Source organism: Carex rostrata, chromosome 23 (genome assembly GCF_964058835.1).
Source record: "Carex rostrata chromosome 23, lpCarRost1.2, whole genome shotgun sequence".
NCBI lineage: Eukaryota > Viridiplantae > Streptophyta > Magnoliopsida > Poales > Cyperaceae > Carex > Carex rostrata.
Genome location: NC_135940.1, coordinates 2,394,319 through 2,538,497, shown reverse-complemented (window position 1 = coordinate 2,538,497; position 144,179 = coordinate 2,394,319). Strand labels below are relative to the sequence as shown.

The following is a 144,179-nucleotide window of genomic DNA, read 5'->3' as shown; positions in this document are numbered from 1 at the left end:
AAAATCAGGGGAATGAGAACATATATGTGACGTACTAAAAAAAAAAATATGAAGACTTAACGTTTTTTTATGAAGTATTGCATTTTTCATAGAATAAAACACAGATCTCAGCAGCCCCCTATGCACAAAGATTGAATACAGGATTGGCTAAAATCGGGGAATAAATATAGAACCAAAATAAACTACAGCATCACGACACGTGTCGATGTATGGCATCTCTCCTGTTTGCTTAATTTGGACACTTGTTTGATAATTTCACTATAATAATTATAAAAATTATCGGATGATTATGAGTTTGTCACTAAATGAGCCAGCTGTTTTCCAATAGATTTAATTTAGTAAAACTTAGATTATTTTATAGGTTCTAAGTTTTCGTCGTTTTTCATTATTTCGGATTGACAACAGACCGCAACTAATTAATTTATGCATCCAATTGGTCCCACAAAAATATAAAAAAAAGAGTTACCTAGTGATTCTTAATACAAACAACTAATATTAGTACTGTACTTAGATGAACTGATCGTCATTATATGAAGGCGTGCCAGTTCATAGCTAGTGAAGGAAATTAGTAATTAACGCCGTTTTTAGTTCCGTTATGATACCTTAAAGATACATCACATTACGTCACATCACGTGTGTCAGTCACGTAATGTGTTTTACATGTCACATGATGTATAGTCATTCGCGTGATATATCTAGTTTCGATTGGATATACATGACATAATATGCACAACACACAATGCAAACTGGTATGGTCACGTCACATCATGTCATTTGATCAGTTTTTTTAATTTATTTAGTAATGTTTTAATATATTTTTTGCACTCAATTGATTAACGTAAGTTATAAAAAATAGTTAAAGGCGACATTCACATCATATTTGATTACGTCATGTGTGATCACAATGTATCACGTGACTCTCCTCCATCATTTTAATTACATCATAACATAACATGTTATGTGATTTTTTTATTACGTGATGTGATGTAACTAAGTTTAGTCACATCACATAACTTTTTGTATTATCGGTTTATAATTTTAATTAAACCGTGATAGAATAATATAGTATCTGAGAGGATATTATATATATATATATAGAGAGAGAGAGAGAGAGAGGGGGGGGGGAGGGGTTGGCTAATATCAAAATGTTTGTTCCTGAGTTGTGATGCAACCAATTGGTTTTTTGATTTTCAAAGGAACCATTAGATGTGATCTCTTTATTAAAATGTGATTGGAGATCAAATTTTATATTTTTAACTTTTTTTTACTATTTATTAAGCTAGTTTTAAAATAACTGATTTTGATAAATACTGAAAAATTTCTGGATCATTAAACAACGATTTTAATAGTGACTTAATAAATAGTAAAAAAATTGCAAAAAATATAAAATTTGGTCTCCAAACACATTTTATTATAGATTAAATGTTGATTAATGGCTCGGATCGACTATTTAGACTACAAAAATGTAAAAATTAAGCGTTTGTTCCACGATCTAGGAACAAATGTTTTGATATTAGTCAACCCCCCCTCTCTCTCTATCTATTCACACACACACACACACACACACACATATATAGATAGAGAGAGAGAGAGAGAGAGAGAGTGACTAATGTGCATTCGAATGTATATGGGCCGAAATACATACGGTCCAAATGACTTTTCAAAATTCAAACGGTCGATCCGAACCGTTCATCTTGTTCTCCATATTAATATGTGCTTGGAGACCAAATTTTATATTTTTCTGAATTTGTTTACTATTTATTAAGTATTTTACAAAATTGTTGATCCAACGGTGACTGCTAATTTTCCTGTTTTGTTAAGCCACCGTTGGATTAACAATTTTGTAAAATACTTAAATGGTGCAAGGATTAGTGCAAGAATATTAATTTTTGGGTTAGTGATTGAGAATAGTGCTAACTCAAGGGATTCAAGAATAGCACTAACTTTGGCTATTCCGGATTAGTAGAAATGTTGTTTGGATTGTATGTTAGGAATAACACTAATTTTTAATTGATATCGCTAACCCCGTTTCTTCTATTTTCCGCTAACCCATGGTTTTGACGGAATAGCAGAATAGAGCTTTTCCTCCGCTATTCTTATTTCCTATATGTCGTTTGGATGGTATGGTTCTAGGAATAGCTCCGCTATTATGAGAATAACTCTATTCTCACCGCAACCAAACACAATAGTAAAAAAATTCAGAAAAATGTAAAATTTGGTCTCCAAGCACATATTAATATGGAGAACAAGAGAACGGTTCGGATCGACCGTTTGGATTTTGAAAAGTCGAATTTGAACCGTATGTATTTCGGCCCATATACATTCGAATGCACATTAGTCTCTCTCTATATATATATGTATGTATGTATGTATGTATGTATGTATGTATGTATGTATGTATGTATGTATGTATGTATGTATGTATATATATATAAGCTAGAGTATACAAAATTCAAATAATTAGTACGTCATCATTTAATGATAATATTGATATTGCTGCAATATTACGTAATTCTTCGTTCTGTTAATTGTAAATTATAACCTGGTACAAGTACAAGTGACAATGAAATAAAACATAAAATAAAAATGATAAACAATTTGATGACAATACATTGTTTAAGAGTTTGTGTTGCAATTAACAGACCTGTATCCATATATAGACCATATATACCAGTAGTTTTTTTTTTCTGTTCTCTTTACTTAAATTTCACCAATAACAGGCATATTCTGTTGGAATTAATTAGTCTTGCTTTCTTTAGAAAGGACTACCAATTTCTGCTCCTAAAATAAGGACGGAAAAAAGAAAAAAAAATTAAACTATTGTTCATATTAAATTAAGTTGAGGATCAAATCGATCCACAAATATTCCACATATCGATCCCTTCTCCATAAAGCAAATCTACAAAACAATTTCAATTGAATTTTACTTTTCTTCTTCTCATAATTAAGGAGCTGGCCGTGGTACTTGAGATCGATCGCGAGTATATATATATATATATATATATATATATCTTGTTGTTATGTTTATCGTATTAGGATAGTTTTGAGGATCTATCGGTGAATAGACCATTATGAAATAGTTAAGGGAGTTATTTGTAAGAGTGCTTGTAAGCTTATATAAGCCCCAATCATTAATCAATAAAGTAAGCTTGTTTTTGGCTAAAAATCTAGTTGGTATCAGAGCTATTTTTCAGATCTAGGGTTTCGCATCAAAAACCGTGCAGCAGCCACCACCTCCGCCAGGGCTCTGCCAGCGCCGCCAGGCCTTCGCCAGCTCCGCCAGAGGGTCTGCCAGGCCTCCAGGGGCTCCGCCAGCCCTCTGCCAGCTCCGCCAGGGGGTTCGCCAGCTCCGCCAGGGGCTCCGCCGGCCCTGCTGGTGCTCCGCCAGCCTTGCTGGTGCTTGGCCAGAGGCTCTGTCAGAGGATCGGGTGACCCGCCAGAAGTTGCTCCACCCAGATCTGGCCTCCCTGACCTGAGAACAGCTAGTTTTTCTTCATTTTTCCTTGATTTGTTCTATTTTTCCCTTCTCTTTCTCTCTACATCTCTTATGATTGTTATTTTCTGATTTGGATCGGGTTGGTTGAGCTCGAATCTTGATGTGCTAAGATCAAGATCGGGTTAAAGGAAAGAGGAAGAGGTTTTAGATCTTGAGGGTTCAAGATCGGGTCTTGGGGAAGAAGAAAGAGGATTTGACTCAATCTTGTGTGTAGATTAGAGTCAGATCAATGGAAGGCGGGGAGTCGAATCCCATGAAGGAGGCCTTGAGTAAGCTGAGTGGTGATGAGATCGCTATGTTGATGCGAGCATTCAGTTTTGCCTCTAGTGATATGGCACCGAAACCAGCCCCAGCACCAGCGCCAAGGGTGGAGCTTCCACCGATTGATGTGAAACTCGATGGTCCAGCTTCGTATCTGAGCTGGTCACGTCGGGTGCGGTACACTCTAGTAGGGAGAAAACTAGAGGGGTACTTGACTGGAGCGATTACTGAGCCAGCTGAGGGTACTCCAGCATGGGATGAGTAGAGGTCCACTCACATGCTAGTGTACGTCTGACTCTTGAACTCGATGACTCCACCAATTGCGGTCAATGTTGATGGTATGGAGGATGCGAGGTGTGTCTGGGAGAAGCTGAGGAAGACTTATGATGGAGTAGGGAACAACCTGAGGGTTTACCAGATCAAAGGAGAGATCGCTGCTTGTGTACAGGGGGAGAGGACTGTGCAGGGGTATGCCATAGAGCTGGAGCGCTTATGGCTGGACCATGACTACTGCACGAGGACATTGTGTTGCCCTGATCCTGCATGCAGGAAGACTGAGGCTTGCATGCAGGATAGGACCATGGGATTCCTTAGGGGTCTGGCTCCAACATTCGAGCAGAGGACTGCGATGTTACTAGCTCAGCCGAAAATTCCCTCACTTGAGGAGGCAGTTTCGGCAATGATACAGGAGGAGACCCGAATCGGGCTAAAGACTGGAGCAGGGGGACTTCCAGGGGCGAAGTCAGCCCTAGCCGTCTCCAACTCAAGTGGTGGTACCAGGTCTAAGGGTGAGACCCGAGAGTGCTACAACTGTGGAGAGGTAGGTCACTTGAAGTCGGCTTGCAATAAGCCACCAAAGGTGAGGAATCCTGGGGGACGCGAACAGTCTGGAGATTGAGGCCGTAGTCGTGGCCGCAGAGGAGGTGGAAGAGGGGGCTACCGAGCAAACCTGATGGTAGCAGGCGAAGAGGAAGAAGGGGGTGTGCATGATGAGGATCTTTCTGCAGAGGATCAGGAGCTCTTGAGAGCCTACTCCCAGCTACTTAGTGTTGGGTTTCGGGGTAACCAAAACCCGTTTAGGCTTAAGTTGCGGAATGACCGTAGAACAAAAATTTCTACGACCAACTTAAGCTCAGGATTAAACGGGGTATGTCAGAAAACTTTCCAAGGCTGTCCACCTTCAGTATTCCTTTGGCATCAAAACCCAATTTAATCCTTTTTACAGATCTACTCCATGATTGATTTCTAAAATTTTAATCTACTTACCAATTAAATAGATTAATATAACATATTTATACCTTGTTTCCAAATCACAGTTGGAATGCAGACCGAGCGAGTAGAGCTACATCACGGGAATGATTCTCCTCGGAGCATCAGACGTCTGATGCCTCTATCGGTTATCCACCAGGATTAACCGGAGAGCGGTTTATTTCTTTTTCCAGAAATACTATAAACCGCGGTATTATGCAAAAACACTATTCACAGAGAAAAGACAAAACCCGTAAACACGAATTTTCAGCTACTCAGTTTCACAAATAAGCAAAACTGACATACTGCGAAATTCGAGAAAACACTATTCATCAATCCCGTAAATATACTTCACAACAACCCGCAAGATTATACGTCAACTACGTATAAGTTTCTTTTCTCAACCGAAACACTATTTGGGAGAGACACCGAGAAAGAGAGAAAATACTGATTCATTTCGACACGAAACGATACGAATGAATTAGTATTTTGTTCTCTCCATGCACCCCTCTATTTATAGCCTCTAAAATGGTGTGAAAAGACCAAAATACCCCTATGAAAAGGCATGCCACCTAGAGGGGTGAGGTGTCATGTGGATAGGATTGATGACGTGTTATCTGGATAGGATCGATGACGTGTCATGCGGATAAGGACGAATCTGAAAAGACTCGAATGTCCTCGGCCCGAATACAAATAATATTCGTATAATTATTCTGAACAATTATATTTCTTGCGGTTGTTGTTTCGGTAATATATACAACGTGTGCTGCACATTTATAAATTAACCGATTAACTTTTATATAACGTGTCACACACGTTTATAAATTAACCAATATTTTTGCTTGTTATTTTTACATAATATTTATAATTTAATTATAACACGTATAATTAATTATAACCATCTTACTATTGATCATAACCAATTTATAATCAATCACAATAAGATTCTCCGATTAACTCTTATATGGTGTGACCCAATAGGATCTGTGTTATGTTGGTAAATAGAGTTAAAAATGTTTTAACTTCTATAATCATGAGCGGTATCTGGCAGTATACATCATGACCATCCAATTACACAGATGATGCTGTATAGTATAATATCACGATCCAGTAAACTATTTACTTGTGTCTGTTCTTCTGTCTCATAGCTATCAGATTAGTTTCAAGATAGATGTGTGTCATCCTTGCTAACTAAATATTTTCTTGATCTTGAGCAGATTATCAAATATAATTACTCTTGTAATTATACCGCTAGCAGATAATCTTACTCTATCAAGGGGCCCAGTGATGCTATAGCTCGTATAAAATACGAGGGACAAATAGTATTCTTGGTAAACTATCACTTCCTCAGCTAAGCTATATATATGGAAAAGCTACCGTTATGATTGCTTTTTACGAACAACGTTAGATACCAATCACACATACATATTTCTCAGTGGGAACGATAAATACCTCATACTGTAGAACCTGACACTGAATGAAAACATAAATGACACGAACACAATTCTATTTAATGTTTCATTCGGGGTCTGTCAAATATCATGTTCCTAGAACATATATCTATCTGATTAAAATGACATCTCATGTCAGGTGGTTTGTAAAACTTAACCATCTTTTAATCCACATACTAACCTTATCGCGGTAATTAGTGTTCCTGCTAATTACCTTGGCCAGTGACTTTTTAAGAGTATATATCATCTATATTATGGAGTTTCACAATTTCAGTCATGAACTCGAAATGATCCATAAATTCAATAATACTCAAGGCAACAAAATGATATATAAATAAACATTCAATTCATGAACAAAGCTTTATGATAATTTATCGTATTATTGACTTCTAGATTATTACAAACTAACACTTAGGAGGAAGCAGAAAGGAGTGGTAGAGGATGCATCCACCTCGGGTAACATTGCCTCTTATGCTCATTCAGTTGCAGGTACGAGTGACACACACGCTCTTGCCTCTATATCCACCATTAGTTCACCATGGATTGTTGATTCTGGTGCTTCCAGACATGTGATGGGTACTGCTGGGGAGTTTTCTTCCTATACTCACCTGGCAGTCCCTGAGAGTATTCAGACAGCCGATGGTACGGCTCAGCCCGTGGTGGGTAAGGGTACTGTGCGATGTACCAACTCCTTGACTTTGTCCAATGTTTTGCATGCTCCTTCTTTTCCTATAAATCTCTTATCCATAAGTGCTATTATTCTTCAACTAAAATGTGCTGTCTCTTTTGATATTCCCAAGGTGGTCTAACAGGAGAAGGGGACGGGCCGGAGGCTTGGGACTGGCACATGGCGTGGGCTTGTGGTTCCTGGATAGAGAAGGGATGGATTGAGCCCTTTCATCTATGGTGGAGAGATCTGGAGGAGTTGGGAGTAGTGTAGAGGACTTATTATTGCTTCATCACAGGCGTATGGGTCATCCTTCTTTTAGTCTTTTGAGTCGTTTGTATCCATCTATGTTTGAAAAGGCTAATAAAGAGAAACTTGTTTGTGATGCTTGTGAGTTTGGCAAGCACACCAGGAGTTCATATGTCAGTTCAGGTAGTAGGAGCTCCTGTATTTTTGATTTGATACATTCTGATGTGTGGGGACCTTGTTCCACAACTTCTGTGAATGGATTTCGATATTTTGTGTCTTTCATTGATTGTTTTTCTCGTGTGACTTGGCTTTACTTGATGAAAAATAAGAATGATGTGCTTGCTTGTTTTAAAGATTTCCACAAAGGGGTTCAGACTTAATACGGGGCAGTAGTGAAGGTATTGAGGTCTGACAATGGGACAGAGTACATGAACAATGCGTTCAGAGAGTACTTGTCCTCTCAGGGAATTCAGCATCAAACCACGTGTCTGTACACACCAGAGCAGAATGGGGTGGCAGAAAGGAAGAACAGACATCTCCTTGAGGTTGCGAGGAGTATGATGATTTCGATGAATGTACCAAAGCACTTGTGGGGGCAAGCAGTTCTGACAGCTGCGCGGCTAATCAATAGGATGCCCTCACGTGTGTTGGAGTGGAAGTCTCCATTTGAGATATTGAAAGGTGAGAATGGTGATAGTCTTCCTTTGAGAATATTTGGTTATGTGTGTTTTGTGCAGGACAACAGGCCAAATGTGGGCAAACTGGATCCGAGGGCGGTCAAATGTATCTTTGTGGGATACTCGGCGACCCAAAAGGGCTACGTATGTTGGATTCCCGTGGAGAGAAGGTTGTTTGTTAGTATGGATGTCACATTTCGAGAACATGAGCCATACTATTCCTCTCAGGTTACATCACCTTTTGGAGACTCGCTCGATACATGAGGTATGACGTGAGAGGGGGAGAGGAGCAGTGGTAGCGAGAGGAGGATTATGAGTGTGACTGGGACACCGATTATTGAGGAGGAGACACCGATTGTTGAGGAGTCGGCCGTTGTAGAGTCGGCTGTTGTGCCTGTTGTGCCAGAACAGTGAGGGAATGGTGGAACTCAAGCTCAGGGAGTGCTGTGAGTGTACACGAGGAGAAGAAAGCAGAATGAGGAAACCGTGCCTACAGTGCCACTTGTGCCAAGTCCCTTGTCCCTGCCTACCCCGACTCCTGAGACACCTGCACCATCCACAGACTCAGAATACACATGTGATATGATTCCTCTCTCTACTCCTCCCACTCCCCTATCGGTAAGGAGGACTTCTCGCGTCAATGCAGGAGTTCCCCCTGATAGATATGGTTTCCCAGGTGTCCCACATGATATTGCCCAGTTTGTTTCTTACTCTCACATATCACCTGCACATGGAGCATTCATTGCATCTTTGGACATTGTTTCTATTCCTAAGTGTTGGCAGGTTGCTAAAGAAGATCCAAAGTGGAAAGCTGTCATGCTTGAGGAACTTGAGGCTCTCGCTAAGAACAAAACCTAGAAGCTTGTGTCACTACCACCAGGCAAGAAGGCGGTTGGATGCAAGTGGGTCTTACTGTGAAGCAAAGCCCAGAGGGTCGGGTTGAGCATTACAAGGCCCGATTGGTGGCGAAGGGGTACAGTCAGACTTATGGTATCGACTATGATGAGACCTTTGCACCTGTGGCGAAGATGAGCACAGTGCGGACATTTGTTTCCTTAGCAACGAATGGGGGGTGGAAGTTGCACCAGCTCGATGTGAAGAATGCCTTCCTTCATGGTGATTTATTGGAAGAGGTGTACATGGAGGTCCCACCGGGTTTTGGCACAAAACAAATGGAGGGTAAGGTGTGCAGGCTCAAGAAATCTCTTTATGGGCTGAAACAGTCTCCTCGAGCCTGGTTTGATAGGTTTAGAAGGGCTATGGTAGGCATGGGATATCGGCAGATCAATGTAGACCATACAGTGTTCTTCAGGCAACATGAAGTTCACATTACGATGCTTGCGGTGTATGTGGACGACATGATTATCACTAGTGATGATGAGGGTGAGATTGCCTCGCTGAAGGAGAGATTGGGTAATGAGTTTGAGGTGAAGGACTTGGGGCAACTCAGATACTTCCTTGGGATTGAGATAACTCGTGGTGATGAGGGGATTGTATTATCTCAAATGAAGTATGTGTTAGATTTGCTGTCTGAGACAGGTATGCTAGGGTGCAAGCCTGCGGTGGCTCCTATCGATCAGAAGTCTAATATGAGTGCTGAGGCAGGTGAGCCAGTTGATAAAGAGAGATACCAGAGGTTAGTGGGTCGCTTGATCTACTTGAGCCACACTCGCCCTGACATCTCATTTGCGGTGAGTGTCGTGAGTCGCTACATGCATGATCCTAGGAAGGGTCACATGGATGCTGTGTACTTGATCTTGAGATACCTGAAGAATGCACTAGGGAAGGGGTTGATTTTCCGTAAGAATGGGCATCTGAATATTGAGGGATATTGTGATTCAGACTGGGCTAGTTGTGCTGATGATAGGAAGTCCACGTCTGGATATTGCATGTTTGTAGGAGGCAATCTGGTCTCCTGGAAGAGCAAGAAGCAGTCGGTAGTTGCGAGATCCACAGCCGAGGCAGAGTACAGGGCCATGGCATTAGGTGTTGCTGAAATGTTGTGGTTGAGAGCGCTACTGGTGGAACTCAAGATGGACCGAGGGGCCCAAATGAAGTTGTGGTGCGACAACAAGTTAGCTATTAACATTGCCAATAATCCTGTGCAGCATGATAGGACCAAGCATGTGGAGATCGATCGGTTCTTCATCAAGGAAAAGCTAAATAGTGGACTACTTGAGCTGGGACATGTAGCTACTAGAGAGCAAGTGGCTGACTGTCTCACTAAAGGGCTTAGTGCGTTAGAGTTGTCGAGACTATGTGACAAGATGGGCCTAGTGGATATTTTTCGTCCATAGGCTCATCTTGAGGGGGAGTGTTGTTATGTTTATTGTATTAGGATAGTTTTGAGGACCTATCGGTGAATAGGCCATTATGAAATAGTTAAGGGAGTTATTTGTAAGAGTGCTTGTAAGGCTTATATAAGCCCCAATCATTAATCAATAAAGTAAGCTTGTTTTTGGCTAAAAACCTAGTTATCTTCATTCCGATAATTGCAAAATTAAGTTTATTTGTCATATCAACAATTTAGTAATTAATTTTTCACATCAATTTAAGAATATTTTAACTCCTGCAATTTCAATTCAGCTGATCGATGTGACAATTAATGAAGTTAATATTTAGGATTGACACTTCATAACTGTGTATAATTAATTAGTGTTTGAACAAATTGTTAATTTAGCTAAATTGCTATATTAACAATTACTGCATTTGATGTAATTAAAATTACAATTATCATATCATCAACATTTATAATTTTTTTATAAATAAAATTAATATTCTCTAAGGCACGTGTATCAATAATGGGGGTCCATATAGTTCTTTTCTCATGTCGTTGCATATATGTTCCTTTTGATGATTGTATACCATTGATTATTTATCTAATCTGTCTCTCTCTAACTTATCCATATTGGTATAAGCATCGATCACATTTTTCTCTGTTGTTTGTCATGTCCGTAGTACTGAAGTAATTAGAAAAAGGTAAGTAGCTTTGCATAGGCCGGATTAGACTGTATTATGGATCGATATATATTTTTGGTTTTAAAATCCCATTACTATAGAAAGCTTGATTAAACACCTTTAAAAATGCATGGGATTGTACACGGTTTTATAACTGTGTCCGCGGACGTTATGTATAAAAGTGTCGATAAATTATACACGGTTGTAGAACCGTACGTATATGTTTTTCCAAAAACAACACCAATTCTTTTGGCAAAGACATTCATATATGTTTTTTTTAAAGTTAAAACCGTGTATGAAAACACCAGCCATACACAATTTTAATTAAAAAGTTGTGTATAATTCATATTAAAAAATTAAATTCTAGATCTAAATTCAAATTGTACACGACATTTACCACAATACTGAAAATACTAAACTAAATTAATAAACTAGACATTTAAGAACAACAAATATAAAAAACACTACGTTTACTGATATAAAAAAAACATTTACATTTACATTATACAAATGGTTACATTAACAACATTCTAACTAAGAAAAAAAAAATGAAAATATAACAAAAAAAATCATAGTTTTGAGACTTTATACATTTACATGAGCAATTTCTAAGCAAAAGTATGGTAAAAAAAGTACAAAACCGATATTAGAAAGGAAAAAACTTAATCGGAAACTTCAACTCAAGTTTTGATGCTCTTTCCTTTGATTTTGTTCCTAAAAAATACAGTTACACATGTAGGGATAACGATTCTAAATCTCCTCACAAGCTTTCTGAATTGGAGTAGAACATTGAAATCAGACATTCAAGCGAAGAGTTACGTCCATTTGAAGTTTCTTTGTTTCCGATCTCTTTTTTGGTGAAGATATCGCCTCCGTTGTCTTACCACTCGCTCTAGTTTTGCCTGTTTAGAAGACGTGCCTTAGAAAAATACATGTACATAGAAGAGATGCTTTAAATGAAAGAAATGTCTAAAAAAATTGATATAGATGCATTATAACAGAAAGTCGACACAGATCGATGACGTAAAAAATTGTTTTTTTAATCACATACGAATCACCCAATAGAAAACCGCGCATGATTACAAACATAATTTTTTTCAAAAAATCCTACGTTCACACAATTTTTAGTAAAAAACCTTATATAAATTTACTTCAACATTCTTATATGATTCTTTATAAGAAAATTTGTGTACAATTGATTTCAATCGTATACTGTTTTTTTCAAAAAAAAATAGTCGTACTAACATATATAACGAAGGAACCGGTTTCACTAAAAAAATTAAGTTGCCTTAATTATATGATATTATGATATGAACCCCCTACGAGACAAGCCTAGATCTAGTGATGTGAGTCATGTGACACGTAGCATTGGTTCTGAAATAAATGAGGAAACATTAATTATTCTATTTGATAACAGGGCATTGATGCATGCATTAATTGCCAGAATTAATTTGATAATTTGTCGACTGGATACTTTCATCGATCGAGGGATGTACAGGAAATATATATCTCACAGCTGATTGGAGGAATTGATCCCAATTATTTGACATAATTGTAAGTTACATCCTTATCCAGAAAAAAAAGTAAGGCTTGGGTGCTATGGATAGCATAGAGGGCTACGGTGCTACGGCTCAATATTCGAGTTTTCAAAATCCTAACAGTTGATCCGAACCGTTCATCTTGTTCTCCATATTAATATGTATTTGGAGACCAAATTTTTCATTTTTTGGAAATTTTTTACTATTTTTTTAGCTAGGTAGAAAATCACTTAATCCAAAAAATTCAGAACCATTCAGATATTTGATTTTCTTCCTATCTAAAAAAATAGTAAACAATTTCCAAAAAATATAAAATTTGGTCTCCAAACACATATTAATATGGAGAACAAGATGAACGGTTCGGATCGACCATTAGGATTTTAAAAACTCGAATATTGAGCCATAGCACCGTAGCCCTCTATGCTATCCATAGCACGCAAGCCTTACTCCAGAAAAAATAGCACTTTTGAGTCATGTGATTTATAAGAGTATAACCAGGGAAGCCAATCTGGACCCTCCTATCCTCCAATCCGAACCGTTCAAAATCAATCAAACGGCTTCAATTACAATTTTCTTTTATATCAATATAATATATTAAAACAAATCAGATTTAATTAAAGTCGTTTGATCTATTTTGAACAGTTCGGATTGGAGGATAGGAGGGTGGAGCAGAGTTCATTCCGAACTACTTCTACTCTTACAAGTTATATATTTGTCTTTGATTCAACGTAACCTCATCATCTTTTATGAATAATAAAGGCAACATAGAGGAATAATTCAGTATCATGGAACTAACTATATATAATAAGGAGTGAGTCTATGGTACTATGTATATCACGGGTTGTTACTGTGCTACGGCTCTATATTCGAGTTTTCAAATCTTAACGGTCGATCCAAACCATTCATCTTGTTCTCCATATTAATATGTGTTTGGAGACCAAATTTTACATTTTTTTGAAATTTTTTTACTATTTTTTTAGATATTTAGAAAATCACTTGATCTGAAAATTCTGGACCATCCAAAAACAGTGATTTTCAATAAATCTAAAAAAAATAGTAAAAAAATTTCAAAAAATGTAAAATTTGGTCTCCAAACACATATTAATATGGAGAACAAGATGAACGGTTCGGATCGACCGTTAGGATTTGAAAACTCAAATATAGAGCCGTAACACGGTAACAAATCGTAATATGCATGGTACCATAGACTCACTTATATAATAATGTATGCACGTAAAAGTTAGTTATGATATATAAACATATACGGTATAAAATTAAGTACATATCTTATATATAGTTAGCTTAATTTTCGGCTCGGATCAACTTGATCAGATTCTGATGAATTGGGTATCAAATGTAGCTTCGAGTCGCTTCAGTATCAAATTTATATATTTTATTGGTTTGGATCGATTGAACTTAATTTAAAAATAGAGATAACGTACACTCGTTGATCTGCAATATGCGTATTACAGTACCCTCGCTCTTTTTAACTGTTTAACTTATTTTAAATTTTAGTTGGATTTGGGTATCGAATTCATCTAATAATTAAATATATATATTTAGATGAGATCAAAATTCGTCAGTATAATGTATGGTTGAGCGAGAGGAAAGGGAAAAACAATGGGATATGAAATATATATATATATATATATATCAGAGATTGCGTACAATTCATATTTTATATAATAAAATGGGGGAAGAATAATATCAGATTCGCAAATTGGCTAGCTCGTGAAGTAAAGGATGCATCGATAGCGTCAAAAATACTGGTATTGTTTGTATTCTTCATTCTTGGCGCGCGTATTTTTGGAATGGAGCGCGCATGGAGAATTTATCCTCATCCTCTCCAGTCCGTATTCAACTATTGCATGCCAATCATTACTTACCATTAATATTCTTTTTTCTTAAATAAAAAAAGTATTAACAGACATATATATTATTCATCTCTAAGTTTTTAAGAATTAATTAGTAATGTTCTTTGGAAAGAAACTACAATTGAAACTATTGCTAATGTTCTTTTTAATTTTATCTGAAAAAAAATCTCATACATTAAATATTTCTATTAAGTAATATAGTCACAAAACATTATTAGTCTTTTAAAAAACTAAAGTATGCCTTGTATATCACTTAATTCCAATTTTCTTGTTTTGAATAAAAATAATAAACAAATTTGAAAGAGATTAGAGTATACTCAAAGAGACTAATTTTTTTTTCTAAACTTAGCATTGTGAAGATTACCAAAATTAGGAACTTTTTTGTCTGTTTGTTACTCAATGTCTTGATTTTAACTGATGTATGTCTGTTTGCAGAGTTGTTTTGGTCAAATTTAGGAACTTTTTTTGTCTCAATATTGCAGTTGTTATAAGTTCATATTAGCCAGAGTTGATATTTGAGGAATTGATACACACACAGGGGTTAAGCTCAAAACGTTTTTTCCTAGCTTCCGGAACAAATGATTCAGTTTTCCGATTTTCAAAGTCCAAACAGTCGATCCAAACCATTAGGTGTTCAATCTCTATTAAAATATGCTTGCAAATCAAATTTTATATTTTTGAATTTTTTTTTTACTATTTATTAATGTGGTTTGAAAATCGTTATTTTTCAATGATGCATAATTTTTATAAAAACAACGATTTTCAAACCATCTTAAAAAATAATAAACAAATTCCTAAAAATATAAAGTTTGGTCTCCAAGCACATTTTAATATAGATTAAAAATCTAATGATTTAGATCGACTGTTTGAACTTTGAAAATAAAAAAATCAAATTGTTTGTTCCGAGACTAGGAAAAAACGTTTTGAGCTTAGCCATTTTCTCTCTCTCTCTCTCTCTCTATATATATATATATATATAGAGAGAGAGAGAGAGAGAGATGGGCTACGGTGAGTTGCGAAGTAAAACGCGTTTCTACTTCACCCAATATCTTCATTTTTAAAGTTCAAAACGTCAATCCGAACAGTTAGATGTGATCTCCATATTGAAATATGCTTGGAAACTAAATTTTAAATTTTTTGGAATTTTTTTACTATTTATTAAACCACTTTGAAAATTTGAAAATCCGGATGAATAGTAAAAACAGTAAAAATTTCTGGACCACCGGATCGGCGGATCGGCAATTTTCAAAGTGGTTAATAAACAGTAAAAAAATTCTAAAAAAATGTAAAACAAGCACATTTCAATATGGAGAATAAGATGAACCGTTCGAATCAACGTTTTGAACTTTAAAATCGCAAAATGTGAGTGTGAAGTAAAATAGTCGCTTTACTTTGCAACTCACTGTAGCTCATCTCTCTCTCTCTCTCTCTCTACATATAATACTTGTTGGAACTTATTGTAACTCAAAAATTGTTGTAACTTGATCTCTCCTCTATATATAATATTCTAATTTTGTAATTTTGCACACATTAATACTTTTTTTTCATTAAATAAAAGTACACGTCCTGTATGCATTAGATTATTCAGTCTTTTAATCTCAGTACACGTCCTGTATGCATTAGATTATTCAGTCTTTTAATCTCAGTACACGTCCTGTATGCATTAGATTATTCAGTCTTTTAATCTCAAGTTTTTAGCTCCGCCCGGATTGTTTGTACATAATAAATAAAAATCAAAATTAGTGTAACGGATACCTCCATTTCGATAGTCACTGGAGTGGAGGGAAAGCATGAGGTGGGCAACACAAAGCGCGTGTGAGAAAAGGAGAGAGGGTTGAGTTGTGCATGGCAACAAAATGCTCTCACGGGCTCTTGCATTCATCCCCGTCACCTCATGTATATATATTTTCTTTCTAATTATTTGGTCTTTTGATTATTTATGTATTCTTTTCCATCAAACAAACAACAAAAAAATGCATAATTTCAGCCAAATTATAAAAGGTAAATACATAAATACATGGCGTTTTCCTTGCCTAAATCCAAATGCTGATAGTGGTGGGATCCCTGGCTATTTGCCTATTTGATATTATCTTCCTTGTTTTTTTACTTCTTTATTGTTAATTTTTTACTGTCAAAATAGGAATAGTCAAAATGTGTGACCAGTGTCTGTGTTTATAGACTGCCAGTTGCATATATATGTATATATGTGTGTGTGTATATAGGAGGGATCACTTGATGAAATAATTAGATATTTGTAAAAATAACGTATTAATTGAAATCCAATATCATGTTAATACGATCTATGAAGTATATCTATCATATCTACTAAAATAATGAAAAATCTTATGTACCTACTTTATTGTTTCATTACAAAATTTAAATTATTCAAAGTCTAAAATAAACGACCCTATATTATTGCCAGAATAGTTAACAAATTTTCAGAAACTTCAATTGGTACGCTATTTTCATATTTTATTAAGGTAACACGTAGAAACTTATTATACATTTTCAACTTTATTTTTATTGATTTGGAAAAATATATTGAGATTGTGAAGATAACATATTTTCAAGTAATAACTTCATCTGTATATATAGTTAATTACATGGTTGGAACTGCTCCTGTTATTTTGTTTAGTTATATTTTTTGCACTATCTAGTATAGTAAGTAGCTAGTAACAATTAATGCACTCTTTTAACCGATTTTGTAATATATTCTGATATCAAACTGATGGGAAGCCTTTGAATTCATTAAAATATATATATCATGGTGATATTTGATTAAAATATATTATGGTAATATAATAAAGAGGAGGGTTCAAATGTCTCCATTTTTTGTGCCTCCATCATGCCTTCATTTTTAAGAACTTTAATAGTTCAAAATTTAAAACTTAAAAGTCAAAATAAAACTATTGGATATGATCTATATCATTTTATCTATACAAGTGTAAAATATTATGACATTTCAACTTTGTTTTAGTTGTCATCAAGAGCTTGTAAAAATGTATTAATATGGATAATTTATAGACATTGATTTTTCAAATAATTGATTTACATAAAAACAAAATCGAAATGTGATATTCTTTTATGAGTACATAGAGAAAATAACATAGATCACATCTAATGGTTTTATTTTGATTTATTAATGCTTTTAAAAATGGATTGAGCATATATGTGATATAATTATGGATTGTATATTGCCATATATAATTGTCATAATTAAGTGATCTAATATGAAATTAAGATATTAGACTATCTATGTATTCAAAAGAGAGTGACCCATAAATGTGTATAATAATTTAGGCAAATATCAAATTATTGATGGACCAATTATGATATTTGCAAATTCGAAAAACTGCCTATTTAGAGAATACGTGCAACCCAAGTATGATCTGGTGGTAGTGCATCCATATATAAGGATGGGTCCTCAAGATACAAGATACCACGTGTGTAACAATGCAACTCAGATTTTTGAACAACAATTATTTTAGACAGAACTTGAGTGCCTTCTCCTTTCTTCCATTATCAAAAAACTGAGAAGAGAAATCAATTAGAAAATTTGGAAATGATTTCTCAAGGGTCACATTTTGCTGAAGACTTAGTCACAACCATACGATGTAAAGACGAGAAGGGCTTCTTTCCGATTGAAGTGCATTTTGTTGTCTTGGAAGACTTAGTCACAACCATATATGTGATGTAAAGACGAGAAGGGCTTCTTTCCCATTGAAGACTCGTCTCGTGCTCACGGAGACGGCTCTTCAGACTTGAGGATTCCATGGCCAATGTTATGGAATCAGGTATTGTATTCTGCACTTATGATTATGTTTTATGAGTCGGCTTTAACATAGAACGGTCCATAGGTTAAGATGGATAACTGTTTCTCCTTCCTCGAATGTAAGTGTTTGGTCGTTAGATGATATGTAATTGTTTGATCTCTGAATAAGATGTAATTGTTTGATCTTTATAATTTCCCAACAATTGGTACTAATTTACTAATGAGGCAGAGAGAGAAAGGAATGGAAACAACTTTAATATATCCATCAATAAAATATTAGTGTTGCATATCTCTTGGCACAGGTAGTTTTAATTCTTTCTTTCTCTTGGGCAGTTGAACTTCTTTAATACTATTTAAATTAAATAATTGTTATATATTTTCCTGCCACAAAAAAACATATATGTGCCCTATATGACATGAGATTCTCTGGTGGCAATCTTAATCATGAGTTGCACATATATATGAAAGGTATAGTATATGTAGAGAGAGAGAGAGAGAGAGCGAGGCCAAGAGAAGGGGATAAGAGAGAGAGAGAGGGGGGGATGGGATCAAAGGATACGAAGAAGGCAGTATTGCAAGAGAAGCTTGAGCTTCTACGCACTGTTACAAAATCTCATGCAGTAATATATTTCTACTGATCACTAATGTTATTATATATTCTCGCTTGTTTTCTTCTTTTCCTTTGATCCCCTCTTGTTCTATATATTAATTTCTCTCTATTTTTCTCGTATTAGATCGCAATCTTTGAACCCCATTTTTTTTTCGAAGATAAACCAGGGGTCATTTTTCTTGTTTTTGATATTAGACAGTTACTTAATCAACAGGGTCTATTGGATACAATGATCAATTAATGACATAATTGATGGAACTTTTATCGAAGTCGTATGTTATCATCTTGATATCCTTTTTTCATAAGAAAGTTAATAATAAAAAATATTGGATGTAGTCATCAATTACTTCCAATGGTTTTTACTTTTGTAAAAAAAGAAAAATGTAAGCCAAATATAAGCATATCTTATTCCTATAAAATTGATCTTATCTTGTGCTACTTGTGTGTTTGTGTCTAATATGATACATGTTCTTTGCCTTGTTATCATTCACAATTCACAAACATCATATTTAATTATCTTTTTTTTCATAGGTAAACAAGGCATCAATTATAGTTGATGCAACTAAATACATAGAAGAGCTCAAACAAAAAGTTGAAGAGTGCGAACAGCAGCTTGAAGAAGATAGCAAATTGCCCAAGGTACCAACATATGTACTGTAAACATTTTTCTCATTTCTGATGTAATTTAATTAGTCATAATTATAACATAATGAACCTGCCATTTATGAAATCATGTGTTTAACATTCATCTCAAATAAAATGTAGTTGTACTACTATCATCATGAATCAATAAACACCAATTCTGATAAAGGATGAAATGCAACAATATCAAAATGTTGTTTAATTAGCAAACTAAAATGTAGTTTAATTGTACTCTAGTTTGTTTGTTTATTTAAGTAATTAATATGAAATTTCTCTTTGATCAGGTAACTGTTACATCCCAGGAGAAAGGTTTTCTCATAAATGTGATATCGCAGCAAAGTTGTCCAGGGTTACTTGTGTCGGTATTTGAAGCTTTTGATGACATAGGTTTTGAAGTTATCGATGCCGATGTATCGTGCGCCGATTCCTTCCACCTTGAAGCGGTCGGAGGAGAGGTAATATGGATATAAGATTTCCTACACTAATTACTTTTCTATGGCAATGTTTTGGCTAAAAAAAAAGAAAAATAAATCCTTGGGCTTCTTTGTCTCTATATATATACCTGTTTTGTTGCTCACTGCATGCTTAGTGACCTTCTTTTACAAAACTTAAATTTTAGCACACCACACACAGGTTTGAATTGGTTTTTCATTTGTTATACTATATATCCTGATTGCTACCACTGTAATTAATTCTGTAAGTAGTTAGTAATATTTAGTATAATTACCAGATTGCTACTGTCATTGCTGTTGGAAGTTTTTTGCATGGTTTGCTTTTGGCCATGTTATTCGATCTTGTGCAACCTATACTAATCTTGTTTACCATCTTTTATCAATGAAGAGTATGTTAAATATATATTCTTTTAGAAATTCAATATGATGATTATATATTCTTTTAGAAATAATTAAAACTGAATATCAATATTTCTTTGTCAAGTAAAATGCATATCAATTCTTTGAAACTTTCACTAACCGTACGCATTCCAAATGCAAAGGTGGGAATTCATAGCTCTAACTTCTAAGATAAGGGATATATAACTTCTGATACTTTTGCGTTCAGTCATGACATTTCGTCTTTCGAGCAACATATTTTACACCTGCATCAGTGCATTTATTGGCATTGAGTTGCTTCATTATTCCAAGTTACACATATGTTAACCAAAGACCAAACTCATATATATAGGAATAAGAAATGATCAATTCATATATTATATAGAGTGTGGATATATATTGAGTACCAAGCAATAAAATTTTCCAACTAAACTCATCACAACACACACCATGATAACTTGTGTATCATGTATGTATGTGCAGAGTCAAGAGAGTGTTGATGCACAAACAGTGCGGCAAGTAGTGCTTCAAGCAATCAAGAAATGCATGGAGACATCAGAAGATTAGATTAACAGCACCAGAAAAGTTTGTCTCTTTTTCAAGCGCAAGCTTGCTTAGGGTTTTATACAGACAAGCTATATATATATATCTGTACACTACATATTCTTTTCCTTCCCCTTTATTAATTACAAGCGCTAGGCGCTATAACAATATTTTAATGTAGTTTGATTGATCTGAAAATGCTGGTGATCTATCAGGATCATTTAATATATTATCTGCAAAAAAATTGTAGAATGGCATGGGTTAATTGGTTCCCTAAAATTAATAAAAAAATTTATGTTTTTTCAGGTCTATCTCAGTTAAGTTTGGCCCATTATCAATTAAGCAACATTTCTTCCATGGAGGAAATGATAAATGCTTGTTCAGCTGGAGAGAAAATGGGGAATAGACTGAAATAGAGGTTTCATTTCAGCCGTATAAGAAAAGAATTGAGCGAAATTATCAAAATGATAAAAAAAAATAGAATTGAATTTGAACTTTTACAATCAAACTCCTGTTTTTTAATTATAATTAGGTCCTCCATCTATTCTTCTGAGTCAATTATATATTCAATAGAGATGGGGAATAAAGGAATTTAATTGGCTCATTACCGATACTCTTTTGCTATTCTATTCTTTCATTCTTTCACCTTCAAGTAAACACGACCAGAATAGTATGAAATAGATGTCTATTCCAACTTTTTTTTTATTCCACTTTTTCTCTATTCGAGCATATTGCCGAACATGCCCAATATATATGTAATCCACTAGGAGTTAATTATATATACACAGAATCCAACATAAATATGAAAGTAAAGATCTCCTTCAATCTGTGTGGCTGTGATATAGTAAAATAGAATCTTTTGTCAGGCTCATTGTTATAACTTATAAAGGTGGTACTGGTACGTGACATAAAGGAAAAATACAATGGGCACAATATATTTTTCCTTTCGGATGCATTGAAATCCAAAATGGGTTCAGTGAATAATGAAGTCTGTAAGAGGTAGAGATTTTGTGCTGGGCTTAACTCAGGCCTTCTTTTATTACTATTGCAGTTGTGGTTTGTTTATTGGGCATTAGTCAAAATTTTGGGTCTGAAGGCTCTTCTATAACAAGATGTCAAACCCATTGTTTATATAATTATTATGTCCAATAATTGAAAAACTGGATTGAACAAAAAAATTTAAGAAGTGACTTGGTAGATGCTACTCAGGTTATATTGCATAAATAAGATTCTTACATGAACCAAAACAATATTACATCAATTAAAAAAAACTCTAAATTAACAAAACAAACAGAACTTCAACCAAAGATTTACTTCTGATTCAATCTTACTTGCAAAGATGCCAAGTTGTGGAGGTGATACGAGGAAAAGAAGGGCTTGTCGGATTTTTCGACTTTTAAATCCCCAACCAAATTTGATTTACCTTGGTGCTTCATTCCGATCAAATCGGACGAAAGTAGCACTGTACTTTTTTTCCACTGAACAAAATTACTCTTAGCGCTACACCGCCGCCTCATTCTCTTATTCCGACGCAACTCATGTCTTCCTCTCCTCTACTCTCAGGCTCTCAGCTCACCTCCTCTCTCAACTCTCTTTTGCACTTCTACTGTTTGTCAAAATGCTCATGAAGAGTATTGTCGCTCCAAGCAGCTGGAATCACATGTAAAAGAACGCTGTTGGTAGGGGTGTAAACAGTCAGATACGGATCGGATAGTGGTCTTACCGTATCCGTTATAATTTTTCGGATACGGATACAGATACGGATAGTCTTGGATACGAATACGGATCGGATATCGGACAGATACGGATATTTTTCATAATTAGCTTGTTAGTTACAAATCATCTATTATATTATTAAAATATTAGTCACTAATTATGTCATAGTGTTATATTGTTTATAAAAATATATATCTATATGCAATTTAATAAATTATTCGTACAATATGCAATCTAATAAATCAATTTAAGAATATATATCACATTTGTTGTGGTTTAAAAACATAAACGGTCGGATACGGATAGTTAAAAGTCTTACCGTATCCGTATCCGTTATAATTTTTCGGATACAGATACGGATAATCTCGGATACGAATACGAATCGGATATATAATTCAGACGAAATCGGATATTGTCGGATCTGTTTACACCCCTAGCTGTTGGTCGGGCACCCTCACTATTGAAGACGCTCTTTGATTTTTCAACCACCTGCTGAACGCAAGAATCTGGCTCCCTGCATCTTCTAGAAGCAATTCTAAGGTAACCACTGATCTTGCACCTGAATGAACCATCTCCAATTGGAGTTGTGACCATTTCCAACACACTGCCATGGGGATCCGCCAATTGGAACTGGCTATAAAAGAATGTTGTCGGTTGGGCACCCTTACTATTTAAGATGCTCTTCAATTTTTCGATCGCTTGCTGGCCACTAAGAACCCGGCATCAACTATCTATCCCTTTAATAATCTGTTTATGGCCTTGGTTCGTATGAAGAACTCAAACGACCATTATGCAACTGTCATCTCCCTTTTCAACCTTTCTCCCAAACAAAATGGATTGGCCTAGACTTGGGTTGATTTTCTTTGGACAGTTCATTCGGGAGGGACAGAGAGCTGATGCTTGCTTCTTCCCTCCTATTCTCAAGGACCTCTGTAATGAGAATAGGATTAGTGAGGCTATTACCATGGTGTTACATAAAATGTCTAAGCTGGGCTGCACTCCTATCTCCTACAACACGGTTATTGGTGGCCTTTGTAAACTAGGGGCAGTTAGTAAAGCATTTAGTTTGTTTGAGCGAATGCTTTCAGAGGGTATTGTGCCAGATGTAATCACATTCAGCTCACTGATTGACGGCCTTTGTAAAAAAGGCGCAATTAGTAAAGCATTCAGTTTATTTTAGTGAATGCTTTCAGAGGGTATTGCGCCAAATGTAGTCATATACAGCTCACTGATTAATGGGTTGTGCAAGGAAGGAGATACTGAGAAGGCAGAGGAACTGTTGTCATACTCTCGTGGATGCGTTGTGCATAAAAGGGTTATTGGACAAGACAAATGTTTCAGTCTACTATTGTATCATATTGACAGATATGATTGATTGAGGTTTTTTGCCGGATGAGATTATTTATAGATCAATGATGGATGCATTGTGCAAACAAGGACAAAGTAAGGAAGCTGAAAAGTAGCTCAACTTAATGGTAATGGGTGGTATTAAACCAGGCCTTATATCATATAGATTTTTACTTCTCGGCTATGTAAAATTGATGATGGGATGAATATCCTATATAAAATGCAGCTCAATCATGTAGCACCAGATCACTCGACTTATACTTCCTTGATTAAAGCATATGCTACAAACAAAAGGTAGACGATGGTATTAGCTCATATTTGGAGACAACTACAAATTATAAAATCAGAGGCATATTTATAACTTAAATGATAACTACATAGTTTCTATTTACATATAAATATGAGCTAATACCATCATCTACCACTTTCCAAATGCAATGGTTAATTTCTAAATAATCAGAGGCATTGTCTTGATGGAAGTTATCGTTTTCATGTTATTAGCTCATATTTTCTAATTTGTAGGTCTCCAAACTTATACATATATTTTACTGGCAGTACCAGTAATTTTAGTATCTTGAAAAGGGAATCAGTGCTAAAGATGGAGAGGAGAGAAAGCAGAAACCTCACACTGCCACCGTTTGATATACTAAGTTGTAAATATTTTTACTTAATGATTACCCTTGGTTACTGCCAAGTTTCTAAGAAAAAAGAAGAAGTGCTGAATCAGATTTTTATGTAGATAATCAATTTATGTAATTTGGGCAGTTTGTTGCTCTAATAAATGAAGTACTTCTACTGCTTTGCTTAATATTTCATATTTTCTTTAGTCTTTTCCACTGTTCCATTATTTATTTGTAATGTTTTATTACTTAGTTTGCTTTGGTATGCTATTTTTCTTTGTGCTTTTATTGACTTTTTACTGGCAGTTGTGCTGCATCCAACTTGTTGATTCATTGCTTGCCAGGTATACAATTCGGATGTGGTACTGGTACCTGGCCGCTACACCATTACTGAACCTTAACCTTTCATATAAATGGACTTTTTGCTTATCTTCTTGTCATCACTAATTACTCACAAAAAAAAAAAAAAAACATTTCTCTGAAAGGAATTTGCCATAATAGTCAAGATTCATTAAATAGAGGTAAGGATTTTTATTTATTCTTTCACTTAGAAGGGTAATTTCTCAAAAAAGAAAATGGGAGAATGGTGGGTAGCAGGGACATGCTTATGTGAGACTTCGTTTCATAATTCTCAGTCTTTGCTCTAATCATTACAAGATTGAATTTTGTATACAATTTGCTTCTAAGAAAATGACATCAATAAAAAACAATTCTTACTTAAATAAAGTTTTTAGTTTAAAAAAATGAAAGTATTGTAAGAAAGAGCACTTAATGAGGAGCAAATCTGTCCAAAATACTTAAAAATTCAGATATATCGTTGATAACAAAAAAAATAGTGTTAATACCAACACCAACAACAAATTACAACTAAATTGTAATCTCATACATCCCAAGTAAACAAATTAAACTACTCTTCTAAGTAACATGAACTAACAAATATAATCAATTCTTCTGAAAACATTAAACATCATTTTTTTTTTCAAGCATCAAAGAATAACCCATTTCATATCATTGCATATCCCAAGTCCATTTCCTGTGACTCCAATTGCACAAGCTACATGATTGAGGTGAGTATGTGGATATTCTATCTCATCCAAGGCTGAAATGACACGAGCAGAGCTGGTGTCACATGGGTAGTGTTGAGCCATGACCCATGACCTGAAACACGTCAATAGAAGGTTGCAGCTCTGGCCTTTACACTTTATTAATGGTCTGGGGAAGAAGGGAGATACATACTAAGAAGGCAGAGGAACTGTTGTGCTCTATGGTTTCTCAAGGATTTCAACCTAATGTTGTGACCTATAATACTCCCATGGATAGGTTGTGCAAGAAAGGGTTACTGGATAAGGCAGTGGAAATGCTTCAGTCCATGGTTTCTCAAGGACATGATCCCAATGCTGTGACTTACAATACCATCATAGATGCACTATGCAAGGAGGGGGAAACTGAAAAGGCTGATGAGTTACTATGTAATATGATTTCTAGGCAATTGTGGGTACCAACTTACAATATAAGCTAGTGTTTGTGAAAAAACCCTGGAGAGATTCTACCCCGTCAGTTTCCCTCCTCTTGCAAAGTGCATCGACAATTATAGTGCAAGTCACGGTGTCAGGAGATATTCCCTTTGAAACCATCTCATTCAGCCACTTCCGTCTTCTCTTCAAAAAATTTCATCTCGCGCAAAGGACACCTATAAGAGAATGTATTAGTATGAACATTAGGATTCTTACCTTTAGATATCATACGACATAGCAACTCCTCTGACTTTTAAGTGTCTCCCTCCTTGCATAGTGCATCCATGATGATATTATAAGTCACAGCATTGGAATCATGTCCTTCAGAAACCATGGAAAGAAGCATTTCTAGTGCCTTGTCCAATAGCTGTTCCTTGCACAACCCATCGATGAGAGTATTATAAATCACAAAGTAGTATTGGAGTAGGTTGACATCCTCTAAATGAGTCTGACAAGCCCTAGTTCCGAACCATCTAAATGGAATAGTGGTGCATTCTATCTTCTCCCCCACCGCCTGTCTTCCTATAGTCTCAGCTTACCTCCTCTCTGAAGTGTCTTTCGCACTTCAACTGTTTGTGAAAATGCTTCTGAGAAGCATTGTCGCGCCAAGCACCAGTTTTATACTTTTTGCCTAAAGAAGCACTCTACCTCTTCTTTCAAATGAAAGAAGACAGTAGGCTCTCTCTAACTGTGGTATAAGAGCCCTGTGTTCCTGTTCCAGCTTCTTTAGGTGCTTTGCTTTTAGGCCAGAAATTTAGCACCTTCGTAGATCGTGGTTGTTGTACATACAAGTTGCTTGACAAAATGTCCAGAGATGTTACAGTCTGGAATTCAATTTCTCATGTCTTTTCATGGGAAGTATCATTTGAGTTAAAGCAGTTCTCTATCTCATCCAATCTAGGACTGATCAAATAAAAGGAGGGCGAAAATTAATTTAACTAAGGAATTAGAAAAAACATCTCTTGGAGGTGGTATTGGATACAGATCTAGCAGGTAACCAGCAGGGGCCTAACGCCTCTCCCGCCTTTATTGGGAGGTTTTTCAAATCATAAATACATATAAATATCAGTAAACTCACCTAATTAGTACCAAATCTCACCCTGCTGATTTGAATTTGAGCAGAGACGGAGTGAGAAGATGGCCAAAAGCGTCATGAATGTCCATCGAGTTACGCCGATTCTTCTTCTTCGTAGTTTGTAACTGTGAACAGCTGATTCTTCATCCAGATTTATCCCATTAAAAATTGATGCGAGCGGCACAGAGAGACGGAGGGAGAGACGAGAGATTAGTCTCGCTTGGGGGTTGGGTTTTCAAAAATGAGAGATGAGAGAGGAGGCGTGTTGAGATAAAATCTAGGTTATATTTGCAATTGCAAGCGGGCAAGCGGACATGTCTCTTTGATCCATCCGACAACAGAACCAATGAGTTGGGTTGGGTGACTTGGGTCATTGTGTGTGTTAACCCATTGAAAGTTTATAAATGAGCTACAATATTCTTTTGAAAAGCTAATCATGGTTGGTATTTTCTATTTATGCCTTATTAGAATAATTTCAGGCATAAAATGAGCAATGTTTTATCATTACTCTTTAAATGTTGGGGGAATTTCACGTATACCCCTAACAACTTAAAATTACGCATCCCCCCCCCCCCCTCTAAATTTCATAAATTAATAAAGAGGAGAGTTCAAATGCTTCCACTTTTCATGCCTCCATGCCTTCTCCAAATCTGAACCGCTCATCTAATATTCAGATCGACGGACAGATCTAACTTCTTCCGAAATTCTCCTCCCCTCTTTTCCCGTCCTTTCCCCTCCCTAATTTCCTTCTAATTTCCTTTCCTTTTTGTTCTCTCCATCAAAATTTTGGTACTGCTCTCCTTCCCTTCTCATCGCTCTCTCCTCTTCGGACCCTCCATGGATGAACCTCGAACTTCGCACCGACCCCATCCTCCTCCTGCCTCGCCTGATCTCGGTGGTTCTGTACACAATTCTCAGTGGACCTTGGTGGTTCCTCGCCTGATGTCGGTGATTCCTCGACTTCTTGTGGTGAGCGGTCTTTATCTCGCGATTTGCTATATTTTTGTAAAAACTCTTGTATTTCGTTTTATATATATGCAATTAAGCCTAACTAAAAGTTTGATCCTTTACTGTGCAATTAAGCACAAATTGAAACTAAAAATGGCACAATTACTCAATCTCATCTCAATAAGCACTTGATTTAGTCCACACCAATGAGTTTAATGTTATCAAAGGCTGTGAGCCTTGCTAAGACATTATATTCTAGTCAAAAGTAGAAAATAAATTCCTGGTACTGGAGTTGCTATACTGTTGCTATACTGTCCAGTTAACTAGTATGTGCTTCAATTTTGATACATACAACATATTGTGTTAACTAGAGTGTATGTTACATTTTTTATATTTTTCTATAACTACACTTATAAATTGGCTCATTTTTGTATGTTTGTATATGCAGAAGAAGCTTCCTAGCTAGGTTAATCAATGATCTTTGATTCTTTGATAGGCATCTAGAAGAAGAGATTCAACTCCAAATTGAAAAATTCTCGATATAGCTTATTAGATATCATAGAAGAATATTAGATATATGAAAAACCTTTTAATTTTTTTTTTAAGATGTATGAAAAAGTGATATGTTAATTGGTGTTATGCATTGTGTACAATATGTTGTATTTGTTTTGCTTTTTTTTTTTTTTTTTTTCTTTTCTTTGTTCTTTTGCAGTAATTTTTTGTAGCGGGTTTTAAAATATTGAATTTTGTTGTTGGTTCTCTGGTAGAACTCTTGGTATTTCTGTTTTATAGAGAGTTTGTTTTTGTTCATGGATTATCTGTAATGGTTAGATGACAATGTGATAATATTTTTTTTTTTTGCAGTAAGTTTTGAAGCAACTTGATAACAAAATACCTTTCCTCCATGCAAAATTCAATAAAAAAAATTCAATCAATTTTTCTTCAAATTGAAAATTTGGTAAGAAATTATTAATTGTTAACAGTACCAGTATAAACTTTGAAGAGACATCAAAAGAAACATGTAAATTATATATGCTTATACAAAATACATGGTACTGATACACTATAAATTCTCAGTCCTTGTAGTTTTACAAAATAAATGTTCAAATACTTTCTTAACTAAGAAAGAAAATGACATTCTTCTTGAGCATTAAAATGACACTATATTATGTAAGTTGATAGTTCTTACAGTTTTACAAAACAATCCATTAAAACATGGAATTTACATTTATAACAAAATTACAAAAGAAAAGTCTTGCAACTGAGTTTTGTCATGGAACTAACTCGACGGCTTTGGCCTGCTTTCTTCTCTCACATGTAGATACATTGTGACCAACTTCACCACAATCTTTGCATCGCCTTTTTTATTTCTTCGATTGTTCAATAGCTACTTCAAAACCTCATCTTAGGCGTCCATTCTTTGACTCCACTGAACCTTTCTTGCGGCCTTTTGTTTTCGAAATATGTGGATCACCAAGAAGTGGGTGCCGTGCATCTTTGGCATTCTCTTCGGTGGCTGCCATAGTAGCTATTTCCTCATTAGGCACTTGCATATTAGAAAACTTTTCAATCATCATGTCTAAATCCTTCATTATGGTGTCAAAAGCTTCACCACAAGAAGTCGAGGAATCACCGACATCAAGAAGTCGAGGAACCACCAAGAAGTCGAGGAACCACCAAGGTCCACTGACATTATGGTGTCAAAAGCTTCACCACAAGAAGTCGAGGAACCACCAAGGTCCACTGAGAATTGTGTACAGAACCACCGAGATCAGGCGAGGCAGGAGGAGGATGGGGTCGGTGCGAAGTTCGAGGTTCATCCATGGAGGGTCCGAAGAGGAGAGAGCGGTGAGAAGGGAAGGAGAGCAGGACCAAAATTTTGATGGAGAGAACAAAAAGGAAAGGAAATTAGAAGGAAATTAGGGAGGGGAAAGGACGGGAAAAAAGAGGGGAGGAGAATTTCGGGAGAAGTTAGATCTGTCCGTCGATCCGAATATTAGATGAGCGGTTCAGATTTGGAGAAGGCATGGAGGCATGAAAAGTGGAGGCATTTGAACCCTCCTCATTAATAAATTCATCTATTTTATCTATTTTATTGTCTTCCATATTAAAACTCATTCTAAATTTATAAAATACCAATTTTATCCTTTATTTAAGTATAAAACATCAATCATACTCAAATTTGAATTTGAAGGGTTCCTCTATCATTCGATCCGCGCGCATCGCATTATGATTTGTACGCCTCGCTTCAAGATTTGTGCTAATCTAGCACGCACAAATCTTAAAGCAATTCCAATATGTGCGCATCGCATTAAGATATGTGCATGTCGCTTCAATATCTGTATGTATTCACTTCGAGATTCGTGTTGATCCTAATTATTCAATCTTGCACGCGCATATCTTAAAGCAGCTTGAACGGTAGAGGAACCCTTCAAATTCAAATTTGAGTCAGATGGGTTGTTTATGTTTTTAATAAATTTTATACATTTAGAATGAATTTTAATATAAAAGACAATAAAATGAGTAAATTTGTGAGTTGTTCAAGTTTAGAGGGGAAATACATAATTTCAAGGTTTAGAAGTTTTTGAGGGGTATGCGTAGAGCGGAAAAAATGACACGACGGAGTCAGCTCCGTCGCAGAATGGCACAATTACGACACGACACACGTGTTGGTTACATATTATGATTCGCGTGTCGTGATTCTCTTTTGAAAATTTGACACGGCATGGCATGTCACGTGAAATATCTAGTCATGGCACGGCACGTGATCACGTGAATCAGGTGTAATTAGGACCGTTAGATCTTGACTAAATGATTAATCTTAAATAAAGTAACTTAAATTATGATAAAATGGTCACATGAGTCACGTTTGATCACGGCATGTTTGGACACGACTCACTTGACGTAATCATTTGTGTACCGTGATCACTTTTTAATATTTAATTACAGCACAAGATCAAAATCACGACATATTAGTAATATCACAGCACGTTTTTTCCACTCTAGATATACGTGAAATTCACCCTTAAATGTTTCTCTTTTCAAAACCATGGAATTTAATGGTGTTGAACGGAATTAATTTCTTTCAAAAATTAGTAGTTTAATTACTTTCATTTAATTAAATTGCTCTATCACCAGGTTGGACGAAATTTGATTCCACTAAACAAAATCTATCAATTATTTATCTCCTCCGTAATTAATTAATGGTTTTATTATTGAAAGTACCACCGCTTTTCAAGGTGAGAATTTTCAACATGTTCATCTTCTGGTTATAGTTTAATTTTTTTTTTTCTTTAAGAAAGGTCAAGGCCCATTTTATATTATTGAAACAACATAATTACACCCATGTTCGCAGAGACCTAAGTTATGGCCAAAATATCAAAAGCAAACACAACATGAAATAAGCACATATAGATCCAGGTAATAGAATTTGTTAATGACCAAAAATAATCTAGAGTAGCAACAACTAAACTACATAATAGAGGGCTGAGGTTATCTAAAGAACTAGTAAAATTTTGTTGTGGTGATATCTTCATGAAGAAACTAGGAGAGTTCAGAGGAAATTCTAGGCGCCTCCTGAGACTGGTAAGCAACTATTTCCATAGGCATATACTAGTTGAGAGGGATGGCATCTTCTTTTATGGGCATCCACTCCTCTGCAGCAATTTTAGTCTTTTGTTTGATATTACTTGACCAATAGCATGACAAAGATTTAATGAGCAATATAATATTTCTAACAAATGCAATAGAGCAATTGGTAAAACAAAGTTAATTTCTCTTTTCAAAGGGTCCAACAGACTACATTAAGAACCATTAGGAAACTAATTCTATTAGTTAAATCAAGGGTAAAAGCAAAATCTATAAGATCTGTCCATTTATGCCATATGTGCATGATGTATTGATGCTTTTCTAATCAAAATCAGATTTTTTTTGAGCAAAATGACAAGTCAAGAATAAATGATTAATATTTTCTGCTTCAGTATATATAGAATTGACAAGAAGGATCTCCTATCCATCCTCTAGTTAATAGATTATCTTTAGTCAGTATTTTCTCATGTTCAATCAATCACATAAAAACTCTAATTTTAGATGAAATTGATAAATTCCACCACATCATGGCTCTACTAGGCTGTATTCCTCTAAAGTTCAGCAACCTGTAAATAGATTGTGTAAGAAACTTTTCTAAGGAGTGTCATCTCCATTCTATTGTGTCATGTGCTAGTGTGAAAGAAGTGGAATTGAGGATGTATAATATTTCAACCCCCCCCCCCCCCCCCCCCTTGAGTGTTGACCACATTTGATAATAATATGTTAGGATTCACACATTTTTGGAAGAGTTGATAATATCTGATTTCCAAAGAACAATCTTAGTACCAGATGCCTTTTCAGAATCTAATTTGAGAAGTAGTTTCTGGTTCATAGGAAACACTAATAGAGCTTATTTTATCTAGAGAGAGTAGAGCCTTCCAGAAGGATGAAAAGTGTTTGAGCTGACAACAATTGTATTTATATAATACTAAAGTTTTCCAGTTACCCTGATAGTCATTATTTTTTTAATTTGCACCACCATTTGAGAAGAAGAGCTAAGTTCATTTGTCTAAGATCTAAAATTTATAATCCTCCAAACTGTTTAGCTATGCATGCTGCTTTCTAATCTAATAAAGAGTAATTTTTTATTAGTGGATGTACCTTGCCAAATGAACCTTCTTCTAATTTTGTCTATCTTATGCAGAATAGTAACATGTATCTTATATACTGATAGTGTATACAGTGGGATGGAAGACATCACATAATTAAGTAATGTGATTATACCTCCTATAGATACCTAGTGGTCTTGCTAGTTTTTTAAACTACTTTTCAATTTTATCTACCAAGAATTGTCAATTTGTCACTAGGAGTTTTTTGAAATGCAAAAAGGAGACCTAAGTACTTAATAGGGAATGATCTCCATTGACATCCAAAAATGTGATTTAGTTCTGAAGAGGCAGATATATGAATATGATACATTTAAATTTTGTCATAGTTCATTTTAATACCAGATAGGACTTCAAATGATACTTGGTTGTTTACTAATATGATAGAAAAGTAGGTTATAGTTTAATTTTTAAGTGGTGATTGAATTCCTTTATATTTAATACTGTGGTATGTGATATTGAAGTGAAATCAATTTAGTACAATATATACAGTGTTTAGAAAAATCAGTCTTTGGTCTAGTGACAAAGATATATTCTTCGTGTGAGAGGTCACAGATTCAAAATCCAAAAAATATATTTTATTATGGATATTAAATAATTTGGTGGCTTAATCTTCAGTCTTTATTTAAAAAATAAATTATATACAATATTTAAGTAAAATATCTGTCACTATTTTTATTTTTTGTGCAGCCAAATAGCATTATGGCCATCTAGTCATATAACTACGCTATTTTTTTTAGATAAAACTAGTTTTTTGATTGAAACGAGGAGCAGATCTATTGATTACACTTAGTCCAGAGAATGCTAAGTCACTTTATAATTTTGAAATTTTTAATAACACAAGTTATTTGATTAAATTTTAATTTTTTTTAAGTTTTTATATAATTTAGTCTTTCTCATAAAATTTTAGATGTGTTCTTTTAGTTTAGTGATTAAGACTCTATTTTATATTTGAAAGGTCTTGAGTTGAAATCTCACTAACCACAAATAAATAACTATTCATTTTTAAGTTTTAGCCCTCCTAACTAAATTTTTTAGTTCTGCCTGTGATTTAAACTGACATGAAACACTAAAATGATGTTTTTCAAACCAAACATACAAATGAAAATTGGAAAGCTAGAAAAGCCAATATTCCAATTTCAATGCTGGGTGATTCATCCAAGTCCGCATCATCTGCATTAACTCAATAAAACATCTTTTGAATTAATGCATCTCGATCGTCTGATTTTAAACGGAGTCAATCTGACTCTTGCCTATATCACGTGGAGCCCATCAATATTAATACGAATCTAATCTGTACGAATCTTAAAACAGAGCAAACAATTGAGATACATTAACTCAAAACATTATTTTTTGAGTTGACGCAGGGGATACGAATTCGATTCATCCAGCATTCTTCATATTTTTTGTGATTCTTCCAAAATCCTGGTGTAAAGTTTATTTTTATTTGTTTATGGCACAGCCGAAAAAGTCGGCTCTCTTGTTATTAGGCCATTTTGTGAGCTACAATTGGTATTCCTGTTTTGTTTTGCTGTAGGTATGATATCTCTTGGTAATAATATTTATGGTGAACAATATTTGACGACTCTCGACAAATATCAATTAATTTTTCATTTTTTCTATTTGGGATGATAAAAAGTAGCATTCTTTTGTTAATTTTGCTGAAATAGCAATTTGAAATCTTTAATTTTTTAGGTCTAGTTAAAAAGATAAATAATATGTTAAACAGTCAACCGTTGTTTATTTATGCAACGTATCACAAAGTGCCAAAATTTTTATTAATATCAAAAAAATATATTAAATTTCAAAATCTACATCTTATTAGGAAGAATTTAGAAATTTGTTCAAACCGCAAAACTTTTTACGAAAATTCAGCTTAAAACCGTAAAAAAACATTGTGGTTTTGAGTTATGAAATTCCAAAACCGCATATTTATTTTTGTAGTTTTAATTTTTTTAATTAAACAGAATATGTTATAATTTATTTATTTTTTGTATTGAAATATTATAAATATTTTATATATTTCTTTGAAAATAGATGAAATACTATATAATTTAATTTATTAGAAAGATTGCGACAAATAATCCGAATCAACGTTTTTCATGCCGTATTTCTTACAGCTGTAAGAATAATTAAAATATTTTTTTGTGTGCTATTGAAAAAAAAATAAAAATATTTTGAATCTGAGTTATTGATTCCGGTTCAAAAGTAAATTCTAAATAAATACAAAAAGTAGTTAGATTCTTCTATTTTTGAAAAAAAAAACAAAAAAAATTGTGAGAATTTTTTTTTAACTAGAAGTGAATTTTTACCTAGAGAATTGTCCGAGAAGCTTTTTGTTTTTTCCCGATGTGCTGAACAGAATGAAACAAAAAGGGGTGAAACCCGATTTAGCTACCTCAGCACTACTATTTGAATTGCTTTTCAAAATGAGACGAGATGATGATGCGAGAGTAAAACTAATGATTGAAGTGTTGAATCTGATTGAAGATATCTTATTTGAATGTAGATAATCAATTTATGTAATTTGGGTAGTTTGTTACTATATTAAATGAAGTACTTCTTTATTGGTAATGTTTATATTTATTTAGTTTGCATTTGGTATTCTATTTTTGTTGTTGTTGTTGTTATTGTTGTTGTGATTTTTTTAGTTTTTTTACTTGAAGTTGTGCTGCCTCCAACTTGTTGATTCAGTACCAACCAGGTATACAATTAGGTAGTGGTACCAGGCAGCTACTCTACTAGACCTTAGCCTTTCATAATAAGCTGGGTTTTATGAGCAATTTGCATTGACATTTGAATTATAAACTTCCAAATGATGAACCATGAATAACTTTTTACAATTTGATAAAATTGTTGGGAAGAACTGGGAATCTTCTGAAGTATTGAAATTGTTGTCCACAAAGTTGAAACCAAATTATGCTTGTGTTCTTTAGACTGTGTGCGTGTGCCGGCTAGTTCAGCCTCACTAATTTTATCTTTGATTAATATTTCTCATGGCATTGCCGAGCATGGAGTGCAGATTTAAATTAATAAGTGGTTGTCGAGGGCATGGAGGCACGAACTTGTTCGATTGATATGAATAAGAAAATTGGAGAAATCCCTGACTGTGCTCAGAACTTGTTCGATGAATTGTCTGAAAGAAACCTTGTAGTTTGGGATTCAAATATTACCAGTTTTTCCATGGGAAAGTCTCCTTTGATGTTTTTGTCAAGTGCAGACACAATGAAAATAAACCTCATGCTTCACTTTTTGTTAGTTTTATCTTGCTTAAAACTGTGATTCCTTCTCAGAATCAATGTTTCTCTCCTCTTCGAAACCCCTTTTTATCCCCCATTAACACCATCTAATTGGCATATGCTTCCCCTCACTACTCACTAGCACTACTGCTATCGACTTTCGAGCTGTACAATCTAGTGCATTTACTAGAACCCTGCATATATTGTTCTGCTTGATTTGGAACTGGTTCAACCATGATTGAGGTGAGTGTATGAATTTTCTTTGGATATGTGAGTTCAAGACTGAAATGACATGAAAAAATAAATAGATAAAAAAATGCAAGACCATAGCCACTCTTATTCCTCTTTTAAAAACATTACAAATACTCGATTTTGCTATCTTTCATCCTCACTAACAATTCTCTTGTTATTTCCACACACAAATGCGCATTCTTGAGCGCAAAATCAGCATAATCCGTAGAGAAAACAACTGTTTCTGCATTCTTTACAACCATATCCATCGCTTGCTCTTTCAACAGCATGTTTTGACAAACATCCGATACCTCAAGAACCTGAAGTGCATTTGACGGTTCTAGTGACCTCAAAATGCGCTTCTCGCAATACTTCCTAAGATAAGGGATGTCATACTTGTCTGCTGCAACAAGCAGAGAATAGCAATGCTCCTCACTCGCATCATCTGATATGTTCCCGTTATAGAGAAAGTGCATAAGAGACTCGAGTTCGTTGTGCGTTAGTTCCGGTAAGGAGATCTCTTCATCTACCGGAGCTTTGCATTCATCGGATGCTAGTATATTCTTGAAGACTTGTGATCTTGCTGCCTACAACAACCCAAAAAGAAAATGTAGTGTATATATTTAAAAAATGGATAAAGTGACAGTGTCTATAACATGTGGATTGCACAAAAATACATTTTTATCCTATGGATCCTATAATTTTGACAAATTGAAAATTTTACAGAAGATATAAAAATTTACCAAGAGAGCCCTATGGGCTGCTATTGGAGGCCCATTACCAGGCTTTATTACAATATCTGTATGGAGCTCTTCCTTCAATGCAGCCCCAAAGCCTTCTAGAAAGCCCAATTTGTCATTTATTTCAATTTCCTTCTCCTTCATCTCCTTGACACGCTTGAGTGCATCTGCAATACCCTAAACAATAGAATCAATACAATCCCTATCACCACTAAACATAACATCAGTTGCAGATAAAAATTTAGTTGGTTTTAAAATTCTTCAAGAAGATATTAATTTAAGTTCAAAATTATATTAAGCCTCTTACATGGGTTTGTGCAATAATAAGGAAAGCATTTTTAATTCAAGTAAAATGTAAATTTGTTTCTCTGGCTATTGAATGGAAAACTAGATTAAAATTTTTATTTTTTATTTTTTGGTAAATAGAGAAGTGCACAAATAGTGAAAACTCTACTAATTTCACATATTAAAAAAGGAAATTACATCACAAGAAGTAGGTAAGAGGTTAATTTGTATGGCTATTTAATTAAAGATGCAAAACAAGGGGGGAAAAAAAGTATTTCATAGCTTCATAAAATACAAGTCAGTTCAGAATTACAGATAACAACTTGCCTTGGATGAACTAGACTTCGAGCCATGTATTTTCGCCGAAGCACCCATCTCTCGGTCGGAGCTCGATTCGGCAAAGAATGAAATCATGCATTTTGCACCCTCGTAGCAGCTGGGGCAGATGGTGTTTCTTGGAGGTCTATACAAAGAAGCCAAGGGACTACAAATGCAACAATCCATTATTTCTCTCTCTTGGTTTTCTCTCAGACATCAATTCTCCAACAGATCATTAGAGGATTCTCATTTATTTGATTTCTGGGTTTTTATATATGTGTTGTATATACAATGGTGGGTGGTGACGGGTGAGTTGCTACTTTCATTTTTCTTTGTTTCTTTGTTTCTTAATTTTAAAGTTGATGGTTTCTAAAGATATGAGCATGTATAATTAAAGATACTTGTCTATAAAAATATTATTTAACTGTGTTGATTTACTATATTACCCTTTTGCATGAAAATTAAGGACTAAGTTTTCACTCTCCTTATTTTGTTTATAAGATAGCCAAAAAAATAGTTTGCATGCAAGTTTTCTGAGTTGATGATTGATAATAATGAATCAACAACGCTAATCATTAAATTACCAAAATTAAAAAGTGTTCATCGCTATACTTCTACAAGTATGTTTGAATGGAACTAGAATAATTATAATAGTCAAATTTAAGAATATTAAATGAAAATAGAGAAAAATAGTGATTTTCATATTAGTGTAAAAATAGTGTTATTCGGATTAGTAAAAATATTGTTTTGATTGTACATTTAGAATAGCGAATAGTTGTAGCCGATAAAGAATAGTGTTAACAAGGTGCTAATTAAGAGAAAAGATAACTAAGTAGGATCTCAAACGAATTGTCACGATGTTGAGATAACAAAAATGATATTAATTTTGTTATTTTGAGATTATGTTGGTGGAAATCTAAGAAAAAAATATTTTTTTCTCTCTCTCGACACTTCCAAATAGTAAATATTCCAACATTTACATGAAATAGAGAATAACCGTTATTTTAATTATTCAGAATAACAAAAATATTGTTTGAATGTACATTACTATTTCGCTTCTATTCTCAGATAACATCTATTCTTGACACATCCAAACATACCGTAAAAAAAAATCGGTTGAATTTTGAAGGGTAAAATTGACCTTTCACCTACATAATTGTTTCGCACTAAATGGAATTTAGAAATGGATATGGAGACGTTAGCGTGAGAGAATGATTGCTTCAAAAGAATGACGACGACTTTCCAACTCCAAAGAAATGTGTGCATGTAGAAAGAAAAAGTGAGAATTGTGAGTTGTTCTCCTCTCCATTTTTTAATTGAGAAGGCACCAATGTAAAAAATATAATAAAAAAATTGTATCACAAAACAAAATTAGTTGTATATATTTACTTAAAAAGATAAATCTAAATCATTGACCATTTTAATTTTCACGATAAAGAATTGCATGCAAAAATAATGAATTTAAGAATCAATTTTTTGTTGGATCAAGTAGTCATAATTGAACAAATCTAGTTAATTATGATAGATTAATTTTAATGAATCATTTTTTATATCTTAATTTAGCAAAAAAAATTACGCCAACACATCTCTCATGATATATATATATATACAGAGAGAGAGAGAGAGAGAGAGTTAGGCTGGGGTGCTATGGATAGCATAGTGACCTCTATGCTACGGCTCAATATTCGAGTTTTCAAAATTCAAACGGTCGATCCGAACCGTTCATCTTATTCTCCATATTAATATCTGCTTGGAGACCAAATTTTATAATTTTCTGAATTTTTTTTATTATTTATTAAGCCACTTTGAAAATTGCTAATCCAACGGTTTTACTGTTTTGTGCAGCCACCGTTGGATCAACAATTTTGTAAAATACTTAATAAATAGTAAAAAAATTAAGAAAAATGTAAAATTTGGTCTCCAAGCAGATATTAATATGGAGAATAAGATGAACGGTTCGGATCGACCGTTTGAATTTTGAAAACTCAAATATTGAGCCGTAGCATAGAGGCCACTATGCTATCCATAGCACCCCAGCCTAACTCTATATATATATATATATATATATATAAGAACCTTCTGACAGTCATAAACTATTTTAATTTAAATTGACATTTGAAATACTATGAAGTTAAGTTCTTATTAATTAAATTTAAACCATAAACATATTACATTGAATTTGAATTATTAAGATGAGTAGGACTAGGGTGTTCTTAAGTTCATCAAGTCCCTTGGTGAACTCAAGTCTAAAACCCAATTGAATCAACTTAAAATGACGAATCTGAACCGTTGAAATTCATCTGCCTTACGAGTAATGCACCTATGTGTGAAAATTTTAAACATTCAAATTAATTTATAATTAAGTCAAGCGGTCAAAATTAGAGTGTTAATAAATTAATTTTAATGCATTCATTTTTGAAACTTTTTTTTGACTATTGGGGTTAAGAATACATCTGAAATGGGACCTCATATAAAAATGGAGGTGTATAAATGGAGAGCATGTAACCAAAGAAAAAGAGCCTAATGGGGCCAACCACTAAGTGCCAACTCTCATAAACCCCAACTTCTATCTTGTTGTTTTCAACAAGACCACCAAATATGTAGAAGGATTAATTATTTGATGTTTGTTATAACAAACCATTTATTTATTTTGTATTGTAAGAGTAGGAGGCCACCTAAAGCATTTTGTGGGTCCAATTTAATGATAAAGATTCCTTTTGCAATATTTGGCTGAGAATATTACTCGGTATACCTAGGCTATTATAAGAAATAAATACGTACCTTGACCAATTATTGCAATAGTTGATAAATTATTAATATATATAGATGGTCCCAAAAGTATGATGTATTTCGTGTATATATATATATATATTTCATATGGTCATTAGTGCTAATAAATAATAATGGTGTATATCAATTTACAGGGATTTTGTTTTCCCAAAAAAAAAAAAAATGAAAAATAGCTTTGGCAAATAAATATTTGACAGCGCATTATTTCTTTTGAAATCAATGGTCCTTTTTGATACCCAGTCATGAGCGCAACTTTTTTTTTAATATAAATAATTCAAAATTTAAATTTAAATTATAGATATAATTGTTGAACTTGTTTTCACTTCTAATGCATTCACATAATCGTAAGATTAAGGATCCAAAATTAATGACGAAATTGAATTATTATAAATTGTTGATTTTTTCGACATTCTGATCTCATAAAAAATAAACTCATTTGTTTGTGATTTTTTAAATCAATGCAATACATTAAGAATAAAGTCAGTTAAACTGTTATGAAACTTATTTCAGAATCATTAACAAGTTTATGCATTAATTCAAAAATAAATATCACATATTGTGCTAAAAAATCCGTTGAAATATATTTACGGCACATTATATGTTCAAAAAATTTCTAGATAATTGGCAATTTTTGTTAGTATTATTTGACTTTGTATGAATGTGAATTTTACTCTTGCCAGCCTCTGTTAATATTATTTTCAAAAATTAAATAAATAAAGATAAATGTGAATCTTAAAGCACAATTTTGCATTGGTACTTCATCGACACCATGCATCATTTGTTTTTACGCAAGATGTATATGTTATAAACCCACAAAGTGAGGGAGCAAAAGGGGTTTGATAGTGATAGACCTAAATTATATACATATTTGATCTAATTTTTATCATGAAATAACATCAAATATCTTGTATTTTGAATATAAAGTGAATAAAATACACCTAGGATCAAGTTACTGCGTTTGTTTGGTTTTAATTTGCAGAAAATAAAGAAAAATCAAAGAAAAAATTCTCAGTGCGGACGCACGGTTTACGATACGGCCGCACTAAGTACATAGATGCATTTCTAGACGAGCGCCAATTTTAAAAAGGTATAATAAGCTATTCATCAAAATCCGCGCGGAAGCACGGATATTGATGCAGATGAAATCTGGACGCACAAGAAAAAACTGAGCCCAGTGCGGGTGGCCTTGCCGGTGCGTAGCAGAACGCATAACTGGAGCCTGAACTTAAAATAGCCATAACTTTTGACTCGTAACTCCGTTTTGGACATACAACCACTTTTTGGAAATCTAAGAGGAAGATCTACAACATGAGAAAAAAAAAATTTCGAGTCAGTCGGACGCACTAAACTCGCAGACAGCCAAAATTACACGTTTTCAACACAGTTTCTATTTTTGGCGCACCAAGGACACGTTTTTACAGCCAAATGTGGACAAGGCAATTATGGGAAACAATCCAAATATAGCACCCACTAACTCCACTTCCTAGCCTCTTAATTGAGCATGATCATTGGCTATAAAAGAGGAGGTTCGTTCCCATTCAAAATCCATCATCCAATCTCATTCTTTCTCTCCACACACACAATACTTAGCGATAAATTCTGAAGTAAGGAAAGCTTTCAAGCAAGGAGAAGAAGAGTTTCCTGAGCAAGATTCGGCAAGTTTGAGGTTCTCGATTCAATAAAGGGTGTAATCATTTCTTCTTACTTTTGTCAATTTTTGTAAAGGATCTCTCTAAGAGGGAGTAGATCTCTCTCTAGGGGTTTAGGTCAATGCATGAACTTGTTTAATTGTATCTTATTCGGTTATTTATTTTTGTTATGATTGTTTTTATGGGATTTGATGTTAATTTCTGTGATTTATCATTTGTGTTAATTACATAATTAGTACTTGAATTGTAGTATCCCGTTTTGGATTCGAAAGAACCAAAATTGACTGTGATCAATAGGATAGTACCAAATTATGAATGCAAATATCCTAGGTTTGGATTAGGATCTAACCAATTTGTAATCTAAGTCGGAACTATAGAAATTAAGGTTAAGAACTTGGTGAAGGACCTAACCGTGAAGCCAAACCCTAATTATGACATCTCAAATCGAATCGGGTATTGGTATGATGGACTTAATCGTGAAGTACCAGTATCTGAGAAGAGGAGAGACTAACAAGAGCTCAAAGGGTCTAGGTAGCTAGGGTGAAGGACCTAATCGTGAAGTCCAAATTACTTAGACACGTCATTAATTCACGAAAGTGACTCTTAATGATACATTAGGTTAGAAACTCCATCAAGTCATACATAAACTCAAACAAATACCGAATAGATAGAGTTAGCAAGGGATTGTAGACCGAATGCCCCTAGATCTTCTCAAACTAGAAAGCAAACCAATCTTTATTTCCTCTATTTACTTTAATTGTTTTAAAATTTCTCTCTCTCGGGTATTGAACCCAAAACTAGGAATTGTTAGAACAACTCCCCTCCCCCCCAATTTACTTTTATTGCACTTTACTTTATTTTATTTTCTGAAATTTATCACTAAAGTTTAAGCATAGTAATTAAACATACTCCCTGTGGATCAATACCCGACAATATACTACACGGTGGGATTGTATACTTGCAATCTGAACCAAAAGCGTATTTAGGGATAAAAGGTACATCTAGTTATACTAGATGGAGTTTCAGTACAACTAGATGTATCTTTTATCCCTAAATACACTTTTGGTTCAGATTGCAAGTATACAATCCCACCGTGTAGTATATTGTCGGGTATCGATCCACAAGGATTATGTTTAATTACTATGCTTAAACTTTAATGATAAATTTCAGAAAATAAAATAAAATAAAATAAAGTGCAATAAAAGTAAATGGGGGGGGGAGGGGAGTTGTTCTAACAATTCCTAGTTTTGGGTTCAATACCCGAGATAGAGAAATTTTAAAACAATTAAAGTAAATAGAGGAAATAAAGATTGATTTGCTTTCTAGTTTGAGAAGATCTAGGGGCATTCGGTCTACAATTCCTTGCTAACTCTATCTATTCGGTATTTGTTTGAGTTCATGTATGACTTGATGGAGTTTCTAACCTAATGTATCATTAAGAGTCACTTTCGTGAATTAATGACGTGTCTAAGTAATTTGGACTTCACGATTAGGTCCTTCACCCTAGCTACCTAGACCCTTTGAGCTCTTGTTAGTCTCTCCTCTTCTCAGATACTGGTACTTCACGATTAAGTCCATCATACCAATACCCGATTCGATTTGAGATGTCATAATTAGGGTTTGGCTTCACGGTTAGGTCCTTCACCAAGTTCCTAACCTTAATTTCTATAGTTCCGACTTAGATTACAAATTGGTTAGATCCTAATCCAAACCTAGGATATTTGCATTCATAATTTGGTACTATCCTATTGATCACAGTCAATTTTGGTTCTTTCGAATCCAAAACGGAATACTACAATTCAAGTACTAATTATGTAATTAACACAAATGATAAATCACATAAATTAACATCAAATCCCATAGAAACAATCATAACAAAAATAAATAACCGAATAAGATACAATTAAACAAGTTCATGCATTGACCTAAACCCCTAGAGAGATATCTACTCCCTCTTAGAGAGATCCTTTACAAAAATTGGCAAAAGTAAGAAGACATGAAATAAAGAAATGATTACACCTTTTATTGAATCGAGAACCTCAAACTTGCCGAATCTTGCTCAGGAAACCCTTCTTCTCCTTGCTTGAAAGCTTTCCTTACTTCAGAATTTATCGCTAAGTATTGTGTGTGTGGAGAGAAAGAATGAGATTGGATGATGGATTTTGAATGGGAACGAACCTCCTCTTTTATAGCCAAGGACCTTGCCCAATTAAGAGGCTAGGAAGTGGAGTTAGTGGGTGCTATATTTGGATTGTTTTCCATGATTGCCTTGTCCACATTTGGTTGTAAAAACGTGTCATTGGTGCGCCAAAAATAGAAACCGTGTAATTTTGGCTGTCTAAAAAGTGGTCATGTTGAAAACGTGTCCTTAGTGCGTTCGACTGACTCCAAATTTGTTTTTTTTTTATTTTCTCATGTTGTAGATCTTCTTCTTAGCTTTCCAAAAAGTGGTCGTATGCCCAAAATGGAGTTACGAGTCAAAAGTTATGACTATTTTAAGTTCAAGCTCCAGTTATGCGTTCTGCTACAGTGCGGCCAGGCCATCCGCACTGGGCTCGGTTTTTTCCTGTGCGTCCAGATTTCATCCGCATCGATATCCGTGCGTCCGCACGGATTTTGATGAATAGGTTATTATGCCTTTTTAAAATTGGCGCGCGTCCAGAAATGCATCTAAGTACTTAGTGCGGCCGTATCGTAAACTGTGCGTCCGCACTGAGCATTTTTCTTCGGTTTTCTTTGGTTTTTCTTCATTTTCTGCAAATTAAAACAAAACAAATGCAGTAACTTGATCCTAGGTGTATTCTATTCACTTTATATTCAAAATAGAAGATATTTGATGTTATTTCGTGATAAAAATTAGATCGAATATGTATATAATTTAGGTCTATCAGATAGACATCAGATTAAATTCAATGTGATATTTATTCTAAATCATTCGATTTGTATTAAAATTTATGCGTCAAGACTAGCATTTTATAATTTAATTATATGCACAAATCACGGTACAAATTGAATGATTCAAATCGAACATCAGACTGAAGTTGATCCGGTGTCTATCGGAAATACCCTGCTCCCCACAAAGATTGGTGGAACCGGACAGACATAAAATAGCTAAATTTCCTAATTTAGTTTGATTTATATTTTTTTAGAAGAGGGAATGGAAGTTGACTTCACAACTAATAATCCTTATAATTTTAATCTGAGTCATATTGTTTGGTGCAACATGATTTTTAGGCTTAGTTATTATGTCTTCCATTTGTTAGGTTATAACAACGATGCTACATATTACCAACCATTCGATTATTAAATCACTGTAATGCACAAAACATGAAAATATATCCATAAATGGTTGTGCTCATAATTTTTATAGGGTGGACCAGCAAAAAGAAAAAAAAATAAAAATTTATAATCGAGAAGAATGGACTAAGAAATCAAAATTTTCTAAAGCTAAAAATTGGCAATCATTGTATGGAAACCTATTTTCAGTTCGAAAATAATGTCTACAAACTTATTTGCGTAATATTATAGTTAAAAATTGAGTAAAGCTTGAGTGCTATGGATAGCATAAGGTCATCCGTGCTACGGCCTTAAAAATCTATCATATAAACTTTAAACTTCAATTTAAATAGCTCAATAAATTGGTTATATAATAAACTTGTAGAATACTGATTTTTACTATTTTTTATAATTTATGAAAGATGGCAAAAAATAGTCTAAAATATTGACAATTTTCTTTTATTTTTAGATCATTTTTTACCATCTTTCATAAATCATAAAAAATAGTAAAAAAATTTCCAAAATAGTAAACATTAGTATTCTACATGTTTATTATATAACCAATTTATCGAGCTACTTAAATCGAAGCTTGAAGTTTATACGATAGATTTTTTATGCCTTAGCACTGGTGACTTGTGCTATCCATAGCACCCAAGCCTTACTCTTATAAATTTATATTATTCTTTTTATCAGGCTTCTTTTTTTCACTATAGCAAAAATTATAAAAAGGGTTTGGATTGCGTCTTTGAAAGTTCTCTCTATTTTCAGCAAATTTTCAGAAAGCATTTATTTTACCCCAAAGCGATGAAAAAAGATATTTATTTATTATTTTAAAGGGGGCAATATTAGGCTTTTCCCGTAAAAGGAAGCAATAAAATAAAAATGACAAGGCCTTATGTGTAGATATAACCAGGCCCATGGATATTTAAGGACCAGTGTTCTTAAACTGGAGATCTCAGAAAGAGATAAAGATACGTCTCCATTTACGGCCCAAATTGAGATGGGCTGAGATTGAGATATTGCATCTTAGTTGCATCATGGCCCATGCCTATTTTAAATTAATATTTCATCATAGAACAACAAGCCTATAGTCTCAACTCGTGACATGGTAGGCTAAAAATGAAACCCAACGGATAGTGAGTATATGGTACTATGCATATTACAATTTGGCACTGTGCTACGGCTCTATATTCGAGTTTTCAAATCTTAACGGTCGATCCGAACCGTTCATCTTGTTCTCCATATTAATATGTATTTGGAGACCAAATTTTATATTTTTTAAAATTTTTTTATTATTTTTTTTAGATATTTAGAAAATCACTTGATCTGAAAATTCTGGACCATCCAAAAACAGTGATTTTCAATAAATTTCAAAAAATAGTAAAAAAATTTCAAAAAATATAAAATTTGATCTCCAAACACATATTAATATGAAGAACAAGATGAACGGTTCGGATCGACCGTTAGGATTTGAAAACTCGAATATAGAGCCGTAGCACGGTGCCAAATCGTAATATGCATAGTACCATAGACTCACTCGAGTAAATATTGTTCTCCTTCTAAGGATCATGGAAGAACACTAGTTAAAAATGCATCTATTTAAATTAATAAATACAACAGATAGTGAGTCAATATTATTCTCCTTCCTTATTTCTAACAATCAGGCTTATTTACAAAGGTACCAGAAAAATATGTATACAGTTAACCAACCTTTTGTATCAACACATTTCTTCCAAGGAGAGTGTAATTAACATTACAAATTAATAAAAAAAAAGGAGCAAAAACTAAATCCAGGTTCTCTATGTTTAAAGGGGGCAAATCGATTGCTCACCATCCCCCCGACTGGTACGGCATAAACAAAATGTTATGCCGATATATCCTCAGCTTTACCAACTCCATCTCTCATCTTTGGCAGCCAAATCCCACTCGTCTTCAGGGGCATTCTCGTAAACTTCACCTACATCAGCAGTGGCACGGTTGGTGTTGCATAATAGTAGAGCCACGCCCGAAACCATGGCTATTGTCACTGCCTTTATATGCATTCTTCAAAGAAAATTGAACAAGCAATAATTTTGTTAGGTTATAAAATGACGGTGTAACTAAATAAAAAGAAACTATTTTATTTTGTAGGGTCTGTGATACAATGATGGTAAAATTTTGATCTCGAATTTTTTTTGTTTCTCTCTCTCTCTCTCTCTCTTCCCATCCTTTTGTCTTTGAAGAAAATTATTGTCTAAGCCTATTTAAGTTAATGGATTTATTCAACTTCACATTTTTATTTAAGACAGGCAAATCTCTGTAAAATAGACACTGTTTCAGTTTAAAAAAAAAAGATTATAAATATAATATAAATTGGTATATCATAAATATTACCTGTTGAAAGAATATTGAACGGCTAATATTTTGGATATGTTATAAAATGACGGTGTAAATAAAAGATTAGTAATTATTTTAATTTCTGGGGTCTGTGATCCAGTGAATTATCATTTTGATCTCAAGTTTTTTCTCTCTCTTTTTTCTTCCTTTTGTCTTTGTAGAAAACATTTGGACCATGAAAATTCCTCGCTGTGCTAATTTAAGCAAATGGATTTATTTATCTTCGCTTTCTTATTTAAGACGGAGGCAAAATTATGTAAAACATACACTGTTTCGGTAAGAAAAAGATAGATTATGAATATCTTATAAAATTGGTACATAAATTACCTAACATAATTACGACTCCTTTTCTTGTGGTTACACACAAGGGACGCTCCAGCAGCTAATATCACCAACACACCTGTTTCCAAAACAAAAATAGAAATAAGAAAAGATTAATTATTTTTTGTAAAGCATTATGTACCAGTACTGAGCGTCAGAGCCTAACCGGTTTGTTAAGGTAAAACTCAATTTGCTACTATCCATTTCCCTTTTTTTGTCTCTAGAAACTTTTAAAACTGATAAACCTACCAATTAAGTAAGCTTGAAGTAGATCGAATCATCGCTACATAACTAGTGATGGCTCAGTATCTACTGGTACCAAAATTGTATCTTCCTACCAGTACACTGTGTATAGTCAAATCTTGCCTTTAATTGAGGTTCTACAAATAAAAAAAAGAGAATATTTTATGCTTATGCTGTCTTCAATCAGACGAAACAGTGATCCTTATCAAATTTCCCCAATTTTAGTATGAGAAATCTAAGTGAAGCTCAATCCAATAGCTGGAAATAGGAATAAACAACAGAAAAAAAAAATTCTACATAGAAAGAATTGTAGTAGAGAGTTATTTACCAATGCTGGCGAGCTTATTCTCTGCGATCAAACCTCGCACAACGCTCATCTCTCTAATTTCTCTTTCTTATCTTTCACTCTCTCTCTCTAAATTAGATATCAAGTTCTCGATTTGGGATTGCGGAATCAAATTTGAAGCTTTGTGTTAGCTCGAATTCAAATTATATAATGTGATATGACAGAGGAGAGATTAAGCAAACAACTGGAAAAACCTCATCCGATTTTGTTAGTTTTGTCGCCAACAGATTGGAATTGAAGCTCATGTTTTTTCTTCACTCTATTGTCTCCATTTATTTGTTGACCAATCCTCTCCTTTTGTTTTAATGTTATAGCCTAATTATAGGGAATGGAGATCTACAGTTCGCATAACTGGCGAGCAGATAATAATAAATATTTAAGTTTATCCGGTTAGATTTTCTTCGTTAATATCAGCGTCCGTACAGATACTTTGTTAGAGATATCTTGAAAACTTTTCTAATTTCGGATTTCAGGTTAAAGAATCCAGTTAAAACTTAATGTTTTACCTATTTTTGTTGTAAGAAAACATAAATTTTGGAAACTTCTAACATCTTCTCCAAAATTGGTAAAAATGTAGTTTTACTGAAGTTTGTTTTCGTCAATGGCAATAAAAAAAGGAAAATTTGCTTGATATGTTAACTGGAGTGATGCATGACATTGGAAACAATTTTTATTAAGAAATATATTATTTTTAAGAATAAATTAAAAATTAAAAATTGGAAATATATTCTTCAGGAATTAGATAAGCAGGTCATGTCAAACTTAATGCAATTTATAAAGAAATTGTCACTCAAGTAATTTGATAAATTAATACTTCACTTCTCCAAACATATCGGTAATTGAAATAAAAATCTCAAGTTACAATAATTTGGAAATACAATCCATAAAAATGATAAAAAAAAATACATATTTTTTTTTAATTTAATGAATTGTGACATCATCTATAACAACTATCAAATATATTTAGTTTCTTTTATTCTAACAATAAAAAAGGAGAGGTTTGATGGGCATCGCAGCAAAATCCGTCCGATGTTTGATCTAAGTCATTTAATCTATATCAAAATTCATATAAACTGTTTATCACGTGGCATTTGAAATCAATACAAATTTAAATTTGCTCACACGAATCTTAACGCAAATAGAAGCGGTAGTTGGGAATTATTACAACTTACATTTATAAAATAGAGAAAATTGGTTATTTGTCATTCCAAAATTTTCAAATTGTAAAAATGTCATCCCAAATTTTGAAATTATAAAAATACCACTCTAAACTTTATTAATTCCTAAATTTGCCACTCCAAATAATTAATGATTGAAATGCCCTCTCTTCTTCTCTTGTCTCCTTGACTGAGATCCACGGCTTCCTTCTTGCCTAGGAGAATCTACTTTCCACTGTTTTGCTTTGTCCTCCAACTCTCAACTGAAGTTAAGAATGGTTCTATCTAAGGTGTCATTCAAGGTAAGTATCCTTCCTGACTACTTTTCGCATTGATGCTCTACGAAAGTTTGGCGCCTCGAGCTGCAAGAAACAACCGAAGTTGGAATGGGTATCCTAGACCTTCATCAAATGAATTGTGCTTTGTTACTGAAATGGTGGTGGAGGTATCAGGATCCTCATTACTCTAACTTGTGGAAATCTGTCATTATGGCTAATTTGCATTCCAACTTACCTCCTTCACCTTTTTGGAAAGAAATACAGACTCTCTCTCACTTTGGTCAGTTGGGGGTTGCTTATCAACCTGGAGCATAGGGAGGGGTCGATTTCTGGCATGATACATGGTATCAACAGTGTCCTTTAAAAGTGACATTCCCTCAGTTATTTGACATATGCTCTGATTCATATCACTGTATAGGATGCGGTGGCTTCTCAGGGATCCTGTCTTCGTTTTAGAAGAACATTAACTGGGGTTTTGTATACTGAATGACAGCAACTTTTAGAAATTATTAGTTCTACTTCTTTCACACATGATTTAGATCAGATGGCTCGGTTTGGGATGCTAAAGGAAAATACACAGTCCAATCCATGTACTTATTTTTTTAATTTCAGGGTGTACAACCCCTTAAACCTTTGTTGTGGTGGAAACTACCTGTCCCCCCGAAAATTAGAGCCTTTATGTGGCTCATGTCCAAAAATAAAATACTTACTAAACTCAAACTACAGGAAAAAGGATGGCGAGGGGATACATCCTGCCATTTCTGCCCTCACCAAGAATCTAATGACCATTTATTCTTTCAGTGTTTCTTTGCCAAGGCTATTTGGTTTTATATGGGGAAATGTCAAGACCAGTTCCGCCAATGGCATTCTATGGAGGATGTCATTCAATTTGCCCTTACGTTGAATAAAACCAATCGAACTGCTCTCTTGATAGTGGCTAGTGCAGTCATTTGGAATATTTGGCACCAAAGAAATCAATTGTGTTTTCAGCATACTGTTGTTCATTCTTGTAGAACAGTCATTCTAAATATTGTGTCTCTTGTGATATATTGGACAGGTACGATGAAGGAAGAGCTTGAGGAAGCTGTGAATGACTGGTTGCCTCAAGACTTAGATGCTGTGCTGCTGCAGGTGGTGCGACCTGAAGCAACACAGATGATTGCATGGGTTTCTAGTGACTCTGAGTGAGAGAGAGTGTCGTTGCTTTATTATCTACTTCTGAATAATTTTAGTTGGTCAATATCATTTTGAACAGCTGTGCTGTTTGCGTTGCCTAACTCAGTGCTTGCATGCACTAAAATGTTTACTTTTGGTGTTTTGTGAACTTGTTCCTGCTGTGGTTTACTTTCTAGCTACTCTTTTGGTATGTTTTGTAAGACTTAGACCTTAGACCATTTTTCAAAAAAAAAAAAAAAAGAAACAACCGAAGTTATGTTGAAAATGACCCACCTGAAAAACCCACTGGCAAGAAGAGTAAGAATAGCGAATTTAGAGAGAAGCCAAAGAGGCGATGGTTGCTGATGCTTTGTTTTCATCTGCGCCTTTTATTGAGGGAGCTTCTACACACGTGAGGGATTGGTCTTTTGGCAACCTGACGAAGAAAGATGCATCCCACTTTGTTCGCGCAGTAATGTCTCTTAAATTTTTTTTTGAAATGTGTAATTGCTTTATTCTATCGGTTGTTGCTTTTGTAACTTCACATTCACTAGAGTAATTCACTGGTACATGTGCAGCATCTGGACTGTTGATTGTGAATAAAAAAAAACTGCCCTGCCTCCTTTAGGCAAGAAGGAAGCCGTGGAGCTCAGTCAAGAAGCAGGAGAAGAAGGGAGGACATTTCAGTCATTAATTATTTAGACTGGCAAATATAAGAATTAATAAAGTTTAGAATGGAATTTTTACAATTTTAAAGTTTAAAATGATATTTTTACATTTTAAAGGTTTTGGAGTAACAAATAATCAATTTTTTTCTAAAAAATATGTTGTGAGATTTGAGCAAATATTTCTTTTATCCTACTAAGAAGTTCTTTTCCGGGGGCTTAGTCAAGGTTTGAGACTCCTGTTTTCATTATCAATTGGCACCTGCTACTATGATAGCAGAGAAAAAGTTTAGTTTAGTACAAAAGTGGAGGTTTCTTTCCTTTCTTTTTTTGTATAATTTTGACTTTTGTGGTTGATTAACTGTGAAGCTGATTCTGGAGATTTCAGTGTGGCACGGTTATTAAATATTCATAGTTGGAGATTTGGAGGCATAGTGACAATTTAATGATTCGGAAAATATTTGGCAAAGTAAAAGTTTTGTGATTCAAAAATAATTCGGGTATAATTTGAAATTATAAATTGAGAGTAAAAAAGAAAAATTCAAAAGAGAGCAAACAAAAAAAGTCGTAAATAATTCGTAAAGTTCAGGAGAAGTTCATAAAATTTGCAAATAATTCAAAAATAATTCGGAAAATTGAATAATATGCAGATTGATTCACCAATAGCTCAAATCTGAATTATTCACAAATAATTCACAATTTTGTTAATACTAAAAAAACTCACCTTCAAATGTGTTATGTTATTATGGTTAAAATTGTTTCTTTTTTTCAAAGAAGTTGTTATCAAACCACCCAACTATCATTCATAAGAAATTTTTCAAGCAAATATCAAATCTACGACTTCTTACATGTAAATCATTATTCTTTTATCACTAAATTAGGACTGATTTTTTTTTACGGTTAAAATTGTATATGTTGCAACAAATAGCAAAGGTGGAAAGCATTCTTTTTTCAGTTTGCTTACTAATTAAAGCAAACTACGTTAATTGTCTACTATTTTCATTTACAAGTATGAATTATTGAAAATTTAAAATTATATGTAATGTTTATACCTAGATATTAATTTATATAAGATGCACACTTAATTTTATGCTTGATAGAATTCGATTTACACACATCACACTCTAGATGATAGACGACTCGGAGTAAGAGTTCTAGGTGCGCTTCAAAATGAGATGTAAATAAATGAGTAGAGTTAAAATGCAGCATTGGTTTTGTGCTCCAACTATACTCCACGTCTCTATTTTTGTTTAGAAATTTCAAATAGTCGATTCAAACCGCTCAACATGATATACATATTAAAATGTGCTTAGAGACCAAATTTTATATTTTTTGGAATTTTTTTACTATTTTTTTAGATAGGTACAAAATCACTGTTTTGGGATGGTCCAGATGCAGTGATTTTGTACCTATCTAAAATTATATAAAAAAAAAATTCAAAAAATATATAATTTGGTATCTAAGTACATTTTAATATGTAGATCATATTGAGCTGCTCGGATCGACTGTTTGAACTTTGTAAACGGAGATAGAGACGTTATATATTTCGTGTTTTTGCATAACCCACATAGATATCTAAAATACAAGAAGGATTCAAATGCCTCTAATTTTTGTACCTCCACTATGCCTCTATTTTTAAAAACTTTAATAACTCAAAATTTAAAACTTAGAAGTTAAAATAAAACCACTCAATATGATCTACATCATTTTATCTATGTACGTGTAAAAAATTATGGCATTTTAATTTTATTTTAATTGTCATAAAGAGCTTGTAAAAATCATACTAATGTGGATAATTTATAGACGTTAATTTTTCAGCTTATTAATTCACATAAAAACATAATTGAAATGTGATATTTTTTTATAAGCACAGAGAGAAAATCATATAAATCACATCTAACGGTTTTATTTTGACTTTTAAGTTTTAAATTTTGAGTTATTAAAGTTCTAAAAATGAAGACAGGGTGGAAACATAAAAAATAGAGACATTTAAACCCTCCTCCTAAAATATATACAATAATAAATATCTACAAGAGAAGAAATTTCAGTATCTATTTTTTATGCTGCATTATGAAAAAACAAAAACAAAATTAAGTGTTTGATTTCATCAGTTCTAGTTGTCGTAATTACATTTTGCTAACATATACCAATGCGATCACAATTCACAAATGACACACATTAGGCAATTTAGAAAATTTGACTACTTAATTTTCCCTAGGTTTTTCTTACTTAATTCAAGTAACCTTTAAAGTTAAGATTGGTTAACAACCATTAACAGTGGGAACTGATCACAGAACAATCAACCAATATGAAATTAAAAATATAAATGTAACTTTTTACTAATGAAATAATACCGATTTTTTTATATATATCCAAAACTTCAATCAAATTACAAAAAATAACCGAAGCACCGTTAAAATTCAATTTTTACCCAATCCGGTTATCCAATAACCGGAATTTATAGAAATGTCCGGTTAACCACTCCCCGGACTCAAAATGCACAAATCCGGTTAATGGTTAACCGGATTTGTGCATTTTGCCTTTTTTTTTTTTTTTTTTTTGAAAACAGAAATTTTTTATTTTTTGTATTAAAATATTAGAAATATTGAATATATTTCTTTGAAAACAGATATAATACAATATAATTTGATTTATTAGAAAGACTGCAACAAATAACCCGGATCAATATTTTTCAGATCCGATTTTTCGCGGCTGTAAGAAAAATTAATATATTTCTTTATGTGTTATTGGAAAAAAATAAAAATAATTAGATTCCGAGTTATTGATCCCGGTTCAAAAGTCACTTCTAGGTAATCCAGAAAATATTGTGACCTTTCTAGTACATTTAATTAATAAAAAGTTGTATCTATTTTGAGAATTCTTTTTGAAAAACAATAATTCAATTCAAAGCATGAGTATGATTATGCGGGTTTCTTTCAATGATCTTCTTCACCTCACAAACGCACGTTTTGATTTTAATTAAGCAAGTTTATATCTATATGACACTTCAGAATTAGTTAATCCTAAATTTTTCTCCCCCCGTTCTACAAGTGACAACCAATTCCAGAAAATCTTTTTTTTAAAAATTTAATTTTTGTTAGGGGTATAGATTGTGCCTGATGCTTCGACTTTTTTAACTTGTGCATCTGTCTGTTTTCGGCTCACTCATTTTTCCACTCATTTTTATTTATTATTACATCATTATTATTATTTTTCCTAAAATTTTTTTTTATTTTTTATTTTTTATTATGCGGATATATCTGTCCTAAGGACTTCAATCCAACATAGCTCACTTTTTTCAGCCTACACCTTTGTTCAATTAAGTCCAATTAGAAAAGAATTTCTGAGTCTCGCGCAAAGTTTCCTACGGGCACCAAGCCTTTCGGTAACTCTTGGCATTGCGCGTCTGAGACTTGATTTTCAACATGTAGAGAGGTTCTAATTTAAGACCACAGGTACTAAAGTGTCATAAAACATAAATTTCCTAATTATTATGCTAACTTGCGCCATGTGGTTATACCATTGAAATCCCCACTTGGATTGTGACATTCTCTTCAAAACATTCAAATTTAATTATTTTAACCCCTAAATAGCACAGAACCTACCATTAACTTAAACCTAAGGTAAACCTAAGATACAATTCCTACAATTTTACCCCCCCAAGCCTAAACATTGGCACCGGCCCGGTGCAATAAAAAAACTAATGAAAGGTAAAAAGAGGAGATAAAGAAACTCACAATGAAATCAGGCTGGTGGAGGTGGTGGAGGTGGCTGCGCAGTCCCCTGAGAAGAAGATGTACCAGTCGCTGATGGTGCTGGACGTGTAGGTCTGCGGCGCCGCGGTATCGGATCAGCAGAAACAAAGCCAGAGTCAGACATATGCCCATAGATGCGGTCCGTCCTATAGTAGGTGGCATGCTGCTGCTCAGCTATCTCATCCACCGTCCCTGCAAGGTCCGTGTACTGGACATGCATACGCCCCATCTGATCGGTGAGCCGAGTCATGTCAGAGTGAGAAGTGCTGAACTGACCCGTCATGTAGGTCTGATGCTCAGTAAACTGCCCTCCTATGTGAGTACGGAGATCGGCAATCTGTCGATCGACAGAGTTGAACCGCTCATCCACATAGTCACGCAGCTTTGTGATGTTGGTGTTCATGGTCTGCATCAACTCGTACATTTGCTGCGGGGTCACTTGGTCAGCACCGGGAGCCCAAAATGGAGGAGGAGGCTGAGGCTGCTCAGGTCCAGGGATCCCAAATGGATCAACAGCGGCTTGTGCGGCAGGTGGTTGAGCCATATCGAGGGGCAGAATCCAAGTGGAGGGATCTGCCCTATCAACCGGTATCCGGAGAGGCATGGGAATCTGCCGACCGCTAGAGAGGAAGAAGAAAGAGTTGCCGACGCGAGTGAAGATGCCAGCCGTCTGAAGATATGCCATATCTATGAACTTGGTCTGCTTTTGGAGTTGATGGGCAAGGACTTTGAAAACTGGCCCTTCTGCAGGAATGACCCCATGGTAGATGGCAAGACGGGTCACAAAGCCCCCGCAGGAGATCATACCGCCCGGAGTGGCATTTGTCCTCACGTTCAGGAGATTGTCGATGAAGAAGCTGCCAACGTGGGGTAATTTCTCGGGATTGGTCAGGGCATGGATCATGGCATAGATGAAATACAACTCGCACTCGCCCAAGGTGCCCACTGTCTCACCGCGTGCAAAGATGGTGAAGGAGAGAGCACGCTGGATGTAGCGAAACACTGGGTGGCTGATTTGACTGGCCTTGTATGTTCGCCTCGGACCACCAATCAGTTGGCAGGATAATTCATAGAAACTAGAGTCTGGCTCCCAATCTGGCACCGTCACTGCATTAGCCAGGAGAGGAAACCCCAGGAGGTTGCTGAGTTCCTCAATCGTAATCTGGTACTCTGCACCATCCAAATAATACTGCAATAGAGTGTCATCTTCCATGTGCAGAGTAGACAGAAATTCATAGGTCAGCGTGCGGTACGCAGGAAATGGTCTGGTACAGTAGTCCCAAATACCAAGGGAAGACATGAGGGAATGAACCTCATCTAGAATGCCCAACTGCTGAAGGGTAGGTATGTGAACATACTTGGGCTGGACAACCTTTTTGGTCTTAAGAATTTGAAAGTTTTCTCGTGCTTTTGGATGCACAAACCTAAGACCATAATCAGTGTCACGGTTTTCAGGCCACTGATCTTGAGGTAGAGTGGTCCAGTCAGGTTGGTCAGACATTTCAATATCAGCAGACCCACTGTTGTTACCGGCCCCTCTTCGATATTGTTTGGACCGTTTTGAGGGGATGAAATCATCCTCTGCTACCGCCTTACCCTTGCCCCTTGGTTTTGGTGGCATGATTGGTGTTCAATTGGTTCAATTCAATTATAAATCACAATCAATTCAATTACCAAGTTGGTCGGTTGAATCGCAATTCACAATTTCACCAATTCAATTCAATTCAAACAATTGAAATTAAATAGAGTTAGAAATAGAACCAAAAGCGTGCAATCAAACCAATTTGAAGTGGAGATGCAACCGAGAAGTCCCAGCGCCGAGTCGATGCTCCAAATCAGCAAAGAAATGCTCTCTGTGTGTTTTATTGCGGGCCGCAATAAGGGTGGTTGCGGGCCGCAATTTGCTGCTTCAGCTGGCGCCTCCTCTGACTGGTTGGTTGCGGGCCGCAATAAACGGGATTGCGGGCCGCAATAGGTCTGCGTGAAAAGGTGTTCTTCTGGCTGGTGTCTTACGGGCCGCAATGGTTGATGTTACGGGCCGCAATGCTCGCGGTGGAGAGAACAGAAAGGGGGCGACTGTGGCGGATCGGTGGCGGCTGCGGGTTTAGGGTTGTGAGAGAGGGATTGCAGAGAGAGAATAGAGAGAAATGGGTGTAGTGAGAGGTGGAGAGGGAGATTGAGAGTTGAGAGAGAGGGAAGAGAGAAATTTAGAGAGATGGAGGGGTGTAGAGAGTAGAAGGTAGAGAGAGAGAGAAGAGAGAAGAGAATGGGAGATCGGGAGAGAGAGAAGAGGGGGGAAAGGGTCAGAGAGAGAGAGATAGAGATTTGCGGAAAGGCCCCCCCTTTTATCACAAATTCGCGTCTGTTCGGCCTCCATTGCGGGCCGCAATAACTGTCATTGCGGGCCGCAATGGACTTTTTTTTTTTTTTTTTTTTTTTTTTTTTTTTAATATCTGACTCTCTGACTGCTTGGTTGCGGCCCGCAATAAAATAATTGCGGACCGCAATTAACTCAAAAACTAAAGCCTAACCTTCAGAAGTCTCTGACTGCTTGGTTGCGGCCCGCAATTAAAGTATTGCGGCCCGCAAAGGAGCCTGAAATCTTCTGAAAAACCTAAATTAACCTATCTAAATGCAAATAAACTTTAAAAATACGAAATTTAAAATTGCAAAAAGGTAAAGTGCTTGGGTTGCCTCCCAAGAAGCGCTCTTTTAGGGTCTCGAGCTCGACCATTCTCCTCTTTTAGTTCATTTGTGCATCGGTAAGGGAGATGTTAATCTTCCCTTCAACCGGTTCTCCATGATTGTACACCTTGAGCCGCTGGCCATTTACTTTAAATGCGCCAGTTCGTTCGCTCCAGATTTCTACCGCCCCATGTTCAAACACGCGTTTCACCTGAAATGGGCCACTCCATTTGGACTTGAGTTTGCCTGCAAAGAGTTTAAAACGTGAATTGAACAATAAAACATAATCACCGATTTTAAACTCCCTTCGTATGATGTGCTTGTCATGCCATTGTTTTGTCTTCTCCTTGTAGATTTTGGCATTCTCATACGCGTTGAGACGGATCTCCTCAAGTTCATGCAAGTCGAGGATGCGTTTTTGACCGGCTTGGTGCATGTCGAAATTGAGGGACTTGATAGCCCAGAATGCCCTATGCTCCAATTCGACTGGCAAATGGCATGGCTTACCATAGACAAGCTTAAAAGGGGTCATGCCAATTGGTGTCTTGTAGGCCGTGCGGTATGCCCAAAGTGCATCATCTAGCCTCAGACTCCAGTCTTTTCGGGACAATCCTACAGCAGTTTGGAGGATGTGCTTGATTTCTCGGTTTGACACTTCAACTTGGCCACTTGTTTGCGGATGGTACGGAGTTGCGACTTTGTGCCTTACACCATATTTCTCCATGAGAGCTTGAAATGAGCGGTTTATGAAGTGGGAGCCTCCATCACTAATCACCACCCGTGGAACACCAAATCTTGGGAAGATTATCTTTTGGAAGAGGCGTTTGACGGTCTTTGAATCGGCCCCTGGGCTTGGTATTGCTTCTACCCATTTGGAGACGTAATCCACTGCTACAAGGATGTATTTGTTGTTGCATGAACTCGGAAATGGCCCCATGAAATCAATCCCCCACACATCGAACAATTCGACTTCTAGGATGCTTTGTTGAGGCATCTCATGTCGCTTGGTGATGCTTCCTAACCTTTGGCATTTGTCACAAGAGACAACAAATTGCCTTGTATCCTTAAAAAGAGTTGGCCAAAAGAAACCTGCTTGCAGGACCTTGGCGGCGGTCTTGTTGGTTGAGGCATGTCCTCCATATGGTGATGAATGACAATGGTGGAGAATTGATTGAACCTCATCCTGTGGAATGCAACGCCTATGAATCCCATCAACACTAAGCTTGAAGAGATATGGGTCATCCCAAAAATAGTGCTTGGTATCCGCAAAGAATTTCTTCCGTTGTTGGTATGTGAGGTAGGGTGGTAGAACTCCGCATGCAAGATAATTTGCAATATCCGCGAACCATGGGTATTCGATTTTACCCACTTGGTAGAGCTGCTCATCGGCAAAAGAGTCATCAATGGGTAAGTCTTCATTTGGTTCAGGTTTGATGCGCGAAAGGTAGTCAGCTACAAGGTTCTCGGTACCCTTCTTGTCTCTAATCTCCAGGTCGAACTCTTGGAGTAAGAGAATCCAACGAATGAGACGGGGTTTGGCATCTTTTTTCGTGAGGAGATAGCGAACCGCGGCATGATCCGTGTAGACTATCACCTTGGAACCAACTAGGTAAGGTCTAAACTTGTTGATGGCGAAGACCACCGCGAGTAGCTCCTTTTCGGTAGTGGTGTAGTTGACTTGAGCCTCATCTAGAACTTTGCTTGCATAGTAGATGGCGCACGGCTTTTTGTCAATTCGTTGCCCTAACACCGCTCCAATGGCGTAATCGCTCGCATCACACATAATCTCGAAAGATTCGTTCCAATTTGGTGGTTGCAGGATGGGAGCGGAGATCAATGCTTCCTTTAACTTATTAAAGGCATCTAGACACTCTTGGGTAAAATCAAATGGAGCATCTTTTAACAAAAGATTGGTCAAGGGCTTGGCAATTTTAGAAAAGTCCTTGATGAACCTTCTATAAAACCCAGCGTGTCCTAAAATACTTCTAACCCCTTTAACATTTGTTGGTGGAGGTAATTTTTCAATTACCTCAATCTTTGCACGGTCAACCTCTAAACCCTTAGCAGAAATCACATGACCTAAAACAACACCCTCTTGTACCATAAAATGACATTTCTCCCAATTCAAAACAAGGTTTACCTCTTCACATCTTTGTAGGACTTTAGATAGGTTTAACAAACATCCATCAAAAGTGGTACCATAAACCGAAAAGTCATCCATGAAAACTTCCATAGACTTCTCAATTAGGTCAGAAAATATACCCATCATAGCCCTTTGAAATGTTGCAGGTGCATTGCACAAACCAAAGGGCATCCTACGGTATGCAAAGGTACCGTATGGACAAGTGAAAGTGGTCTTTTCTTGGTCATCAGGGTGAATTGGTATTTGAAAGAATCCACTATAACCATCAAGATAACAAAAGAAAGAGTGCTTAGCTAACCGTTCAAGCAATTGATCAATGAAAGGAAGAGGGAAATGATCCTTGCGCGTGCCGGTATTGAGCTTTCGATAGTCGATGCACATGCGCCATCCCGTCACGAGTCGTGTTGCAATCGGTTCGCCATTCTCCCCTTCTATCACGGTTGTCCCTCCCTTCTTTGGCACCACATGGATTGGGCTCACCCATTTGCTGTCGGAAATTGAATAGATGATGCCGGCATCAAGAAGTTTCTGAATCTCCTTTCGCACCACCTCACTAAGGTTCGGGTTCAATCTTCGCTGTCCTTCAATGGTCGGCTTGTGTCCTTCCTCCATGAGAATGCGGTGCATGCAGATGGAAGGGTTGATTCCTTTGAGGTCATCAATGGTGTATCCAATGGCTTTTCGGTGCATCCTCAAGATTTGTAGAAGTTGTGAGGTTTGGTCTTGGTTTAGGGATGCGTTGACAATAACGGGATAGGTTTGGTTTGGACCGAGGTATTCGTATCGAAGGGTTGAAGGTAATGGCTTAAGTTCAACCTTGGGTGCGTCCTTCGAGGGTTCGGCAAAGTTGGGAAGAGTTTCGATAGTTGAAACCTGAAGAATTGGGCTCAGAATAGGCTTTTTGTAAATCTGGGAAGGGTTATTGCGGGCCGCAATAATTTCTGAATTCTGCAGGGTCTCTGTCTGGATTGGTTGCGGGCCGCAATAACTTCCATTGCGGGCCGCAATAATTTCTCGAATTTCTTCCTGCTCTGACTGGATTGGCTGCGGTCCGCAATAATCTCCATTGCGGGCCGCAATAAGGTCTCCAGAACTCGTTTGGTCAGATTTTTCGCACTCCTGATCCATCTAAGATTCAAAAGAACCCTTCTCCAAGCTGTTTATGAGTTCCTCATCTATCAACCTGTCAAGAATCTCAACACTACAAACACTTTGATCATTAGATGGATATTTCATTGATCTTTTGATGTCAAATGTTAATTTTTCTTCACCAATGTTCATTGTAATAATTTCATCATGAACATAAATCACAGCTTTTGCCGTATTGAGAAAGGGTCTACCCAACAAAAGTGGTGTATGGATATCCTCATCCATGTCTACCACAACAAAGTCAATTGGTACAAAGAATTTACCAATTTGAATTGGTAAGTCCTCTACCACTCCTAGGGGTAACTTTACCGATTGGTCGGCCAATTGGAGAGAAATTCTAGTTGGCTTAAGTTCCCCTACACCCAACCTATCATAAACCGATTTTGGCATAAGACTTACACTAGCTCCTAGATCACATAGTGCACGTTTGAATTGGACATTTCCTATCGAACATGGTATGGAAAATTTACCCGGATCATCCAACTTTTTGGGCAATTCATTCATTACCATGGCACTACCGTTTGAGTCTAGGGACACCATTTGGACTTCTTCAAGTTTACGCCTATTCGAAAGGATATCCTTGAAAAATTTGGTGTAAATCGGCATTTGGGTCATTACCTCAGTCAATGGTAGGTTTACATGCAATTGTTTCAACAATTCAAGGAATTTAGCAAATTGCCTATCAGTTCTCTCATTCTTAAGCCTACCAGGAAAAGGTGCAAATTTATGAGGAGGAATGTAGAGAGGTACCTGTGCACTTACCTTTGGTGGCTCATCTTGAGATGGATTCGCTTGAATAGCAGGGTCGCTTGGTGCAATTGGTGTAGCTTCCTTTGAGGCGGAGTCCTCGTGTGTGGAGATGTGCTCATCGTTGGTCCTTGTCTCTTCGCTTTGCGGCTGCACATAGGCATGCTTTGGCATGGGTGGATCCTCATATTGCGCACCGCTGCGAAGCATGTGTCTAACCGCCTTGACATCCCTGGGATTGTTCTCAGGTTTTGGTGGAAGGGAACCCGGTTGGCGGGAGGATTGGGTAGCTTGTTGTGCAACTTGGTTTTCAAGCATTTTGTTTTGGGTTGCCAACATGTCTACCTTTTTGGTCAATTCATCGAATTTTTGATTTTGACTTGCCATGAAAGTCTCCATCATTAATTCGAGATTGGACTTTGGAGGTGCATTAGAGCCATACCCTTGGTTACCATAACCTTGATTTGGCCGATTAAAGTTTGAGTTACCTTGGGTTGATTGGTCATTTTGTCTCCACGAAAAGTTTGGGTGATTCCTCCAACCGGGATTGTAAGTATTGGAGTAAGGGTTGTTATTTGGTTTGAAATTGCCTTGGTTTATGGCATTAACTTCCTCATGACTAACCTCATTACCTATACCACAATTTAGTGCTAAATGATCGGTCCCACCACAAATTGAACAAGGAAGAGAAGAAGGATAATTTACCGATTTTACGCTCATTTGATCAATCTTGCGATTTAAAGCGGCAATTTCTGCGGCCATGCTTGAATTCGAGTTCACCTCCTTCATTCCCCGTTGCAGGATGACCGGGGTCTCCCTAGGGTTGTGCCATTGGCTTTGGTTGAGAGCCATGTCATCAACCAACTTGTATCCATCAACAGCCCCTTTGTTCATGAGACTACCTCCAGCGGCTGCGTCTAGCATACCCTTGTCTTGTGGCAGAAGACTGTTGTAGAAGATTTGCAGCAGGTTCCATCCTTCAATGCCATGGTGAGGGCAGCACCTCTGCAGCTCTTGGAACCTCTCCCACGCTTCGCTCATGGTTTCATCCCCTCTTTGTCGGAAATTGTGGATTTGATGGCGCAAGGAGTTTGTTTTGGATGGTGGAAAGAACTTGTTGAGGAAAGCATTCGCCACCTTAGGCCAAGTGTTCATGTTCTCGGGCCGTTGTCCCCTTATCCACCCCTTAGCCTTATCTGCAAGAGAAAAAGTGAAAGCCATCACTTTAAGGTCATCAGGAGAAACAGTTTGTACCTTGATTGTACTGCAGATTTCTTCAAAGTTGGCTAAGTGTTGCGTGGCATCTTCATGAGGCAGACCATGGAAAAGATTTCGCTGCACCATGCTAACCCATGCAGGAGGAATTTGGTATTCCTCAGCATTGATAGTAGGTGCAGTGTACCCCAGGTGGATTTCCTCAGCCCTAGGCGCAGTAAAGTCCCTCAAAGGGCGGTTGGCATCGGCTGCTTCAAGATTTTCTCTCTCTTGGTTAGCTGCCCTCAACCGTTGGAGTTCATTTGCCATTCGATCCCTTTCTCTTTGGAGGTTTTGAAACCTAGCATCATCATTGCCGGACGACATGTCTAACCGGCGTGGATTCAAGGGAAAGAAAGGTCCCCTTGTCGGGTGCTTGTTTCTTCTCTGGTAAAAAAGATGAGTTGATCCTCTCCTCGAAAACCACTCTACCAAATCTGTGGTGTCCGGAGTAGGAGGTTCCTCTGCCAGATTTCAACCTAAATCAAAAGAGAAAGGAAATAAAAGAAAATTAAAAACAATTACTAACTAAATTACTTAGGTCCGAAATAATATTCACCGTTGTCCCCGGCAACGGCGCCAAAAACTTGATGTGATTTTTACTACTACACAAGTAATAAATCCTAATTTACCCTCAATTCGGTTGCAAGTGTACAACCTTGTCAAGTAGTATTTAGGGATCGTCTCCACAGGGACAATTCAGAATATTAAACCTAACCTAACTAATTTAATTTAGTAAAAGGAAATAAAGGAATTTGTTTGTTTTCTATGATGGTTTGGTTTGTTGCTGATCAAATTGAATTAACTAAATTCTAGGTCTAAATGTGGTTTTAAACAAGAATGAGAAATTAGGGTCTCTTAGGGTTCCTATCCACTAATGTCACGATTAATTGATTTATTAATGTTGTTCTTATAAATATGAAGGCACAGTCTAATGTTATCGGTATAAAGTGATATTTCTATGTTAATACCGTCTTTAAATTAGTATAAATGTCACCTCCCGGTACTTGGTTACACTAACCCAAAGTTATTAAGTCTTTAACTGTCCCAATTGGTATAGAAAGTTATTCGTCACCTCTCGGTACTTGGTACAATTTTCTAACCTATCGGGTTAAGCCCGTATAAGATGAGCGTCTCCTCTCGGTACTTAGCCTATCAAATACTCTTTTCTTTATGGTCAGGACTAAATATTCAATTTCTCAATTGTAAATACTGAATCCTAGGGTTTCATGCAATTTCGCTTAAGTCATCACAAACAAGTAATATAAAGAAAAGATCATACCAAGGAACAAGTAAATATAATATAAAATCAACTAATCCATGACATAAGTTTCAAGTTCTAACCCTAATCAACCCTAGAAATAACCTTAGCCAACCATGGCTGCAGCACACAAGAAAATAAACAAGTAAAAGAGTTCTAAGAGAAAGAAATCAATGTAACCGCTCGAAGAATTCGCTATCTTCCTCTCCCTTCTTTTGTCTCTCCTTTTTCTCCTTATTCTCCTGTGCTTTTCTCTCTTTCTAATGTCTAAAAATTCGTCCCTAAAACAGTTATCCCCCTTTTCAGAAATAAAAAACAACTAATAATAGCAAAAATCTCGCTCTGGAACTGTTTATTGCGGGCCGCAATAACTTCCATTGCGGGCCGCAATAATAATAATAATTTTCTGTTCTGCAAATCAGTTCTGACTAGTTGGTTGCGGCCCGCAATAAAATAATTGCGGCCCGCAATAAAGGTGAAAATTCGCCAGATTTGTGCTTTCTTGCTCCAGATAGCTCGTCTTGCTCCGTTAAGCTCCAAGCACTTGATTGCCTACAAAATAAACACAACTAGGGCAGTAACTTGAACTTTTAAACATTTATAACCTAATTAAATTCTAATTTCAACAAAACTCGGTTTAATTTACACAACAAACCCTATGTTTCAACATATATCATTTTGGCTTATCAACCGGACTTTTTTTTTTTAATTTTTAAAGGTGGGGTGGGGGTCATGCATTGGGGTGTGGGCACGTGAAAGAAGGTTCGGTTAGCAGTGAACCGGTTTTTTTTATTTATTTTTATTTTTAAAAAACAGAATTTTTTTTATTTTTTGTATTAAAATATTAGAAATGTTGAATATATTTCTTTGAAAATAGATGGAATACAATATAATTTGATTTATTAGAAAGACTGCAACAAATAGCCCGGATCAATATTTTTCAGATCGGATTTTTCGCGGTTGTAAGAAAAATTAATATATTTCTTTATGTGTTATTGAAAAAAAATAAAAATGCTTAGATTCCGAGTTATTGATCCCGGTTCAAAAGTCACTTCTAAGTAATCTAGAAAATATTATGATCTTTCTAGTTGATTTAATTTATTAAAAGTTGTATCTATTTTGAAAAAAAAATAAAAACTTTAATTTATTTAATGATTGTTATTAAAAAATAATTCTCAAAATAGATACAACTTTTAATAAATTAAATCTATTAGAAAGATCATAATATTTTCTAGATTACTTAGAAGTGACTTTTGAACCGGGATCAATAACTCGGAATCTAAGCATTTTTATTTTTTTCCAATAATACATAAAGAAATATATTAATTTTTCTTATAGCCGCGAAAAATCCGATCTGAAAAATATTGATCCGGGTTATTTGTTGCAGTCTTTCTAATAAATCAAATTATATTGTATTCCATCTATTTTCAAAGAAATATATTCAAAATTTCTAATATTTTAATACAAAAAAAAATAATAAAAAAATTCTGTTTAAAAAAAAAAAAAACAAAACCGGTACCGAATTCTCAATTCGGCACATTTATTATTATTATTATTATTATAATAAAAAAAAAACCGGTTATTGGATAACCGGACCAAAACCATATTTCCGGTTATCCAATAACCGGACATTTTTCTCAATTCCGGGAATTGGTTCACCAGAAAAAAAGAAAAAAATCCGATTACTGGTTAACCGGATTGGGTAATTTTTGAATTTCAACGGCATAGTGGTTATTTTTTGTAATTTGATTTATTTTTTGGATATAAATAAAAAAATCGGCTTCATGATGCTCACAATGACATTAATTTGAAGACTGAAGCATTACCTTTTTAAGTTTTACTATATTTTGTGCCAGTAATTTAGGATCATCAAGAGAAATTAATAAAATAAAAGGTTGTGTATCTAAATTGACGATGCTTTTAAGCAAGGTTCTAAATAGCGCGCTATAGCGTTTTCAGACCATAAAAGCTATGCCACTATCAGCGCTATAGCGCGCTATTTGAAGATACGCTGTTTTTTTAACCAGTCCGCTATGACGTGATAAACACTATTTAAATCTTTGCTTTTAAGTGTGTTAAAAATCTGCAAACCAACTGCAATAGCCTTTAAATCTTTTGTCATCTTTTGTCCTACATTTTTTTTCTAAAATCTTTAAACTTGACCATACTTGTTTTTAATAATAATAAATTGAGTTTGATAAATTTTTATATATATGTATATTTACCTCATATATTAAAATCCAGCATCCGCCACTGTTTGCATACATTGAATGCACAAAATTGTAACATTATATCTGCTTAATTGATATTTTTTTTTCTCATTTGCCTACATAAAATTAAAATTGCATTGAACACATGAGATATACATGAGTATTTCTATCCTTTTCTTACATTTCTCATGTGCAAAGACAATATCAGAACTGGTATTTTTAAAAATACAAGTATTTAACCGTGGGAATAAAATAAACAAAAATAAACAACTAATGAGCTAGCTGATCCAAGATGGTCCATGTGGATAAAATAATAGGAAGCTGATAATTGTAGCCCAAACAAAGTATCCGTGAGCGTCTTCCAACCTTCTAGAATATCGACAACAAAAAGATCAGATTTTACTTCATACAGCACAATAACAGTATCAATCTTTCTTTATTGTATAGAATTTTGCTGCATGAAGAGAAAAACGCTCTGTTAAACAAATTTAACAAAAGCACCACCCAATGCAGCAGAACAATCGTATAATTTAAACATATAAAGAAAATAGTTTAATCTACTGCGTTAAAGTGTTTAACTTTCATTGTAAATGAGTTAAATTTTCATTTTTAAAAACAAAAACGAATTCCCGAATTCGTCCACGAGCAAAAATTTATAGATCTAAACTAGAACCAAACCCCAAGTGCGTCCCCAAGCACGAAATTTACACCTCTAAATTTGTACTAATCTCCAAGGGCATCCCCCAGCACAAATTTTCTTTATTTGTGCAGAATGTGCCAGGAACAGTACATGTGAACAAGTAAAGCATGTAAACCAATATGTACTGGCAAACAAACAACATAAACAAAGCATTGAAAATTTGTGCATATAAACCTGTGTTTACAAACACATTTTAAAGCTTATTCTTCAAACACATTTTAAAGCATATAAACATGTGTGTAAATCAAGTAAACCAATATATACTGGCAAGAAAACAACATAAACAAAACAATGAAAATTTGTGCATATAAGCATGTGTTTACAAACACATTTTAAAGCATATAAACATGTGTTTACAAACATTGAAATTTTTTGTTACAAACATATAAACATGTGTTTACAAACATTGAAAAATTTGTTACAAACATATAAACTTGTGTTTACAAACACATTTTAAAGCATATAAACCTGTATTTACAAAAATTAAAAAAAATCTGTGTTACAAACATATAAACCTGTGTTTACAAACACATTTTAAAGCATATAAACCTGTGTTTACAAACATTGAAAAATCTTAATTTAATGGATTACTTGTTCAAAATGAAGACTGTATTTTTATTTATTAAATATCAAAAGCTGTTAATTTGCATAATTAAAATTAGAACCAATCCCCGACCGCGTTCCCGAGCTAACTGGGTTTAAATTGTACTTTAAAGTACTTTAAAGTACGTTCAAGTAAGTAGTTAATTAATAATTACATGACTGTTAATAAGCTGGAGGACTAGCTCGGGGATTAGTGATTACAACTACTCCTAACATATTGTCCACGAAATTAAAGCGCAAGACAAAACTGTGCAAAGCTAACATTTAAAGCAATCAATGTAAAATAGCAATGCATTAAAATATCGATGCGTTAATTAATGGCAAATTAACAAATTTTCGTTATTAGCGGACAATTAAACCTAGTTAAACCAGTTCGGGGACGGGCTCGGGGTACAGGAACATTTCTCAAAATAATATTTTTTTTTTCTAACTAGTTAATGGTAAATTTATAAAAGGAGGAACTAATCAAGTACAATTAATAATTTTCTATGCATGAAACAGTATATTCTTTATTATTTTCATTTAAATTTAGCTGCCTTGACTCGCTACACAAATAACTGCACAATTTTGAACACAAAATTTTTTGTCTACACAATGTTCTATTTACCAGATTACCGGTGCGCGTATAATAAAAGTGAAATACATAAATTTGAACCAAACAAATTAGATTGAATAAAAATCAAAGTGTTATTCTTGTAAATTCAGGTCAGATGTCCCAACATTATATATATTTGTCAAAAAGCTAACACCAAAAGTTAGAATCTGCTCTAGTGTAAACTATTTCGCTCTTTTATTTATTTGAAAGCAAATATGATAATAAATGGATACACTATTTCTTTGTATCAAATCAGAGCCATTGCCTAGTGAGTGCGGTTAGGCTTATAATACAAAAATGTTTTATAATACGATTTCATCAATGGAAGGGTTCTAATCTTACCAGTATAATACTATTTCTTCATTAAAATATACTGGTAAAGCACTGCCTTAAATTCACTTATTTATTTGCGTAGATACACATACACATACACATACACATACACATACACATAATTTCTTGTTCTAGCTCTAAATAAAAGTTCAATTTCCCAACAAAAATATATCTATGCTGACTAGAGATCAGTCATTCTAAATCCACCAGCTCAACCTTTCCTCCTCATCAAAAGACAGAGAATGGGAGCTCTCATTGTTGTTATTACGATTGCTCCTTATATCAGCATCGCCATTGTTCGTATTGTAGTAATGCAACACTGCAGCACCCGACAGCACTGCCAGCGTCAATGCTTGTGCATGTATCCTGGATTTGTATAAAAATTGTATATCATCAATGGAGATTCAAGCAAAGTAAGATTCATGAAATATTGTTTAATGGCGTTTTGAGGCACATATATATGCTGACATATCTAATTGAAAGCCATAACATCTTTCTCCTTCATTAGGTTTCTTCTTTATATTATTCATTTTTGTTAAGTAGAATAACAAGAGTATGAGTATCCTACTGAACTGTTATTTAATCAGATTTAATTATTGTTTGTAATTATGTGTCATTGTGTCTTAGTTACCTGGCATGGATGAGACGAAGGCTAGGCTTTAATGGCGTTGTCTTGGCATTGTATACACAAGAGGCACCAACTGAAGTTGCCCAAAATGCCCCTAAAGTCAAATAACACAAACCAAACATAAATTGCTATTCTATTGTAATCCAAAAACGAAAATATAAAATAATTAAGTTTCCTTAATTAGTTACCAATGCTAGTGAGCTTGTGCTCAGCAATCCATGCTTGCAAGGAGGCCATTTTCTTTTCTCTATTGCTTGAGGTGTACTGAAACTGAGAAGGGAAAATTCTAAATATTTGAGTGGGGTTAAGAGAGGGAGAGAGAATTTGCGTTTTATTTATTAAGGCTTAGGAGCCCTTGGTTTTAGTCTAAACCAGATGCTACGCCTTGGTAATTAATTGGAAAACGATTTAATCACTTGGATGCACCCAATGTTTTGGGACACCTTGTTTCTTTGTAGTAGGTAACAGTCGAAAGAATCAAACGTTGCGAGATTACTTTCTTCGTTACTTTTTTTTAATTATTATTTTTATAGGGAAAAGAAAAGCAAAGTTGGATAAACATTGGGCCATTATGGACTGGTCCACTGATTAAGAATTTAAGATCTGAAGACACCAATCCGTTTCGGTGATTATTCTGTTTTACATTTTAAAACCAAACATTTTAATTGCTTTATTCCGTCAAATCTGTTTGGTAGTCAATTTTTTTTTGTGAATTAGCATAAAAAAGGCAGACAGGGATTTTTCATATCATATATCCAGAGTAATTTTGTGTGCAATCTTCCCATTTATTATTTCTTTTTGAAATAAACTAAAACAAAAATGAGGAGGGTTCAAATGCCTCCATTTTCTATGTCTCTACCGTGCCTCTAATTTTAAAAACATTAATAACTCAAAATTTAAAACTTGAAAGTCAAAATAAAATTGTTGGATATGATCTATATCATTTTATCTATGCACGTGTAAAAAATATAACATTTAAATTTTGTTTTGGTTGTTATCAGAAACTTGTAAAAAACACACTAATGTGAATAATTTCTAGATGTTGATTTTTCAACCTATTTATTCACATTTAAACAAAATCGAAATGTGATAATTTTTTATGAGCACATAGAAAAAATAACATATATCACATCTAACGATTTTATTTTGATTTTTAAATTTTAAATTTTGACTTATTAAAGTTCTTAAAAATGGAGGCATTTGAACCCTCCTAAAAAAATATGGTTATATATATAGTTTTTGGACATACAGAAATAAGAGAAAAGGTTCTTGTCCATTACCTTTTGTCCACCGCCTGTCCACTACGTTATCCGGTTCCCACTTTCTAACGACTTGTCTGCTCGTATTTAAACATGTCATCCGACGGAACCTTCTGAATTTCATTTCCAAAATTTCCAATACGATCAGATTTCCTTTTTTGAATTTCTCTCTCTCTCTTTCTTTTCTCCTTGCTCGTCGTCTCCAGTTCGGCCACATGGATCGGTGCAGATGCGGTTCTCCTCTCCTCAACCCCATCCCTTCGACGACCTCTCCTTGGCGGTCTCCTCTTCGACGGGTTCTTGATCGTGCAGATCTGAACGGCCTCCTACTCATCGCTCACCGGCGGCACTACTCATCGCTCGCTGGCACCACTACGCGCCGGCGCTTTATTCTCTCCGACGGACTTCTCCGACATCTTTATTAGATTCTAGTGGAGAGAGACGATCTAAGAGAGGCGATCTGGTGGAGAGAGATGAGAGCGAGGCGATCTAGAGGAGAGAGATGAGAGTGAGGCGATCTAGAGCATAATCAGGTTGTTTTACAGTATTCATCTTGTAGTTTTACAATATGCATCTTGTGGTTTTACAGTATTCAAATCAACTTGTTTATTTTACAGTTGAACAGATGGTGTTGAACTGATGTGTTTTGTTAAGCAATTGTGTTACAGTTTGGAATCGTTATATTTGTACTGAAGATGTGTCAGTTTACAATATTGAGCTATTGTTGTTTTTAGTTTTTGTGTTTTTGTTCTGAATGTTCTGGATTTATAGTTTAGATATAGCAATTTTACAGTTTTGATTTTTGTTTTCAAAATTTTGGTTGACTATTTTACAGTATTAAAAATTCATATTTTTTAAATACAATTTAATCGTTTTCATCTGCTATTTTTATAATTTGATAAATTTATAGTTTTTACCTTTTGTTTTCAAGTTTAACTTGATAATTTTACATTATTTGAATTTTTATTTTTTAACATTTTATTTTATCGTTTTCATATGCTAATTTTATAATTTGGTAAATATATAGTTTTTGCCTTTTGTTTTTACAGTTTAACTTGATAATTTTACAATATTCATTATTTTGCCTTTTTATCACGTTTTTTGTCAAAATAATTGCTAATAACTAACATTAACTACCAATAACTTCCTATAACTGCAACTTTCGAAAGTACAGTTTGAAAATACATTTTTTTGTCCTGTTGTGGAAGTTGCAATCTGTTTTTAACTATCATGGGACCACTTCAAATAGTTGCTGGATGTTTTGTGATTAACTGATATATTTTATGTGATATATTGTATAATTATACAGCATGTAGAAGTAGTTTTATAATATTCGCACAAGTCAAATCTGTGGACAAATGGTGGACAAAAGTCTGTGTACAATTATATGCTTTATAGAAATAAAACTCTACATATCAAAATTTTGTGCTTATTGAGTATTATTTGATAACTGATTAGAATTCGCTACATTCTGACTATTGGAAACTTCAATTCTGAGTATATACCGTTCTTGAAATATATTATGTTTTCTTTTTCCAACAAAATTAGGTTGAGATATTTAAGAGATAATATTGGGCTCTTAATGTCATGCAGAGCATCCATATAATCAGAAGATGTCATCAAATATGGTTGAAATATACGTTCATCTTAAAGTAATTAATAATCGGAGTGTTTTAGTTCCTAATACATATAATTTTGATACATTTAAGTATATACAAAAAGAGGAGGGATCAAGTTACCATAATCATTTTCTATATTTTCAAAGTCCAAATCGTCGATCCAAACCGTTAGATGTAATCTCTATAATAAAATGTGCTTGGAGACCAAATTTTACATTTTTTGGAATTTTTTTACTATTTATTAAGATGAGTACAAAATTCAATGGTCTGAATTTGACTAGTTTTTGTACCCATCTTAATAACGTTTCAAATCGTTATATTTTGTTGTCAATAATGAAAACAAATTATAGAAAAACTATGTGTTTTTATAATGTGAAGAAATTGTATGATTTTCCAAAAACATTTTTCTACAACTAAAAAAACAGATATCACTAGTGAGTCCGGCTACTATACCACTAGTGTCATTTGAATCTAAATAACACCACATCTTGAGCCATCTGATATGCTTTAATATCCGTGCATGATGTAGCGCTGAATCAAAAGGAAAATAAACGGAAGTCTAAAATTTAACCTTCGTTGGCTCTTGTTTTCCCTGCCCTCCGCCAACACACGCTCTCTCTCTCTCTTGTTCGCTCTCGTGGGCTCTCTACCATCCGCTGCCCTCTCTCTCATCTCTCCCAGTCGCGCTTGCCTCAGATGCGCCCTTGCCCTAACCCTTGCCTCGCCTCAACTGCGCCTTCGCCTTCGCCCTCACCCTAACCCCAACCCTAACCCTCCGCTGCTCTCTCTTATCTCTCCTCAGTCACGCTTGCTACTTCGCCCGCTCACTGCTTCGCCTTAGTCGCGCCTTCGTTCTAGCGGCACTGCCTCATCTAACCATGACTTGCCTCGTTCGACTCAGTGCCTCTGGGGGTATGAGAACTTGACCCGATTTCGTGTTATCTGATTTATTAATTTAAGACATGTTCCCTTGTTTGTCTCTTGATTTGAGAATTAATATAAATGAAGAATTCTTACTTCAGTGCGTCCTAAAGTTGCTCGATGAAATGACAAAATGAAAGTAAAAGATTGTTTCTTTTGTTTATCTCTTGCGGTGTTTCCTGATTTGAGAATTGGTATGAATTGATAAGCAATTTAACTCTTTTCTAGTTAATGTTTTGTTATGTAAGAATTTGGAGTTTGTAATTTGGACACTCTATTTCTAATCTTGTTTGTGTCCTTTCTTGATATTCATATTTTTAGATATGTTTTGATAGGGAACATATAACATCCAGCTATTTTCATTGGCAGTCTTGCTATCAAGCTTATCTACAACCAGGTACAGACATACACCTCTGTTCCCTTGACCCTGTGACCATATTCATGAAATTTCACTACTTTTTCTTGGTGTTTTATTTATTTTTCCAGATGGGTGGCATAGATGAAATTTTACTATTTTATTTTATTTTTCTTGGTGTTTTATTTATTTTCCCCTTGATTTGGTAAGATGGCATTTTCATTTGCAGAACCATCGCAATACTATTTTCAAAAAAATTTCAAAGTAAAGAGGTTTACTTTCAATTATTCAGAGATGCTTTAGTTTCCAGGGATTAGATTAGGTTCTACTGGTAAAATGCCAGCTCTGGATTGTGATATTGTTTAGTTACAAGGGTTGCATCTTTTTTTTTGTGTACTAATTTTTGGGTGAGATTACCGGGTCTCCTAGACCCTAGATTAAGGAAAACTTACCTTTTAGAATTTTGATAACTGGAATTGATGAAAGAATTATAAGAATTATTTAATGGTATATGGTTTATTGCTCACTGGATAGACCAATTTTTGAGATATGATGGTTTATTGCTCAATCTCACAGTACTTGTTAACATGAACCCTTGAGTTAACATTAATATTAAATTGTGACTTAATTATAACTATTGTGCTCTATTTATTTGCAGATAAATGGATGATTTTGCGGTAGATGAAATAAATGTTTTGAACGTAGATGAAGTGGATGCTTTGTTGATAAATGAAGCGGGAGAGGAAAGTTTTGAGGGTCAAACACAAGCTTTTGGAGTGCATGATCATGAAGACAACATGGAATACAACAACGAGTCTGAGAGTGAGAATTACAACTTATATTGACAATGTTTATTTCGGTATAGAAGCAATAGTAACATTTTGGTATAGAAATGAATAGGTATATTTTGGTATAGAAAGAAAATAGCTATAGTTTGGTATAGAAAAAAAATAGCTATATTTTGGTGTTAAGGTATTTGCTTGTATATTGCCATTTAGTAATGTTTTATCGATTACTAGTTTACTTGTGTTGCTTGTTTACTGCTATACTAGTTTTACTTTTGGTGCAGATGAGCTAATCGAAAAGATAAAAGGATTCATGGATTTCGATAAATTAATTGCTTCTCCTCAAACGATGTCAAAGGTGGGGATTTGGGCTCTGATTTAAAGGGAGAAAGGAGCAAAGTTACCTTTCTAATTTAGGCTCTGATTTAAATTCAAAGCTCCTTTTCATACCCAACCCACACAAATTGGATGAATCAATAACGAAACTGGTTAAAAATATACAAAATCGCAAAATTGAAAGAGAGAATTACATATTAGTAAAGAGGAGACCAACACAGAAGCTCCCAATGCAAAGGAGAAGAGTCCATCTAGTAGTAACGCCACCATCTTCCCCTATTCTATATCTCCAGTTCATCTCCACAGTCCACACAAAAGGCTATCGCCTCTTCACAGAAAGCCACAGCTCATCTATTTGGTAGAAAATTACTTGAGGCGAGCGCGACTGGAAGAGATAAGAGAGAGGGCAGCAGCGACTGAGGCGATGCAGCGAGCGTGCAAGGTAAGCGTGACTGAGGAGAGATAAGAGAGAGCAGCGGAGGGATAGGGTTGGACTCTCCGAGAGCGAACGAGAGAGAGCGTGCGTTGGCGGAGGGCAGGGAAAACAAGAGCCAACGGAGGTTAAATTTTAGACTTCCGTTTATTTTCCTTTTGATTTAGCGCTACATCATGCACGGATATTAAAGCATATCAGATGGCTCAAGATGTGGTGTTATTTATATTCAAATGACACTAGTGGTATAGTAGCCGGACTCATCACTAGTTTATATTGTGATTTATTTTATTTTATTTAAAGTTACAAAAAAAACATTTAGATAAATCTAACAAATAACTGGTAAAACTAATTTTAATTTAGCAAAATAAATTTTACAAATCTAAATGAATATGTTTTTAATTAAGCTTTTCTATTTTTTTATTTTAGTCTTTCAATCAATATTTTACAAAGGTTAAAGTTTTATAAATTGTATCACGACAAAATTTTCTTAACTAATTATATTATAAACTAAAAAAAAAATTTAGAGATAAAGTAAATGATTTGGGTTATCTTTGGTTTTCATGATTTCCTCCAATTTTTAATTTAAGTTGGAATAATGGATTTTACTTTTTTTTGTGCGATACTCAATCATTTATTGAGCAATTAGGTCTTCAAGAAAAATCCCATAAAATACGTGTTAAAAAAAATCTGCAAACCAACTGAAATGGCTTGAGGTTTATTATCATAATTTTACAACAGTATGCAGTCGTCGGACAGATAGAGTATCGAGTATCGCCAAGCGATTAATAAAAAATAATCGGGAATAATCGGTTATAATCAGAAATAATCGACTGATTAATCAGAAAAATCCATAACGGTTTGGTCACCACCAATAACTAATCAGCCGATTAATCAGCCTAAATACACGTTTTTTACAACACTGATCATAACTACACATTGAATGAACAAAATTTGAACATTATCTCTGCTTAAATTGATATTTTTTTTCTCATTTGCCTACATAGAATTTGTATTGAAGTTGAACACATGATATATGCATTAATATTTCTATTCTTTCATACATTTCTCATGCGCAAAAATCTTGTTCAAAATAAAGTATTTTACAGTGGGAATAAAATAAGCAATTAACTTTCATACATTTTTCATGCGCAAATCTTGTTCAAAATAAAGTATTTTACAGTGGGAATAAAATAAGCAATTAATGAGCTGGCTGATCCAAGATGATAAAAATAAAAGCTTTTTTTTTTCTTCTAACTAGTTAATAGTAAATAAATAAAAGGGGAACTAATAAAGTAAAATTAATGATCTTATGAAACCGTATATTAATTATGATTTTCTTTTATATTTAGCTGCCTTGACTCGCTATACGAATAACTGAACAGTTGGGAACACAAAAATTCTCATATTTACTGTTCGATTTACCAGAGCGCGTCACATGGAAGTAAAATCAGCGGTGACGGATACGGAGCGGACATCTTCAGACGGATACGAATACACGTCCAGATGAGATCGGATATCAATTAAAATAATATTAAAAAAATATGAAAGTTCAAAATAATTATCTCATTATAATAACAACAACAACAACAACAACAACAACCAATTTTTTTTTTTGTTTTTTTTTTTTGAGAGAAACCCGTAGGTGTGATTTTATTGAAAGCGAAACAGCAGTCTACATAGCTTGAGAAAATAAATGCCCTAAGTATATATTATAATAGCGAAACAACTAAGTCTTTAGTCTCAAACGAATTAGGATAGACTATTATCTCATTATAATAGTGAATAAAATAAATTTTCATAATATATACGAAAGTATATATTTATTAATTGAATACAAATAGTTAAAATGTAAAATCATATGAATATTCTAATACGCACGGATATTCAGATATCCAGATCTAAATTTTTTAATACGAATCAAGAGGTTGGTTATTCTACTTCCATAAGCATATAAGAGCATATGTTTATGGAAGCGTCTAATTATCCACATGCTATATAATTATACAATACATCACATAAAATATATCAGTTAATTACAAAACATTAAACAACTATTTGAAGTGGTCCCATGATAGTTAAAAGTATATTGAAACTTGCACAACATTACAAAAAAATTGTACTTTCAAACTATACTTTCGAAAATTGCAGTTATAGAAAGTTATTGGTAGTTAGTGTTAGTTATTAGCAGTTATTTTGACAAAAACGTGATAAAAAGGAATACTGTAAAATTAAAATTTTCAATTTTTTTTTCTCGATTTAATGAATACACAAATAAATCATCAAAATAATGAATACTGTAAAATTAACCACTTTAACTATAAAAATAAAATGTACAAACTATAAAATTACAGACATGCAAAATTTATAGATGAAAACGATAAAATAAAATGTTGAAAAATATTAATTTTCAATACTGTAAAAATATCAAGTTAAACTGTGAAATCAAAAGGTAAAAACTATAAAATTACAAAATTATAAAATTAGCAAATTAAATAAAATTTAAAAAATGTCAATTTTCAATACTGTAAAATTGTAAACCTAAACTGTGAAAATAAAAAGTAAAAACTATAAATTTACAACAATGTAACATTGGCAGATGAAAACGATTAAATACAACTTAAAAAACTATAAATTTTCAATACTATAAAATTGTGAATTTAAACTGTGAAAACAAAACGTAAAAACTATAAAATTTCAATAATATAAAATAAGCATATGAAAAAGAGAAAATAAAATGTAAAAAATACAAAATTTCAACTTAAACTACAAAAACAAAACATACAACCTACAAACAATCAATACTGTAAAATTTCTAAATCAAAACTATAAATCAATTCCATATATACTGTAAAATTTTTAAATCTAAACATACATTCATCATCTGTTCAATAAAACCATAATATTCACCACATAGCCCCTTCTCCAATCTTTGACCCAATACATAGCTGTTTCTGGTCAATTAGCAATTTCTTATCAATATCCAACTCGTTAGTGTTATCTGCCGAGCATTGGCCTGATTCGACCAGGTCGTCTGCCCATTTGCACTCTTCTTCCTCTATCCTACAATCCTTCTCACTTTCAGTTATGCTATTCATGTTGCACTTGCTCAAATAGTCAAATGACAAGTAAAAGATGAACTTTTTCTCTATGATTCGCCAGATCAACCAAAAATTGGAACATCAAAGTGACAATCACTGTATCTATCTCAGTTTCTCAAATCAAATTGAAGAAGAATATCCAAATAACTTGAGCCGTGACAAAATTCTTCAAGTTGGAAAAATTCTCTTAGGCTCACACAAGGCTTTGACCTCTGACTCAGAAAGGAACTTGCACTCGCGCAGTTGCTCAATTTGACGGTCTAGATCCGCGTGCACAGTCATCGTCACGGTTGATCTGAGTGTCTGGATCTAAGATTGGGGTTAGGGTTATGGTTTCTCAATTAGAGAGAAGATCAGCCGAGAACGCTTAGGAGATGGAAGAAAGAAACAGCAGCGGTCAGAGACGGATCTGAGGTTGATGGTCACGACGGTGGGGATAGATTTGATCCCAATGGTGGATCCTAAAAGCTATCGAGAGAGAAGGAGAGAAAGGAAGTGAAATGGATCAGAAATTTTGTTTCCGTAAAAAAACGGAGACAGTTGAGAAAGTTTATAAGTTTATTTAAAGGAATGTCGTAAGTAGTGGATTGATTAAACCCGTCTAGGGAAGTCCGTGCCCGGTCTGCCCGTGCCCTATGCCCGAGGTACCCGTGCCCGAGCCCGAGTATAGGTCGGGTAAACAAGTACACGGGTACGGGCAAAAAACGGGCCGGTCACCGTTTTTTGGGCAAAAATCCAACCATACTCAGACCGAATTATGCCCGTACCCGACCATACCCGTGCCCTTCGTGCTCGTGCCCGTACCCGTATACGCGTGTACCCTACCCGTTGTACCCTACCCGTGTACCCTATCCGTATATCCGTTTAAAATTTGAATTTCAAAATTTTTCAAATTTCTCCCCTTTCCAATTTTAATTTCTGTTTTTTAAAATCTTTTTTTTAATTTCTGTTTTTAAATCCTGTTTTTTAATTTCTGTTTTTTTAATTCCAATTTATTTTTCAAATGAAAATAAATGAACGTTTACAAAATATATTATCAATTTAAAATGAACGTTTAATGAATATATTATCAGTTTAAAATGAACGTTTACAAAATATATTATCAATTTAAAATGTAAACTAAAAATTTCGAGATATAAATAAATTATGAAACTATATAATTAGAATGAAAATTTGAAAATAAAATAAAATGACTCGTGTAAGGAAATAAATAAATACATTTGTACTTAGCCGAATAAACATATAAATTTTCGCAAGAATAATTTTTATATATAAGTTACAAATTCGTAATAATATTTATACGATACTGTTAAAAAAAAAAACAGAAAAAAAACCGGACCGGACCGTCCTGCCCCTCAAGGGTACAATGGATATAGGACGGGCAGGGCACGGTTTTTGAAAAAAAAATCCGGGATGCCCGGCCCGAGATACCCGTCTACCCGTGATACCCGTGCCCGACCTCTACCCGTGCCCGTGCCCGTGCCCGGGTATTCCCGACCCGCCCTGCCCCTACCCGAGAGCAAACCCCTAGTCGTAAGTATAGTTAGTTCGTTAAAATTGTTTTATAATACGATTTTGTTATTCCTGATATTTTATGTACTTTTTTAAAATTGAAAAGTATGTTAAAGTATAATTTTGTTAAAATATAATTGAAAAGTATGTTAATTTTGTTACAATATATTAAAAATACAGATATTAATATGCGTTCATATCCGATCCCTAATTCGTCGAAGGTAACAAAAAAAATGTACATAAAACATCAGGAATAACGAAACGTCCTTTGTTGAATTCCTCGAAGGTAAATGCATTGGATACCTAATTCATATATTGTAACAAAATTAACATACTTTTCAATTATATTTTTTTCATTGGAAAATAAGTACATAAAATACATATAAATTAGACAATAAAAGAATTTCCCCATATAGTCACATTTTGCCTTCATTTCTTTGTATTATTATTATTTTTTTTGTAAGTTGTTGATTGAAAATACAACAGATCAAATAAATGTCACAGTATGACAGTACAATTAATATGTAATCAACTAAACAATTTAGATATAAAAATTGAAAACAACCACAGTGCACAATCAAATAAATGCCACATTTAGAGAAACATTTAAGACCTTGTAAACTGAAGGTCTAAATTAAAAAAAAAGTTCATATTTAAAGGCCATCAAATAAGTACCACATCTGCTAAGTTAGCACTCTGACAATTTTTAACTTGTGCGTAAAAGTTTCGCCAATTTATTTATTTAGAGGAGTCAAACTATCCAAGCGGTGAGCGGCAAAAAGAAAAGAAAAGAAAAAAAAAAAATTGTCATTGGAAAATGTCAAACTATCCAATTTATTTATTTAAGTCGTAGAAAAATCTTGCGACTTAGATATTTTAAAAAAAAAATCAGTAACCTGATTATTTTTATTAAAATATATTAGAAAAAAAAAATGTCGGCTTAGGAGCCCTTGGTTTTAGTCTAAACCAGATTTATTTCCTTGGGGCTGCACCGGTGCACCCAATGTTTCTGAACACCAAACTTGGTTTCCGTGTTTTGGTAACAAATGTAACATTGGAAAAGAACTAATTGGTAAACGAAATAGTTGGTCGCCAACCGATCCGGGAATATTTAGATTTCTACTTTATTTTATTATTATTTTTGTAAGGAAAAGAAAAACAAAGGTAGACAAACTTTGGGTCATTTTGGACCGGTCCACTCCAATTCGTCTCGGTTATTCATTATTTTAATAATTTTATTCCCTTCTTGCAAGACAGGATGTGCAGGAAAGATGAACATGTACTGTTGCACATTCCTTTGCATAATTTGGGTTTAAAATATATAGTATTTCTACACCGAGAATAATAAGCAAGCAGATAGATTCATCTCCATATGTTCATGGGCCAGAAAAAGGTTCAGTTTGCATTAAATTTACATCACAGAACTAATGGGCCTAGATTTTAGTAAATGAGATCCTATTAGGAGGCCCAAAATTTTAAAAAATGATTATTATTCTAGTCAACCAAACTAATTTCAGAAATAGCAAAGTAAATAAGGCTTATAAGAATAGTTCGGTTTGTGCTCACCACGCAGCTGCGTAGTTTGCTAAATTGAATCTCGTGATGTATATAAGATGGGAGAATGCTCTCTCTTTTAGAATAGGGCCTGTGGGACTAAACATATTGACGTAGTTCCGATTTTGCTATTCAAATAAGATGCCGACATTAAGCTCCTTGTGCTTTCTCCATTTCCACGATATCAGTTCCTCTCCATTTCTGAATCTAGGCTTTAGTTATTATTTTCTCCAAAAAGACATTTGAATACGCAAATATAGGGGGCTGTTGGAATTAATTAAATATTATATTAAATCGGCAGATTTAATAGATTCTTAATATATTTAATATTGACAAAAATCAGTACATATCAAAATCTATTATTGAATTAAAACAATTAAAATTGGACATTTTTTAGTAAAATCTAAACATAAAATGTACTCCTAAGAGGCAGAGGGTAGGTAGCTAGCTAGAGATGCAAATCATGTTGCCAAAAGCAATACTAGAAATGTTTTTGTTCAGTTTCACTACAATGTAAGTTAGAATTTGAGTTCAAGCTTGCATGCAAGTAAATATCTTTTTTCTTTTTTTTGAAATCACGGGTTAAAGGTCAAGTCATCCAATACATTTTCAAATCTCTATATATAATATGCACTTAAAAGTCAAAATAAAACTGTTAAATGTAATCTATGTTATTTTCTCTCTGTGCTCATAAAAAATTATCACATTTTAATTTTGTTTTTATGTGAATCAATAAGTTCAAAAATCAACGTCTAAAAATCATCTAAATTAATGCATTTTTTACAAGCTCTTGATGACAATCAAAATAAAATTGAAATGTCATATTTTTTTTTACATATGCATAGATAAAATGATGTTGATCATATCCAACGGTTTTATTTTGACTTTCAAGTTTTAAATTTTGAATTATTAAAATTTTAAAAAATGAAAGCATAATGGAGACACAAAAAATAGAGACATTTCCTTAATAAATAAATAACACCTGGAAGCAACAGAACAATGAGCTAAAATAAAGACATTGAAATTAACCTCCAGGTAATGTAACCTGTGCCAGAAACAAGAGAATTTCCAGTATGGCTTTTACCAACATGCTTCTGCATTCTCAAAATTTTGGTATTTAGCAAAAAAGTAGTTAAAATAATGCCAACAAAACGCAGATAATGATAGTTAGCATCAAGATAATCAAGATAAATATTAATGCTACATAAGGAATTTCATTTAGCTCAATTTATTACAAGTCCCTAGTTCTGTGCATGCCTCTTAGATGTATATTTCTTAGCCTGCAACTTCATCAATTTGAATTCTTAACCATTCTCCCCTAAATAGAGATTTTTAAAATAAGCATAGCAGCAATCATCAACAGCACCACACGGTAACTTCGAAGCCCAATCTTTCCGACTCCTTCCTCTTGCCCTATAAGTGAACTTTGGAATCTAAAGCAAACAAAAAAAATATATATATTTACATATTATATATGGTCAGTGACAATATTAAATCAAACATTATAGTACATAATTTTAGAAGGCCCTTGTTGTATCTCAATTGTATTATCTACAGTGCCTAAATGCATAAATACAGCAACGGGTTATCACCCCGTCAACTGTGCCCCAAAATTAGTATCAGAAGACCATGAGCTTGTAGGCAATGATCAAGAAAAACATTTTAAGACTTGCAAAATTTTTGGGATTAATCACTGTAACAGAAGTCAGATAAAGAGCCAGTTTTTTTTTTTTTTGCCTACTTTATTATTTGATAAAACATACGAGTATAATAGAAGCTATAAAATTCAGCAAACCGAAGGGAAATAAAAATAGATCAATCTATTATATAGTAATAATTTCGAGAGGCCCCAACTGTATCTCCAGAGTAATATCTACATACTTGAGAATTTGAAAAAACAAACAAAAATACGATGCAAACAGCAATGAAACCCTAAACCTCTTTCTTTCACATAACTAAGATACTATTCTGCAAACCCCCCCCCGTCTCCTCCCCCACCCCACGTGCACACTCCAAAGGAGCACTAGGGGCACAGAGAAGACAAGTGAATCGATTCCCTTACCTATTTTGTTTTGTATTCTGGGTCTATTCATGCTGCAACTGCACCTCATTTAACACTCTTGCAAAACCAGTAGTTAATGACTGACAGAGGTCTCTATTGAACCAATTAAAAGGTTCCAAGGGTCAATTCAACAAAATATATGATCAGTGGTTGAATTAAAACAACTGTTCTGGGTTCAATTTCAAACTTTGCTTAGAAAAACTAAATAAAACAGATGGACACGCAAATATAACAAAAGCATTAATGATAAACAAGGAGTTTGAAAAGTACAGGATTGAAAACAACACATGGAAGACCTCAGGTTTCATCTTTACCGCAAAAAAATCCTAGTTGCTCTCTCAAAACAAATTCTAGCAACACTAAATTAAAATAAATAAATAAAATTTGCAAAGTTATGCACCTCGTGAACCAGCTTCAGTGATTCCAAAGCAGAGGAATGATGGAGCAATGTCACAACGGCACCAAAGTTGTGCTCGTGAAAGCACATAGTCACGTCCAAGTGCTTCAGATTAGAAAACTTTGGTGGGTCTTTGCCTGGTTGCAACAAGATAGGAAATGGAAACATCTCATCCTGTAGGAATGACACAAAAGTCAGAAATCCAATTAAACCATAAACCAACAATTCTACCCAATTTTACCTAAATAAGTGCAAAACAATCATATCTATATCAGATGCATATTGGATGTACTAACTAGCATAGCAACAGCAGCTAACTGATAGGTTCAGACATACAAATCTGAGGAGGAAAAAATCTGCTTGCACTAGTTATAGCTACTTAGTTGACCTAGGCTCCTGGTATATTAATCGATCTGCTTTTCTAATGTTGCTAGGCAGGTCAACAGATTCAGTACCTAATACAACATACTTTTTTCTGGTGGATTAAGCCACCATCAAAGGAACACAACTATATTTTTCTGGAATGAAATTTGCATTTTTTTAACCTCACTGTCTCAAGCCTATAGGCAATCTATGTGCAATCCAATTTTAAGCTATACTCACACATCTAAATTGCTCCTTCTACCATTTGTTTCTTTTCTATGTAACTTAGCATAGCAAGTCTACAACAACAACCAAGCCTTTAGTCCCAAACAAGTTGGGGTAGGCTTAGTATAGCAAGCCTACTTCTCAAAATTCAACTAAAAGAAAAACTGATAAAAAAGGTCAGTACAAATAGTATAGCGGTACGTTTGGATGAAACAAGGAATAGAGTAAGAATAGAGCTAATCTCAAATTTGGGAATAGTAGCTAACCCAACTTTAGGTTGGGTTGGTATAATAGTGAGCTAACCCATATAAGACAAACAAAGAATAGTGGGTTAGTGCTTTTTGCTCCATCCAAACATCGAATAGCTCAAAAGAATAGTGCTATTCTCGGGTTAGTGCTATTCAGGCTTAACATGCTATTCTAGCTCAAATGATATCATGCTAATCAGATTAAAACACCAAAAGCAAAAAGGAGGGGTGGAGCATATTACCTCGCTCTCCTTTATATTCAGGCTTAACACTTCTACATGTGAGATACAGTTCAGGAGCCCCGCAACAGCACTAACATCTCTCTCATGAAGCTCGTGAAGATTAATCACGGCTTTTCTCAGCAAAGGAATCGCTCCATGGATGCGAGGTAGACTTTGAAGGGGTCCATGAGTTTCCAAACAAAGCGACTCCAATGAAGGAATCGATAATCCCACAGTATGAAAATTTGGATAGCCGACAACAATAATCAACTCCAGTTTTCTGATGGACTGGGAAGAAATACTGATTGTGTCTGTAGCACACAACTGAAGATGCAAATCTTCCAAGGAACACAATTCAGAGAGAAGATTGTTGAGTCTGGCGGGATCAAGGTCTATCAAACTGAGGGAGAGGCTTTTAAGGTGGGTCAAAGTGATTCCAGATGGAAATCTGTATTCTTCATGAGGTGAAGGTAAAGGTTTCAAGGTAGGAATTACTGAGAGGGATTCAAGAGAATCGATGGAGAAGATGATGGGGATGCTATGTACAAGATCCCAAGAATTGCAACATTCAATGGCGAGGTGACGCAGACCGAGGGATGCGGCCTTGACAAGTAAGGAAGAAAAAAAAGACTCATGAAATCCAACATAGCCAGAGACATCTAGGCGCAAGCTGAGAAGGGGGTGGGAGGGATTGCGGAGGAGGAGAGCACGATCAGCCATGGCAGCGAAGTTGTGGGATTTGGGAGGAGGAAGGTCTCGGCTGATGAGGTCCAGCGACGAGGACGCTTCCCAGAGGTGGCAGAAGCGGTGACTGAGGACGGAGGTGCGAGCGGCGATGCGAGTGGGGAGAATCGAGAGAATCGAGACGAGCAGAGTGTCAGGGAGGTTAGAGAAACGGTCGATTTCGTCGGGATCTGAGAGCTGCTCGTCGATTAGGGAGGTCGCCATGGCTAGAACCCTAGAGAGGAGTGAGAAGGGAAGAAAGAGAGTGGAGCTCTTTGGGGTATTCGTATCCTCTTGAGTTTACTCAAAATTTGAGTTTAGATCCGGTCCGTCCGATTTAAATCCGCACGAATATTTAAGGAACCGAGCGGGCTGGATTGGCCCCGATTATGATCGGACGATGACGAGCTAAACCCAAAATTTGAGCAACTCGAGTATCCGGACCCGCTCTTTCGGGGTTGGGAATTTAGGAATTGAAATTGAGTGCGCTTGACTGTTATGTACTTTTGGATTAGATTTTAAGGGCAAACTTATTAACAAATCTGTTTAGACTTCATGCAGGGTTATATATATATATTTTCATGTTGTCTTCAATTACTTTTGTGCTTCGTGAATATAAGATTGCTCTGTCAATTGCTTGACCGAATTTAAACACGTTGATTGATTTTGGCGTCGGGTCTCACTGGCGTAACAGACGGTCGGGTCGAGTCTGTCTCCTTCGTAGCTTTGCCCGCTCAAGACTCAAGAGATAGGTGAAATCTTACTCCTTTCAATTTCTTCCATACCATACCCCTTTCACTTTACTCAGCAATTTCTTTCTCCTTGATATCTCTGCACATCTAAAATAGCACTAGCAGCACCGTATCACTTCTCCTACAATAGCTGATTCAAAACCTTGGACGCTAATGAATAAACCGTCCTTGAAAAAAAAAAAAAAAAATCTGCTCCTAGGACGGGACAGTCTATACCGTCCCGTGTTTTCTTTTCTTTTTTGTTTGCTGTCGGACGGGAAAGATTTAGCTCTGGTTTTTAATTTTTTATGTTTAGTTAATTTAATTCGTGAACGGGATTATTGGGACGGGTTAAAATGACCCGTACTGTGATACTGAATAAAACAATCCGTTTTACCTACATATCGAATTTCTGTCAAAACCAGTGTTGTAAAATGCGGTATGTATGAGGAAGGTATGAGGAAGACCACCGCATACCGCATATACAGTATACGGCCACATATGCGGATTTTTATGCGGATTTTAAAAGAAACGATCAAATAAAATAAGATATAATACTCACAATATAATAAAACAAAGAAAACATACAGTCCAAAATCAAATAATAAATAAGCTGGACTTAACAAAGGGCTTTTATTTTTAATTAATGCAAATATATATGAGTCTGTATCTCAAAGTAAATTTCGGCCCAAAATCTCATGTACTGGCCCATGATCAAAGCTACGCATGCATCTCATTAAATGAAATAAAGTGAGTTTGCACAGCGAGCCAGCGACAGCTCAAAAGCGTACGGACTTGTTTTTCTTTAGTCCCACAGCATCAAATTAAATATATGAAGACGCTTAGGACTCTATAAAATAAGCTGGGAGGTTCCTTTCACAGATCACTTAACTGGATGTCTCCATCCGAATGAGTCTTTTGGATCCGTTTAAACAATGGATATCAGATCATTTTTTTATAAATAAAATTATTTGAATTAAGATAAGAAATTTTAGAATCTGGTAACAGGTTTTAATATTTTTTAGTCTGTTTTCAATGTGGACCGCATATGCTGTCCGCATTTTACAACCCTGGTCAAAACCATCCCGTTTCACGATATTTTATTTATTCATTTTCGATTAATAAAAAAATCGGGCATATTACCTCGCTCTCATTTATATTTAGGATTAGCTCATCAGAATGTGAGATATCATTCAGCAGCCAAGCACTGCCACCGTGCCACAGGAGTGCTCTCTTTCTTTTAAAGGGATTGAGGTTGAGAACAGCTTTTCTCAGCAAAGAAATATTACCATGGATGTGAGGTAATTTAATAACGAGTCCATTTTATAATTGAAATAATCCAAGGGACAATGGCACAATATGAAATTCGCATATCTAAAAGGAAGGAACAACATATTCAATTATCTTGTTCAAAGAAATCGTACTATAGCTACGTAGCTGCCTTTATGAATTTGAATTCTGGCTTCATATTAGTAATGATAAAGCCTAAATGACCTTGTCTGATGTTATTCCAAACAAAATCCCAAGATTTGCTTCAAAGTTCAAACACCGCAAAGAGCATTACATCACATTCCAAAGTAGAACAACAAATAATGACACCACCATATTGAAAAAGTGGAGCTAAAACGAACAAAACCAATGGAATAATGAGCAAAAAGGAACATTGTCGAGATTAACTTGCATGCAAGCTTGAACTCAAATCTAATTTACAATAAAGTGAATCCCAACTAAAACATTTCTACTATTGCTTTTGACAACATGATTTGCATCTCTAGCTACCTGCCCGCTGCCTCTTAGGAGTACATTTTATGTTTAACAGCTTCTCGAATTCTTTTCTATTCTTCCCTCCGAAGTGAAGATTTTTGAAACAAGCATATTGATTATTACGGTCACTGTTACGTGGCAGCATTGATCTCCAAGCATTTCTTTTCCCCCTTTTTACCCCCAAGAAGTCAGTAGACTAAGCAAAGAATACAAACAAATATATGATCAGTAGCAATATAACGGAAAAATATATACGAAGAAGGTGCAAACAGCAAAGCAGTTTTAACTCCTTTACATCGCATAACTAATTAATTGCATCCCAAGGAAAAAGACATCCTTAGTAAAGCAACATAACCAGTTTATTCAAAAGTTAGACCATTCATGTCCAGTAAATCAATACTGGCAACATCTAATAAATCTCACCCAAAGATCCCAAATAATTAAAAGAGTCAGTGTAATTTTGTAAATTGAAGGACAATTAAATTGACCCTACCCCACCCCCTACCCCCAAGCAGCTCAGCCATTAGATTCCATTGTGTTGAGTTTGAAGTTGGATTGCCATAACCATCAAAATATGGCACAAAATTCTCTATCTCTAGTTCAATTTATATTTTTAATGTTGAAGCCTCTAACAAACAGATGCAAAACAAATAGGAGGGCGTAAATAACAAAAAAAGAAGCCTAAACATCCAATGGTATCTACCAGTTCCGTGGAATATGCCGAAAGAAAAGAAGCAAACAGATGCAAGGTGATCCAACCTTCACAACCACAGAAGCAAAATGGAAAAAAAAAAAAAAAAAAAGGGTCTGAAAATGATGGAGCCGTTCTAAAATCCCATTCCCAAACTTTATTCAAAAAAGAAAGGAAAAAAAGAAGAAGAAAGAAACAGAAAACAACAATGGAAATAAAACATAAACTTGATTCAAAAGTACATTATTAAGATCCACCCATGAAGGTGATTAATATCATAAAACAAGGTTATTTACCCCTTGTACCAATTAAATCCCAGTTGCTACAAAAAAAAGGATTTTATATATTAAATTAAGTCTAAGGTTCTTAGAACAAAGGAACATTTCTATCAAAGAAATTTCATCCATTCATATGGCTGCATAATTCACGGAAGGAATTAAATAGTTATGCACCTTATGATGAAGTTTCAGTGATTCCAATGCAGTGGAATGATGGAGCATGGTGACCACGGTTTCAATGTTGCACTTATGAAAGCACATGCTCATATCCAGGTGCTTCAAATTAGGAAAAGTTGGCACCTCTTTGCCTGGTTCCAACAAAACAGGAAATGGATAGTCGGACACCTGTATATATCAGACAAAAAAGTTAAAATAAATTCAACCAAAGCATAAACCTACAATTCTACCATATATACCCAAAATAAGCATATTTAGCTGTGGTACCAGTATGATATCTAGCATACCAGCTGGCCTATCATAAGATTAAAATTATATCCTATATTGCCCTTCCAGTAGCCACTATATATAAATTATATCCTATCTGTAGTGGGGCATTATATTGGTTGGACTCCAGTTTTCAGCAATACAAAAATTAATGTGTGTGGGACTAAACGTGTGATTGTAGTCCGGTTTTTCTTAAACTGGCAATATACATATTTCCCTCGTCAATTTAATTAATTCAGTTTCTCATTATTCTTTCTCATTGCCCTCCCTTATCCATTGATCAATACTCATGAACAACCGTAAATATATGTTAAAAATAAAATAATCACTATTCTTTCATATTTTAAGGTTTCCTTGTCTTATGTTTAATAATAGTTAAGTCCTAACTTTACAAAAATACTTTTCGTTAAGAAGTGCAGTTTGCACTATCTAACAAAAGAAATTGGCTAGTTAGTTGAACCTGCAGCAAACTATCACATGAATGTTTTTGTAGGGGGCTCTAAAACCTTATATAGCAATTCCGAACTTTGAAATTTCAATTTAATTTGATTCTCAACTTTTCAGCTACATTTTCACATCTAACTTTCAGCTGCATTTCACATCTAAATTTGTATAATTATCTTACATTTCTATTGCATGCTTCCTCTATTTCTAAAAATGCCTAGTTACCCCCAATTTCAACAAAACTAAGGGTAAATCATTAACGGAAACAAAACAGTAAATACAAAAAAAAATAAGGCTTGGGAGATGGAGCTTATTACCACCACATGCTCCTTCAAATCAAGGCTCAGCTCTTCCACATCTGAGATACAATTCAGAAACTGAGCAACCGCAGTGACGTGTTTCTGACGAAGGCAGTCCAGTGAAACAACAGCTTTTCTTATGAAGGGAATTTCTCCATGGATCAGAGGTATGTTTGCATGGACTGAACGATTTCTCAAACAAAGGAACTCCAATGAAGGCATGGATAGCTCCAGAGAATAAGGTTCTGGAGGAGAGGCACCAACAAGAAGCAGCTCCAGTTTTTTTATAGTCCGGGAGGAGAGGCAAACAACCCCAGAGGACATACGAAGTTGTAAATCTTCCAAACAACACAACTCAGAGAGAAGTCGTTCAACTATAGTCGAGTTGCAGCTAATCAAATTGATAGAAAGGCTTTTCAAGCGGGTCAAATTGATTGCGGAAGGAAAAGTCGTGTCAGGCAAAATGTAAATTGAAAGCGATTCCAGAGAGCTAATGGAGAAGATAGAGAGGATAACGGGTTGAATGTCCCAAGTGCCATCGATGGTGAGGTGGCGGAGACCGATAGCATGGGCATGGACGAACAAAGAACAGATGAAAAAGTGAGTGAGATAACATGGGAGTGGACCGAACTCAAAGTGGAGGCGGAGGATAGGATTGGAGGGTTTGCGATTGAGGAGGGCGCTGTTGACCATGGCGATGTAGGTTGAGTACTTGAAGAAGGGAATATATTTGATGGGGAGGTCCACCGAAGGGGAGGCTTCCCAGAGGTGGCGGAAGCGGCGGGAGAGAGCGGTGGTGCGAGCGGCGATGCGAGTGGGCAGCAGCGAGAGGATCGAGACGATCAGAGTGTCAGGTAGGTCGGAGAAGCGGTCGATTTGGTCGATTGGGGAGGTCGCCATGGCTAGAACTCTACTAGAGAGGAGTAAGAATGGAGGAAAAGAAAAGGTCGAGGATTTAGGAATTGAGAATTTGAGAGCACTTAATCGGAATTCGTATCCTCTGAGTACTACAGAGACACTGTTCCGTAGAGTTACTAGATCTGAACTGTTATTTTTAACTTGGCACGAATCTCAAAGCCAAAAAATACTGCCCCCTATTGCGACCCGAATCTCAAATCTGTTGAGATTTAATCTCAAACCGTAAAGTGAGGGTGATCCTCTACAATACTACAGAGGATACGGATTCGATTGATCGTCTGTCGAAATGGCAAAATGCTGCTATGCAGTAATGGGCTTTCCAAAAATGAAAAGAAATGATGCTGCTGAAAATGGGCCTGAAGCCCATTAAGTTGAAATGGGCCCCGTAAAGACTTGACAGAATGGTTCTGCGAATCAACATTAATTTCAGTAATGAGATTTCGCTGAAATTAGTGATTCTGCCATCAAAGAACACATTTATAAGATATGAATAAATAATACTCATTTATAATAAAAATTATTCTATAATATAAAAGAAGGATAGATGATTTAAAGAAAGACTTTCATAAAGCATTAATATAATTCAAATTTACTAGAGGCATGCTATGTGGGAACCTCTGAACAAACCACAGCTTTAAAATACTACCAACAAGGAAATACATGCATGAATCATGATTGATATCAACCTTATTATTATACAATTGCTCCACCTTTTCTTAGAATTATATATTCGACCAGATATTATCTACAACGTCTGCTTTTTAATTATGAAACTTGTTATCATACGCTACTGAACGTATTCAATTAATAATAATATACCTCTGAGACGTATTCAACTAATATACCTCTGAGATTTAAAGTTAAAGCACGTTATGATTTTCTTAGAATTATATACCTCTGAGATTGAAATTGATATTCAATTAATAGAGAGATGGTAACAATTCCAGATATGGCGACGCTCTTATATTATTTAAACAAATATGAAGCGTTATGTACTAGAAATGCATTGACTTTATCATACTAATAATTATGTAACTTTCAAGTCTTTTTTATCAAGCAGATATGTTTGTAAGTATGTTATTAAAAATAGTAGTGAAAAAATACATCCAAAATAAGAAAAAAATTATGGATACTTGGATCTCGACTATTTTTTCTCAAGCAGATATGTATGCAAGTATCCATATTTTTTTCTTATTTTGGATGTATTTTTTCACTACTATTTTTAATAACATACTTACATACTTTAACATTTTGTATTTTATTTATTTTTTTATGTATTTTTTCTGTAATTTAATAGATATTTTTAGATTTAATTACTTGCAATAATATGATTTTTATGAATTGATCAGAGCAGATTTCGGAAAATAATTTTGTGAGTGATTTATTTATTTATTTTTTGTAAAAAAAAAACATAAGCCCGTTTCATTAGATGAAACTTAGAAATTTTACACAAAAGCACATAATATACCCAAGGGAAATAGAGGTCTAAATCACCTCGATCAACAACCACAAGTTTGTGCACACAGTCACCAAAATAACAATTGATATAAAAAAGTAAATCCTAAATACTAAGCCACATCAGGGCTATATGAGCAAAATAACAGAGGTGGATACTCCTAGATACAAAGCTACATCAGGGCTATATGCTCAAAATATATCTATTGGCAAAGTATCCTAATCCGATTCATCCGAAGCCATTACACGAGCTGCTGAACTGCCGGATGTATCACTTGCACCGGTATCTCATCTCTATCCCGCGGCATCCAGTTGTTGGTTTCCACCTTGACCTGCATAGGTGCTTTTCCTGTCCAGTATACAATAAGTGAACAAGTGAATTATTAAAACAAACATCATTCTGATGTTTCCAAATCCCCCACGTAACAGCACTAATCACAATTAAGAAGCATGTCTTATATTTTTGAGGAGGGTAAGCGCAAATTGGATGACATTCTCCAATGAATGCCACGAGAGAAAGTGTTGTTGACATTATCCCATATGGAACCAAATATGTTTAGCAAAAAAACAGTGAAAAAACAAGTGATTAACATCTTCAGGACAGTTACAGAATTGGCATGATGCATCTCCTGACCAGCCTTTTCTTTTGGAGATTGAGTTTGGTAAGAATTTTATCGTTAGTTATAAGCCACATGAAAGCTCTAATTTTGGAAGGTATATGTAGTTTCCACCACAATAATGGCTTAATTGGTTGTTCACCACGGAAGTTTAAAAATTTATACAATGATCTAACAGTATATAATCCCGATCGAGTCTTCCCCCGCCCAAGTTAGTTGGTCTTGATCATGTGTAAATGATACCGAGCTGATAAGGTGTAAAATGGATTGCCATTCTTGAGCTGATAAAGTGATTTATTTGTTTACCACCTTATTTATTTGTTAGATTTGTTGGTAAAAGAACAAAAAAAATATGTTTACCTTTTCATTACAATTGATCTATCAGTTTATAATATATGTAAATTAATTTCATAATTAATTAATTTGATAAAGTTAGAAATAGTGTATACATTTTGGAATGGAATTTTATTTGTCATAGATTAAGATATACAATTTGGTTATATGATTAAATAGACTGTAAAAACGACAGAAATGATTTATTTCGAATTCAAACTTTGTTTCTTAAATTGCTTCATGCTTTTTACAATTTGACTTGGTCAATTCGCTGGAAAAAAAAACGAGGAGAGGCGCGAGATGGGCTTCGGTTGAGCCAAGAATCAAATAAAGAGAAAAGTAAGAATCAGAATTACGGGCTCGACCCGGTTAGAAGTAGTAACCCTCAAAGGTGCAGTTGAAAAAAAAAATATATTAAATGGAAATATAGCCGTTGCGTAGGGGTGTCAATGGTACCTTTTTAGCCGTTTACCCGATCCGTATCGTATTCGATAAAGCGGGTATGGGTAAGATTTTTTTTTCATTAGCTTATTGGGTATGGGTAAGAATTTTTTTTCGTTAAATAAATGGGTAAGGGTATGGGTAATGACTATTTCGTATCCGTTACCCTATAGGGTGATTATAAAATTCAAATATATATTCAATTCAATTTCCAACCCACTTAAATGTATATTTAATTCAATTTCTAATCCACTTAAATGTATATTTATGTTTTTAAATTTTTATTCTTTATAAAAAATAATTTAGTTGAAATTAATTGCACATTTATTTTATTTTTTTATTAGAAATGCAATTATATATGTGTTAAAATGAATGAGTTTTTGATGTTTAATTTGTAAAATATAATAAAACTAATTATTATACTAGTATTATTCGTTATTCACCCGCTACCGTTTCGTTACCCGATAATATTAACGGATAAGGATAGGGTAGGGTAAGATCGATTTTTAATGGGTATGGATAGGATATGGGTAAGATCAATTTTAATGAGTATGAGTATGAAATTGTCTTCACCCGACCCGTACCGTACCCATTGACACCCCTACCGTTGCGTTATTGAATTTGAGTAGTTGGACATGGAGTCTCTTTGCATTCAATAACATGACATTGACATACTTCAATGTATGTATTTATGGTTCTAAACGTTGGATGGACAACCTATATATCTATATATACGTATGTTGCTTAATTAATAATTCTCATTTCCCTTCCATACATTTATATCCGTAAAACCAAAAGTAAGGATTCTTTCCACACTTGCGAAGAATTGACAATAATGATGAAAAATATACAAACGTGATTGTGCCATATGTAGAGAGAAACTTGTTGAAATCAACTTTTTGTCATACTTCAATTTTAACGGAACTCATGTATGTCAATGAAGTTCTTGATGGTTATGAATGTCGTTGCAGACGATAATTTCGTATGGAAGCTTATATTTTTTTGAGCTTTAGTCAGATTGTTAAGAATGCCAAAACAATTACTTTTTGATGGATTGATAATGTTGGAAGAGTGAGTAGTAATATTTTTGTACTCTCTTACAAAAAATGCAAGCAATTGTAGCTAGTGTGCAATAACGATTTTTATATCCAAGCGACATTGTGAGTCGTCATTTTTACAGTGTATTAAATGCTATCAAGTAAGTGTCCTCCGAGATTATCATTCCACCTTTATATACACTTAGTTTATTACAAATGTAGTTCAAATGTATTTACTTTGCAACGGTTATTTTGCATATTGCAGTTTTGAATTTATATGTATAGTCATTTACAGTTATGAATTCTAACTACTTACGATCGGCTTTGTACAAGAGACTTATATTTTATAAAGATGCATGAGATTTTGGAAGAAGGGAAAATGCTTCGTTTTTTTTTTTTCCTGCTTTGTAAATAGCTTGCAACTGACATAAAAATTATAAATTATGTAAATTCTTACAAATGGGGCAACTTCTTTTTGTTAAGCAGATTTGGAAAATAATTTTGTGAATGATGTATTTATTTACCACCTTAGTTGTTAGACTTTTTTGTACAAAAATAAAAAAAAATTACATGTTTACTTTCGTTTACACGTGGTCTATCAGATTATAAAATCAACATTTGATTTTTGGATTAATAAAAAGCTAGTGTATCAGAACATTGCTCCATAATTAATATAAAAAAATAAATTAAAATAGGATACCAAAATTTTCATACCGTGGAATTTTCAATTCCTTTATTTATTGGAGTTATTTTGCTTGAAAACTAAGGACCCATAGGATTTTCATTAATTAATAAACACCTTACAATAGGTAAAAATCACCAAAGGAGACAAGATTAGTCACCAATAGGTAATTTTTTTTTAAATTTCTCTCCGTTCTCTCTCTTGTCCCTAATTTTTTTTTTAAAATTTCTCAGTTTTGTTATAATAAATCTTCTATGACGCACCAAAAGATTTATAGTACTTTTTTTTAGTCAACTGTGCTGCATCTGCTTTGAAACATTGCTATTCAAAGTTTGTTTATTAAATTAATTTTGTTTCACAAATTTTACCGAAATAGTTTAGGTAACTACTTTTTTTTTATATATTATTGAAATTGTTTTAATTTTGTACTCTGTTACATTATTTAAAATTTTGATAATAAGAAAATATTCTCAAATTTTAATTTTTTCTTAAAAAAAGTTGCATAAATTTTATTCGTCAACCATTTAAATTTATACATCGTCTTGTGTAATGCAATTTTTTATTTTGTTGTTTATGATATAAAATTATTGAGATAAAACTTTGTTCGAATTAATTTTTTTTAGTTCTTAGTCTGTGTATATTATGGGTTTTTAATTAAAAGTAAACTTTGGTTAAAAGTTTTATACATTTATTTTCCTAATGTTATAGTATCTTTATATAATGTTGTTCTTTTTTATTATTTCTTGTGAAATGTATATGTGTGTTATTTCTTGTCACAAGTACCATATTATACAAAAAAAGGTTCAATTAATCAATGTTATCAACTTAATGTAGCTGAGGTAATGATAATAAACATCTCTTATAACTGAAAAATTGTTTTGGATCCCTAAAAAAATATATATATAAAAATGACATCTCATTGATTTTTAGTTCTAACACATAGTATTACTATGTTTGATTGACACAAGATGAAAGAGAATGTAGGTGAACAATAGAAAATGAGGGAAAGGATCAGAAAAAAAGATTATAATATTTTTTATTTTCTTACTTGATTCTTCTAATTAATCTCCATTTACTTCAATTTGAAAAATAAATAAAAAGTTAAATGAGATTAATGAATAACCTCCCTTTACCTTTTATATTACAGAAAATCCAATCATAAAAAAAAAATTATTAATTTTTTTTTTACCGATCCAGCGGTCCCTACCGATATCTCAACGTCTCTAGAAGATCCAAATCCGAAACCCTAATCTCGAACTCGGATCTCGATCCGAAATGATTTTCCATTTCTGAGCAATTTGCTCCGATATTCTCCCGCTTAATTTCTCTCATCTCACCTTCAGGCTTCAAACACTAAACACTAAACCCAAAAATCTTTATCTTCCTCTCACAATCGACAATGGAGAACAACATCGAGAACCGAACAAACCTAACCAGAGAACCCTTTTCCGATTTATCCAACTCCGCCTCTTCATCTGTTCCCCTCCCAAATACCAAGCGCAAGCCTAAATTGAAATCCAAATCGAAGCAGCTGGAACCCGACGCTCACCAAATCGAAGCTCGAGCCCAATCTGAAACAGCCAATGTCGGTTTGATCCGCGAAATCGCTACTTGTTCTACAGCGGGGCCTTCAGATCTCGATTCAGGCGAGTTGTTCGCGTTTTTTGTTCTTTTGCTCTTTCGCATTTAAGCCATTTAAACTCGCGAAATTGCCAACTGTGTTGATCGGTTGATCCGTGTATACTCTGGTACAGCACGAAGCTCAGTGGGTGAAATTTTTTGTTTTGTGCTTCGGTGGAACTATGATGTTTAAGCCTTAATTTGTGTTTACAGCTTCAATTAGACACAATACAAGTCAATTAGTACCATAAAGAAGGGGAGAAAAGAGGGAAGCTGGTAGTAAACCCTGGCAGTGTTGTTTTGTTTTTGTAGGGTTTGGGGTGGGGGGGTGTCGCCAATAATGTCAATGATGAAAACCAAAAGTAGTTGTGGTTTTGTTAAAAACAGGTATAAAAATTGGGTTGTCATATTCAATGGTTAAAAAATGTAAGTTTCTGAAATATGCTTGACCTATAATTTCTTTGGTCAGCTACTATTATAGATATAAAGTTTATGTATTTGCCATCTACAGTATGTAGTAAAAATTAAAGGATTAGCGATACAATGTCACAGTACAAAACAACATTGCTCTCTCTCTCTCTCTCTCTCTCACTACATCTAACTCTGGATTGCCTTTTCTTGTACGCCTTTCTCATCTGGTCCCACTAAAGTGGCTCCTGATACCTTAGATAGGAGACGATTACACAGAGAGAATGGAGAGAAAATATAACTGGATAGGTTTGGAATTGTGGGGCTTGGTCATCAAGGTCATTTCGTGAATATAGGCTAATGATAATGGGTATAATCGGATGATTTTTCTTAAAGTCTGACAACAAAATGCTATATGGAATTTCATGGGTTAAATTTGTCTTTTGGTATATTTTGGAGGTCGAATGTTAAATTTGCCTATTTTGAGTTTCCTTTTGAAATGCATAGAAATAATTCGCTGTTGCCAAGTATACATTGGATGATGTGTTGTTTAGAAGTGATTACTGCTATTGAACTTAACTTAGACATGCCCTTTTTTTTGTTGCAGTTAGTGGTGATTGTAATTTTTTACATGTGTCTGAGCCTACTACTGTTTATAAAAGGAGAAACACTGATACAAGAGAACATACTGCTGATGCTACTTCATCTGCTTCATTGAGTTGCCCCCCTGATAGACGAAAAATTAAGAAAAATAAGTATGTATGGGTAATAGCGGCCGTAGTTTCAGCGAGGATTTATTTTTTTACCACACATGCAACACTTATTTGGAACAAGAAAATGTGCAGATTTAGATGGGATACAGAAATTTATATATATTTGTGGAGAGAAACTATAAATTCTCTCTTGATTTCTTACAAAGTTCTGCTACTGATCACTACCAGAATCTCAAGTTGGAACAAAAGCTGGATAAAGTATATATTGCCTTAATTAATTTGTTCTTTGTTACAACAAACATTACTTTTCTATTTTTTTTTCTTAATTATTGGTTTTGTTTCTTATAGCAGAGAAAAGAAGTCAAGAAAGGGCAAAAATGATAGTGTCACTGGACGGGTATATTCTTCAGCACCATGCAAAAGACGTAAAAAGGTACTTGTTTATCCATTATCATGATTAATTTGTTTTATTGAACACTATTGAGATATACTGGTGTGCACTACTTTGACATGTTAAAGTTATGCTACAGTCTGTGTGAACAAAGTTTAATGAGGTTAGATGAGAAACTCTTACCATTGCACAAGAAGGGTATATAGTACACCAAGCAAACTTCTCCATAACATGGAACATGGCAACTAGATGTACAAAAGAACAATGCCTTAATTGAGATGATTAATTTTATCATCTGCTCCTTTTTCATTGTGGTGCAGCTAGAGGATTTTACATTACCTGAAGATTTTGTGAGGGAACAAAGAGATTATTTTGCGAAAATAGATGAAGAGGAGCTTATAGTAGAAGAAGCTGATAGTGAATGATTCAATGATTTAGAGATGCCTAAAGAGAATATCAAACAAATGCGCGGAGAGGTAGCTAGTAGCATCTTGACACTAGTTGAATATTTTGTACAATTTTAGCATTCACTAATCCATGTACAGCGTAGGAAACGAGGAAGAACTGGTCTCTTTCTCTGTAGAATTTGTTTTGGGACTCCTTAGTAGTAGTGTTTCACTTCAGTTAATCTCAAATTATGTGTAAATAAAAACTCTTGGTTAGTGTTGATTTCTCTTATGATTTCCGGTTTGAACAGAAGAGAGAGGTTAGACATGCCTTTTCTATTACTGTTTTCTTTGGAGCTTTTTTACAAGTCAATGCATTTCATTTCCATCCCTACAAAAAGTGGGGTCGAATTGGAAGCTGCCAGTAAACAACAAAGTATGAGCTGAAGGATGTTCATCTGAATTTTTCATCTTATTGCTTTTCTATTGTATGTTCCAACTGCTAGGTGCGCTCTTCTAGTAAAGTTAGGCCTTTTCGGAAGCATGTGTGCATAATTCAAACTAGGTGGAAATGTAATTGACAACGAAAGACTTCCACTGTTCCACATCATGCTTTCTTTAAGTATTGAAAATTGTGAAATTGGTTGTATTGAATAAGTTTCTACAAGTGCTAGGACTCCTAGATGCTCCGAGGTTGAGAGGTCTTAGCGAAACTTTTTAGAAAAAAAAAAAAACAAAATTAATAAGAAAAGAAAAAGTTTGTTAGAGCATCGACATCTCTGAAACTCAACTAAGTTTCTAAATAACTGTTAATAACTTTCTAAAAATTAAAATCTTTAAAATTTTTAACTTTCACATCCTTAAAATTAATTTTAGAATTTCTATTAAGTTATGTCAGTAACAAAAGAAAAGAGAAATAATTTGAGCCAATCATTTAATTAGCATGGAGTTTATAAACAGTTTTCTAATAAGAAACTTTACTATATAGTTTCTAAATAAAAAAAATTTCTCACATCCCTGAAATTGAATTATAAACTGTCACGTCAGCTTATAAACTCTAAATAATTTTAGGGATATAGACGCTCTTACAAGTGAATAAACGGTTTTGTTGATTAATAAAACATATTTATATGTTTATTGTTGGTAGTAAGTGCAAATATGGATAACCATTATGTATACTCATTTGTTTAGTTCATTTATTTTATTTCTTTTGGATTCCTATTACCTATATTTTGTCAAAATTATACTTATCATGAAAGCATTTTGTTCTCAATTTTTTTTATTTAAATAAACAAAAGTTAGTGGTACCCAATGAAAGAAGTTTCTGAAGCCTTAGTATTTGTCAAACTTGGGTAATGCCAACAAGTTGCCTTTTGTCTTTTGCTTAATTAATAATTAGCACAAGATTTCAAGTCAAATATTAGTTTGAACAGTTTGGCGCGCGTCACATTCTTGCATTACTGGAATGCAATAATATCATACATTTATTAATACATAGTGTTGACGACAGTGACTGGCATCATCCGTAACAATTGACTTGTCATGCATTTTGTTACACGTTGTGAAAATTGTGCGCTCTTCAGGTTGTACATTATATAGGGATTTATTGGTGATGTGTTTGTTCTTAGTGGATAATGGTAACAAAGCCATTTATCATTAGCAAACTTCTTGGTGCAAAATCACTGGATGATGTGCATATAACTTAATTTTATATTCATATATTCCAATCATTTTATGATAAAGCCAGAAAAAAAAATGATATAATCATACAAGCTTGCATGTTACCAACAGGCTAGTTATCAGTCATTATTTGCTTTATCCAATTGAATTCATAATGAAAAGAACATTTTATAATCATATCTATTTTAAGAGTCAAAATTTGGGCAGTCTTGCTTTCAAGTTTCAAATTATTAGGATAAAAAAAATCCCCAACTCCTGTAAGAGGAAAAAGAACTAACTTGCTACAAACCTAGCTTTGTCTCATCCAGTGAATTTAGGGTTTGAAAACTACCACAAAAGTTTCATTTGATTATTATGAATACTGCTAATAATCACACGGGAAATATCACCTCAACTTAGGAAATAAAGAGTTTGGCTAGTATAACATCAGTGTCATTTCAGCCTATATAACATTAATTTTAAAACCTATCAAATCGACTTCGAACGACTAATTCAAACCGTTCAAACCGATTTACATTATAAGTGATGCGTTTACATACAATTTTTTTTTTATATTTTCGAGTTATTTTAGTACCAAATCAAGCGGTAAAAATATTGAAAAATTAATGTATTAAAATTAACTTAAAAACTCACACATTTGACCACTTGACTTAATACTAAATAAATTCAAAAAGTTATAAATTTTGCATGTAAACGCATAACTAATGAAGTTGATCGGTTTGAACGGTTTGGATTCACCGTCTGAAGTCGATTTGATAGGTTTTAGAGTTGGTGTTATATAGGTTGAAATGACACTGATGTTATACTAGCCAAACTCGGAAATAAATATGTTGTTATTCCTTTGAGATAACAGGACCATGTTATTTCTTATCCAGCCGTTCAACTTCATTGAGATTTGTGTATAATAAAGTATCTTTCTTGAGATCCTCACACAAAAAAATTTGAATGAGAAGAATAATAGAATCTTGATATCCCAAAGAATAACAACAGATTTATTTCCCCTCAGCTCACCAATAGTGCATTCTATATAATATTATGGGTCAACTATATGTACAAATTATCCTGCTAAAGTGCGAAATTTACAGAAACTTATAGAAATTTATTCTACTTTTTAAAATATATTGTGATTTGCTTGCTTCTTTAAAACAAAATCAGCTAAAGAATGTTCAACTAATCTTGTTTTAGTTTATTTCGATCTAATCAGTAATCTACGAAGACAAAACACTTTATGATCAAATATCTAACCGAGCACTACTAAAAGAAATCATAGGAAATTTGGCATTTAAAAGAAGGTTAAAATTTTGAAAAGTTGGCAATGCTCTATTTCTTAATTAATAAAAAGGTACGCTTAACTTTGTTGACTTCCAAGATTCTATAAATTCCTTATGTTCACATGCGCTAAGAAAAAATAAAATTCAATATAAGCTTTTAAGTCTCCACATTCAACCACCCATTTTTGGAATTAAATATCCCCTGTTTTGTATATCAAAGGTGCATTAGTTGATTGATCCAAACATGATAGTGGATCTAATCTTTTTGACAATTTCATATGGTGCATTGTTAATCAGTATTTCTTATATATCAATGCTTCTGTCAAGTGTCACATTTAAGCAAATAACGAGAAAGAAATGCAAGACACCTTCTACATGGCATCTGATATTCCTAAGTAACAATCTTATAAAATTAAGTACAATATCGAAGTGTGCTTAGAGCATAACAAAAAGTACCAACTTTTTTTCTTCCTCTTTTTCCCTCTATTTTTGTACTTGCATTATAGCTATATATCAGAGCACACATTAAGGCATAGTTGCATTTGCATAAGCAATATCAAACAAATAATGGTTAATTGATACAGAACTTATGCAAAGAAAATGACCATCTCTATATATAGTTTTAAGGAGAATGCGAGAGCCTTTGAGTACTGGTACTCTGCTTGCATGATTTGAGATACATTCCAAAAAGAAAATGACCATCTTAATAGTTTTAAGGAAAATACAAGTTCCTTTAGTACTGGTTTTCTGTTTATTGGTGATCGGCACCAATTGGCTCACATTCAAATTTGCTTTCTAAAATTTTTCTGATACTTTATCGTATTTGAGAACAAAAGCCAATATTAATTGTTTGTATTTGTAATTAGTCAATAAATTAACCGCCAAGAAGCAAGCAAACACACTACACAGCCGAATCCAATGAAGTACACTTTGAAAACACACAGTATTGTTTACTAGTTTTTTTTTTATAAACTGAGAGTAGGTGAACAAGTGCAATGCCTCAAGGATTAGATATGAGATAACTATTTCATCCTTATGCAACATCTACCCCCTTCCCTTTACACATGCACTCAATTTTCTTGGTGCTTTCCGACATCGAATTAAAATGTTGACCCTTGTCTAAGCACTTGTTAGTTTACAATTATCCAAAAGTTCATATCATGCATGCATACCGACCATCTTTTCTACTTATAAATACCACCAGAAGCTCAGAAGCAACAACAACTCAAGTCACACTTCCGTTCTAGTTCTTTTACTTGTTTTCCCAATCAGAAATGGCTTTTCTCAGAGCACACTCTTACTCCTTTCTTCTTCTCTTCTTCTTTGCATTTGCAATTGCATCAGCACAGTTATCTCCTAGTTTCTATGACAAGGCTTGCCCCGGTGCATTTCGCGCCATTAGGTCAGCTGTTTATGCTGCCGTGCTTAAAGAGCACCGCATGGGCGCATCACTGCTTCGCCTTCATTTTCATGACTGCTTTGTTAATGTAAGGATCTATCATATTATTGAAAGAGCACATATGGGTGCGTCACATAAACGCAGTTAGTGTACCAGGAAAAAACAAGTCTTGACTACTTGACTAGTCAAATAATAATGCAACATAAGCCTATAGTACGGTGTTATATTTCATCACAAAAATGTGCCAATATATTGCTTGCGAAGAAAAAAAAAAAACACTAAAACAGGTGTACAATTTCTGTGCAATAACTCGAAAAAATCATTACAGGGCTGTGATGGGTCGGTGCTACTTGACGACACTCCAACATTAACTGGAGAAAAGACTGCAGCTCCAAACAACAACTCGATACGTGGTTTTGAAGTGATTGATACGATCAAATCAAGTCTAGAAGCCATCTGCCCCCAAGTCGTGTCGTGTGCAGATATACTTGCCATAGTCGCTCGTGACTCGGTTGTAGCGGTATGATTAATTTACTATGCTTATCTTGCATATAGAATATAGTTAACTATTTACAAATATTGTTTCTGATTTGTTTGGAGAAAAGAGGAATTTATATTTGTACAATTTTATAATCCGACATATTAGCCATGATAGTCACGTATTTTGAATTTTCTGTCCTTTTGAGAATAGAAGTTGCGGAATCATATAAAAGCAAATTGGTTTATATATTTATTTTGGTTGAGTTACAGTTGGGAGGTCCCACATGGACAGTTCAATTGGGTCGGAGAGACGCTACAACTGCAAGCTTTAGTGATGCAAACAGCAACATCCCGAAACCGACATCTGATCTGAGCACTCTTATCTCTGATTTTTCCAACAAAGGTTTAACTACAACCGACCTAGTAGCTCTGTCAGGTATTACATTCCTTTACAAAATGGTTGGGTTCTCCATTAATTGATAGTTCAAAGAAAGGCAATTTTTTCCACATCACGAGTCTGGATTCAAGAAATATGTCCAACAATATTACAAATATATGTATAGAAGAAGCAAACTGTATGTACATTGAGACATTCAATATAGCAATTGCCATGTATATTCACAGAGTTCCTCTTTTAGGAGCACATACTATCGGTCAAGCCCGGTGCACCACATTCAGGACCCGTATCTACAATGAAACAGACATCAACACCTCACTAGCCACATCACTCCAATCGAACTGCCCCAGCACTGGCGGGGATGACAAACTCTCGTCACTTGACGCTTCTACCCCTTTCACATTTGACAGTTGCTACTTCAAAAATTTGGTGAGTAAAAAAGGTTTGTTGCACTCTGACCAACAACTCTATAGTGGTGGCTCAACCGACTCGCAGGTCTCAGGTTATTCTTCAAATTCAGCCCAATTTTTTGCCGATTTCAAGGCGGCAATGATCAACATGGGGAGCATCAGCCCACTGACTGGTACTGATGGGGAAATAAGAAAAAATTGTAGGAAGACAAACTAGGACATTTTTATTTTTTTTCTTCTTAAAAAATATGATGTTTGGTGTGTAATGGTGTGATTAAGGAGAAGGGAGAAGTTCTCTTCTCTAGTTTAAGTACTTACATGTATGTGGTTTTACATGTAGTTTTCTTGTATCGGTATGTAATTGATGTTTGAAGAAAATAATAAATTAATGAGGTACTGAAATAGCTAAGATAGTATTTGTCTACAATCCAAGCGTTGATTATGTGGTTCAATCTATAAATGAGTACCTTTTCTTAATGGAAATGTGCATTTCTGTTGGCATAATTACTGTCAATTGAGAGATGGAGAAGATAGAAGTTTCTGGTAAAATAGTAAATTTGTGGTTACTCGATGGGCATTATGCGATTTAATAATTTGCTTTTCAAAATGCCCAAATCGTCCTTCAATGTATTTCTTTAACCTCTTTCGGTTATTTGGATATGAGAAATGGTTGATATCTAACTCTATCAGTCTGAATCGAAACCTAATTTTTGGTGTCTCTTTCATTTTGCTATTTTAAGTTGTTCAAAGTGAAACTTTCAATTGAATTTAATCAGAAGAAATCTATGTTAATTTATACCAGTCAGAAGTAACTGTTTTTTTTTTCCTACCACCCTCAAAAATCAGAATTAAATGAATACCACCCGAATAATCAAATTTAAGATTCCGCCACGTTCACAACCTGGATCTGCGGACAGATCTCCAACCCATTCATATATTGAGCCTGTGGACCGACCCGTTAGCATTCTAGATCTGCGCACGCATCCGTACGCGTACTAGGTCGGTGCACCGACCCGTTCGCACCCCTGATCTGCGTGCGTGTTACGTCCGGTGGCTTCAATTGGATGGAGAGAGTTAATTCTTCCTAGTCAAAGGAAGGATGTTGATGAACGGTTGAGATTTGGTGCGAGTAGTGAAGATATTATAACCAAACCCAAAGTCAGCTGCGGAATAAAGTTTAAGTAATGCACAAACGATTCTACAATCCATGCGTTGAAAATATTATTTATTTCATGTAGCGAGTCGTATATCTTTACAGATGACCCGTTATAATAAGTTTTAGGTAATTTTGGTCGAGCTTTAATCTGAAATATTTGAAACGGCTAGTTTGGGGATTGGAAAAGGTCGTGGTTTGCAGTACTAGTGGGCCAGAGGCAACTTTTTGGACTACCAAGCTAGAATCGTTTGATTTCCTTGGAAGTATAATCTAGGCAGTTGGTTTAACGAGACTTGACTTGTTCTAGCTTCGGCCTTTTACTTTATTGATGTTTTAGCTTACTTTCCTACAGTGGATACGAGCTTTGAGGGGTGCGAACGGGTCGGTGCACAGCCTATTTATCTGTTTCTAACACGCACGCAGATCAGGGGTGCGAACGGGTCTGCCTGCAGGTTCAATACGCGAACGGGTTAGAGATCCGTCTGCAGATTCAGGGTGCGAACGTAACGGAATTTTAAATTTGATTATTCGGGTGGTACTCATTTAATTCTGATTTTTGAGAGTGGTAAGAAAAAAAAAACAGAAGTAAATACAACATTAAAATAAATTGCATCAAGGACCAACAGAATACAAAACTAAATTAACTCCACATCATGCTGAATGAAGCCCAATTTTAAGTCTTTACACAAAAGTAAGCCACAAACAAAGACATTCTAGAATTGCTTTTGACAGCATATGCTTCTGAATTATTAAAGTTTCTCCAAGTATCAACACAAAATTAAAGTCATGTCAACATCTAACATGATTTGCTAAATATATTTAACTTCAACAGAATAATCAATACTGGCAAAGCAGGAAAATGACTTCATATAGCTTTAGCTTGCCTCTTGAATTCCTTTATGTTAAACTGTTAAAAGTGAACCTTTTATCGAGGTAAATCAGCTGAAATATAACTCAGTTGATTAATAATTGTCTAAAAGGACTACATATCACCAAGAACCAACATAACAATAAGCAAAAATGAACACATTTCACATCAACCTGCATGCATGCCCAAATTGAGTCCAACTTTGCAAAAGAGCGAGCCACAAACAAAAGCATATGAAGTATTGCTTCTGACGATTAAAACCATGTCAAAACAAAGCTCAGCTGGGATATTTAGCTCCAACAAAAATAACCAATACATGCAAAAGCAATGAAAATGTCTTCATTCAGCATGACTATGCAAGTCCTACTTACGAGCTTGCCTCTTAGAGGTACATTTCTTACTCAGAAACTTCATGAATTCTTTATGATCTTCCTCCAAATGAAGATTTCTAAAATAAGCATAGCGGTAATTACCATCAGCATTACGTGGCAGCTTTGATCCCCAATCTTTCCTTTTCCTATTCTGAAATAAATTAGGAGACTCATCGATCAATACATTAATTAGGAAAGGTGAAATGAAATTAAGTACCTGGGCTGTTGAGAATTTGGGGTATAGAGAAGACAGAAAGTTATATATGGGTTTCATTACCTATTTTGTTTCCTATTCTAGGTGCAATCATGCCACATCAACAACTCAATTAACACAGTTGCAGCCCCAGTAGTTAATGACTGACAAAGGAAATTGATCCCACCTTAAAAGTTCAAGGGTCACTTCAACAAATAAAAGGAAGATCAGAGGTCGATTCAACCTAATGCAGAAATTCAGGGTTTATTCTGATGTACAACCGAACCAATGGAAGTTTTAGCCGAAATTAAATAAATAGTATTGAATAAAATCAGGTATTGTCATCCTCCCAATTATATCCTGGTTGCTCTTCAAAAGATATATAAATAAGAGTTTAATCCCAACCATAGCCCTATTGAGAACAGTAAGTAGAAACACAAAAAAATAACTTATAAAGAAATGTGTTGATTCTGCATAACATCAAAATATGGGCTCATCACAATCTAGATAGATCATTTGAGCATAGTTAAGGTTAGACCATGCAACAAAACAATTATTTTCATCACAGCACATATAATGACATTCTAAATGTATAGGTTACAAAAAAAAAAAAAAAAAAGAGAAAAGAAAAGAAAGAAGGTTATGCACTTCATGAACAAGTTTCAGTGATTTCAGAACAGGACAATTATGAAGCATCATGATGAAAGCTGCCAAATTGTGCTCATGAAAGCAAAGGGTCACATCCAAGTGCTTCAAATTAGAAAATTTTGGCACATCTTTTTCTGATTCCAGCAAGATAGGAATTGCGTACTTCACATCCTGTAAAAATCATGCGCATGTCAATAATATCGAAGTAAAGCATCAATCTACAATTGTACCTTATGTTACCAAGTAAGCCTATAAATCAGTATCAGATTCATATCTAACATATCATAACACCACCTTTAAGTTTGAACAAAGGCGGTCAACTGATAGGTTCAGACATACATATCAACAATTAAGAAGCGCAGAAAGTAAACATAACTGACATGTGAAAAAAATAATAATCAAGAAGGGTATAGTTTATTACCGGGCTCTCCTTTATATGCAGGTTTAGCTCTTCCACGTGTGATATCCAATTCAAAAGACCAGCAACAGCACTGACATCTCTCTCATGAATATCATGAAGTTTAATCACAGCTTTTCTTAGCAACGGAACCTCTCCATGGATGTGAGACAGACTTTGAAGGCCGTGCTGAGTTTCCAAATGAAGTGACTCCAATGAAGGAAAAGATAACACTGCATCAAGTTTTCGATAACTGAGGGTAATAATCAGTTTGAGTTTTTTTATTGTCTTGGAGGAAAGGTTAAGCCCAGACATGCCACTTATATCAAGATGTAAATCTTCTAAGGAAGACAATTGGGAGAGAAGTGGGTTGAGTTTGGTTGTGTCAGCCCCAAAAAATCCAAGGGAAAGGCTTCTCAGGCAGTTTAATGTGATTCCAGAAGTAAAATTAAATTCTTGAAAATTTCCAAAAACAAATAAGCGATCAAGCGAGAGGAACGTGAGAGATTTAATGGTGAAGATAATGGGGAGAATAGGTAAGTAATTTGAAAAATTGAAATCGATTGTGAGGTGGCGCAAGTCGAGTGAACGGGCCTTGGCAAGCAAGGAAAGGAGAAATGAGGCATTTTGGACACAGGGGGAAACATCCAGGTGCAAGCTGAGGAGGGGGTGGGAGGGGTTGCGGCTGAGGAGCGCACGATTGGCCATGGCAATGAAGTTGTCAGTTTGCGGCTGAGGAAGGGCTCGGCTGATGAGCGCAAGGGAAGGAGAAGCCTCCCAGAGGTAGCGGAAGCGGTGGCAGAGGGCAGAGGTACGAGCAGCAATGTGAGTGGGGAGGAACGAGAGGATTGTGGAAAGTAACGCGTCGGGAAGATCAGAGAGACGGTCGATTTGAGGGTTCGCCATTGCAGTAGCTGCTCTTTCCGCTGCGCTTTCCCGCTCCCTTTGGGTTTGGAAAGGGTTCTGAAGAGATGATGGAGGTATGTATTGAATTCACATCCTCTCCAATACCTGATAAGGAAATCTTTTACAATTACTAGATCTGAACCGTAATTTTTAACTTGGCACGAATCTCAAAGCCCAAAAATACAGCCCCCTACAGTGACCCGAATCCCAAGCTGATTGAGATTTAATCTCAAACCGTAAAGTAAGTGATCCTCTGCAATATCTGTGCAATACCTGAGAGGATACGGATTCGTATGATTGGGGTTGATTGAGGGAAGGAGACGAGAGTCCAGTCGAGGTTTCCACTTTCCAGTTCGCCTGATGAAATATATGATAGAAAATTGGGCCAAGAGCCCAAGAAGAGCCTAGTATGAGCCCACTGGGAACTTCACAAATTGATGTCTCGGATTTTTTTTTTTTTTTTCATACAGAAAAATATGTGGACTGGATTAAATCAATGTTATTAAAAGATAGGTGTATATTATTCTTTTAGGAATTTACGTGTTCTCTGATAGTTTTTATCAAATAATACTTAAAACTTGTATAAGTTATTATTAGAGCAATGTTGTAAGAATACATATTTTAATGCAAACATAGTTGTAATATAACATTTTCAACAAATTGCATGCATAATAAAAAATTTCGTTTAATTCTGGAGTTGTTTCGAACTAAACTAGTAAAATTACCTCAAATAATTACTAGAGAAACTTATTAATTAAATTAAATTCTCTTGCAATGCAATTCAGGAAAAAAAAACGTACATATTAATTGTTTTCAATTAGTTTTGGACATATTTCAAGAATTTAAATCACCAAAACTAGTTGTTATACTCCAACTAATATGTAAAACTTATAGAAATTATTATTAGAGCAATTTCGAGAGGATATCTTTACGCAAAAAATAGGTGTAAATATGTAGTACAACATTAACTATAAATTGCATACAAAATAAATGTTTTGGTTAATTCTGGAGACATTGAAGCAATTAAACCATCAAAATTACAAGTTATGCCTCAAAATATATAAAATTCTTGTACAAAGAATTCTTAAAGCAACTTAAAATAATATCTTAAATAATATCTAAAATATGCACAAATAATTCTTAAAGCAGCTTGAAAAAATATCAAGTTTTACACAAGCAAAATTTATAGTAATGCAATTTATAGAATGCATACAATTTTGATTAGTTCTGGTCTCATTCAAAAAGATTAATTCATCAAAACTGGCTGTTATGCTTCAAATAATATGTAAAGTTTATACAAATTATTATTTGAGCAATTTCAAAATAACATTTTCTATGCAAAACAAAAGTTATATTAAATACATTTACAAGAAATTGTGCACACATAATTGATGTTTTCTTATTAATTATGAATAAAATCACTAAAATTTAAAGTTATATATGCTACAAATAATATATAATATAACAAAAAAATGCATGTTTAGGAGGACATAAGACAAGGTAGTTGTTGAATAGACTGTTACTATTAATTACCTATGATTTATTAATGTTGTAAGCTAATAATTTGAGATATACTGTAGTTCCCACAGGAAAAAAAACAAACAATTTACAAGTAAAAAAATTTACTAAACGATTAAACTCGAGAAAAGATTGAGATGGGAAGAATAAAAAATGAAATAGGCGTCGACATATCTCGTCTATTTGTTTATTTTATTTATTGTGAAATTAAGGAAGGGCAATGATGTAGAAAAAAGTGTGCAATCATCCCCCCTAATATCAATTGATTTAATTAAATATTTCTTAATAAAAATATGTATTTAATTAGTTTAATAGTTAACAATTGAGAAAAGTAATATATTAAACTCATTTATTGATTTGAGGGGGATTGGGTGAATGTCTCCTTTTAAAAAAAAATGTCAAAGCACTCAGTATTATAAAAAAGATGTTTTAGTAATATTTATTAGCGTGGGCCAGGCTTAATTAGCTCAATCATCTACGTATATCATTTTAATTCGGTGCGACATTTAAGAACAAGAAATATATAATAGGTAACAATAGAGAGAGCCACATTGTTTGTTCGCAAATGTATCTGCTTTAATTATATCTGTGCTGCATGTTTGCAAATTTACAACACAACAAATGCATGCGGAGCATAGTTTATAGTTTGCAGACAATGAATGCAAACACTTTGTAGTTTAAACATAGACAATTTCGAATTCCCTTCTTCTAAATTTTTATTTATCAAACCTTACAAAAAAAAAATGAAACATAAGCTTGGTAGACTAATTGGTTGTGGGTGATAAAGTCTCGGATGACATTATCAGTAAGACATGCATCTCCTTAACACGTACTGATCGATATTTCGAATTCGGGTTCCGTCTCATGTGGCTACCAATTAAGTGCCTGTCCATTGATGAACTCAATCATCACATGTTTTGCATGCATGGATGGACTCTTGGTTTGGCAATAGCCGTAGAGAAGGAACTCATGATCTGTTCTAGCATCTTATTATCTTAATTTTTCCTCCAGCTCCTTGACAGCTTTTTTAATTTCAGGCATGCTACATAAGTACCTCGGCTTCTTGTGGACCGCACGGTGCTCACCTAGTGCTTGAAAGTTAGGAAAGTTTCCTTTGCATGTGTAACATTGATAGCCGACAACAGGAACATGTTGGTCAATGGCCTTGGCAATTTGAAAGGGAAATCGATAGCGTTTCGTGCGTCTCCCTTTCGGTATCGGTCCAAATCTTCTGCATTCATCTTCTCTTCCTTGTTCTCCATGGTCCATTTAATTCACTAAAATAAATGGTTTCCACACAACAATGGATATCTAACAAATTAAAGAGGTGTAAGAGAGAAGTTGGGATGTGAATTCAAAACTTACAAACAGGGGCTATATGTAATAGATAAGGGAAGAAAACACAATTTATAACAATAAAACCACAGGGCCTAAAATAAATGAGGTGTGCAAGTGAATCAACAGATATATAGTGGGGGTAGAGAAATATCTATTTTTAGTGTTTTTCACTTATTATCTAAGTTTGTTAAAGTTAAAGAAAGTTGTCTGGCTTTGCACTAAAGTTAGGATATCAGAACACCGTACATAGCCGGGTGGAATGAGGTTGTACAGTAAGTATAGTAAAGGTTAAATCTCCGGTCTCGGCTCGTTCATCGACTAAAAATGGAGAAACAAAGTGACCACACAAATAGGAGGTGGAGGCAAGGGTACACCAGTCACCAGACCATTGAGCATCCTATTTGCAATTTTCAGATGTTCTTCGAAATGAAATTATAATCAGATACACAGATTATATATGGTCCCAAATGATTATTTACTCATATAAGCATGTGCAAATCTAATCTGTCTTAGAAATTTAAGAAATTTGCAATATATAACCAAAACTACGTTATTATTAATAATTTAATATTGGCGAACCTGCAATATTTTGTAAGGAACAATCATTACCATCTAAATGTTAAAAATATAAAGATATTAAAAAGTTAGTGTTGAAATCAAAATATTGGATACAGATACTCCAATATTAATAATAACGTAGTTTTGGTTATATATTGCTGAAATCAAAATGTTAAAATATAAAGATATTAAAAAGTTGCACCTTATTAATTTAGAACAATATATATAAGGCATTATAAATATTTATATGATCACATAAAGATTCAGAAAGATAACTATATATATTATTTTTATAGATATTATTTTGCAAGTAATGATTGCTGATTGTCTTGGAGGAAAGGCTAAGCCACAGCGTGTACCCAAATGCAATACCAAATACACATTCACAAGATGCCAAGGTAAGGTAGCAATTTTATCCTTCATTATAAACATAACTGAAAATGGGACACATGGAAAAACAACTTCGTTATACAAATTCTATTCAATCTAAACACTTTCCAAAATTCCAGATAAACTAAAGTAGAAGACGGCATACAAACTAATGGCACCCAGTCAACTTTATATAATACAAGTTATACCCACCTTACCATAGGTATTAATTACTCACACAGCTGAACGAAAAACTCTTAACGAAGAACTATAAACATATATATAACACCTCACATAAGATACAATATATATAAGAGCAGGGCTTTAACTCATGAGGTGCACAAGGAAAATATATGCTCTTATATATACAATATATATAAGAGCAGGGCTTTTTTTATTATTAGTGGCGCCGCCGGTGGTGAAAGCGGACTATTCTATCAGCATACATGGGGAGGTGCACAATTTCAGTAATCTCACCCAGAAGCACTTCCTCTGTTATGTTGTCCTTTATGCTCCTCAACACCTGATTTTAGCACAGTACAAACACATTAAACAATGCAATTCACAATTTTAATACATTGTTTTTGTACCAGCTAGCTGGTTTGCCAACAAAATGTTTCAGCCACTGTCAATTCTTTTGACCAGGACTCACGAGTTAACCAAGACTTTCATTTTCACTCTTTATAACCACAAAACAAACAAGGCTTATAAAAGAACATTAAAAAAACCAGAGAAGAAAAAGCCAGTAGTCCAAATACAAATGCCAAAATCACTTGCTTATCAACTACCCCGGTAGTCCTTAGAAGTAAAAGGGAACAGGATGAGACAGTGAGAGAGTTGCCTTTCGGTATGTATTGATATCGTTAGGTTTTTTTTTATCGGTACGAATGCGCATGCAGACCCAACAATCCTCATCTGAATTCCACAAACACTCCACAATTTTTCCTGACATTGCATTAATATCTTCCACATCTGCATATGAACTTTGCTTAGTTAATATAAATTTTCTCCAGAGATTTGGTTCTAATTCAACTAGCATGCGAAAAAAGTACACCAAAAATTGACCGAACTAAGTTCTGACGATTGCACAAAAAATGATTTTCTTGAGCTGTGTAAAGATGTAATATTTAATATATAAATTTTACTCAAACAACTAGACATTTCAAAAAGAAAATTTAAGAAAATCAAGCAACAAAGTTCATAAATCCAAAGAATTAAAATGGTAATCCTGAAATGTGTCTGTCCAAAGAGTCACCTCCAAAATTGATGCGGGCCCCATCCATCAGCCTTTTCTTTCCTTTCTCATTAAGGAATAACAACTGCCTGTTCCCACTACTCATCTGCACGAATTAAAAAAAAATGGGAAACAGTGCATCAAAATTGAAATAAAAACAATAACTGAGGAAGTACAACACGCTCTGGATAATTCCCCTGGATGATGAAAACACAAACAAACCTCAAACAGAAAATCAACTGAGTTCATCTCTGGATATTTCCATTTTAGAAGCCCTTCATGTGTTCGGTTCACATATGGGTCATCCCAACCCTAAATTAATTGGAAATGTTTTAGACTAAAACAATATGCCAAAAACAATTATGAGAGGTATGAACAGTAATTACTAAAAGAATACCTGAAATATAAGTCCATCAGCTTCATGCGAAAGCCGTGGGATGAACTCCCTGAGTAACTTTGTGACTGTTGAGAGTAACCAAAAATCCTTCCTTCTAACCTGCAATGGAAAACCCAATAAATTTATTACAAAGATGTGAAATTCAAAAATCTTACATTTGACTAATTAAACTTAATTATGCAAATATCAGCTGTACATGATCACGAGGAATACAAAAAAGTATATAACATAACAAAATTTGCTTGCAGTTGAAATGAAACATACTCCAAAGAGTTCCACATCATATCTGTAAACAGGGTTTGATCTCCCCTCAACTTCAAATTTCTTTCTTTCATGATTGCGGGGTCTCACAATTTCTTCTTCAATTAGCTTCCACCTCTCAGAGAATGGCAACTACACAAGGTACATTTGACAAAATGTCAATATATTAAAGTCAAACCAACAATTTACAAAAAAGCATAAATCCAGATCCATACCTTAACCTTAGAGGACCCGTTAAGTGTCATTAGATCATAAACCAGGTATCTTCTCTTCAAACCAACCTCTGGTATCTTATCAATAATCATTTCCCCATCTATTAAAGTCATGTCATGAAACCCCTAGCATACACCAAGAAAAAAGAAAGGTTAAAGTACATAATACATGTATATGACATGACAAAAATATCAATATCTACCAACTGTTTCATACGTCATGTATATTCTTCAAGGGAAACCTCATCTGAACTCTTCTAAAACAAAAGTTGCGGTCAATCAAGTAGCAGCTATCACGCAATATAAGCATCATATATCGTGTACCATCAGCTTTCCATGTAGTGTAATAGTATCTCTGTCTCAGAAGTTGCAGGTTATCGCTGTAAACAAAAGTAACAATAATTAAAAATATTATTTCATCATGCTTCTAGTTTACAAATTAATGATATGGAAGAGAGTACATGTTTATTGTACAACTCTCATTAAAAAAGTGGACTATTAATAGCTAAGGAGACAGTATAGCAACAGCTAATATACTTGAATATTTAATAAAAATTACTAGGAAAAAAGAAGAATTTTACCTGTTAAGAGAAACAGGATGCGATCCTGGAAACTGTAGCTTAAATCTCCCATGCTATATATAAGAAAAAGGGTCAATAAGTACACATATATCTCTACCAAGCATTTTTAAAAAAAAGTACACATATATCTTAAATAAAATTACAGTACATAAGAAATACAAATATTTTTTTGAAAAAAAGGCCTAAGCCTGTTTCATTGCCATGAACCATCCAGTCTTACAAAACATAACAAAAGAGTAGCTAAAGATTAACCACCAACATACGCAAGACCACAGACAACAAAAGCAAGCTGTTTAGTGCATGCAAGCACTTAGCGAGATAATAGCATACAGCACAAAAGGATAACTAAACACCTAAGAAATACAAATATACAAAGACAGTGAGGATCCTCACCTCTCTATAGAGAGATAGTTCAATTCCCAAGAAAGGCATCCAAAGGATATGTCAGGGTTTACGGGGACTTTTCTACCCAAACCAAATAAGAAATAAGGTTATACAAAGTCAGAATTTAAACAAAAACAATTTAATCAACATAGATAGGTCATATTGACAACAAGTTGTTTGACAAACATAACAACCAACGAAACGGTTATCAAAAAAAAAAAAAAAAAAAAACAACATTAGATGGTGTATCAAATTTGGTTCAATTTGAAGACCAATTGGCCATCCATCAAAGCGATTTGAAAGATCAACATTTCAGTTTTATCGTCAGTTGAGTACTCAATAAACAATTCCCAAATTGCACCAAATTGGATACACAACCAATATATGCTACAAAACATATCTACAATTTTACTATTTTAATTTCGATAACAATATTATAGTTTCTCGCAATTGTCAAATATATGCATGCATGCAGCATGCCTTTCCATGAGATTACAGTAAGTATTCAATATCAGAGTGTAGTACCTACAGGGGGAGTTAGTTCAAGTAATCGGTAGCAAAGAGCGCAAAGTGTGTCTTGTAGGTTAGGAGGTATTTCATCTCCGAGTACGTCATCGTTAGTTATATTCCTGTTGTCTATTTGCTCCTGCAATTAAAAAAGAATAGAGAATTCAACATTGAAATGAACAGTGATTGAATTTAGTTTTCCCTAAAGAAGAGAGACCTCTGCACTCATTGGAGGATAAAGAATCGATTAAACGGAGAGGCCTCCAAGATGTGCAAGGGAAGGTGATGTGAATGGGGATGAGCGAGGGTATCGTGACGAGCAAGGCGTCGGGAGATTGGAGAGACGATCGATCAACGATCGGGGGTTGGAATCTGTATTTGGGTTCCTTTGATGGAAATAAATCTGCTGCGATTCTTTGGAAATATGAAGCAGATTTATTTCCTCCTTTGATTCGGTACAATATGGGCCAAGAGCCTACTAAGGCAAAATGAGCCTGCTGGGACTTCACAAAATAATGGCATGGATAATAGTTTGAAAATTCACACGTTCTTGAACATCTAAGGAGAAGGGTTATGAATATATTATAAATGTGTGGATGTCATTTATATTGTAACTCTTAATATTAATTCTCAATTTACTTTCTCCACTACTCCATGCACTAGTATTGGAATTGATGCCTACTACTAATGAAATTCATTTCTCTATTATTATTTGTATGACTTTTCATTTACAATTGTAGCCTATAAATAGAGGCTTTGTAATTTTGTATTGTATACACATGACAAATGTATGAATAAAGATATTGTCATCTTTTATGTGTTTTCTGTCTTGTTTATTATTATTTGTCTTTATTTTATAACAATTATTAATTTTTACCTCTTAATTTGCATACTTATTTAGAAATTTAACTAAAAATAATATTATATGTACACAATATGTTAACAAATATAAATATACAAACAAGTTTCAATTTACAAAATGTAATTAATATTACTAATATACATAAATACAAATTCTAATTCAGCTCTAATTGCTATTATAATTCTGACATTGTTTGTTAACATCTTTGGCCTTTTTCCATAATTTTTTAATAATTAAATCTCGGCATTTAACTTTAGTGATAACTTTGAAAATGTTTCCTATATGTCATATTCTGGTATCTCGCATTTAAATTTCCTTCCTTCGTTAGACTATGTGCCAAGTGATAATAAAAAAGAAAAGTAAAAGATTGTTCCTGTTAGTTTCTACAATACAACAGCTAATAAAGAGGATTTTTTCATGTCAACTTTAATTTTAAGAGGAGGGATCCAATTACACTATTTTATGGTGACACATCTTGATACCATATTTTTATAAATTATTTTTTTATTTCAAAATTTAAATAATCGATCCGAACTGTTCAACGTAATGTCCATATTAAAATGTACTTGAAGACCAAATTTTATATTTTTTTTAAAATTTATTACTATTTATTTAGAATTTTTTAAAATTATTATTTTTCAATGATCCAAATAGCCATTAGTGGGTCTGAAAAGCACTCACCAGACCTGCCAGATCATCGATGATCCCCTCCCATTTCAGTGAAGCGAGAAGCCACGCTTGAGCCTACCTTCACACACCTCCGTTACTCTTTAGGAGGCTCGCTAATTCCTTTTTTGCAAAGCAGAATCCAATCCACTCATTCAGCTATGATTTTGAGTCTTGCCCCTTCGTTTGGACTGAATTGTCTGAAGATAACAATTTTGTACACATCTTAATAAATACTAAAAAAGTTTAAAAAAATGTAAAATTTGGTCTCCAAGCACATTTTAATATGGAGATTGTTCGCACATAATATATGCTACAAAGTTTCAGTATAGCAAGCTATACCTTTTAAATCTTTGTTACACTCTGTCAAATCAGATAGCAAGTGTACTATCCTATCGATGAGTATGCTCAGGTATCGATCCACAGGGACGGAAGAAAATAACCGGACTTATCCTAAAGTTACTTAAAATTCTAGAAGTGAGAGAAATTGAATTGGTTTAATTCTAACAATTCTAATGATTTATGACAAGTTTAAAAAGCAATAAAAAGAATTAAAGTTGTTTTCAATTAATAAAAAGGCGTTTCCAGGGTTCAGATTTCATTTCTGTTCAGCCCCGAGGCATACGGCCCGTATGGCTTCCCATACGGCCCGTAGGGGACCCCGAGTTAATGCTGCAGCTACTGTTTTCTGTGTTGATACTAATGTTTAGGGTTTCTATCGACCAGATCTAGATACCTAACCTCAACTTTCGCATTTTGGCCTAGTACCCGATTACCGGACTCAAATACTTCCCTCTTAGATGCGTTAAACCTCAACTTTCGCATTTTGGCCTAATTTATCTAAGTTACTTGTTGGTTTACTAAAAGTATCCAAGGACTTTCGCCTCAAGGAAAGTTTCACATTTCGGGTACTCCTTGGTTTAACCCTACTTCATATACTTTATTTGGTTGGATTAAATGTCATAGACTTGGCTCCTAACACTTAGATGTGCGCATTCATCTAACGGGATGACTAATCAATTCAAGCAAGCACAAATAAAGCAATCAAAATACTACTCAACAAGGTAAAAACGAAGCATTCAACACAAAATCCAAGTAGCATGCAAACAAAACCAAACTAGAAACTACATCTTAGCCCTAGAAACAAAGTAAATTAGCTACTCATGTTCCTAAGATAACACAAATAACAGAAAATAAAAGAGTTCATGACAAAACAGTGGAAAATCTGAAGATCCGTTGCAAACTCGCATTTTTCACTTCTCTTCTTCCTCTCCTCCTCTTGTCTTTTGCTCCAAGAAAGCTTGTCCAAGTTCCAGTGGTGAATCCCCCTTTTTTTGGTGAGGAAATATCTCATTTAATGCCCTGGATCGCGTGTGCAGAGGCTTCCTTTTCGGCCTCCTTGATTTCAGCTGATTTCAGATCCTGCTGGATTTTTCCGATTTAGCACCCTACGGCCCGTAGGGCTGTGTTTTGTCTTGGAGACTATGTGCCTCTGTTGTGGAATCTTCTGTGTGGTTGGGCAGATCCTGTACGGCCCGTAGGGTATGTCATACAGGCCGTATGAAAAATTGTCAGATCCAGTTTTTCGCCCTTTTTCCTGCAAAATACCAAACAAAACATAGCAGTACCACATTTCTTCGAAATATAAGTAAAAAGTCCACATTTATAGGCTTTAAAACACAGGTTTAAGTATAAATTAGGGCTGTAAATTAGACATAATATGGAGATATCAAATTCCCCCAAGCTTGAACTTTGCGTGTCCTCAAGCAAAAATTCTAACTTAGGTGTGATTCTGGTTGTTGGACTTACCTAAATGCAAGTTAATCTAATAAGAGGAAAATTTGCATGGTCTTGCGTTCGTTAGAAACCTATTAGAGTCATTTTGGATAGTGATTTGGTTTCCTTTGGTCCATTTTGATTCACCCCACAATTCAATCAATCAAAACCCCATATTCAAGAATGTATTGCTATTTGTAAGCACCAAGTAATCAAACGCATCAATAGTTCATTTTCTACCAAGTTTATGCCCTCATTTGTAGTGATTTGTTTTTCTTTGATACCCCCCCAAGCTTGGAACAAGCTTAGGTCAGAAAGTCGCGGACTACATGTGTTGACATGTGCAAAGATTTTTTTTATTTTATTTTTATTTTTGGGAGACGAGCTCAAAGGCGCCCTTAATGGACTTATTGCCAGTACTCTTATTTTCTCCATCTTTTTCTCTTTTTTTTATATATATATATATTTTAATTTGTTTGCACATATCATGAATACACATATCCAATGGTATTCTCTCATACCAATGGATATCCCAACCTTTCTATTGTTTTCAAATCTCATTTCTCTATTTTTACAAGGCACAGTTCGGTTTTAAATGCTTTCTTGGTACAATTCAATTCTCAGCTCTACAAAGTCCCAAAACAAACTATCATATACAGTTCTTTCAACCAAATGTGTGTTTACTTCCAATTTCACAAATTCAACCATCTCTCAATCAAAATTTCTCAATTTGGTCCCTAATTCGCAATTCACACAAATTAATCCTCGAAACATGCAAACGCAAAAAACAAAAAGAACAAAACTACATGCAACTAAACAAATCAACTAATCACCCCCCCAAGCTTAGTCTGAGCATTGTCCTCAATGCTTCAAGACATGGAAGCAAGTAAACTAAGATAAAAAGATAAAAGCTGGGGTAGTGAAAACAAACCTGATCAGTAGTCATAGGAGGGGTCGAAGCGCCAGTCACGAAACTGGTCCTCAATGTCACCAAGGCGCTGAGCATAATCAAACATGTGGCCACTGATCTCATCCAAGCACTCGCCGTGAATGTCTGTCTGCTGATGGATAGCTGTGATGTGACGGCCCTGCTCCAGCTGAGTATCCCTGATGTCCCTCATGATGGAGTAGATATCCCTAAGAGTAGGGTCAGCCAGGTGTGGGGGTGCAGACTGTGATGGTGGTGGCTGGGTAGAAGAGCTGGGTGCATCAGAGGGCGGTGGTGGAGGAGCTGTGATCAACCAGGTGGATGGGTCATGTGGTGAGATGGAGGGGCCAAATGGTAACCTGCGCGAGGCACCATTCTCAAAGCGCCAATCATAGAGGTCCTGGTGACCCGCTGGGCCACGGGAGATAGAGATGAATAGGCCCTGGCGGTAGCTGTCAGCATCCATAATGGTGGGACCGGTGCATGGCTCTCTACCCGGTATTGCTCCTAATCCAAGCTTTCGCTTAATGAGCTCAACATAGGCCCCTATTTTGATCTTGCCACCACTCTTCTTGTTTTCGCGCTGCTGGATCCAGTGCTGGACCATGAGAAGGGCTAGGTCCGGAGACTCGGTGTCTGGACGGAGCATAGTGTCCATAAGCATGAGATCACAAGTGTTGGCGCGGTTCAGAGTCTCTCCTCGCGCAAAGATGGTAGAAGCGAGGGCGCGCTGGATGATACGGAGAACGGGGTGAGGGATGAAGCGGGCTCGGTATTCTGAACTGGCCGATCTAGGGCAGCCAGTGATCATGCCCCAGAAGGTATCCCTATCCCATCCCTCACGGAAACTGAGGGTGTCAGAAGTGGGCTCTCGTCGGAAACTGAACCACTCGCGAGTAGGAAAATAGACTCGGTGAGTGCTATTGCACAGCCGGAATTTGATGAAGGGGACATCTTGATTGTCCCTCTTAAGCTCGAGAGAAGAGAGAAATTCCTTGGTGTCCATTGCGTAGGCTGGGAGGCGAAGGTTCCAAAAATCCATGCCAAATCCAACTCCAGCAGTTAGGAGGACGAAATCATCCTCCACTCCAAAACTGTGGAGTGTGCCTAGGTCGACCATTGCTGTGTTCTCAAACTTCTTCTTTTGGAGATTGATGAAGTTTTCGTACATCCGACGAGTGGGCATCTCAAAATACCGTTCCGCAAAGCGGTTGGATCGGTCGGTGTATTCACCAGAGTGGGTTTGGTCAGAGCCAGAGTCATATGGCTCAGGGACTGGATGGGGTGGTGGTTGTGGTGTGCGGTCTTGGCGGCTCTTTCTGTGGTGTTCACTAGACATGGCTGTCAGGTACCTCTGGTACGGCCTGTAAGGTTGTGGGTACGGCCTGTAAGGTTATGGTAGAGTTGGTTGTGGTTCTCGGCAGGGATTGTCTACGGGCTGTAAGGGTTGGTGTACAGGCCGTAGGGTCTTGGTGGTTTTTGTTGGGGTTTGGGTTTCGACTGGTGGATTGACAGTGGTGGCCGAGAGATCGGAGGAGAAGGTGGAAAAACAAAGAAAAATGGTAGAAAATGAGTAAAAATAGAAAAGGAGAAAGGTAAGGGTGCTTACCTTGGAGAAGGAGGGGAGGCGGCCGGCGGGTGAGTGTGGTGGAAAAAATGGCGAGAGAGAGACGGCGGCGGTCGGGTCAGCGTGGAGAACGGCGCGGGTCCTTTCTGCAGTGGCGAGATCGGGCGGCTAGTGGCGGAGGCGAGCGGAGGAGAAGGTGGCGGCGGCTAGGGTTTAGGGGTACGGCTTCTCGTGCGGCCCGTAGGAGGAAGACGACAAGGTGGGGTTGGGTGGGTCAGGGTTTTTCGGGTTCTGTCAGGAGGGGGGGTATAAAAAGGTAGACGGGTGAGTTGAAGGGACGCGAAGAGAGAGAGTCGCGACTCTTGGGTGTCCGCGCCGAATGGATGCCCTACGGCCTGTAAGGAAACTGGTACGGGCCGTATGAACGCCCAGAATTGTATTTTTCTCCTATCTGATCTGGTTTGAAAGATAACTAAAAATCGAAGAATCAGAATTAAACTAATACGAAATTAAACATGCAAAAACTGAAACTAAAATAAAAGAAATGACTAAACAAAATAAAAATAAATTAAAAAGTGCTTGGGTTGCCTCCCAAGAAGCGCTTGTTTTAGGTCTTTAGCTAGACCGCCTTGCAAATTAAGTTTCAATCGGAGCGGGGTCAGAAAGAAACTGAACGCTCCGCTCATTCATCAGGTGGTCAGCAACGTAATGCTTGAGGCGCTGATCATTCACCTTGAAGGTACCACTTTCCGTGCTCCAGATATCGACTGCTCCAAAAGGATACACTTTCTTCACTTGAAATGGGCCGGACCACCTTGACTTGAGTTTACCTGGAAAAATTCTCAATCTAGAATTAAACAAAAGTACAAGATCTCCCTCTTTGAATTGGCGAGGCGAAATGCGTTGGTCATGCAATCGCTTCGTCTTTTCCTTGTAAAACCTAGCATTCTCATACGCATGCAGCCTCATTTCCTCCAACTCATGTAAGTCGAGGACACGTTTTTCTCCAGCTGCAAGTAGGTCCATGTTGATTGCTCTTGTGGCCCAGAATGCCTTGTGCTCAATTTCAACAGGGAGGTGGCACGACTTTCCATACACCAGCTTGTAAGGACTCATGCCAATTGGTGTCTTGAATGCAGTGCGGTAGGCCCAAAGTGCATCATGCAGCTTGAAAGCCCAATCCTTCCTTGTCCTTGCCACCGTTTTCTCTAAAATCGACTTGATTTCCCTGTTAGAAATCTCAGCTTGGCCATTAGTTTGAGGATGGTAAGAAGTGGATACCTTATGAGTCACCCCATGTCGGCTCAAGAGATTGTTGAATTGTCGATTGACGAAGTGCTTGCCTCCGTCACTGATAACAGCTCGAGGTACCCCGAAACGAGGGAAAATGATCTCATTGAAAAGCCTTTTCACAGAATTCGAGTCAGCCTTGCGGCATGCCATTGCCTCTACCCACTTTGACACATAGTCAACTGCCACCAAAATATACTCATTCCCTCGAGAGGAAGGGAATGGGCCCATGAAATCAATTCCCCAAACATCAAAAATCTCTACCTCTAGGATAAAGTTGAGAGGCATTTCACTTCGTCTCGTCATTTTTCCGGTTCTTTGGCACCTGTCATAAGCTAGAACAAAAGATCTTGCATCTTTGAAAAGAGAGGGCCAAAAGAAACCAGATTGTAATACCTTGGCAGTAGTCTTGGAGTATGAAGAGTGTCCTCCATAAGCGGATGAGTGGCAATGTGCAAGAATAGAACTTGTTTCCTCGTGGGGAACACAGCGTCGGTATATGCCATCAATTCCAATCTTGAAGAGGTAGGGCTCATCCCAAAAGTAGTACTTGGCATCAGACTTGAGTTTCTTCTTCTGCTGGTGGGACATTGTGCCAGGCAAATCTCCAGAGACCAGGTAATTAGCGATGTCGGCATACCAGGGAGCTTGCTGTTTGCTCTGGTTGGTCTGCGTACGGCCTGTATGGAAGTGCGTACGGGCCGTATGCTGAATCATACAGACCGTATGAACTTCTGTACGGCCTGTATGGATGTCCTCCAGGTCAGAACTGAATGCGAGGAGCTGTTCATCGGGGAATGAGTCATTGATCGGGAGTTCGATTGTGGTGTCCTCTTCCCAACGAAGCCGGGACAGATGATCCGCCACAGAGTTCTCGACTCCTTTCTTATCTCTTACCTCAAGATCAAACTCCTGCAAAAGAAGAATCCATCTTATTAGCCTTGGTTTTGCATCTTTTTTAGTCAAAAGGTACCTTAGTGCAGCATGATCGGTGTAGACCACTATCTTCGAGCCCACCAAATATGATCTGAATTTGTCAAGGGCGAAAACAATGGCGAGAAGCTCCTTCTCGGTTGTGGTGTAGTTCATTTGGGCCGGATCTAACACATTGCTAGCATAATAGATAGCACAGGGCTTCTTGTCTTTCCGCTGCCCCAGAACTGCCCCAACTGCATAGTCACTTGCATCGCACATCAACTCAAACGATAGTGACCAATCGGGTGGCTGTAAGATAGGTGCAGAAATAAGGGCTTCCTTTAAACTGCAAAAAGACTTGACACAATCATCAGTAAAAACAAAATCAGAATCTTTAATAAGTAGATTGGTCAATGGTTTCGCAATTTTCGAGAAATCCTTTATGAAACGGCGATAAAAACCTGCATGTCCGAGAAAACTTCGAACCCCCTTGACATTTGTTGGGATTTCGAGTTTCTCAATTACCTCAATTTTTGCTTTGTCAACCTCAATCCCCCTTGAGGTGACAACATGTCCCAAGACTACTCCTTCTTGGACCATGAAATGACATTTTTCCCAATTGAGGATTAAATTCACTTCTTCACATCTCTGCAAAATCTTACACAAATTAGCCAAACAAGAATCAAAACAAGTACCATATAAAGAAAAATCATCCATAAAAATTTCAACTTCTTTTTCAATAAAATTAGAAAAAATAGCCATCATGGCTCTCTGAAAAGTTGCAGGTGCATTGCAAAGACCAAAGGGCATTCTACGGTATGCATAGGTACCGTATGGGCATGTGAATGTGGTCTTCTCTTGGTCCTGCGGATGAATGGGAATCTGAAAGAAACCTGAATAACCATCAAGATAACAGAAATATGAGTGATTAGCAAGCCTTTCTAGGAGTTGATCAACAAATGGCAAGGGAAAGTGATCCTTGCGTGTAGCCGCGTTGAGCTTCCGGTAGTCAATGCACATCCTCCAACCGGTTGCAACACGTGTTTGGATCATCTCATCTTTTTCATTCTTCACCACTGTTGCTCCTCCTTTCTTGGGAACCACATGGACGGGGCTCACCCATTTGCTGTCAGAAATCAGGTAGATAATACCTGCTTCATAAAGTTTTAAAATTTCTTTCTTTACTACCTCTTTCAGATTTGGGTTGAGCCGTCTTTGTTGTTCAACTGAAGGCTTGTGGTCATCCTCTAGCAAGATCCTGTGTGTGCAAATGGTTGGATCGATCCCCTTCAAGTCCTTGATAGAATATCCAATCGCGCCTTTGTGGGTTCTCAACTTCTCCATGAGCTTGGCGGTTTGGTCAGGGGTCAATCCTGCATTTACAATAACAGGACATTTCTTTTCTGAATCAAGGAATTCATACCTGAGAGAGGCTGGGAGAGGTTTTAATTCGGGAGTGATCTGCTCTGTCTGTCTGGTCGTACGGTCCGTATGATCTGGGTACGGGCCGTATGCTTCAGCTTCAGGCTGAGCCTTCGTTTCCTTCTCAATCTCCAGCTTCTCTGTTTGAAATTCCTCTGGTCTACGGCCCGTGTGATCTGGGTACGGCCCGTATGGATATCCTTCCAGACAGACAGGTGCTGCGTCTGCCGTGTAAATCGTCTCAAGCTCGCTTGTTTTATCCTGCAAATCAGATAAAAAATCGAAATGATACCTTAGCGAGTTGTCGACTTGCTCCAGAAAATTCTCTTCAACCAATTCATCAACCACATCGATCATATAACACGATTCGGGTTGAGCGGGGTACTTCATTGCTCGGTCGATTTGAAAGTGAACTTTCTCATCTCCGATGTTCAAGGTTAAAGTCCCATTTTTCACATCAATCAGCGCTCCCGCGGTCCTCAAAAATGGTCGTCCCAAAATGATAGGGACCTCCTTGTCTTCCTCCATTTCCATCACAACAAAATCACCGGGCACATAGAACTTACCGACTTGCACCGGTACATCTTCCACTATGCCAAGTGGTAGCCTCACCGAAGAATCCGCAAGTTGTAAGGTCATTCGTGTGGGTCTAAGCTCGCCCACACCCAGTCGTTCGAAGATAGTTCGCGGCATGAGACTCACACTAGCCCCCAAATCACACAAAGCTCGTCGGATGGTGGCCTTGCCAATCGTGCATGGAATAGAGAACTTACCCGGATCTTCCAATTTCGGTGGAAGTTCACTCCTCAGTATAGCACTGCACTGTTCAGTCAATTTCACCCTCTCACGCCCCCCCAAGCTTCGTTTATTGGATAGGATGTCCTTGAGAAACTTAGCGTAGGTGGGCATTTGGGTCAATGCCTCGGTGAATGGAATTGTAATGTGCAATTGCTTCATAACTTCAATAAACTTGAAGAACTGTTCATTGAGTCGGGTTTCTGCTAATCTCTGTGGGAATGGAACTGGTGGCCGGTAGGGCGGTGGCTTCTCGGTCACCTTCTTTTTCTGCTTGTCAGCTTCATCTGGTACGGGCCGTACGGGTCTGGTACGGGCCGTATGGTATGTCTCTTCATTCACAATTTCAATCGGATCAGATGCTGGCTGCTCAGAAATCTCAGTGGTTGTCTCTACGGGCCGTACTGGATTCATACGGGCCGTAGGTTCGGCTTCTGGCTCGACAGGCATGGTTGGTCCTTGGTACTGTGTCCCACTTCGCAATGTCACTGCCTTAGCCTCTTCCCTGGGGTTAATCTCTGGTTGGCCTGGTAGCATTCCAGGTTGTGGTGGTGCGGTTTGGCTCCCATTTTGAGGTTTGTTTTGGGCGGCCAAACTAGCCAACTGAGCGTTGATTGCTTGCATTTGTTCGAAGAGCATTTGATTCATCTTCCCTTGCTCATGCATAAAGTTCTCCACAGCAGGGGTAACATAGGGTTTAGATGGTCCTGAGTATGGTGCACGGTTGTTCGAGTTATTGAATGCAGCATTGTTGTAGAAGTTGCGGTTGTTATTGTTGCTGCCAGAAGGGTTGTTATTGAAGTGTGGGGGGTTGTTTTGTTTCCACCTCCAGTTCTGTTGTTCAATCGGGTCCTTGGAATAGGTTCGGGTGAAAGGAGGTTTTGGGAAGTAAGATGGCTCATTGTTGAGAGAATTCACTTGCTCGGGTTCTTCATCTCTTTGCGCAAGCGGACAATTCTCATACTCGTGTCTATCATCCCCACACATAACACAAGGTTGTGGTTGCTGATTACCAAGCGCTTTGACACTCATCTTGTCAAAAGCCTTCTGCATGGCATCCATCTTGGCGGTGAGAGCGGTGATCTGATCGACCTCAATTCGGCCTCCTCCAGTTCCTCGAGTGCTCCCTCGACCGGACCATTGTTGGTTAGTTGCCATATTGTCAATTAAATTCATTGCCTCGGTAGCCTCTCGATCCATGAGAGCTCCACCTGCAACTGCATCAACAGAAGTACAAGTGGTATCAGTTAAACCAGAATAAAAAGACTGAACAAGTAACCATTCGGGAATACCGTGATGTGGACAAGAGTATTGTAATTCCCTAAACCTTTCCCAGGCCTCATTCAGTGGTTCATCAAACCTTTGTCTGAAACTGGTCAGTTGGGTCCTAATCTCGGCAGTTCTTTTATGGGGGAAAAATCTGGTCAAAAACAGTTTGGACAGTTCCCTCCAAGTTGTAATTGAATCCCTTGGTAGTGACCCTAACCATTTCTTGGCTTTATCCCTAAGAGTGAAAGGAAATAAAGCAAGCCTAATGTAATCAGCTGTTGCGCCATTAATTTTAATGGTGGCACAACACTCAAGAAAAGTTTGAACATGGGCATGTGGATCCTCATGATCCATGCCCTGGAATGTGTTTTGCTGGACGATGTTGACAACGCCCGGATTGAAGTTGGGCTGGTTGCCAGCAATCCTTGGCAATCGGATTGCTCCTCTAACATCTTCAGCTCTCGGGACATTAAACTCTCGCAATGTCCTGGGCGCATAATCTGCTCCTTCATCATCAGAGAACTGGTCCTGGACGGGAGGGTCCTGGATGGGTGGATCCTGAACGGGTGGATCAGTGATGGGTGGATTAACTCCGCCGTTATTCATTGTGTCCTGTTCTAGGTCCTTCTGGCCTCTGTTGTCGGCTGGTACGGGCCGTATGAATCTCCTACGGGCCGTACGGAGAGGTGACAGATGTGGTGGTGCTGGAACGAATGAGTTGGAAGTCTGCCCTTTGCTTCTGAGTTGATAGTGGTTCTCGGGCAGTGACCCTTCCAGTATGTTCCTGCAAAGATAGAAAAAGAAAAATTAAAATTAAAATCTAGAATCAAGCAAAAATAAGAAAAAGTCCAGAATTTTCGTTGCCTTCCCCGGCAACGGCGCCAAAAACTTGTTCGCACAGAATATATGCTACAAAGTTTCAGTATAGCAAGCTATACCTTTTAAACCTTTGTTACACTCTGTCAAATCAGATAGCAAGTGTACTATCCTATCGATGAGTATGCTCAGGTATCGATCCACAGGGACGGAAGAAAATAACCGGACTTATCCTAAAGTTACTTAAAATTCTAGAAGTGAGAGAAATTGAATTAGTTTAATTCTAACAATTCTAATGATTTATGACAAGTTTAAAAAGCAATAAAAAGAATTAAAGTTGTTTTCAATTAATAAAAAGGCGTTTCCAGGGTTCAGATTTCATTTCTGTTCAGCCCCGAGGCATACGGCCCGTATGGCTTCCCATACGGCCCGTAGGGGACCCCGAGTTAATGCTGCAGCTACTGTTTTCTGTGTTGATACTAATGTTTAGGGTTTCTATCGACCAGATCTAGATACCTAACCTCAACTTTCGCATTTTGGCCTAGTACCCGATTACCGGACTCAAATACTTCCCTCTTAGATGCGTTAAACCTCAACTTTCGCATTTTGGCCTAATTTATCTAAGTTACTTGTTGGTTTACTAAAAGTATCCAAGGACTTTCGCCTCAAGGAAAGTTTCACATTTCGGGTACTCCTTGGTTTAACCCTACTTCATATACTTTATTCGGTTGGATTAAATGTCATAGACTTGGCTCCTAACACTTAGATGTGCGCATTCATCTAACGGGATGACTAATCAATTCAAGCAAGCACAAATAAAGCAATCAAAATACTACTCAACAAGGTAAAAACGAAGCATTCAACACAAAATCCAAGTAGCATGCAAACAAAACCAAACTAGAAACTACATCTTAGCCCTAGAAACAAAGTAAATTAGCTACTCATGTTCCTAAGATAACACAAATAACAGAAAATAAAAGAGTTCATGACAAAACAGTGGAAAATCTGAAGATCCGTTGCAAACTCGCGTTTTTCACTTCTCTTCTTCCTCTCCTCCTCTTGTCTTTTGCTCCAAGAAAGCTTGTCCAAGTTCCAGTGGTGAATCCCCCTTTTTTTGGTGAGGAAATATCTCATTTAATGCCCTGGATCGCGTGTGCAGAGGCTTCCTTTTCGGCCTCCTTGATTTCAGCTGATTTCAGATCCTGCTGGATTTTTCCGATTTAGCACCCTACGGCCCGTAGGGGACCCCATACGGCCCGTAGGGCTGTGTTTTGTCTTGGAGACTATGTGCCTCTGTTGTGGAATCTTCTGTGTGGTTGGGCAGATCCTGTACGGCCCGTAGGGTATGTCATACAGGCCGTATGAAAAATTGTCAGATCCAGTTTTTCGCCCTTTTTCCTGCAAAATACCAAACAAAACATAGCAGTACCACATTTCTTCGAAATATAAGTAAAAAGTCCACATTTATAGGCTTTAAAACACAGGTTTAAGTATAAATTAGGGCTGTAAATTAGACATAATATGGAGATATCAGAGATCATGTTGAATAGTTCGGATCATCTTTTGGATTTTAAAATCGCAAAAATGACTAAAAATATGGTGTCAAGATGTGCCATCATAAAATGGTGTAATTAGATCCTCCTCTAATTTCAATTAGGATAGAGGCGAACTAATGGAATAAGAGGCTGTTTGGATCAGATTATGAAATTTAAAGTCCTAATTTTTCCTATAAAATGATTAACTTTCTTATTATAAATGATCAACATTAGGGCTGTAAACAAATCAAACTGAATTGAACTCACCCTAGTTTGAGTTTTGAGTTTGAATAAGATTCGAATCGAATTGATTTGATTTGTTTCAGAACGAAAAAAATTTGAATCAATTAATTGCGAACTACAAGTTTTTCGAATCGAAGTCAATCGAATTATGAACTAGAATTTTTTTTGGCAACCCTAGTTTATGAATCAGTTTTATTATCGCGGAACAAAATTCACATGGTTTCCTCTTACCTTTCACGAATTCACGCTGATGGATTATGAGCCAGTTTAAGATTTTCGTACATTTTACGCTGCTGGATTGATTAAAACCACGGCATGGACCTAGTCAAATGAAACTTATTCCATTGTTAATTTGTTACTCTGTTGAAACATTTTTCTATTATAAGTTACCATTATATTAACAATTTTGAGGTGTGATATAAGTTTGGTTCCTGCATTATTAAAGATTAATGGTTGAATCCATTAGTTGCATTATTTAAGATTCAAACATAAATAGTTCACGAATCAATTTCGAACGAATTATAACCAGTTTGAGTTTGATTTGTTTCAGAAAGAATTAATTACAAACTTTTTTCGAATCAAATTCAAATCGAATCACGAATTACGAAATTTTTGTGGAGCCCTAATCTCCATGATAGTAAAAACTATATATGGTTGTTTTGTTTTTGTGAGAAACTATAGATCAATGCTTCTCTCTGTTGGGCAAGATTTTTATACGACTCATGTTAGGCCTATTAGTATCTACGAAATATCATACATTCATTATAGCCCATATGACGAGATCAATAATCAGATCTTTGCACTGTGAATTCGGCCCAAAGTAATTGGTGTCAGGCATTGCATTGGATTTGAATTCAAGCAAAGCAAACATATTTTTTAATGTATATGACCGTGTAGAATATTCACAGTTAGATCAAAATTAATTATGTGCCTATTTGAAATATAGGAGAATTTGCTTTGCCAGATTAAAACGGACAACTCAGATCGCATTCTACACTGTCACATATAGCACTGGATCTTTCAAGCAACTGGAGTTCGGGGTGTCGGTTTTTCGATTTAAATGTATCAGTTCGGTTGAATTTACAAATTATTTCAGTTTAAATGAATTGGTTTGGTTTATGTTTCAAACCGATTAAATGGAACTGACTGAATTAAATGGTTCAAGTATAGTTTATATTTGAAAACATCTACATATTTTATATGGAATTGAATAATGTGTATATTTAATTTTTTATATTTATTTCTATAAAATTACTAATAATTAGTGTATGTATTGAGTTTTATTTATTCTTAAATTTGATCTCTCTTATTCGGTTTAATCAAACAAACTAAAATTTAATTTGGTTTAAACGGTTTGGTTCTTATTATGTTGGTCATTGTAATTCAGTTAATTCGATTGGAATTTTAAATACTGATAACAGTTTGGTTTATCTATTTTATTCGGTTTCAACGAAATTGACAGCCGTTTTGAACACTTATAAATAAAGTATCTCCTAATTAAGGTACCTGATCGTATAATAATCTCACATTCTGGCCAAAATTAATTCCATGCTTGTTTGAAATATAGGAATGGTTATGGTCATAGGAATTGTTGTTTGAAATATAGCTTTCTATTAGCCTCTTGTTGTGCCATTTTATTTTTTATTTTTTTAGAAATAAAAAAAAATGTCAGAAAATATATTGATTATTTTTTTGTTTTGAAAAATAATAAGGATTGAATTAAAGTTTTAGTTCAGATATTGAATGACCAAAATTTTGAGTCTGGTCCCACCCCTTTCACACCAACATATTTTGAACCATCGAAAATCTAGTTATGGCCTTATGGGGGTTACCAAAGTTGGCTTCAGGCGCATTCAAAATGAACTCTAAATCAAATATTTAAATGTTAAAAGTGATTTGGACCCACTCAGCAGCGACTGCAGGAATTTTCTGTTCCTGGAGGCAAGTGATCTCGTTCCGAATATTACTTCCGTTCAACGGAATCAAATCTCCTGTCCCCTGGGGTGCAGGAAATTTCTGCCCCCAGAGTCTCTGCGGGGTGGACCCAGTTACTGTTAAAGAATTTAGGATTAAAATGATTTAGAATTTAGGATTAAAATGGGACCTACTCTGCAGTGACTCTGGGGCAGACGATTCGGTTCCCCGTCCAACCAGTTTTGTAATCTGGTTATGGGCTAGGGATGGCAATGGGCCGAGCCCACGGGTATTTTACCAATCCCATACCCGGCCTGCCTGATTAAAATTTATACCTGACCTGCCTGGCCCATTATAACGGGCCTAGAAATTGATACCCGGCCTGCCTGTGGGCAATTTCTGCAAACCTGCGCCTGCCTTAGCCTGCCTGCCACAGCCCATGGGCTGCCTTACCCGGCCTGACCCAACTATGCCTAGTCTCATTTTAACAGCATTCTTCATGTATTTTAACAGCAAACACAAACAGTACAAATAAATATTTTAATAGCAAACACAAACAACAAATACAAACAGCAAATACAAACATAGTCAATATTCTCATTCTTAAGCTTTAAAGAATATAATCAGCAAATACAAACATAGTGAATAAAAACAACAAATATAATCAGCTCGATCCCCATTCTTAAGCTTTAAAAATTCTTCAAACAAGCTTATTCTTTACCTGCATTTTGTCGAACACCTCATAGTCAATATTCATATAAAAAAAAGAAGGTTGAAGGCTCAATGCAAATATGTTCTCAAATGGCATTTTGTTAAGGAAATTATGGTTAATATTTTAAATTTGTCTTTTTTTTTTCTTCATAGGCTTATTGTTTCAAATATGTTCTCAAATTCTGTTTTTTTCATGCTTACATTGCCATATTTATTTTCCAAGTAAATTTTGCTAGAACTTATAGGCTGTGAATGGATATCCAATTAACAGATGCTTGAGACAGTGCTACTTCCCTTAACAAATGTCCAATTAAAGAATGGATATCATGCTTGAGACAGATGCTTGAGACAGTGCTCTCGATTAGTGGGTTCTTGCATGGTTTCCATTACAATATCTTGTGTCTCTTGTTCTTGCGGGGTTGCCATTTTGCCTACCAAAAGAAGAGTATTTAATCAATTGCATGCATTTAACACACTGTTTTTAAAAAAACATATAATTCAAAAAATTAAAAGCTTTGACAGTACTTGATTAAAAAAATAATTGACCATGACAATAATTGCACTTGGAACATGAACATGACAAAAATTTGACTCTACTGTTTAAACACAAGTTGTGCTGGTACAGTTTTAGTTAGGACTTATGAGGGATCATTCTGTCATCAGTTACTTTAAAAGAGTCACATATCAGAATCTTGTCGCTTCTGATTTCATTTCTCCAAAAAACAGCAAGTTGACCTTTTAGCTTCTAATTAGTCAAAATGATTTCATTTCATTTCTCCAACCAACCATTAAATGCCCTTAGTAAATTTCATCAAATAATTTTTTTTCAATCATGCCAAGCAAAAGAACATAAACAGCAGAAAAAAAAAATAGAAAAGGGAACATGGCTACAAATTTATTCCTTGCTTAATAGATAACCTTACATTTCAATTCACAAAAGAAGCAAGCACCTAAGTAGGCAATCGTCAAGAATAATAATATATACGAACAACTCACAACTGTTAAGAAGGATCATTTCGATTCATTGCCGGGTTATGACATTTGTAATTCATAAAAGGAGAGTAATATAGTAAACAAACCTGAGTCCTGAAGCAAGACTGCAAGAGGCGAAGTGCTGCTAGTGTGGCGAAGGCGGCTGCTAGTGTGGCGGAGGCGGAGAGTAGAGAGAGACTCAGAGATCCGGCGTGTAGAGAGAGACTCAGAGATCCGGCTGCTTCTCAGAGATCCGACTGCTAGTGTGGCGGCTGCTAGCGTTGAGGCGTGAAGGAAGGTCTGGCGTGTCGTCTGTCTCTCCTCTCTCGTGTACTCGTGTGGAGGGCACAAACAAGAAAGGGAGAAGGAGAGAGAATGAAAGAGGCAAGAGCGGCTGGCTAAACCTAGGGAGTTTTGTCGGAAATATGAGACAGGCTGAATTATAACCTAAAAGTTTCATTCATTCAAATAAGTTAGGCCCAACAGGTAGCCTGTGGGCTTTAGCTGAATCCCACACCTGACCTGGCCCGTTTTTAGGCCCGGCCCTACCTGACCTGCTACAGTGTCAGGCCAACCGGGTAATGGGCCGAACGGGTAATGGGCCGACCGGGTATGAGCAGGCCGACCGGGTAATGGGCTTTTTTGCCATCCCTATTATGGGCGAATGATTAAATATTTAGTTCGGTCCACACAGTTTTTTAAATTATGTGAAAGCTGTGCATGGTGAGGTAATGTGAAAGAGAAAAAGAAGAAGCAATCAAGATGTTCTTGTACCTGGTCAAAGGAAGATGGACACGGGACACGCGTTTGTTCAGTTCTTAGAAAGCGTTTGTGTGGCCCCACCCCCCACAAGAACACAACCGATAGACATTTGCTAACGGGTAACCCGTGACCCGTTCCGGGTTACCCGTTACGGGTAACGGGTAGGACGGGTAAAGGGGTAGGTCGGGTACGGGTAAAACCCGTAACGGGTAGACGGGTAATTGGGCCAAAACCTATATCCGGTCCGTTTATTACCCGTACCCGTTGCGGGTTGACGGGTCCGGGTACCGCGGGTACGGGTCCGGTCCGCCCGTTTTTTTTTTTTTTTTTTTCTGTTTTTTCCCTTTTTTTCTGTTTTTTTCAAAAAAATTCAAATTTTTTTTGAAGTGAAAAGGGTCGGGTACGGGTAACGGGTATGCGGGTAGATGGGTACGGGTAACGGGTACGGGTATGCGGGTAGATGGGTACGGGTAGGCGGGTACGGGTTGGCGGGTAGACGGGTACGGGTACAACGGGTTATTTTTTAAATCATGTTATCCGGTCCGTTTATTACCCGTCTACCCGTTTGTACCCGGGCAACGAGTACGGGTACCACGGGTAACGGGTACGGGCCGGGCAAAACGGGTTCTACCCGTTCCGGGTTTAGCAAATGCCTAACAACCGACAACCAAAGGTTTTTCTTTTTGCATTTTTCTTTTAAGAAAAAAAATGTTCTTCCAATTGATTGTCTATATTAATTCAATGTATCCCGTTATTTGATGTATTTATTTAGTATGTTAGTCATACTTCTTTAATGAATAACTGTATCAGCTATGAACTTTATATATGGACCATCGGTCTATGATCGAATCATTAGTCGGTTATCAAAATGAAATAATTATTTCATATAGAGTGAGCATTGAAGAGAAAATACTGAAATCCAAAGATTTTGTTGATGAACTAAAATATATTAAATTATGGTAAAGAAAAAAAAAGATCTATAAATATTATTTTTGGGGGATGGTTAAGTCACCTAGTTTTGTCTTTAATATTTTATAACTTTTACAAGTAAACCTTTTAGTCCCTATCTTATAATTATATTACAGTAATTTATTCTTCCTCTTCAATCTCCCATTTTCTAATTCTGCCTTGCTCAAAATATAATATAATTTACATTAAATTAGTTTATTATTATATAAATTATTTGGCTGTAGAAATTTTGGAATGTAATTGGATAGGCTGTTGCTTTTATAGCTTTCAAGTCAAGAGTTGTTTGCGCATCAATTAGTGATGCTACCAAAACGAAAGAAACGGAGATGACACAGTCATATCAAATCATATAACAACTACATTGACAAATGCATGTAAATACCCTCTTTTTTCAAATAAAAGAAAAGAAAAAATAAAAAAAGAATATTATATCACTATCATTAGATCTAATTATTGTGACTCTGCTTACATTTTTCTTAGATATAAATCACTAAACCACTAAGCAATGAATGCATGAACATGCTTTACTTTGTTTTGTAAAAATTAAAAAATAAATGGACAAAAAAAAAACAAAAGATGTAAATCTCCATGATTAGTGGGGTGAAGAGATTTAAAAGTCAAGAAATGCATTAAATAATTGGCAAGAAGAGAATTCTTAAATTTTATTATTTTAAAGAAACAAAGGACTGAAAAGTCAAGACACCTATTAGGTTTCTCTTTCTGTCTCGTTTAATTGTTAGTTCAAATTTTGTTGTCTACTTTAAAAAAATAAAAATAAAGAACTATGTGAAATGTGTGATTTAGCATGTGATTGTCGTGACACAGTACAGTATATATATGAGTTGTATGATAATATATCGTTGTGGTATGTTAGCTAGTAAGTAACTATTAATCTATTATGTCAAAATCAAGGAAAAACAGCTGATTTAATTATTGTGGGTCCGGTCTATCATTCAATGTACTGTGAAAAATATCAAATTGGGACTTAAACAGCACAAGGTGTGATGACGATTAATTCAAAGGATTGGATCTGAATCCTCCCAGGTACCTGACTCAACACAATTGAAACAGACGGCCCAGATTTACTCTCAGCTGGTCCTTGATCGGAATGACAAAGGAAACAGTATTATTCGTGCCTATTTAAATAGAACAATTTTGGACCGTCTGATTCAATTGTACTCAGTCCGGTAACCTGAGGGGATGTGAATTCGGATTAGACAACAAAAATAGCTGTGTATGAAATAATTATCAAATAAAAATGAACAATTTTGTATAAAATGAACTTGAACTTAGCTGTGTGTATGAAATCCGTTTATCCAATTATCCGCTCGATAAGAAATATATGAAAAATAATATATTTTGTTAGTTTATGAAATAAGGATATGAGTAAAATTTAGCGGTGTGCTAATTAATTGGACAATATTATATAAATTATAATTTTATTTGATAATTATTCATTATTTGTCTCTTATTCTTATCCTTAACTGATAATAGTATGATATATATAAGATCAATATTTAACGGCTGTGTGTAGGATAATGAAAAGATTGTTTTAATTGTATGATTTGAATAATGTTTTGGAGCAATTTTCTACAAAATGAATTAACTGTGTTAAATTATATTTTAAGATGATAATTAAAAAATATTTTATGGCAGTTTATTGGAATAAACCCCTTTCACATTAAATGGAACAATTGAAAGCAGTTGATCTTGATCTAGTTTCAAGCTCTTAAAAATTGTTTACCGGTATTTAATAGCTGGATGACTTTATTTATTAATCAAATTAATCATTTTTTAATTGTTATTTAAAAACGGAACGTCTTTAGAGCTTTTAATTTAACGCCACGTCCATAAACTGAATAAAAATGGTTAATCATAAGTTCAATTGTAATTCTAAAACTTATCAAATTTACAATAAAAACATATATATTTAGTTATTTACACTCCTTACATATTTTTCCAGCTAGAGTTTTTTTTTTTTTTTTGCCTAATCAAGATGTAGAAAAGTGAAGGTTGATAAATTACTTGTTAATTAAGTCATTTTCAGCAAACTTTTAAACTTTAAATTATACATTACAAACTGACAAACTTCAAATTTAGAATAATACATTTCAATGAAGTTGATCAAGATTATTAGTTTGCAATAGTTTTTTTGAAATTGATTCAACGGCTTCTAAATTTTAACGGTTGCCTATACATTTTAAAAAAATAAAAAAAGGGATTGAGTTACTTTTTTTTACTAAAAATAATTGTTTTTTTTCCCCTAAAATAGCCTATGATGAGAAACCCCTTAACGGATCTAAAGCTTGTGATCCGATTATATTGCTATATTTCAACACACGGATCTAAAGCTACGTGCTGTGACTCGTGTGTGTCGTGTTGTGACTATATGCGTGTTGTGATCATCTTTTGAAACTTTGGCATGACACGTCACGTGAAAGATCTAATCATGGCACGGTACATAGTCACGTGTAATTAGGACTATTAGATATTGATTAAATGGTAAATCTTCAATAAACTAACTTAAATTATGATTAAAAAGTCACACAAGTCACGCGAGGCACGTTTGGTCACGGCACATTTGGACACGGCATGACTCACGTGGCGTGACCATTCACGTGTCGTGACCACCTCTTGATATTTTAGTCATGACACGGTATGAAAGGTGAAAAATTAACTTAATCAAAATACGTCACGATACGAAATTAAAGTCACGACACGCACAACACAGCACATTTTTTCCACTCTAAGCCGGATATATGATGGAGAACAGGATGCACCGAAGGTCGTCTCATAAACAATTGGAGAACTGGAAATGCTTAGGGCCGTCTGAATCCGTCAATTGATCCAACTTCTGAAGCATGAGCTTCTCGAGCTTAAATGGGTCGCGCACGAGTACGAACTACAGTCACAAGATTTGTGAATTAAACTCAAATTAAATTCGAATAATTCAGTTTTTTGATGATGCCAAATTAAATGCTAAATTATTTGGTTGACCGAATTTTAATCGAATTAAATCTGAATAATTCATGAATTTTATGAACTTTTTCTGAATTATAAGAATTATTTGTGAATTTTTTCCGAATTTTTCTCAAGACATTTTTTTTTAAAATATTTTTTTCTTCTCTCTTGCAGGACTGAGATTTCTGGTCCGAATAATTCCCGAATTATGCTCAAATTATTCCCGAATCACGAAATTTTGACTCGCCGAACCAAATTCAAATAATTCATTTGTCACTATGGTAAGAACCCATTTTAATGGATTTCTTACAATAAATCTAGGAAAAGAGCATTTCTTCCATGTGTGCGTCCCCACCACCCAGGGGCGAGTGTTATGCATATCTCCATTTCTCCATTCTATTATTAAGCATGTTGGGTGTTCGATCCGCCAACGACTACCGATCCGCTAATGACTACAATTGAAAGATGAAACTTCGGATTTGATCTTAGCCCTCCAATTACATAATTTATCTTCTTTTGATTAAATACAATTGTTTTATGTATAGAAGGTCTAAATTTAGTTAAAAACATACTCACCACATGTGCTGCTACACAATACGTTACAATTAAAATTGAACAAACTCTGAAATTTAGCAATATATTTATTCTTTTCCTTATTTCTTTGTTTTCATATTTCTCATCTTCAATTGATAAAACTCTAGCTTCCATTTTCTTATTTCTTTGTTTCCTTACTTCTTCTTCATTTCTATACGGACCACAATGGAAATCATTTTTTTTTATTTCCTTATTTCTCTTTCTTTGTTTCTATACATATTGTTGTTGGCAATTTAGAATATATTTTCAATATAGAATATATTAATGTGTGTGTGTGTATATATATTCTAAATTGGAAACAAAAAAGAAGAAGAAGAAACATATAAATTAGAATGTGTGTGTGAATATATATTTATCTTATAATATATGCGTGTGTATATATATCATGTACATACACATGATAACACATTTTATTTATGTTTTTTGATATCATATTATATGTCGATATTGAATTATTGTCCGATATTTGATATTAGATTCGAATTGTGCTATTATTTGATATCATTGATACTTGTTGAAAATAAAGAATCATCACATCATCAAATTGTTATCAGAGATCACGATTAAAGTTAATTAAAAATACATAATCATATAAATTTTTTATTAACATGTGTCTTAATTTTTGAATAATTATTATTTAAATTGATTTTTTTTTCTTATAATATGTTATCGTTACAACGCACGGGTGTGATACTCATTGTTTATTTTAGCATAGTTATGAAAATATGCTGAAATAAATGATCTGTTGTATTTTGAGAAAAGTATTTATGAAAAATTATATTTATAAAAGACTTGTTATCAATATTAATTTTCTGATTAGTAGTTATAATGAGCAAAATTAGGGTGTGATGTGCTCATCAAGAGAGGTTGGTGAGCACACATCTAAAAGACTATCGGATTGACTTACTATGAATCAAAACCGTTGAAGTCCAAGTACTTCGTGAGTGATGCATGTTTATGCAAAAAAATTTAAAGTTTCGAATTCATTTAGTACATAGTCAAGTGGTCAAAATATGATGAAAAATTAAGACATAAAACAATTTGAAAAATAACTTATAAAATGTTCAAAATTTTGACGCTTGATCATGTACTAAATGAATTTGAAACTTTAAAATTTTTGTATGTACATGCATCACTCACGACGTACTTAGATTTCAACGGTTTGAATTTATAATTCAAAATCAATCCGATAGTATTTTGGAGGTGTGCTCACCAACCCCTCTTGATGAGCACATCACACTCTAATTTTGCTCTAGTTATAATAATTTTTGTATCAGTCTTAACAATATAGTCTAATAATTAGCATATAATAAAATTTAGGAAAAAAAAAAGTGATGTTCAAAACCAAGCGAATACTTTATTTGCAAATAATGATAAAATAAATGGCGAAAAGACTAGTTTAAAAAATAGATTAAATTAAATTAAAACATAAATTGAAGACATATAAGTTAAAACTATTTTATAACCATCCACATTTATCACAAGCTCTTGAAAAGAAAAACAAATTGGCCAAACTATTTTTTTTCCCCATCATTTTAAGCTTTGAATGGAATGAACTTTGAAAATATGAAGTGTGTGTATATATGAGGAGGGATATTTGTAAGTTACAATATCTTACAACAATTTGGTTTCGTGATTCTTAAAGTTCAAACAGTTGATTCAAACCGTTCAACATGATATCTATATTAAAATGTGCTTGGAGATCAAAAAATTTCACATTTTTCTAATTTTTTTTAATATTTATTAAGTATTTTACAAATATGTTGGTTTTATACAATTATGGACCACTCAAAAACAATAATTTCATAAACTACTTAATATATAGTAAAAAAATTCAAAAAAATGTAAAATTTTCATCTCCAAGCACATTTTAATATAAATATCATGTTGAACGATTTGAATCGACTGTTTGAACTTTGAAAATCGCAAAACCAAATTGTTATAGGATATTCGATACTTGAAACATTCACGGCGAAACGCTCGTCCAATCCAACTCAAATACTAGATATCCTGTGTATTATGTATCAGTTATAGATATGATATTTTCTGCACCTAAACAAAATCAATATTTAAAATACATTTGGTATGAAAATAATATCTATCAGACTATCACAATCAAGCAATTATATCTGTGCAGTGCAAGTGCCACCTAAACTGATCTTCATTAAAAAATAGCTTGTTTTATGCCTTATCAGTATATATAACTGCATTACAGAGGCCAAGTACACTATTTAGCAAAATATGGCTAATTTCCCCTCTACTGCAATTGTTCCCTTTGCTCTACTAATTATCCTCCTCCATGGATTCTCCAATGCTCAACTCTCTCCAGACTACTACTCTTATTCATGTCCAATTCTGTTGCCAACCGTGAGAAGCGTGGTCCTGTCGGCTATCGCCAAAGAGCCGCGAATTGGCGCCTCTCTTCTCCGCCTCTTCTTCCACGATTGCTTTGTTAATGTACTTTGCTTATCTTATCTATTGTATATACATTCATTTTGTTCATCTAGTTAGCACATATGTTCAATATATTTATAAGTCAATACAAAACTTGAACTGGTATTTGGGTGTATAAGTGTATTATATCCTGTTTAACAAGGATTTACACATGATGTTTATCAGTATGACCACTGGCACGTAAAATCCCAAAACAAGTCACTAATTGATTATTTAATTTATGATGTATTATCAATGTTTGAATATCTTTTTTTTTCCATGGTTTCAAACATATATTGATTTGTTTTATTGTAATTCTAGGGTTGTGATGCATCAATACTGTTGGATGACACGCCGACATTTATCGGGGAGAAGACGGCTAAGGCGAACAACAACTCAGCTAGAGGGTTTGAAGTGATTGACCAGATTAAATCAGCAGTGGAACAAGTTTGTCCAGCTGTTGTTTCCTGTGCTGATATACTTGCCATCTCTGCAAGGGATAGTGTTGTCCTTGTCAGTATATATACAAATCTTATATTTCTCAAAATATGAAATTAGATAATTTTTTTAGCACATGCATAACTAGCTAGAAATGTATGGCCCTTTAAGTATGGTTTGGATTAGTATATATATATGGAGGGGTCTGTCTGCTCATGACTGTATAAAAAAAAAAAAAAAATCCCCTGCTCACTTTAAAAAATATATGATTACAATGGCTTATTTTGATAACCTTGATTGATAATGATTTTCATATTATATCAATAATTTAATAAAAAAGAAATATTATAAAAAACTTCTATTCTTTATAGATTGGTTGTATATTAATTTTTCATGTTCCATCAAATGCCGTTAAATATAGATTGTTGCAAATTTTACATTATTTGATGAATTGGTTAAACTTACATAAACTTTTCTCATTTTTCATGTATATAATATGTGCAAAATATATAATATGCATAAATTATAGACAAAAAATTCCACATATCTTTATTTAATGAGATGATTGAAATTAATTACTAAATTTTCTCTAAAGTACATTAATTAATTTCTGTACTCTGGTAATCTTTAATTTTGTTCTTTATTATTCTGTTATAATGTAAGTGTTATATATTCTGATACATATGTGGCAGCTAGGAGGGCCCAATTGGGAAGTCAAATTGGGAAGAAGAGACTCAAAAACAGCAAGCAGAGCCGCTGTGAAGAAATTTATACCTGCTCCATCATTTAGTCTTGGCAACCTCATCTCCAACTTCTCAGTTCATGGCTTCTCCACCAAAGATTTGGTTGCTCTCACTGGTAATTAATTAAATAATTTAGTTATAGTTATTTTTTTAACTTATTGATCCATTGACTATATATTTAAAGAGAAGAGTTCAAATGCATCAATTTTTTAATGTTTTCATTATATTTTAATTTTTAAAATTAATAACTTAAAAGTTAAAAATTAAACGTCAAAATAAATTATCTACATCTCACGATCTATATCATTTTCTTTATGCATATGTAAATGATTACGATATTTGGAAAATTAACTGGAAAGTTGCAAGTTACATTGAAAATTTAGACATTGATTCAATTTTGAAAACAAAAACTAGAATTTAGTATTTTTCATCAAT

The 144,179-nt window shown here is 35.2% G+C and overlaps 11 protein-coding genes and 3 long non-coding RNA genes across 19 annotated transcripts in view; 5 read left to right on the top strand and 9 right to left on the bottom strand.

Moving 5' to 3' along the window:
* Window positions 1-18,678: 18,678 nt before the first annotated feature.
* On the top strand, window positions 18,679-21,032 carry LOC144574883 (uncharacterized). The gene is made up of 4 exons (XM_078324977.1): window positions 18,679-18,811; window positions 19,333-19,440; window positions 19,728-19,898; window positions 20,757-21,032. Exons 1-4 carry the CDS (start codon window positions 18,734-18,736, stop codon window positions 20,838-20,840), a joined length of 441 nt encoding a protein of 146 aa, XP_078181103.1. The 5' UTR covers window positions 18,679-18,733; the 3' UTR covers window positions 20,841-21,032.
* Window positions 21,033-25,275: 4,243 nt separating this feature from the next.
* Window positions 25,276-27,357, bottom strand: LOC144574558 (uncharacterized). Its single transcript, XR_013518257.1, has 2 exons — window positions 27,113-27,357; window positions 25,276-26,916 (listed from the first exon to the last, which is right to left on the bottom strand). It is a non-coding gene; the product is annotated as an uncharacterized LOC144574558 (long non-coding RNA).
* An 8,924-nt stretch (window positions 27,358-36,281) lies between these two features.
* On the bottom strand, window positions 36,282-37,776 carry LOC144574801 (BTB/POZ domain-containing protein At3g56230-like). Its single transcript, XM_078324868.1, has 2 exons — window positions 36,944-37,776; window positions 36,282-36,787 (listed from the first exon to the last, which is right to left on the bottom strand). The coding sequence occupies exons 1-2, from the start codon at window positions 37,082-37,084 to the stop codon at window positions 36,326-36,328; spliced, it is 603 nt and encodes a 200-aa protein (XP_078180994.1). The 5' UTR covers window positions 37,085-37,776; the 3' UTR covers window positions 36,282-36,325.
* A 9,103-nt stretch (window positions 37,777-46,879) lies between these two features.
* On the bottom strand, window positions 46,880-93,199 carry LOC144574589 (uncharacterized). Its single transcript, XR_013518263.1, has 4 exons — window positions 93,190-93,199; window positions 48,527-48,673; window positions 47,962-48,034; window positions 46,880-47,301 (listed from the first exon to the last, which is right to left on the bottom strand). It is a non-coding gene; the product is annotated as an uncharacterized LOC144574589 (long non-coding RNA).
* Window positions 61,511-63,859, bottom strand: LOC144575182 (uncharacterized). Its single transcript, XM_078325300.1, has 3 exons — window positions 62,767-63,859; window positions 62,211-62,580; window positions 61,511-62,093 (listed from the first exon to the last, which is right to left on the bottom strand). The coding sequence occupies exons 1-3, from the start codon at window positions 63,857-63,859 to the stop codon at window positions 61,511-61,513; spliced, it is 2,046 nt and encodes a 681-aa protein (XP_078181426.1).
* LOC144574588 (uncharacterized) lies at window positions 69,397-75,588 on the bottom strand. Its single transcript, XM_078324582.1, has 4 exons — window positions 75,332-75,588; window positions 70,051-70,132; window positions 69,866-69,956; window positions 69,397-69,600 (listed from the first exon to the last, which is right to left on the bottom strand). The coding sequence occupies exons 2-4, from the start codon at window positions 70,097-70,099 to the stop codon at window positions 69,432-69,434; spliced, it is 309 nt and encodes a 102-aa protein (XP_078180708.1). The 5' UTR covers window positions 70,100-70,132; window positions 75,332-75,588; the 3' UTR covers window positions 69,397-69,431.
* On the top strand, window positions 73,227-75,044 carry LOC144574590 (uncharacterized). Its single transcript, XR_013518264.1, has 3 exons — window positions 73,227-73,652; window positions 73,997-74,058; window positions 74,675-75,044. It is a non-coding gene; the product is annotated as an uncharacterized LOC144574590 (long non-coding RNA).
* LOC144574583 (putative F-box protein At3g44060) lies at window positions 82,830-86,246 on the bottom strand. The gene is made up of 3 exons (XM_078324573.1): window positions 85,275-86,246; window positions 84,200-84,370; window positions 82,830-83,170 (listed from the first exon to the last, which is right to left on the bottom strand). Exons 1-3 carry the CDS (start codon window positions 86,199-86,201, stop codon window positions 83,042-83,044), a joined length of 1,227 nt encoding a protein of 408 aa, XP_078180699.1. The 5' UTR covers window positions 86,202-86,246; the 3' UTR covers window positions 82,830-83,041.
* On the bottom strand, window positions 88,216-91,582 carry LOC144574581 (putative F-box/FBD/LRR-repeat protein At1g78760). 2 transcript variants are annotated; one of them, XM_078324571.1, is made up of 3 exons: window positions 90,646-91,582; window positions 89,615-89,785; window positions 88,216-88,667 (listed from the first exon to the last, which is right to left on the bottom strand). In XM_078324571.1, exons 1-3 carry the CDS (start codon window positions 91,525-91,527, stop codon window positions 88,479-88,481), a joined length of 1,242 nt encoding a protein of 413 aa, XP_078180697.1. In that variant the 5' UTR covers window positions 91,528-91,582; the 3' UTR covers window positions 88,216-88,478. The 2 variants fall into 2 exon arrangements, with proteins under 2 accessions (XP_078180697.1, XP_078180698.1); XM_078324572.1 differs by having other exon boundaries at window positions 90,649-91,565.
* Window positions 93,200-97,316: 4,117 nt separating the features above from the next.
* On the top strand, window positions 97,317-99,923 carry LOC144574587 (uncharacterized). 3 transcript variants are annotated; one of them, XM_078324581.1, is made up of 4 exons: window positions 97,317-97,756; window positions 98,746-98,893; window positions 99,203-99,284; window positions 99,563-99,923. In XM_078324581.1, the coding sequence occupies exons 1-4, from the start codon at window positions 97,510-97,512 to the stop codon at window positions 99,665-99,667; spliced, it is 582 nt and encodes a 193-aa protein (XP_078180707.1). In that variant the 5' UTR covers window positions 97,317-97,509; the 3' UTR covers window positions 99,668-99,923. The 3 variants fall into 3 exon arrangements, 2 of the variants coding, with proteins under 2 accessions (XP_078180707.1, XP_078180706.1); XM_078324580.1 differs by having other exon boundaries at window positions 99,200-99,284; XR_013518262.1 differs by having other exon boundaries at window positions 97,317-97,760; window positions 98,750-99,284.
* A 3,857-nt stretch (window positions 99,924-103,780) lies between these two features.
* LOC144574586 (cationic peroxidase 1-like) lies at window positions 103,781-105,500 on the top strand. Its single transcript, XM_078324579.1, has 4 exons — window positions 103,781-104,066; window positions 104,307-104,498; window positions 104,729-104,894; window positions 105,097-105,500. The coding sequence occupies exons 1-4, from the start codon at window positions 103,854-103,856 to the stop codon at window positions 105,480-105,482; spliced, it is 957 nt and encodes a 318-aa protein (XP_078180705.1). The 5' UTR covers window positions 103,781-103,853; the 3' UTR covers window positions 105,483-105,500.
* A 1,606-nt stretch (window positions 105,501-107,106) lies between these two features.
* LOC144574584 (F-box/FBD/LRR-repeat protein At5g22700-like) lies at window positions 107,107-109,846 on the bottom strand. 2 transcript variants are annotated; one of them, XM_078324574.1, is made up of 3 exons: window positions 108,923-109,846; window positions 108,502-108,672; window positions 107,107-107,811 (listed from the first exon to the last, which is right to left on the bottom strand). In XM_078324574.1, exons 1-3 carry the CDS (start codon window positions 109,802-109,804, stop codon window positions 107,653-107,655), a joined length of 1,212 nt encoding a protein of 403 aa, XP_078180700.1. In that variant the 5' UTR covers window positions 109,805-109,846; the 3' UTR covers window positions 107,107-107,652. The 2 variants fall into 2 exon arrangements, with proteins under 2 accessions (XP_078180700.1, XP_078180701.1); XM_078324575.1 differs by having other exon boundaries at window positions 108,502-108,663.
* Window positions 109,847-113,665: 3,819 nt separating this feature from the next.
* LOC144574585 (uncharacterized) lies at window positions 113,666-117,537 on the bottom strand. 2 transcript variants are annotated; one of them, XM_078324578.1, is made up of 11 exons: window positions 117,381-117,537; window positions 117,186-117,302; window positions 116,273-116,325; window positions 115,909-116,071; window positions 115,695-115,817; window positions 115,483-115,611; window positions 115,219-115,317; window positions 115,044-115,133; window positions 114,843-114,927; window positions 114,429-114,559; window positions 113,666-114,110 (listed from the first exon to the last, which is right to left on the bottom strand). In XM_078324578.1, exons 1-11 carry the CDS (start codon window positions 117,390-117,392, stop codon window positions 113,988-113,990), a joined length of 1,125 nt encoding a protein of 374 aa, XP_078180704.1. In that variant the 5' UTR covers window positions 117,393-117,537; the 3' UTR covers window positions 113,666-113,987. The 2 variants fall into 2 exon arrangements, with proteins under 2 accessions (XP_078180704.1, XP_078180702.1); XM_078324576.1 differs by having other exon boundaries at window positions 114,843-114,922; window positions 115,036-115,133; window positions 117,381-117,520.
* A 24,781-nt stretch (window positions 117,538-142,318) lies between these two features.
* LOC144575042 (peroxidase P7-like) overlaps window positions 142,319-144,179 on the top strand; it is an 8,135-nt gene continuing 6,274 nt past the window's right edge. The window contains exons 1-3 of the mRNA XM_078325160.1: window positions 142,319-142,587; window positions 142,885-143,076; window positions 143,694-143,859. Of these exons, the coding sequence (XP_078181286.1) occupies window positions 142,372-142,587; window positions 142,885-143,076; window positions 143,694-143,859 (574 nt within the window). The 5' untranslated portion in view covers window positions 142,319-142,371. The remainder of the gene's footprint in view (window positions 142,588-142,884; window positions 143,077-143,693; window positions 143,860-144,179) is intronic.

Coding starts and splice junctions, on each gene's coding strand:
- LOC144574883 (XM_078324977.1), top strand. CDS start 18,734: ATGGGATCAAAGGATACGAAGAAGGCAGTATTGCAAGAGAAGCTTGAG. Junction 18,812..19,332: donor CTGTTACAAAATCTCATGCA/GTAATATATTTC, acceptor TTTTTTTCATAG/GTAAACAAGGCATCAATTAT. Junction 19,441..19,727: donor AAGATAGCAAATTGCCCAAG/GTACCAACATAT, acceptor CTCTTTGATCAG/GTAACTGTTACATCCCAGGA.
- LOC144574801 (XM_078324868.1), bottom strand. CDS start 37,084: ATGAAGGAGAAGGAAATTGAAATAAATGACAAATTGGGCTTTCTAGAA. Junction 36,788..36,943: donor CAGCCCATAGGGCTCTCTTG/GTAAATTTTTAT, acceptor GGGTTGTTGTAG/GCAGCAAGATCACAAGTCTT.
- LOC144575182 (XM_078325300.1), bottom strand. CDS start 63,859: ATGTCGTCCGGCAATGATGATGCTAGGTTTCAAAACCTCCAAAGAGAA. Junction 62,581..62,766: donor AAATGACCAATCAACCCAAG/GTAACTCAAACT, acceptor TTGAAAACCAAG/TTGCACAACAAGCTACCCAA. Junction 62,094..62,210: donor AAGAATGAGAGAACTGATAG/GCAATTTGCTAA, acceptor CCTTTCGAATAG/GCGTAAACTTGAAGAAGTCC.
- LOC144574588 (XM_078324582.1), bottom strand. CDS start 70,099: ATGGCCTCCTTGCAAGCATGGATTGCTGAGCACAAGCTCACTAGCATT. Junction 69,957..70,050: donor GCACAAGCTCACTAGCATTG/GTAACTAATTAA, acceptor ATTTGACTTTAG/GGGCATTTTGGGCAACTTCA. Junction 69,601..69,865: donor CTTCGTCTCATCCATGCCAG/GTAACTAAGACA, acceptor ATACAAATCCAG/GATACATGCACAAGCATTGA.
- LOC144574583 (XM_078324573.1), bottom strand. CDS start 86,201: ATGGCGACCTCCCTAATCGACGAGCAGCTCTCAGATCCCGACGAAATC. Junction 84,371..85,274: donor TGAATATAAAGGAGAGCGAG/GTAATATGCTCC, acceptor TCATTCCTACAG/GATGAGATGTTTCCATTTCC. Junction 83,171..84,199: donor CACTGAAGCTGGTTCACGAG/GTGCATAACTTT, acceptor TGTTTGCTTTAG/ATTCCAAAGTTCACTTATAG.
- LOC144574581 (XM_078324571.1), bottom strand. CDS start 91,527: ATGGCGACCTCCCCAATCGACCAAATCGACCGCTTCTCCGACCTACCT. Junction 89,786..90,645: donor ATTTGAAGGAGCATGTGGTG/GTAATAAGCTCC, acceptor TGATATATACAG/GTGTCCGACTATCCATTTCC. Junction 88,668..89,614: donor CACTGAAACTTCATCATAAG/GTGCATAACTAT, acceptor TTCTTTGCTTAG/TCTACTGACTTCTTGGGGGT.
- LOC144574587 (XM_078324580.1), top strand. CDS start 97,510: ATGGAGAACAACATCGAGAACCGAACAAACCTAACCAGAGAACCCTTT. Junction 97,757..98,745: donor GCCTTCAGATCTCGATTCAG/GCGAGTTGTTCG, acceptor TTTTTGTTGCAG/TTAGTGGTGATTGTAATTTT. Junction 98,894..99,199: donor CGAAAAATTAAGAAAAATAA/GTATGTATGGGT, acceptor TGTTTCTTATAG/CAGAGAAAAGAAGTCAAGAA.
- LOC144574586 (XM_078324579.1), top strand. CDS start 103,854: ATGGCTTTTCTCAGAGCACACTCTTACTCCTTTCTTCTTCTCTTCTTC. Junction 104,499..104,728: donor CTCGTGACTCGGTTGTAGCG/GTATGATTAATT, acceptor GTTGAGTTACAG/TTGGGAGGTCCCACATGGAC. Junction 104,895..105,096: donor CGACCTAGTAGCTCTGTCAG/GTATTACATTCC, acceptor TTCCTCTTTTAG/GAGCACATACTATCGGTCAA.
- LOC144574584 (XM_078324574.1), bottom strand. CDS start 109,804: ATGGCGAACCCTCAAATCGACCGTCTCTCTGATCTTCCCGACGCGTTA. Junction 108,673..108,922: donor TGCATATAAAGGAGAGCCCG/GTAATAAACTAT, acceptor TGATTTTTACAG/GATGTGAAGTACGCAATTCC. Junction 107,812..108,501: donor CACTGAAACTTGTTCATGAA/GTGCATAACCTT, acceptor AATTTATTTCAG/AATAGGAAAAGGAAAGATTG.
- LOC144574585 (XM_078324576.1), bottom strand. Junction 115,612..115,694: donor ACGGGTCCTCTAAGGTTAAG/GTATGGATCTGG, acceptor TACCTTGTGTAG/TTGCCATTCTCTGAGAGGTG. Junction 115,134..115,218: donor CTGATGGACTTATATTTCAG/GTATTCTTTTAG, acceptor CAATTAATTTAG/GGTTGGGATGACCCATATGT.